This window comes from Oncorhynchus mykiss, chromosome 1 (genome assembly GCF_057628025.1).
Source record: "Oncorhynchus mykiss isolate SJ-2025 chromosome 1, ASM5762802v1, whole genome shotgun sequence".
NCBI lineage: Eukaryota > Metazoa > Chordata > Actinopteri > Salmoniformes > Salmonidae > Oncorhynchus > Oncorhynchus mykiss.
Window position 1 is genome coordinate 66,302,549 of NC_143022.1, and position 121,896 is coordinate 66,424,444.

Below are 121,896 nucleotides of genomic sequence, written 5' to 3' on the forward strand. Positions count from 1 at the left end.
TACGCCAAACATAACGTTTTGAATTGTTGCCAAAAAGTTCAATTTTGGTTTCATCTGACCAGAGCACCTTCTTCCACATGTTTGGTGTGTCTCCCAGGTGGCTTGTGGCAAACTTGAAACGACACTTTTTATGGATATCTTAAAGAAATGGCTTTCTTCTTGCCACTCTTCCATAAAGGCCAGATTTGTGCAATATACGACTGATTGTTGTCCTATGGACAGAGTCTCCCACCTCAGCTGTAGATCTCTGCAGTTCATCCAGAGTGATCATGGGCCTCTTGGCTGCATCTCTGATCAGTCTTCTCCTTGTATGAGCTGAAAGTTTAGAGGGACGGCCAGGTCTTGGTAGATTTGCAGTGGTCTGATACTCCTTCCATTTCAATATTACCGCTTGCACAGTGCTCCTTGGGATGTTTAAAGCTTGGGAAATCTTTTTGTATCCAAATCCGGCTTTAAACTTCTTCACAACAGTATCTCGGACCTGCCTGGTGTGTTCCTTGTTCTTCATGATGCTCTCTGCACTTTTAACGGACCTCTGAGACTATCACAGTGCAGGTGCATTTATACGGAGACTTGATTACACACAGGTGGATTGTATTTATCATCATTAGTCATTTAGGTCAACATTGGATCATTCAGAGATCCTCACTGAACTTCTGGAGAGAGTTTGCTGCACTGAAAGTAAAGGGGCTGAATAATTTTGCACGCCCAATTTTTCAGTTTTTGATTTGTTAAAAAAGTTTGAAATATCCAATAAATGTTGTTCCACTTCATGATTGTGTCCCACTTGTTGTTGATTCTTCACAAAAAAATACAGTTTTATATTTTTATGTTTGAAGCCTGAAATGTGGCAAAAGGTCGCAAAGTTCAAGGGGGCCGAATACTTTCGCAAGGCACTGTAAATGCATTAGGCCCTAATCTATGGGTTTCACATGACTGGGCAGGGGTGCAGCCTTGGGTGGGCATAGGCCCAGCCAATCAGAATGAGTTTCCCCCCACAAAAGGGCTTTATTACAGCCAAATAATCCTTAAGTTTCATCAGCTGTCTGGGTGACTGGTCTCATATGACTCTGCAGATGAAGAAGCCGGATGTGGAGGTCCTGGGCTGGCATGGTTACACGTGGTCTGCACTTGTGAGGCTGGTTGGCTTATGGTAGAGAAATTAACATTACATTCCCAGGCAACAGCTCTGGTGGGCGTTCCTGCAATCATAATGCATGTTGCCTCAACTTGAGACATCTGTGGCATTGTGTTGTCTGACAAAACTGCATATTTTAGTGGCCTTTTGTCCCCAGCTCCTGTGTAATGATCAAGGACAGGGATTACATTTAGGTCATTTAGGGGTTTAGCAGCATTTAGAATGTGTATGCAAGTTAAACCATAGTTGTGCTTTTGCCACAAGCACCTACTAATGTGACATGGTAAATCACAAGTCTTCAAAAGGGTTGACCAACTTGCACCATTGTTCTTGACAACTCTTCCAAGCACTCCCTTTTCCATGCTGTTTGTGCATGTTCAGTGATCCATAATCTAGAACTGTCCCTCCGTGCAGCAGAAACCATCATATTACATGTAGTAGGTGTCTGAGGAACGGTACCACACCCAACCTGCTTCAACAGATAAAATAATTGGGAAATCCAGCCTTATTCCCTTGCTGGTAAGGGGCTGATGCAGCAACAGATTATACCTGGTGACATGTGTCCTGTGCCCACATTCTTTTTCTACAGGTATGGAGACAAAAGACATTGTGATCTGATCTTCCTGACCACCTCCGGAGGTAGTTGGGGATGCGTTGTCTGGATATCGTACGAGTGTAGACGGATCGGTGACCGCTGATAACTGCAGAACGTCTTTGCAATTGTTAAAGGATGCAGATGCTTGAAACGAAAACCGACTGCATTAACGAGTACTGTACGCAACATAGGCAACATACATTTCAATTGAGTTCTAATTTGCTAATTGTCAGCTGTCAAATATGTCCTTTAAATACATTTCATGTGTTAGTGCACTGAGTAAGTGCCAAAAGGTGATAATAGATTTCTCTAGGAGCTGATCCGTCAACAGTATTGGCAGTTAATTGTAAAGTAAAAAGGTACGATTTGAATGAGGAAAGCTGATCCGACAGCAGCGATGCCTTTCGATCCTATCGGTAACACATGCTCCGACGCACTTGCGGCTGTTCTCTCTGCGTAGTGTTTTGGGCAACTTCTGCCGCCGTAGGAACTATCCATCGTTATCGGATCATTGACAGATGGCGTCAATGTAAATAAATAAAGGGAATTTTTTGAAAGAAAGTCAAATAATTGACATACAGGGAGGGACCAGGAAATCTGGGAACAATGCCCACGTGACATTTTAATACAATGTGAACAATATCGGGACAGAAAGACACGAGCACCATGTATAAGCCGGGGCTTCAGACACACATTACCGTCATCCGTCGGACACGGATCGTTACAGCCTCTAGTAAGGTAATGATGCAGATTATGACCTATGGTGCCTTTTTGAGAGTAAAGGGAATCTGGATTCACAAAGTACCAGATGTGCGGCAGCAATGTGTCTGAAAAGTTTGGTAGTCAGGAGTTCCATGTAAGCAATAACACTGGTTTGCCCATCACCTCAGACTAAAGCTCCAGTATCACTGACATGGTAGAGTCATCTTTACTTTCTCTTGCTTTTCAACCTCATGCTGCGCCTCAAATGGTCTCGATCCACTTTCCACTCAGAGCTAATCTCAGTGCCATCATTCCTAAATGCAAGGACACCCTCTACTGGCCGTGTTCAACATAGGAATGCAGTCTATGGGGACAGTGCTGGACGCACAAAACAGGACGCCCGCTGAAAGCTCTAGAATTTATTATAACTATCAGTTTCAACAAGGAGCAACAATTACAGAAATATTTACAGGTCTGCATTTTCTTAAAACTCATCCCCTTGTTTCAGGTTGGTCCCTGCGGTGTAAGTCCCTGTGAGGCTGCTTCAGCGCAGCTCCATTTAGAGTGACATTTCACAAGGTTGGAGACGAGCAGCGCCCGGCCACGGCTTTTCCAATCCTGTGCCAGGCCAGCCAACTGATCCATACAGAGTTCTATGTGGGCGAGAAAGTTCAAGTGAATGTGCTTACACAGGACATGTGTGGGGAGACTAGCGTCACCTGGGGGTGGTATAAAACACCCCTTCTAGCCAGTAGTCACAGTGCAATCCAGTAACCAGCTATAAAGAGCCAGCACTCTGGTGTGTGCGCACGTGTTCCTATAAGACGACTCCCCTCCAGTCAAAAATCTTGTTTTTTGCCTATACAGTCAATAGAACACTGGTAGTCCTCTAAAAGTGGGTGTGGGAGTGCTTTAAGACTTCAGTTTAGAAGGAGGACCGCCACAGGGCTGGAGTGGTCTCTGGGCCAGTCCCATCTTGCTGCTCCATTGTACAGGCAGTCTCAAGGAGAGACTAGATGACCCTGCTCCTCTGTTCCCCCGGGAACAGGAGGGCACACAGGACTAAAGGTGGGAAGGCTGTCTAATTAAGTGGGCTTTGGGGTGGGAGACTACTGGGGAAGCCATGGGGATAACCAGAATCAGACTGGCAGATAGCACTGAGCCCTGGATGGTTTAGCCTGGCTGGGTAAGTGAGGCTAGTGGAGCGAGTGCATAAAGCTGTCCAGGTTGTATTCGGTTTCGTACTGCTGCTGGTCCCAGAGGTCCCCCAGGCCGTCCAGCACATTCTTAATGGAGGCTTTCCCTCCAGAGGACGACTCGCCCTTATCGTCCTTCCCTTCCTAGACAGAGAGAGACAGGTTAGAGATCGAAACACACACACACTGGATAGGCGGCACTGGTTAAATAGATGTGTGTGAAAGAGTAGAATGACTAACACAGAAGAGGGAGGTGGGGGTGCACGTGTATAAGTGTGTGTGTACCCAAGCGAGCGCTACTGACCTTGTCCAAGGTGAAGAGGTTGAGGAGCTGGTCGGTGCCCATACTCTGCAGACTGGCGTTCTCCTGGCTGATGACAGTGTTGGCGATGCTCATCTTGAACTTCTGCAGGCCCATGATCTTCTCCTCCAGGGTGCCACGCGTGATCAGACGATACACGTTCACCACGCGTTTCTGCAAGAGGAGACACACCGTTACAGAAATGTGGCACTACGTCGGGACTGCCAACCGGACAAGCCTGTGCGCATGTCTGAGACGAACTACGTTGCAGTTGGGACTGCACAGAATCAAGACGAGTGATTCTGAAGTCTCGGCTTACTCAAAATTGATCCACTCACATGTTTTTTTGCCTGATTCACGCCGTAAGGCCGAACCAAACCACACTCTGCTGGCCTGGATATTTTACATACAGAGGCAGTAGTTTACCTGTCCTATCCTGTGTGCGCGGTCCATGGCCTGTAGGTCTCTCATAGGGTTCCAGTCATGTTCCACAAACACCACCGTGTCAGCGCCGGTCAGGTTCAGACCCAGACCGCCCACGTGGGTGGTGAGCAGCAGCACGTCTATGGAGGGGTCGTTGTTGAACCTGAGAGCGAGCGTGACAGAGCAGCGTAGAGAGAGACGGCGAGAGAAGGACAGTGCCACTCAATTCAGATGAGGTTTGTGAGTGACACGTCAGCAAAGGCGGCAGGACTGTGCCTTAGTCTGGTGTAGCAGTCTAAAAGCTCCTGACTACACATAACCAACACCCCCCCGGCGACGTAGGTTCCAGCCTCAGCTCAGCCTACTGTCTGAGCCCAATAGCGGTCCCTCAAACTACTTCTAACGGGTCCCGTCCTAAAAACAAATAACACTACTGATGATAGTTTGACACCAACGCCATGCATTGTATTGTCACACACAGGACCCAAAGACTCCCTCCATGCTCCTCCCTTCTCACCTGGAGACGATGGAGTGGCGCAGGCCAGTCGGGACGCTGCCGTCCAGTCGCAGGTAGGTGACGGCGGGCAGCTGGGGCTTGAGCAGGTCGTGCTCCACGATGTCCAGCATGCTCTTCAGCTGACAGAAGATCAGCACTCTGTGCGGGGCCACCACCGCCTCTGTGCCCTCCGCTGAGCCGCTGCTGCCCAGACCACAGTCTAACAACAACTGGAATAGGGGGAGGGGGCTCAGTATAACAACTTACTCACAGGGGTGTTTTTATCTGTAGGGGTTGAGTAGTATGGAGTATCTGCACCTCACTCCACTACAATCCCAATAACTGCCACTTCTGGAGCAGAGACGATTTGGGGGACAGGAATAGGATGGTACGTGAAGGCAGAGAGGGGAATAGGGGTGGTGCGTGGCTGAGATTGGGGTCAGGAATGGGGAATGAGTGGCACCTAGAGGTAGGGTATAAGGGTACCTGTTTGAGAGCTGAGAGTTTGGGCGAGTGCTGGATGTCTCGGAGGCTGGAGTGTTGTGCTGCCAGCTGGTCTGTGATGCGCTTGTACTCTGGGTGCTGTGGCAGCAGTACCAGGCCTGGGTGGTTACACAGCTTCCGCAAGTACTGCAGAGCCTGGAGAGGGAAGAGGATGTAAATAACAACTACCAAGTACGGTGAATACACACAAATTTAAAAGATATAATAACAATTTGGTGGGTGATTCTATTTTGTCCTGTGAAATGTGTGCTGCGCGGCGCAGCAGTCTAAGGCATCGTTTCCCAAACTCGGTCCTGGGGCCACCCCCGAGTGCACGTTTTGATTTTTGCCCTAGCACTACACAGCTAATTCCAGTAAACCAACTCATCATCAAGCTTTGATTATTTGAATCAGCTGTGTAGTGCTAGGGCAAAAAACGAAATTGTGTGCCACAGGGCGGCGCACAGTTAGCCTAGCGCCGTCCGGGTTAGGCGGGTCATGTTTCGGAGGACGCATGTCTCGACCGTCGCCTCTCCCGAGGCCTGTTGAGGAGTTGCAACGATGAGACAATTGAGGAAAATGGGGGGGGGGTGTAAAAATGTTTTGCATAATGCATAATTTCGATGCAGGTCACAAGTGGCAGGTCACCTGTGTGTGTGTGTGTGTGTTTACCTGGAACACGTGGCCCGTGGCCTTCAGCTTGGGCTTCTCCTCTTCGTGGATGGAGGCTGTAGAGATGGTGTCCTCCACACTGACCTTGGCCCGGGACTTGGCAAAGTCCTCATACAGCTGAACCTGCAGACAGAGAGCGAGACGGCGTGTTTGAGGGGATCAGTTTGAGCAAGGTGAGGCGCAGAATTGCTCATCTTAAATCATATAATGAGTAGTTATTTGTGATTTTAGGCCATCACAACAGAGGTAAGCTACTGCTGTTCTCTTCATTTGAAGAGACCGTCTATATGACGTTATAACAGCGGTTCAGAGGTTTCCTAGTGTACCTGTAGAGGGCTGAGGTTGCAGTAGTAGTCCTGGATGATCTTGGGGGGCAGGTCCTGCAGCACGTCCTTCTTCATTCTCCTCAAGAGGAAGGGCAGCACCTGGCGATGCAGCGCCTCCATGGCCAGCACCCCTAGAGAGGAGGAGCGGAACAGTCACCACAAGAAACAAAACCACACCACCGTCGGTGTCAGATTTGTAGGGATTGTATTTGTTTTGCCATGGGACAATCAAGTGTCGCAATGTCGTCACAACCACAGTGCCAAATGAACAAGACCCAGCTTCCGTGCGCTCATCGTTAGGCATTCACAACTGGTGATTACACCAACATCAGAACAGAGACAAATCGGATCTTTACCGGCCTCTTGCTCGCGCGACGAGCTCTTGGCGTCACGGCTGGCCAGGATGGGCTTGCCATAGCGGGCAGCAAACTGGCGCTCTGTGCCCAGGAAGCCGGGCATGAGGAAGTCAAAGAGCGACCACAGCTCCAGAACATTATTCTGAGGAGAGGCGGCAGAGGGAGAGAAAGTGAGAGAGTTGTATTAGACTGAAATAAACGCTGAGACTTGGAAGTAGTCCGACTGCTTGGACTGAACTCCTCTATGAAGGCTACAGCGGCAGACTGCACAATAGGCATTCACAGAGTCTAACGTACGTCACCATTAATGTCACACAGGCTTGGCATAATGTCCTCATTTCATCCACTAATACTACACCCGTCAATGTAAAGACAATACGGCCAACCGTCCCACAGAGTGGAGGAAGGAATCATTAGGCCAGTATAGAGAAATGTTTAGGCAACATTGATCTGATGCAGTGAGCACAGAACATTAACAAGCTCAAGGGGATCACAGTCTTACAATGAAGTTTAGTAAAGAAAGACGCTAAAAACAAAAAACTAACACACTGGAACATATTCATTCCCACTGCAGACGCCTTTGCTCGTTCTTTACTGACTTTTTAAAAAAAAGATCCCGAGTGGCGCAGCGGTCTAAGGCACTGCATCTCAGTGCAAGAGGCGTCACTACAGACCCTGGTTCGAATCCAGGCTGTATCACATCCAGCCGTGATTGGGAGTCTCGTAGGGTGGAGCACAATTGGCCCAGCGTCATTGTAATTAAGAGTTTGTTCTTAACTGACTTGCCTACTTAAATAAAGGTTCAATTAAAAAATAGATTTAATAATCGGCTGAAGAAAATTCCCCCCCACCTGGATGGGCGTTCCTGATAGGATGACTCGGAAGTTGGCCGCCAACTGCTTAATGGCCTTAGAGAGCTTGGTCTTCCCGTTCTTGATCACATGGCCCTCGTCGAGGATACAGTAATTGAATTTTATATTCCTGAAAATTAAAAATTGTATATATTATTTATAAAAATGACATCCACCATCCTAAAGATATATTTTGTTAATTTCAATAAATCACCTAAAAAAGTCTATGTCGTTTCGTACAACATCGTAAGAGGCTACTACTAGGTTGTGCTTTTTCACTTGATGCTGTAACCTGCAAAAGAAAAAACAATGAATTATTTTAACCTCGTAATAATTTAAACAAATGATGATGCCGTGTTCTCCTATGCAATCTCTGTGGTGGAATCGTGTGTATGTTTGGGTGGGAGAGGGTCGGTCTAGGGGTCTTACCGTGCTCGCTCCGTGGGGGGTCCTGTGTAGTGCAGGGGGTTCAGGTACTCGTCGGTGCAGAACTTGCCCACCTCGTCCACCCAGTGACCCGTCAGTGTGGGGGGGCACACCACCAGAGAGGGCAGGGGGGTGCAGTCTGCTGCCTTGGTCTTGGCATACTCCTGTGCCCTGCACACAATTAATAGAACTCTTAACAACAGAGGAGCCTCCTGTCCAGTTTAAAGTCAAACCGTGGACACGTTCCAGGACAACTACATTGCAGTTGCCTGCCAGATTTCACAACGCCTGGATTGGCATTTAATCCAATCAAGCTTTATTTCTATAGCACATTTCGGGCATGGATGAAACGATGTGTTTCACAGAAAAACAATTAAGAAAAACAACTATTTACTACACAAAAAAACAGAAGAATCTTAATTTGTTCTAAATCTCACAGGCAGCCAGTACCCGTGCTGCAGAATTCTGTATGTTTTGCTCTTGACCAATGACTTTCTTCGGCTGACCAGACAGGAGAGTATTACAGTAGTCAAGCCTGCTTGTAATAAAAGCATGGATGAGTCTCTATCAGCCAAAGAGAGAAACAACTGCCCCGTGGCAATGTTCTGCAGGTGGTAAAAATCTATTTTGGACACACACACACACACACGTGATTGGAGTTCAAAATCTAAAATTACACCTAGGTTTTTCACCTTCACTGCCTGTGAATTAAAATGTGCGGCCAGATTCTCTCTCTATGCTTTGGCTCCAACAATAAGTGCCTCGGTCTTGTCCGGATTTAGCTGGAAGAAGTTGTGAGTCATCCAAGTATTTCAAATCACCAATAGTCTCATTTCTGTGGAGCTAAAATCCTCCTGGTGACATAGAAATGTAAAGTTGTGTATCGTCTGAGTAGCAGTGGAAATCAATGCTGTGCTTGCCAAGGGGTAACAGACAGTGGATTTTTAAAGTATTCAGACCCCTTGACTTTCACATTTTGTTACGTTAGTCTTATTCTAAAAAGAAACTGGTTTAGAAATGTTTGCACATGTATAAAACAAATACCTTATTCACATAAGTATTCAGACCCTTTGCTATGAGACTTGAAATTGAGCTCAGGTGCATCCTGTTTCTATTGATCATCCTTGAGATGTTTCTACAACTTGGAGTCCACCTGTTGGTAAATTCAATTGATTGGACATGATTTGAAAAGGCACAAACCTGTCTATATAAGGTCCCACAGTTGACAGTGCATGTCAGAGCAAAAACCAAGACATGAGGTCAAAAGGAATTGTCCGTAGAGCTCAGGATTGTGTCTAGGTACAGATCTGGAGAAGGGTACCAAAAACTTTCTGCAGCACTGAAAGTTCCCAAGAACACAGTAGCCTTCATCATTCTTAAATGGAAGAAGTTTTGAACCACCAAGACTCTTCCTAGAGCTGGCCACCCAGCCAAACTGAGCAATCGGGGGAGAAGGACCTTGGTCAGAACTTGATGGTCACTGATAGAGCTCCAGACTTCCTCTGTGGAGATGGGAGAACCTTCCAGGAGGAGAACCCTCTCTGCAGCACTCCACCAAATCAGGCCTTTATGGTAGAGAAGGAAGCCACTCTTCAGTAAAAAGGCACATGACAGCCCGCTTGGAGTTTGCCAAAAGGCACAGACTCTCAGACCATGAGAAACAAGATTCTCTGGTCTGATGAAACCAAGATTGAACTCTTTGGCCTGAATCCCAAGTGTCACATCTGGAGGAAACCTGGCACCATCCCTACGGTGAAGCATGGTGGTGGCTGCATCATGCTGTGGGGATGGTTTCAGTGGCAGGGACTGGGAGACTAGTCAGGATCGAGGGAAAGATGAACGGAGCAAAGTACAGAGAGATCCTTGATGAAAACCTGCTCCCGAGCACTCAGACTGGTTCACCTTCCAACAGGACAACAACCCTAAGCACACAGCTAAGACAATGCAGGTGTAGTTCGGAACAAGTCTCTGTATGTCCTTGAGTGGCCCAGCCAGAGCCCGATCGAACATCTCTGGAGAGACCTGAAAATAGCTGTGCAACAATGCTCCCCATCCAACCTGACAGAGCTTGAGAGGATCTGCAGAGAAGAATGGGAGAAACTCCCCAAATACAGGTGGCAAGCCTGTAGAGCCATAACCAAAGACTCGAGGTGGTCATCGCTGCCAAAGGTGCTTCAACAAAGTACTGAGTAAAGGGTCTGAATACTTACGTAAATGTGATATTTCAGTTTATTTTTCATAAATTTGCAAAAATGTATAAAAAAATGTTTTTTTGCTTTGTCATTACGGAGTATTGTGTGTAGATTGAGACACACAAAAAAAACATATCAATTTTAGAATAAGGCTGTAACCTAACAAAATGTAAAAGAGGTCAAGGATCTGAATACTGGTCTTGCTTGACTGACACCCAGCCTAATGATTGAGGTCTGATCTCTGAGACGCATTACATTTAATATGTGGAGGAAAGTTCAGACTTACGGGGGTAGGATTTATCAGGCCATAAATGGCAGAGAAGAACACTCGAATGATTCTGATTATTAGTGATCAATGTCCGAAAAATTAACCCGTCTTTGCATTTCTAATCGCCTTGTATATGCCAAGATGCGCTCTCAGAATATCATAATTGACCAGCAACTGACTTTCCCTACTTCCGCTCTGCCTTTCTGCAATTTTCTTATCAATTGATTTGTTTCCTGACTCATCCAATTGGCTCTGTTTGGATAACCTTACAGGAGCTACGGCGTCAATGGTTGCCCTTAGTTTGCTATTAAAGTGAACTAAATCATCACAAGAGGAAGGCAGAATAGGTGATGGTGTGTTGTTCCTACACTCAAAAACCTGTAGCAACTTCAGAGGTGAGATCGTGTTTCGTAATGAGGTTGTTCAGTATTACCCTGTGCAATGGGGAACAAGGTAGTAGTACAAATACAGTGGAGATCAGACAAAGCAACATCAACAAGAGGATGTGTCAATAGAAAGCCCCTTGGTGATAACCAGGTTCAGAGCATGGCTGCAGCTATGGGTGGGTCCAGTGACACGTTGGATGAAGTCCATAGAGCTCAAAAGAGTCCGAAATTCAATTGCCTTGGGAGTCATCTCTGTCAACATGAAAATTTTAAAAAATATATTAAAAAACGCATAACAATGATTTTTATCATAGTTGCAGGACAATAGTTCAAAGAAATCAGGAAATAAAATGGGGCAGTGCTTTTGATGGCCAATGCAGGGTTATAGTCAGCACTGGTGGCTGACATTGAAACAGTATAGCATGATGCTCAGAATACTTACAAAAGTCACCAAACTAAATGTCCTTACAGCTGAGTGTATTATTAATTTTTAAAAAAAATAGAGGCTGTCACCCCACCCTTTTCTGAGAGTATGAAAAGTTGTAGTCTGGGGGGGTAGGGGGCCTTCAATAAGAGTAGAACTACAATCTGAAGACAGCCATGTTTCAGTGAGAAACATGCAACCAATTTTGCGCTCCGCAATGAGGTCATTCACAAGAAAGGTTTTAACTAGTGATTGCTAGTTTAAAACATTTAAAAGCTCCATATTCAATGAGTGTGGGCCACTCGAGGTGACCAATGGAAAAATGACCAAATGACTAATGTTACAACCAGGTTTTCTGAAAGTCTCCAATGTATCAGAATGGTAGATGATACGTTTGTATAAACTCACTAGAAGGCAGAGTTAGAGGAGCATAAATTAGGTTACAATAACCATAGTGCCATTTCCATAGGAGTTGACATGGTTTCCAAGTCCTCTGTTGCTTATTCTGACAGGGAGCACTGGAGCACTACCAGACCCTGTCCGTCTCTAAAACGGTTTGCCATGCTGCAGGAAATATTTCTATAAACCCTGTAGTTAGGGTCAAATCCAGTCTCTTAAAAAGTGCCGGTTGCTCCCACAGCAAATCAAAGTTGTCACAAAAGGAGACGTTCCTGTTCTCGCAAGGTTCCTTCGGGTACTCGTTAAGGGCAACGAGTCGGCTGAAACATTCTGAACCCCTTTGATAGCACGGGAGGGGGCCAGAGAGAATTATTCTCTTCCCTGTGCTAGCGAGGGTGCTACAATTTTTTGTGTAGTACTCCCTCAGATCACCTAAAGCGAAGGTCGTTAAAACCTGTGTCAATAATGAAGTAGTTGGCCAGAATTGTTTGGCAGGAGGGAGTTGATGTCATGGAAACAGGCTCCTGTGTGACAGTGGTCTTTGGGTCGGTCCACAGACTGTAGGCAAGCCAAAATCTCTCACCATCGAGCTGCCCACAATGATGGTGTTTGTGATGGAATCTGATGGTTAATTAAGGAAGAGGGAGAGCAGGATGGGACTGCCTCAGGTAAGGGGGGATGGAGGCTTCGAGGGAGGCTAGCCTGATTCTTCTCACCAGCAACAGTGGATGGCGTCGGAAAACCCCAGGAAGGTGGCGGCTGGCCCGAGACCCTTCTGTCTTGAGTCAGCGATCTGTTGAACTGGGGTGGCCATGTGGGAGGGTGCCACTAGCTGTTGGTATATTCCCAGGATCCGTGTTGACTCCCGGGCTGGTAGGTCTGTATCAAGCAGGGTAAAGCTGTTTGATAGCTGAATCGGATCTTCTCGGATATATGAAGGGGGGCCAGACTGCCTCCCTGATCTTCTCCGGCTTGCGAGATATAGTCACCAATGGGCCGCAGAGTTGAGCGTAATATCTAGCCGTTGGATTGGGACAGATCAACGCCGCCCGACTCAAGACAGCTTTGCTATAGGAGGCATTTAAAAACAGATTTGGTTTGCCTGGGCTACACTAAGAAAATAGGTCATCTGTTTCTCATAGCCAAAGGATCTCTTCCCTTAATCTGCTTGGTGGTGGTGCATATAGGGCAGGCCAATCCCTGTCTATTTGACAGTTCCACAATCTTGTGATTGTGTGGAAATCAAAACACCTAAAGCATTTGTGCCCAGCCGTGGGGGGAAAAAAACATTGGTGGGCTTGCACTGCTAGCGTTAGCCTACTCTGTTTTCATGACGGCTAGCAGCTAACTGCTACTTAAGAGGATTCCGGGACCCAAACCTGCAGTCCCAGCCGTAAAGGCTAACCGCGTCACGGAATTCAATAAAACTTGAAAAAATATTTGATGTAAACTATTTAATAAAAAAATAAACCAAGTGTAGAACAGTACACTGTTCTGTTGCGTGGTCTGATGACGTCTGGTAACCACATATGATATAGCAATCTGATGCCCGACTGCACAGTCGACGACATGGCATGCAACCGTTGGTTGATGCATGCAGTGCAACTGCAATATAGTCGGCCTGGAACACGACCTGTTTGTGTGTTCATGCAGTTAAGTACCTGAGGTAGTGGTCCCCAGCAAGGATGCAGATGGACTGCAGGGTCTTGCCCAGGCCCATGTCGTCACACAGGATACCATGCAGCTTGTACTTATTCAGGAAGGACAGCCAGTTCACTCCATCCTGGAAAGATCAAAAGTTATTGAAACGGTCCATCAAATTAGTCATTTTAATAACCTTATCAATCACATTCTGCATACGAGCTATGGCAGGGAGGGACAATGACGTGGCGCAATGAGCTGTTGCACTGCATTTTATGCCACACCTTGTGAAGTGATGAGTGAAAGAATTCATACAAACATTGTCACTGTGCTGATATTTTGTGTACGACTACATCACAGGCAGAATCACTGATCTACAAATCACTTTCCCATTAGAGAGATGGATGCTGGGCACAAAGCCCAACCATTCCACCACTTTAAAATGTGTGTTCTGTCCAAAAGTCATTTGTCAGCAGCAGCTGCCCTCCCTGCTACATTTAAAGCAAACCCTATTTGTAGAGGCTGGCAGAAAATAACGAGACGGAAGATAAAGTGGAAAGTGCTGAATTGCTTGTAGAGTTATTTAACTAGTTTGAGACAAGGCCATCCCTCATCTTTTAGTCACACACACACACACACACACACACACACACACACACACTTTCCAACCCTGTTCCTTGAAAGCTACCGTCCTGTAGATTTTCACTCCAACCCTAATCTACAGCAGCTGAATGCTTCTTGATTAGAGTTGAATCAAGATATTCAGCCATGGCATTGTAAACATTCTTGTTTGATGAGCTAGCTGACGTTAGCATAACTAGCTAGCTACTTCTGTGCAAATTACGATTTTGGGCTGTTATCTAAAGAAATGCCCTTGGAATGCGCTTATGGTTGAACTTTCTGTACATTTTCATTCGAAACTACATGCATAATGGATGTTTGAGCACCACAAGAAACAAGAGAAGTCTGAGACCGATGCATCTGCATATTTCCGTTAGGGAACACCTCCTGAAGTGCGCAATAACTCAGTTCGCCTTTGCACTTCTAAACAACGTGATTTTTTTGAAAGGGAAAAGTCTACAAACAAAATGTACAAAAATAAATATAAAAAAAACTGTCCATTCCGTTCATAAACAGATTCTAGTTTTGGGAACAGAAAACTATTGAAATCAAAATGTGCTGAACTTCGGTCAAAATCTATCTCCTCTAACTGCCGGCCAGTGGGCTTCCTCTCACTACCATATGTTTGGTAGTGAGAGGAAACGCCAAGCGGATGCTTCACATTTATACACCCGGCGAATTATCTGTCTCATTGTTCCATCTGTGGATTAGCCATAATTAGTACTTTGTGCTTGTGGTAACTACTGACAACCGCACAGCAGAGCGCATTGTGCTTAAAATGTCAAAGGTTAACTGTGATTAACGCGTTAACTTTGACAGCCCTTACAACAAAGTCAAAGGGATTATTATTGTATGATAAATCTATTGATAAACTGGGTAAATCAAGATGTAGTTTAGTCCTACTTACAATACAGGGGAAAGCATATTCAATGAACGCATGCATTGAGTTACTGAGCTTTGGCAAATGTCAGTAGAGTGTTTGTCATCTGTAACATATGGAATTGTTTTAAAGATGTGCATACCATGGATCATCTTGATTTAGTATTTTAGGACCCCTTTCGGTATAAAGAAATTGTGATAAAATATTGAATTTGGCCTACAACTACAGCCCATAGAAACACATGAAATAACACATTCCTAAAACCGCAAAGACAGTAAAAAGAATTACACATAAGGAATACGATTTAAGTGTCTGTCCTATACCTAGGAGATATAAGAAAGCTCAGGAAATGTGTGTTTTTTGGACATATTTAACCCCTTATTTTTGTTGGCACAAAACTACCTTCATTTGTTTGTATGGGTTACCTTCAGACGAGTCCTGTGAAACTTGTGGGGTCATAGAGCAAAACAGAGGACCCCATCATGTTCGTGAGAGTCTTCCCTTTCCATAGAGTCAAACCATTTCGGACGCTACAGACGTTTGTGAGAATACCGATTTTCAGGATGTCTGACAAACACCGCTGTAGCTCTGCCACCTTCCCCCGCAGATGCTGAAGGCCAACATCCCTACCTCAAATATACATCTAGCTTAAAATGGATGTATTTTGATTGGGATTTTGATTATAATGTTACTTAGATTGACGCACAGCTGCATTAATAGACTCAAGGATATATATATATATATATTTTAAAATCGGCCTAGATTCATTTGCATAATTTCATGTAATTTAATTGGAGTGAGAATATAACAAATCCAGTCAGTCAAACACGAACAGTGTTGGATCCGACCGGAATTATTATTTTGGCGAAAATAGTAAAGTACAGTGAGTTTAGAGTTAGAAAGTAGCTTGAGTAACGTCAACTAATGGCTTAGTCTAGTCAGAGCGAGCTGTGAGCAAGCCAGAGCGGAGACTTGCTGCTAGACAACAAGCCAGAGCGGAGACTTGCTGCTAGGCAACAAGCCAGAGCGGAGACTTGCTGCTAGGCAACAAGCCAGAGCGGAGACTTGCTGCTAGGCAACAAGCCAGAGCGGAGACTTGCTGCTAGGCAACAAGCCAGAGCGGAGACTTGCTGCTAGGCAACAAGCCAGAGCGGAGACTTGCTGCTAGGCAACAAGCCAGAGCGGAGACTTGCTGCTAGGCAACAAGCCAGAGCGGAGACTTGCTGCTAGGCAACAAGCCAGAGCGGAGACTTGCTGCTAGGCAACAAGCCAGAGCGGAGACTTGCTGCTAGGCAACTCAGACGCAAGCTGAAGCAGCGGAGCAGAGAGAGAAAGGAGAAGCATGCAAAAGCTAACAGCTATGCTAGCGACCCAAAACGTGTCAGCATTTCTCTATTGGTTTTCATATCCACCTTCTTTCATTGTCCAAAAGCCAAAGGCAAAATTCTAGTCATATTAACCCATCCTAGTTGTTGCATATTTAGATTTCCCCTCTTTCTAAGTCAACGGAGATGTTTCTCTTAAACCACTCCATCAGGTGCATCTTTTAGAACAATGTTTTCCGGCAAATTGTACGCCTTACGTGGTCTGCTTAATTACAGTAGTTGCACGCTCAATAATATGAGACGATCGGCTCACTATTGTTGCATGTTTTTAAAGCTTTTAATGACAAATTTCCATTCCTTGTACCCATGCTAGGGCGTTAGGTCAAGTGACGTATCGTATTGGGGAGCGCACAATCAGTGGGGCCAGAGTGGTTTTACACTTCTTCCGACAATCACTTTTCGCTGGAAGTGAGACAGCTCAAAAAAAGCCTGAGTGAGAAGTTTAGTAAGCTTTTATCTACACTGTCCAACCATATACATCTGACGAAACGTAATTTTTAAAAATATATATGTATCACTACACAAATCAAATTCTTGGTAACATTTTGCTATGCTGCTGTCAAGATTTCATGCAATCTTCCAATCTCACCTTTGCTAGAGTAGCTATCAGGAAGGTTAGCCGCCGCCGCAGACGGTTTTAGAGCAGGTGGGCACAAGAAAAATAAGAGAATGTTGAGTCAAATTACATAAGTTGCTGTTAGAAGCACACTAAAATCCTAAAGTATTACCTCTGGTTAGTACTGTAGCATATGTGTATGACTGATTGCATTAGTAGGCCAAAATAAATAACGTAAGTGGAAAAAGCCTAATTGGTCAATGATTTATTGCGTACAACAGGAAATGTATACAGTACATGTGCATACCGTAAAACTTCAATTAATAGCCCAGGCTTTTATTTGCTTCAATCACTGGACACAACAGGCACTTCGAGACAGACTTCTATTTCCTTAATGCACACAGCTTTGTTCATTTGCATAGTTTGTTTATTTCCAGCTTTTTAATCAATTCCTTAATTTCCTGCCCTAATGTGTTATCGTTTACACCCTTTTTTTTATTAAGACAAACTTCCTTGACAGAATTATTATCCTCTGACTATGCATTTTTCAGCAGTTCTTACTTTCACCACTAGATGGCGATCGGCCAATTTCTTGGGGTCTGTACTCCCGAAGTTGAATTTTTGTGCTTGCCAGTTAGCTATCAGCCAATAGCTAGCAGTTACTTACTTGCGATAAAAACAGCTGATTGCCATAATTCAGTAATGACTTGGAAAAGTTATGTAAATGTGACACATCAAACATTAAACCTCGTAAACAAGTCACGGTAACCTCGTAAACAATTCATTTAGACAGGAAGTTTATTTAAAACAGGCGTTTATATTGCTGAAATGTGTGCCATTGCCCGGCTACTAAAAATAGGACAAGTGGCTATTTGAGACTCAGTGTTTAATTTAAGTTTTACGGTATGTATACATATTTAATTATATTTCAATTTAACATGCTCTTATTATTGTATAACCCTTGAAAATGTCATGTTGATGGGACTTTCCTATCTTGAGATATTTGAGTTTGTTTATTAATCCAAGTCCACTTGTGTCACTTTGGTGCCATTTTTGGAAAAGGCTCTGCCATTGACCAGTGCATTATCTCCTGTGACCTTTTGACCCAGAATTCGTACACACAAATTGTAATATCTCAGCAATGGCAATAGTACTTTCTGTTCAACTAATATTACTGTTTGGACGAATCTAACCGTTTGTTAACCGATTAATGGGGGTTGGTTAGTCGACTGCAAAAATGACTGATATTTCCTGTAAGCTAGCTAGCAAAGTTTGCTTTCTGTGAATGCTGAATGTTATTTTGCTAGCTACTTAGCAAGCTACCGGTATCCGTCTTTGTGCTGTAGCCTGTATGGACATTGTTTTGCCGAACAGGAAATTCATTTAGGGTTCAACATTTTTGCATTATTCAAGTGTGATAAATGATGTGCAGCATGAGTGGGTAGCAAGATGCAGCCTATAGGTTCCTTGAGGAAAGATAGCTTGCAGCAGTTTGACACAATAGGCACAGTGCGCTCGTGCTATAAAGGAGATTTCAGCTGCACCTATAGTCAAGGGCTGTTAACCGATAGATTATGAAAAGGGCTAATATTGGCCCGACCAATTGTTGGTAGAATTCTAACACCCACAAAATTTAAATTAACACATAAACACACGTAAAAAAATAAATAAAAGGCCATGTAAACACACACCTGCTGATACTTGCGGAGCTCAGCCTTGATGGGCACAGGGATCTTGTAGTTCTCCAACTTCCTGCTGTCCAGCAGCTGTTCCATGAAGTGACGCTCTCTGGCCTTCTGGCGAATCAGATCATCCGACATGGTGGGAGGATCCGGGATACCCGCCTAAGATAAAGAATAATAATAAAAAGGCAGACTCAAAACCCTTTTCACACCACTGACCTGAACCAAGCCCAGCTGTCCTTTGCTGACCTGGTTTCACATCCACCATAGTTGCTGGAACCTTGCTGGAAATAATGAAAAATGTCATATCTGAGCGCATTACAATTATGGTCAGCATGATAGTGTGAAAAGGGTGTAAGATATCCAAACAAACATTACCAGGTGCAAAAGCCAAGCCTCCAACATTTTTTATTTGGGAGTCAACTGTGGCTCCGTATGGGAGGTCATTCGGCTGACATTCAGCCGTCCCGATTCTGCAGTGCATCTGATTCATTTCTCCCACTTAATCTCTCTGATTGAAGTGAACCAATGAACTGACAACGCTTAACCGCTGACAGATGTCAATGTCGCCATGAAAACAAAATGCCCAACTTCATTAGAGTACACACACACATCCTCCAAATGACAATCACATAAAATATTCAGCATAGGAAAATAGTGAGATACTGTCCTCTATTGGGCAAAAGGCAAATAACCATATTGCACAGTAGGAAGTAACACCGCAGGTAGCTTGCAAATGGCAGATCTAGCGAGTGTTTGAAATCGACTACACTGCAGTAGGACTGCTCAGAATGACAGATCTACAAATGACCTGGCATCCCCCAAAAAGACTAAATAACTACACCCAAATAACTACTTGCAAACAAATCTCCTTAAAACATACTGCCTGTGCTGTATTGTTCGGTGTGTGTGTTTACCTCCAGTGGTAGCAGGCGGATGAGGGTGGCGAAGCACTGCGTGGCCATGAAACGGACGCTGTCACTGGGGTCACTCATGCGGCCCAGCACCGGCACCACCAGCAGCACAATGTACGGCACGATGTCCACATCCAACTGCTCCATCACACCTAAGGGGCGGGGGCCAAGGGGTCAAGGACAACCAACCACAAGACACCAACTCCCCTGGTTTCAATGTGGGGTTTTGGGTTCAATTTATGCTGGGGTCACATTTACAAAAAAAAATGTATGCATTAACTCAATATACTGTTGGATAAAGTGTCTGCTTTATGGCATGTCATTTTTCTGTCTTATATAAAAACCATTGGTTGGTTGCCCATACGTGGGAACATGTCTGACTGACACGTATGAAGGATACAGGCCATGGCCTCGATGGCCCCCTCCTGCTTAGTGCCATCCTCGATGCACCCCAGCCAGGGCAGCACACATTCCAGGAACAGGTGCATGGTCTCCATGGTAGCGATCTTACTGAGCACACCAACGCAGCGCGCCGCCATGTGACGCACGGCCGTGTACGGGTGCTGCAGACAGGTGAACAGGTGGGGCAGGTGCTCCAACAACTGAAACGCAGAGGGGAAGAACTAAATCAGACAGACAATACAGTAAATGTGGTATTTACAGATATTACGCTCCAAAATCAAAGTTTGCCTGATGTGTTCATGTCAAAGTCCTCTGTTGAGATAAACACACGGCCCAGAACACACGGTGGTGTTTTGGATTGTGGCAGGTGATGTACATGCCACAATTCAAAACACCACCACGTAATTTCCAAATACCTGTGCTCATCTTCACCATTCATTTTGGCTTGAGGCATACAGTGCCTTTGGAAAGTATTCAGTCCCCTTGACTTTTCCCCATTTTGTTACATTATAGACTTATTCTAAAATGGATTAAAACCCCCCCAAAAATCCTCAGTAATCAGGTTGACATTTTTGCAAATGTATAAAAAAAAACAAATACCTTATTTGCGTAATTATTCAGACCATTTGCTATGAGACACGAAATTCAGCTCATGTGCATCCCGTTTCCATTGATCATCCTTGATGTCTCTACAACTTGATTGGAGTCCATTTGTGGTAAATTCAACTGATTGGACATGATTTGGATTCAGAGTTGACCGTGCATGTCAGAGCAAAATCCAAGCTACGAAGTCGAAGGAATTGTCCGTAAAGCTCCGAGACAGGATTGTGTCGAGGGTACCAACAAAAATGTCTGCAGCATTGAAAGTCCCCAAGAACACAGTGGCCTCCATCATTCTTAAATGGAAGCAGTTTGGAACCACCAAGACTCTTCCTAGAGAAGGCTATCCAGTCAAACTGAGCAATCAGGGAGAAGGGCCTTAATCAGGGAGGTGACCAAGAACCCGATGGTCACTCTGACAGAGCTCCAGAGTTCCTCTGTGGAGATGAGAGAACCTTCCAGAAGGACAACCATCTCTGCACCAACCCACTAATCAGGCCTTTATGTTAGCGATGGAAGCCACTCCTCAGTAAAAGGCACATGACAGCCCGCTAGGAGTTTGCCAAAAGGCACCTAAAGGACTCTCAGACCATGAGAAACAAGATTCTCTGGTCTAATGAAACCAAGACTGAATTCTTTGGCCTGAATGCCAAGCGTCATGTCTGGAGGAAACCAGGCACCATCCCTACGGTGAAGCATGGTGGGGGACGCATCATGCTGTGGAGATGTTTTTCAGTGGTAGGCACTGGGAGACTAGTCAGGATCGACGCAAACCTGAACTTAAGCAAAGTACAGAGATCCTTGATGAAAACCTGCTCCAGAGTCCTCAGGACCTCACACTGGGGAAACGGTTCACCTTCCAACAGGACAACAACCCTAAGCACACAGCCAAGACAACGCAGGAGTTGCTTCGGGACAAGTCTCAATGTCTTTGAGTGGCCCAGCCAGAGCCCGGACTTGAATCCGATCGAACATCTCTGGAGACCTGAAAATAGATGTGCAGCAATGCTCTCCATCCAACCTGAGAGCTTGAGAGGATCTGCAGAGAAGAATGGGAGAAACTCCCGAAATACAGGTGTGCCAAGCTTGTAGAGTTATACCCAAGAAGACTCAAGGCTGTAATCGCTGCCAAAGGTGCTTCAACAAAGTACTGAGTAAAGGGTCTGCTACGCCATCTAGAATCCAAGATGGCGTAGCAGCAGGACGTGTGTATTTGTCTTATCCTGTGTAAATAGCCGGTCTTTTTCGTATATATCTTAATCTCACTTTCTACTTTTCTGCAACCCGCCTCACCCAATGTGGTACGGATCTGCTATTTTTATTCCTTATAACTGGAACTTCCATAAGGAGCTAACCAGCTAACTAGCTACTAGTCTTTGTTAGCCACGGCTAGCAGTCTTCATCTTTTTCCTCTGTCACCAGCCAGCCACCAGCCAGCCTTAGCTCGGACAACGCCTGCCAGTCTGCACAGCGCGATATCAACCCAGAGCATATCGGACTGCTTTCCTCTACCACATCACCGGATTCCTGCCGCTCTGAATCATTACACCAGATCATCACAACTAGCTAGCTGCAAATTACTGGATACTGTTTGCTAATTTTACCCAATTTGACCTACCTCATCCCCATACTGTTTTTATTTATTTACTTTTCTGCTCTTTTGCACACCAATATCTCTACCTGTACATGACCATCTGATCATTTATCACTCCAGTGTTAATCTGCAAAATTGTAACTATTCGCCTACCTCCTCATGCCTTTTGCACACAATGTATATAGACTCTATTTTTTTTCTACTGTGTTATTGACTTGTTAATTGTTTACTCCATGTGTAACTCTGTGTTGTCTGTTCACACTGCTATGCTTTATCTTGGCCAGGTCGCAGTTGCAAATGAGAACTTGTTCTCAACTAGCCTACCTGGTTAAATAAAGGTGAAATAAAAATAAATAAAAACGACTCTGTCCCGAAGCAAGCACTAGCTAGCATTGAACTAGCCTCGAGCTAGGCCCATATACCAGCTAATTCTAGGGCTACAATACCTCCTTTGCGATGTCTACGATGTCGCCGAAGAACCATCTACTAGCCCCGGCCCGCTAGATTTTCTGAACACTGTATCCCCTGCTCGCCTAGCATAGTAGTGACTACTGAACAGCTACAAAGCTGACTCCCCTGGACTGTTTCAATAACACGGCACCTAATTTTTTTACCTGTCGCCCCCAGCCTCGTACTCAGGTCCTGTATGTACCTAACTGATCCGCTCTGCCCATTTCATTGCCATTTATCCGTTGTTGTCTTAGCTCTCCTGATCAACACCTGTGATTGCTTTATGCCTCTATCGAATGTCAATATGCCTTGTCTACTGCTGTTTTGGCTAGTTCTTATTGTTTTATTTCACTGTAGAGCCCTCATTACCGCTCAAAATGCCTTAGATAGCTCTTTTGTCCCACCCCACACACGTGTAGACCTCACTTGGCTTAACTGGTGCATCCAGAGACGAAACCTCTCTCATCGTCACTCAACGCCTAGGTTTACCTCCACTGCACTCACATCCTACCCTACCTTTGTCTGTACATTATGCCCTGAATCTATTCTACCACGCCCTGAAATCTGCTCCTTTTATTCTCTGTCCCCAACGCACTAGACGACCAGTTCTTATAGCCTTTAGCCGTACCCTTATCCTACTCCTCCTCTGTTCCTCTGGTGATGTAGAGGTTAACCCAGGCCCTGTAGCCCCCAGTTCCAATCCTATTCCCCAGGCGCTCTCATTTGTTGAGTTCTGTAACCGTAAAATCCTTGGTTTCATGCATGTTAACATCAGAAGCCTCCTCCCTAAGTTTTTTTTTTTCACTGCTTTAGCACACTCCACCAACCCTGATGTCCTAACCGTGTCTGAATCCTGGATTAGGAAGGCCACCAACAATTCTGACATTTCCATCCCCAACTACAACATTTGCTGCCAAGATAGAAAAGCCAAGGGGGGTGGAGTTTCAACTGTGCAGGCTATGTCTTGCTATCCAGGTCTGTGCCCAAACAGTTTGAGCTTCTACTTTTAAAAATCCACCTTTCCAGAAATAAGTCTCACTGTTGCCGCTTGTTATAGACCCCCCTCAGCCCCCAGCTGTGCCCTGGTCACCATATGTGAATTACTTGCATCCCATTCATCTTCAGTTTGTACTGTTAGGTGACCTAAACTGGGATATGCTTAACACCTCAGCCATCCTACAATCTAAGCTAGATGCCCTCAATCTCACATAAATTATCAAGGAACCTACCAGGTACAACCCTAAATCCGTAAACACGGGCATTCTCAGATATCATCCTGACCAAACTGCCCTCTAAATACACCTCTACCGTCTTCAACCAGGATCTCAGCGATCACTGCCTCATTGCCATAATGGTTCCGCGGTCAAACGACCACCCCTCATACCTATCAAACGCTCCCAAAAACACTTCAGCGAGCAGGCCTTTCTTATCGACCTGGCCCGGGTATCCTGGAAGGATGTTGACCTCATTCCGTCAGTAGAGTATACCTGGTTATTCTTTAAAAGTGCATTCCTCACCATCTTAAATAAGCATGCCCCGTTCAAAAACATATAGAACTAAGAACAGATATAGCTCTTGGTTCACTCCAAACCTGACTGTCTTTGACCAGCATAAAAACATCCTGTGGTGTACTGCATTAGCATCGAATAGCCCCCGCGGTTTGCAACTTTTCAGGGAAGTTAGGAACCAATATACACAGGCAGTTAGGAAAGCAAAGGCTAGCTTTTTCAAACAGAAATTTGCATCCTGTAGTACAAACTCCAAAAAGTTCTGGGACACTATAAAGTCCATGGAGAATAAGATCACCTCCTACCAGCTGCCCACTGCACTGAGGCAAGGAAACTCTGTCACCACCGAAAAAATCTACGATAATCGAGAATTTCAATAAGCATTTTTCTACGGCTGGCCATGCTTTCCACCTGGCTACCCCTACCCCGGACAACAGCTCTGCACCCCCCACAGCAACTTGCCCAAGCCTCCCCATTTCTCCTTCACCCAAATCCAGAAAGCTGATGTTCTGAAAGAGCTGCAAAATCTGGACCCCTAAAAATCAGCTGGGCTAGACCCTCTCTTTCTAAAATTATCTGCCGCAATTCTTGCAACCCCTATTACTAGCCTGTTCAACCTCTCTTTCGTATTGTCTAAGATCCCTAAAGATTGGAAAGCTGCCTCAGTCATCCCCCTCTTCAAAGGGGGAGACACTCTAGACCCAAACTGTTACAGACCTATATCTATCCTACCCTGCCTATCTAAAGTCTTTGAAAGCCAAGTTAACAAACAGATCACTGATCATTTCGAATCCCACTGTACCTTCTCCACTATGCAATCTGGTTTCCGAGCTGGTCATGGGTGCACCTCAGCCACGCTCAAGGTCCTAAACGATATCATATCCGCCATCGATAAAAGACAATATTGTGCAGACGTCTTCATCAACCTGGCCAAGGCTTTTGACTCTGTCAATCACCGCATTCTTATTGGCAGACTCAACAGCTTTAGTTTCTCAAATGACTGCCTCGCCTGGTTCACCAACTACTTCTCAGTAAGAGTTCAGTGTGTCAAATCAGAGGGCATGAGGTCTGAACCTCTGGCAGCCTCTATGGGGGTGCCACAGGGTTCAATTCTCGGGCTGACTCTTTTCTCTGTATACATCAATGACGTCGCTCTTGCTGCGGGTGATTCTCTGACCCTCGCAAGGCTGCAGGCCCAGACGGCATCCCCAGCCGCGCCCTCAGAGCATGCGCAGACCAGCTGGCCGGTGTGTTTACGGACATATTCAATCAATCCCTATACCAGTCTGCTGTTCCCACATGCTTCAAGAGGGCCACCATTGTTCCTGTTCCCAAGAAAGCTAAGGTAACTGAGCTAAACGACTACCGCCCCGTAGCACTCACTTCCGTCATCATGAAGTGCTTTGAGAGACTAGTCAAGGACCATATCACCTCCACCCTACCTGACACCCTAGACCCACTCCAATTTGCTTACCGCCCAAATAGGTCCACAGACGATGCAATCTCAACCACACTGCACACTGCCCTAACCCATCTGGACAAGAGGAATACCTATGTGAGAATGCTGTTCATTGACTACAGCTCGGCATTCAACACCATAGTACCCTCCAAGCTCGTCATCAAGCTCGAGACCCTGGGTCTCGACCCCACCCTGTGCAACTGGGTACTGGACTTCCTGACGGGCCGCCCCCAGGTGGTGAGGGTAGGCAACAACATCTCCTCCCCGCTGATCCTCAACACTGGGGCCCCACAAGGGTGCGTTCTGAGCCCTCTCCTGTACTCCCTGTTCACCCACGACTGCGTAGCCACGCACGCCTCCAACTCAATCATCAAGTTTGCGGACGACACAACAGTGGTAGGCTTGATTACCAACAACGACGAGACGGCCTACAGGGAGGAGGTGAGGGCCCTCGGAGTGTGGTGTCAGGAAAATAACCTCACACTCAACGTCAACAAAACTAAGGAGATGATTGTGGACTTCAGGAAACAGCAGAGGGAACACCCCCCTATCCACATCGATGGAACAGTAGTGGAGAGGGTAGCAAGTTTTAAGTTCCTCGGCATACACATCACAGACAAACTGAATTGGTCCACTCACACAGACAGCATTGTGAAGAAGGCGCAGCAGCGCCTCTTCAACCTCAGGAGGCTGAAGAAATTCGGCTTGTCACCAAAAGCACTCACAAACTTCTACAGATGCACAATCGAGAGCATCCTGGCGGGCTGTATCACCGCCTGGTACGGCAACTGCTCTGCCCTCAACCGTAAGGCTCTCCAGAGGGTAGTGAGGTCTGCACAACGCATCACCGGGGGCAAACTACCTGCCCTCCAGGACACCTACACCACCCGATGTCACAGGAAGGCCATAAAGATCATCAAGGACATCAACCACCCGAGCCACTGCCTGTTCACCCCGCTATCATCCAGAAGGCGAGGTCAGTACAGGTGCATCAAAGCTGGTACCGAGAGACTGAAAAACAGCTTCTATCTCAAGGCCATCAGACTGTTAAACAGCCACCACTAACATTGAGTGGCTGCTGACAACACACTGACACTGACTCAACTCCAGCCACTTTAATAATAGGAATTGATGGGAAATGATGTAAATATATCACTAGCCACTTTAAACAATGCTACCTTATATAATGTTACTTACCCTACATTATTCATCTCATATGCATACGTATATACTGTACTCTATATCATCGACTGTATCCTTATGTAATACATGTATCACTAGCCACTTTAACTATGCCACTTTGTTTACATACTCATCTCATATGTATATACTGTACTCGATACCATCTACTGTATCTTGCCTATACTGCTCTGTACCATCACTCATTCATATATCCTTATGTACATATTCTTTATCCCCTCACACTGTGTACAAGACAGTCGTTTTGGAATTGTTAGTTAGATTACTTGTTGGTTATTACTGCATTGTCGGAACTAGAAGCACAAGCATTTCGCTACACTCGCATTAACATCTGCTAACCATGTGTATGTGACAAATTAAATTTGATTTGATTTGATTTGATCCACCTCTATGCAGACGACACCATTCTGTATACCTCTGGCCCTTCTTTGGACACTGTGTTAACAAACCTCCAGACAAGCGTAAATGCCATACAACACTCCTTCCGTGGCCTCCAATTGCTCTTAAATGCAAGTGAAACTAAATGCATGCTCTTCAACCGATCGCTGCCCGCACCCATCTAGCATCACTACTCTGGACGGTTCTGACTTAGAATATGTGGATAACTACAAATACCTAGGTGTCTGGTTAGACTGTAAAGTCTCCTTCCAGACTCATATTAAGCATCTCAAATCCAAAATTAAATCTAGAATCGGCTTCCTATTTCGCAACAAAGCAACCTTTACTCATGCTGCCAAACATACCCTTGTAAAACTGACTATCCTACCGATCCTTGACTTCGGCGATGTCATTTACAAAATAGCCTCCAACACTCTACTTAGTAAACTGGATGTAGTCTATCACAGTGCCATCCATTTTGTCACCAAAGCCCCATATACTACCCACCACTGCGACCTGTATGCTCTCGTTGGCTGGCCCTCACTTCATATTCGTCACAAACCCACTGGCTCCAGGTCACAAACCCACTGGCATAAGTCTCTGCTAGGTAAAGCCCAGCCTTATCTCAGCTCACTGGTCACCATAGCAGCACCCACCCATAGCATGCGCTCCAGCAGCCAACTCCTCCTATGGCCGCGTCTCCTTCCAGTTCTCTGCTGCCAATGACTGGAACGAATTGCCTGGTAGGCCAGTTAAAGGTGGAATAACTATTTCATCAGTTATAGAATCAGGCCTAACAAAACGTTGAAAGCCAATGGGTCTGAATACTTTTCTGGACCTACACAGCAGATGGCGAGGGATGTGGGTGTGAAAACAACTGAGGTGTGAAAACATTGGAGAAATTTTGAGCTTAGAGAAGTCAATCTTTTACTGGAGTTTGGTAGATAGGATGGTGGTGTTTCTACTGGTGAGATTCAAATCAAAATCAAATCAAATTTAACTCCTGCATGTTGTCTTACCAGAGGTTTGAGCTCGGGGGCCATGGCTCCAGCCGTGACCTCCAGCACCTGCAGAGAGTTGACCAGCTCCTGGGCTGCAGCATCCCCCCTCTCCAACTGGAGCTTTGCATCTACAACACCATAGAGCAGAAATGCATCAATATCTCTTCATTGATGACAACCCTCACAAGAGGTATAGGAAGATGCCCATCTGGAAGTGGACAGAGGGTAGCAAATAGCAATATGTCTTGATCCTGTTCATTAGGCACCAAATGGGACTGAAACAGGGCATGGCTACCTTTACTTGTCCAATAAGAAACGTTTGCTTTCAGTTGCGGTGATCCCAAATGAACATGACCCATATGATCTAATGAAGAGTGTAGCATACCGATGCCTTGGTTGTTCTCCACCACGGCCCTCAAAGGTCCCACCACAAACTCCCACAGGTAGGGCAGTGACCCCGTCAGCTCCTGGCCAAAGTGCCTGGCAACCGTCGTCAGAGAGAACTCGGCACCTCTTCTCTGAACGAGAAATGGCTTTTTATTCTGAAACGGTCAAAATAAACCATAGTCATCAGGAACACAGTCAATACACAGGTAGATGTTTGCTCTCTCTGTCACCCACCTCATCAGTATCTGTGGTGATGGTGCTGCCGGGTGGCAGTTCAGTGGTGGGGGTCTTGGAGGTTTTGGGGGTGGGGCCCCTCTTGCTGGTGATGACAAATGCTGCCCTCTGGTGGCGGTAGAGGGTGATAATGCCCTTAGTCTTATTGACCATGTGGTGCATGCATTCTTTCTCTGACATGCCAGCTAGGGGCGAAAGAGAGAAAGGGTCAACAGAGTGAGTTTCAGAGGGTTCTACGTAATATCTGTTTCTGGCAGCCACAACCTCAATAGTGTTAATCTGGGTCTTGTTCATCAGGCTGAAACACGGAGGGACCACAATATCTTCTCCAGTTTTAGTCTACATTTCACTATGGTGTGCCCTCATGAACATGACCCAGATTAAAAATGTTGTGCATCCCATCCCATACCTTTGGCAGTCTGAGTGGGGGGCACGGGGCAGGCCGAGGAGGGCGTGAGTAGGGGGTCCATGCAGATCGACGAACACAGGTTCTTGACGATCTTGGAATTGGGACACGGCTGCCTAGTAGCACACTGCTGCAGCAGCTTGGCGATGAAGGAGGCGGCGTAACCCTGAACCAGGGTGTTCTCCTCCCGCTTAGCTGCCTCCATGAGCGGACGCACCACTGGGTTCAGCTTGTCTGGTAACGCCTGCAGGTTGGGATGAGAGAAAATGAAAATGAGCGTTTGCTATTGGACAAGTCCAGGTAGTCTGTTTCAGTCCGTTTGGTGCCTAATGAACACAACCCAGATTTAACGCTGTACACTTCAGTTTCCATATGATACCATGTATCAATACTATGCATCTGTACTGAAACAAAAATATAAAATGCAACAATGTCAAAGATTTTACTGAGATACAGTTCATATGAGGATAGCAGTTCAATTGAAATAAAGTCATTAGTCCCTAATCTATGGATGGCCCACCCACAGTGGGGACAAGGCAATCAGTTTTCCCCCACAAAAGGGCTTTATTACAGACAGAAATACTCCTCAGCAACCCCCCACAGACGATCCCGCAGGTGAAGAAGCCGGATGTGGAGGTCCTGGGCTGGCGTGGTTGCACGTGGTCTGCAGTTGAGGCCAGTTGGACGTACGGCCAAATTCTCTAAAATGACGTTGGAGGCAGCTTATGGTAGAGAAATGAATGTGCAATTCTCTGGCAACAGCTGGTGGACATTGCCGCAGTCAGCATGCCAATTGCACGCTCCCTCAAAACTTGAGACATTTGTGGCATTGTGTAGTGTGACAAAACGGGACATTTTAAAGTGGCCTGTGCAATGATCATGTGGTTTAATCAGCTTCCTGATATGCCACACCTGTCAGGTGGATGGATTATCTTGGCAATGGAGAAATGCTCACTAACAGGGATGTAAACAAATTTGTGCACAACATTTCTGGGATTTATTTATTTCAGCTCATGAAACATGGGGCCAACACCTTACACGTTACATTTACATTTTTGTCCAGTGTAAATGAGGATTTAAAAAAATACTGAATAACGTTCAGCAGCAAATAGAGACAATGACCTACTTTGCAATGCCAAATAGAGCTTCAATTAAGAACATTATGCATAACAATGTGTTGGCTAGAACGGTGAGCAGAGGGGAAAAATACTTACAAAATGGTAAACCTACACTGAGTACCAAACATTAGGAACACTTTCCTAATATAGAGTTATGCATCCCCCCTTTTGCCCTCAGAACAGCCTCAATTCATCGAGGCATGGACTCTAACAAGGTGTTGAAAGCGTTCCACAGGGGTGCTGGCCCATGTTGACTTCAGTGCCGGTCTCAGTTATGTCAAGTTGGCTGGATGTCCTTTGGGTGGTGGACCATTCTTGATGCACACGGGAAACTGTTAAGCGTGAAAAACCCAGCAGTGTTGCAGTTCTTGACATAACCTTGCACCTACTACCATACCCCGTTTAAAAGGCACTAAAATATTTTGTCTTGACCATTCACTCTCTGAATGGCTTAAAAATCCCTTATCTGGCCTCCTCCTCTTCATCTACACCCATTGAAGTAGATGTAAGTGACATCAATAAGGGATCATAGCTTTCACCTGGTCAGTCTGTCATGGAAAGAACATGTGTTCTTAATGTTTTGCAAACTAAGTGTATATGTTATGTACAAATTATTCAAACAAAACCATTTGAATAGACATGGTATCGATATCAGGGAAGGCAAAGTGTCGATAAAGGAACCAAGTTTCCAGTGTTAGATGACATGACCTACCTGCAGGTTAACCACGGCGCAGGCGGTGAACATGTGGACGCGCAGGTGCAGCTGCTGCCACTCCACACTGGTCTCGCCCACTGTGGACTGGGCCTGCTGACGTTTGCTGTCCAGTGGATGAAACTGTTTGGACTTCGTATCCAGGCCCACGGTGGACTCTGCGAAGATAGTGGTCACCTAGGTATGGAAGGAAAAAGGAGAGGATGTAGAAGGTGATTCATAGCATTCCTGGGTTTGTCATCGTTCGATACAATGGCGTTCAGCCTCCATTAACCTCAATAGGGTCTATAGTTCAATTCCATCGAAGTTAAGGGAAATGACCCAAAGTCTGATAGGGAATGACAGATTCAGGGCAAATCTCTTTACAAAACAATCATTCCATTACCGCTGTTCAACAAAATAGATGAGAACCAGAGGTCGCAATAACACAAAATTCAGAGTTTTTCACGCAGATAAGATCAAATATAACACTGCGTTCTGTTAACGCAGGCATTTTGTAAATGTCCATCTAAAATACTTCTCATTGTAATGTCTGCACGCTTCTGTCGCAGTTCGCGCCAAATCCTAAATGTTACACAAATTGTGCTTTCAGTTGCACTTTTCCACCCAGATGAAAAATCTTGCTCGTCTTCAAACCAATTAAATCCCCCGCATTCACAAAGGTACATTTGATCGGTAGACAGCGCTCTGACTGACGTTTACTTTTCTGCGGTGGTTTTAGCAAGTTAAAATGCAAAGGAAAATGTTGCCGATGGCATTGTATCGTCTATGCAAAAGATACCGCGCTCTTTCATAGTAAGTCATTTTACTTATGCGTGGCTGCTAACCAAATGGCGCAGCACTTCGGTTGTCCCCTGAGGAAAACTAAGCGATTCCCTCCCAAATGTTTTGCATTCATTTATTTTGTGTAATGAAAAACTATAGTTGCACACCCCTGATAACTCTACTGGAGCAACAACAACAAAAACTTTCAAAAAAAAAAAAAATGTCAATGCAGGTGAAATGGTTTAAAAACATACGATGGTCTGCGTTTTGAAAATGAAGGTTTCTGAAACCTAATGCGACCCCTGGAGAACATTGATTCAATATTTAAACATAAATGTAATGACTTCAGACAGCTCAAAATGTCTTCGGCTAAAAGCTGCATTTAATCTGTGTTGAAAATGTAGGTTATGAATCTATGAAGACTTAACCAAGGTGGCAAAAACATGGGAGTAGTACACTTAGTCAAAGCAGCCACCTTCTCCTAAAGCTAGAATTGTTTTTGCTCCCAGACAGTGGCATATTTTATTTAACTAGGGAAGTCAGTTACGGCCTACCCCGGCCAACGCTGGGCCAATTGTGCGCCGCCCTACGGGACTCCCAATCACGGCGGGATGTGATTCAGCCTGGATTCAAACCAGGGACAGTAGAGTCGCCTCTTGCACCGAGATGCAGTGCCTTAGACCGCTGCGCCACTCGGGAGCATAGGACCAGAGACAGTCAAAATTAGTACACTACCATCAGTCTCTCTAACACGGCGTCATCACACCCCTGTGTCTCCATGGCAGACGGGCACAGGGCCATGGCCTTCTTCCCAGACAAGCCAACACACCACAGAGACAGCACATAGCACAATAGTAACCTAACTTTCTTAATGAGCGCATAAAATGTTTTTTTAAAATCAAACATGTTGAATATTATAAGTCATAACTTGATCCCCACTGAGCTTAGACTGAGCCATGGAGATGGAAGGTGGCCAGTAGGTGGCCCAAAGGCTAGAGGCCGACCTGTAGCCGGAGGGTTGATGACTCGAATCCCGGAACGGGCAATAAAGAAATGCGGTCTGAACTGTCAAGAGCAGAAAAATGTCTGTTCTGACAAATAGACAATTGAAATCCACAATGTCATTGAAACACTGGATTTGGCTGCCATTTTATCTTTTAGGGATGTAACACAGATACAGTGGGAGTGTCGTCCTCACCAGTTCGTTGGCCTGGTCGATAGTGAACACGCTGCAGTTGAGGCGGTCGCGCACGTCGATCTGAGCGTCGGCCAGCAGGGCGATGAGCTGCTTACACTCGTTCTGCATGCGTGTGAAGGGAATGGCGATCTCATCGTAGTACAGCTGCTCTGACAGGATGGCTAACAGGCGAGGCTGGACCATGGCTGACACCACCTGAGTCAAGAGAAGGCGGAGGCAAGGCGGACAAGGTTTCATTTGACATTGGCTGGGATTCAATGAAACTACAGTTTGCTGGTATCGTGTTGGCTATCTACGGTACACCTTTGATGTAGGCTCAAGCTGAAATTAAAGGTAAAAATAGCTCTGCACAGGTAGTTTGTGTTTGTTTGAATCCCGGCCATAAAAGCAGTTCTAAAATAAATCCTGATAGAATTGTGGTGAACAACTCCTATTCAGACAGCACCAAACGATAAAATCTGACGAACGAAAAAGAGACTCGGGCCCCACCTTCTGCACGGCGGCCCACTCACAGAGGACCAGGGCCACAACGATGCGCTGCAGTGCAGACTTGGAGTTGAGGTGGAAGAGGAGCAGCTGGCCCAGCGACTCAGCCGGCCGGATGTCCTGGGAGGATGAATTGAGCTGCGGGTCGCAAATACACCGACACAGGGCCCCCAACAGCCTGAAGTAGAGAAATAAAATTATTTTAGACATTCATCATTTATGCAAGTGTTGGAACTGGATTCGTCGCAATTCTACCACAGTGGGGTTTTGTTTTCCCCCTCGCCTTCTTTTGTCGGTCAAGAGAACACAAGTTTTAGTTTGCATACTGGTTAGTTCAGTGAGGAAAACAATATGCTGGGATGTGCACACAAATCTAAGTAAAGGAATAAGAATATATAAATATATGGATGAGCAGTGACAGAGCGGCTAAGATGCAATGATAGATAGTTTAGTATATACATGAGATAAGAATGTTTACATATCTCGCATTACTTTAAGTGACTAGTGTTCCATATACTAAAGTGACCAATGTTATCAAGTCTGTAGGTAGGCAGCCGCCTCTGTGCTAATGATGGCTGTTTAACAATCTGGTGGCCTTGAGATAGAAGCTGTTTTTCAATCTCTGTCCCAGCTTTGATGCACCTGTACTGACATCATCTTCTGAATGGAAGTGGGTTGAACAAGCAGTGGCTCGGGTGGTTATTGTCCTTGATGATCTTTTTGGCCTTCCTGTGACATCGGGGTGGTGTAAGTTGTCCTGGAGGGCAGGTCGTTTTCCTCCAGTGATGCGTTGTGCAGACCGCACCCCCCTCTGCAGAGCCATGCAGTTGAGGGCGGTGCAGTTGCCGTACCAGGCGGTGATATAGCCCGACATGATGCTCTCGATTGTGCGCCTGTAGAAGTTAGTGAGGGTTTTTGGTGACAAGCCACATTTTTTTAGCCTCCTAAGGTAGAACACACACTGTGTGTGCGTGGACCATATCAGTTTGTCGGTGATACGTACACGGAGGAACTTAAAACTTTCCACTTTCTCCACTGCAGTCCCATCGATGTAGATGGGGGGGGGGGGGGTGTCAACCTCTGCTGTTTCCTGAAGTCCACGATCATCTCTTTTCTTTTGTTGACGTTGAGTGAGAGGTTAATGTCCTGACACCACACTCCGAGGGCCCTCACTTCCTCCATGTAGGCCGTCTCATCGTTGTTGGTAATCAAGCCTACCACTGATGTGTCATACTGCAAACTTGATTATTGAGTTAGAGGCGTGCATGGCCACGCAGTCATGGGTGAACAGGGAGTACAGGAGGGGGCTGAGAACACACATTTGTGGGGCCCCAGTGTTGAGGATCAGCGTAGTGCAGATGTTTCCTACCTTCACCACCTGGGGTGCAGCCCGTCAGTAAGTCCAGGACCCAGTTGCAAAGGGCAGGGTCAACACCCAGCGACTCAAGTTTAATGATGAGTTTGGAGGGTAGTATGGTGTTGAATGCTGAGCTGTAGTCAATTAACAGGATTCTTACAAAGGTATTCCTCTTGTCCAGATGGGATAGGGTAGTGTGCAGTGTGATGGCGATTGCATTGTCTGTGGACCTATTGGGGCGGTAAAGCAAATTGAAATGGGTCTAGGATGACAGGTAGGGTGGAGGTGATAGGATCCTTGACTAGTCTCTCAAAGCACTTCAGGATGACAGGAGTGCTACGGGGCGGTAGTCATTTAGTTCAGTTACCTAGGCTTTCTTGGGAACAGGAACAATGATGGCCATCTTGAAGCATATGGGGACAGTAGACTGGGATAGAGATTGATTGAATATGTCCGTAAACACACCAGCCAGCTGGTCTGCGCATACTCTGAGGACGCGGCTAGGGATGGCGTCTCGGCCAGCAGCCTTGCGAGGGTTAACCCATTTAAAATGTTTTACTCACGTCAGCCACGGAGAAGGTGCCCAAAGTTTTTGGTAGTGGTTCGCGTCGGTGGCACTGCTGTCCTCAAAGCGTGCAAAGAAGTTTATTAATTTGTCCGGAAGCAAGACGATGGTTTTCTTTTTGTAATCCGTGATTGTCTGTAGACCCCGCCACATACGTTTCGTGTTTGAGCCGTTGAATTGCGACTCCACTTTGACTCTATACTGACACTTTGCTTGTTTGATTGCCTTACGGAGGGAATAACTACACTGTTTGTATTCGGCCATATTCCCAGTTGCCTTGCCATGATAAGATGTGGAGGTACATGCTTTGTGCGAATGCTGCCATCAATCCACGGTTTCTGGTTAGGGAAGGTTTTAATATTCATAGTGGGTACAACATCTCCTATAGACTTCCTTATAAACTCGCTCACCGAGTCAGCGTTGTTATCTGAGGCTACCTGGAACATATCCCAGTCCACGTGATCGAAGCGATCGTGAAACGTGGAATCCGATAGGTCTATCCGACACTGGTCCGACCAAAGCAAGGGCGCTTTCCGTTTTAGTTTCTGCTTATAGGAGTGGAGCAACAAGATGAAGTCATGGTCAGATTTGCCAAAAGGAGGGTGGGGAGGGCCTTGTATGCATCGAGGATGTTGGAGTAGCAATGGTTGAGCGTGTTAATCGCTTGTGTACTGCAATCGATATGCTGATAGCTAATTTGAGAAAAAGGCTGCCTAAATTCTTTGTCAAAATCCCCAGCTACAATATATGCAGCCTCAGGATATGGTTTCCAGTTTGCATAAAGTCCAGTGAAGTTCCTTGATGACCGTCTTGGTATCCACTTGCAGGGGGATATACACGGCTGTGACAATAACGGAGGAGAGTTCTCTTGGGAGATAATACGGTCGCTATTTGATTGAGGAATTCTAGGTCAAGTGAACAAAAGGACTTGAGTTCCTGTACGTTGTTACAGTTACACCATGAGTCATTAATCATCGCTCTTCTTACCGGAGAGATGGTTATTCCGGTTGGCGCGATGCACTGAAAATCCTGTTAGCTGTACTGACTTTGACAGCATGTCCCAAGCTAGCCATGTTTCTGTGAAACGGAGTATGTTATAATCCTGGATATGTCTTTGGAAAGCAACTTTTACCCTAATTTCGTCAACTTTGTTAACTAGGGACTGGACAATAGCGAGTAATATACTCAGAAGCGGTGGGTGGTGTGCACGCATCCGAAACCTCACTAGAAGACTGCTCCAGCACCCTCTCCTCCGGCTGCGTTGTTTTGAGTCGGCCTCTGGAATCAGTTCGAATGCCCTGGGAGGTGCAGACAAAGGATCCGCTTTGGGAAAGTCATATTCCTGGTCGTAGTGCTGGTTGTGCTGATAAATTGATGTCTCTCTGATATCCAATAGTTCTTCCCAGCTATATGTAATAACACTTAAGGTTCTCTGGGCTAACTATGTAAGAAATACATAAAAAACAAAAGACTGCACTGTTTTCTAAGGACTAGAACCGAAGCTGCCATCTCTTTGGCGCCATCTTTCATCAGGCCACCACTCCCCAAAAAATCTGATTTTTTAATAGTTTTCATGATAGTAATGTTTGAGTCACTCATAGCATAAGACCACTGCAAAATGTGTAAAATTGCAGGAAATTAGCTTTAAAAACAGCAAAAGTTTGTCTCTGCGTCCACTATCAGTCAACATACAGTGCATTAGGGAAGGACTCCGACCCCTTGACTTTTTCCACATTGTTACGTTATAGCCATATTCTAAAATTGATTAAATATTTTTTCCCCGGCCTCCCGGGTGGCGCAGTGGTTAAGGGCGCTGTACTGCAGCTGTGCCATCAGAGTCCCTGGGTTCGCGCCCAGGCTCTGTCGTAACCGGCCGCGACCGGGAGGTCCGTGGGGCGACGCACAATTGGCCTAGCGTCGCCCGGGTTAGGGAGGGCTTGGTCGGTAGGGGTGTCCTTGTCTCATCGCGCACCAGTGACTCCTGTGGCGGGCTGGGCGCAGTGTGCGCTAACCAAGGTGGCCAGGTGCACGGTGTTTCCCCGGCGCATTGGTGCGGCTGGCTTCCGGGTTGGATGCACGCTGTGTTAAGAAGCAGTGCAGCTTGGTTGGGTTGTGTATCGGAGGACGCATGACTTTCAACCTTCGCCCGTACGGGAGTTGTAGCGATGAGACAAGATAGTAGCTACTACAACAATTTCACCTGGTTAATATTGCCTGCTAACCTGGATTTCTTTTAGCTAAATATGCAGGTTTAAAAATATATACTTCTGTGTATTGATTTTAAGAAAGGTGATGTTTATGGTTAGGTACACGTTGGAGCAACGACAGTCCTTTTTCCGCGAATGTGCGCCGCATCGATTATATGCAACGAAGGACATGCTAGATAAACTAGTAATATCATCAACCATGTGTAGTTAACTAGTGATTATGATTGATTGTTTTTTATAAGATAAGTTTAATGTTAGCTAACAACTTACCTTGGCTTCTTACTGCATTCGCATAACAGGCAGGCTCCTCGTGAGGCAGGTTGTTAGAGCATTGGACTAGTTAACCGTAGAGTTGCAAGATTGAATCCCCCGAGATGACAAGGTAAAAATCTGTCGTTCTGCCCCTGAACAAGGCAGTTAACCCACCGTTCCTAGGCCGTCATTGAAAATAAGAATTTGATCTTAACTTCTTTAGGGTAGGGGGCAGCATTTGGAATTTTGGATGAAAAGCATGCCCAAATTAAGCGGCCTGCTACTTGGGCCCAGAAGATATGATATGCATGGATAGAAAACACTCTATAAAGTTTCCAAACCTGTCAAAATAATGTCTGTGAGTATAACAGAACTGATTTGGCAGGCGAAAACCTGAGAGAAATCCATTCAGTAAGTTGTTTTTTAGGACTCAAATTTGAGACTTAGGACTCAAATTGCAGTTCCTATGCCTTCCACTAGATGTCAACAGTCTTTAGAAATTGTTTCAGGCTTGTATTCTGATAAATGAGGGAGTAAGACCAATCTGAATGAGTGGACCCTACTGTGTCACAGAGCGAATTCATGCGCTATCCCGAGAGTGCCTTTCTTGCTTACCTTTTATATTGATGTCGTTATTGTCCGGTTGAAATATTATAGAGCATTTAGGCTAAAAACAACCTGAGGATTGAATATAAACATCGTTTGACATGTTTCTATGAACTTTACGGATACAATTTGGATTTTTTTGTCTGCCTGTTTTGACTGTGTTTGAGCCTGTGGACTCCTGAAGAAAACACGTGAACAAAACTGAGGCTTTTGGATATAAAGAGACTTAATCGAAAAAAAGGAACATTTATTGAGTAAATGAATGTCTTCTGAGTGCCACCATATGAAGATCATCAAAGTTAAGGGATTAATTTTATCTCTATTTCTCTTCTACATGGCTGTTTACTGTTTGTAATGATTTGTCTGCTAGCGTCCCACATACCATAGAGAGGTTAACTGACTTACCTAGTTAAATAAAGGTGTAAAAAAATAATAACAATAATAATTGTTGTCCAAAAATACAGATTTCCGATTGTTATGAAAACTTGAAATTGGTCCTAATTAATCGGCCATTCCGATTAATCGGTCGACCTCTAATGGGAAGCATTGCTGCACAGCTATTTCCAGGTCTCTCCAGAGAAGTTCGATCGGGTTCAAGTCCAGGCCACTCAAGGACATTCAGAGACTTGTCCCAAAGCCACTCCAGCATTGTCTTGGCTGTGTGCCCCTCTTCCCAGATTGCTCAGTTTGGCAGGGCGGCCAGCACTAGGAATAGTCTTGGTGGTTCCAAACTTCTTTCAAGAGTGATGAAGGCCGCCTCCCCAGTGGAGCAGTGGTCTAAGCTGAGCGTAAACCCAGGCTGTGTCACAACTGGCCGTGACTGGGAGTCCCATAGGGAAGCAAACAATTGGCCCAGCACCGTCCTGGTTAGGGGAGGCTTTACTTGACTCATCGCGCTATAGTGGCTCCTTGTGGCAGTCCGGGCGCCTGCAGGCTGACTTCGGTCACCAGTTGTAGTGTTTCCTCTGACACATTGGTGCACCTGGCTTCCGGGTTAAGCGGGCAGGTGTTAAGAAGCGCGGTTTGGCATGACTTGACCTTTGCCTCTCTCTCTCTCTCTCTCTCGAGCATATTGGTGAGTTGCAGCGATGAGACAATATCGACAATGGGGAGAAAAAGGGCGTAAAATACACAAAAAATAAAATGAGGCCACTGTGTTCTTGGGGACCTTCAATGCTGAAGACATTTTTGGTACCCTTCCCCAGGTCTTTGCCTCGACACAATCCTGTCTCGGATCTCTACGGACAATGCCTTCGACCTCATGGCTTGGTTTTTCCTCTGACATGCACATTCAACTGTGGGACCTTATATACAGTGCCTTGCGAAAGTATTCAGCCCCCTTGAACTTTGCGACCTTTTGCCACATTTCAGGCTTCAAAAATAAAGATATAAAACTGTATTTTTTTGTGAAGAATCAACAACAAGTGGGACACAATCATGAAGTGGAACGACATTTATTGGATATTTCAAACCTTTTTAACAAATCAAACACTGAACAATTGGGCGTGCAAAATTATTCAGCCCCCTTAAGTTAATACTTTGTAGCGCCACCTTTTCCTGCGATTACAGCTGTAAGTCGCTTGGGGTATGTCTCTATCAGTTTTGCACATCAAGAGACTGACATTTTTTCCCATTCCTCCTTGCAAAGCAGCTCGAGCTCAGTGAGGTTGGATGGAGAGCATTTGTGAACAGCAGTTTTCAGTTCTTTCCACAGATTCTCGATTGGATTCAGGTCTGGACTTTGACTTGGCCATTCTAACACCTGGATATGTTTATTTTTGAACCATTCCATTGTAGATTTTGCTTTATGTTTTGGATCATTGTCTTGTTGGAAGACAAATCTCCGTTGCCAAAAAGTTCAATTTTGGTTTCATCTGACCAGAGCACCTTTTTCCACATGTTTGGTGTGTCTCCCAGGTGGCTTGTGGCAAACTTTAAACAACACTTTTTATGGATATCTTTAAGAAATGGCTTTCTTCTTGCCACTCTTCCATAAAGGCCAGATTTGTGCAATATACGACTGATTGTTGTCCTATGGACAGAGTCTCCCACCTCAGCTGTAGATCTCTGCAGTTCATCCAGAATGATCATGGGCCTCTTGGCTGCATCTCTGATCAGTCTTCTCCTTGTATGAGCTGAAAGTTTAGAGGGACGGCCAGGTCTTGGTAGATTTGCAGTGGTCTGATACTCCTTCCATTTCAATATTATCGCTTGCACAGTGCTCCTTGGGATGTTTAAAGCTTGGGAAATATTTTTGTATCCAAATCCGGCTTTAAACTTCTTCACAACAGTATCTCGGACCTGCCTGGTGTGTTCCTTGTTCTTCATGATGCTCTCTGCGCTTTTGACGGACCTCTGAGACTATCACAGTGCAGGTGCATTTATACGGAGACTTGATTACACACAGGTGGATTGTATTTATCATCATTAGTCATTTAGGTCAACATTGGATCATTCAGAGATCCTCACTGAACTTCTGGAGAGAGTTTGCTGCACTGAAAGTAAAGGGGCTGAATAATTTTGCACGCCCAATTTTTCCGTTTTTGATTTGTTAAAAAAGTTTGAAATATCCAATAAATGTCGTTCCACTTCATGATTGTGTCCCACTTGTTGTTGACTCTTCACAAAAAAAATACAGTTTTATATCTTTATGTTTGAAGCCTGAAATGTGGCAAAAGGTCGCAAAGTTCAAGGGGGCCGAATACTTTCGCAAGGCACTGTAGACTGGTGTGTGTCTTTCCAAATCATGTCCAATCAATTGAATTTACCACAGGTGAACTCCAATCAAGTTGTAGAAACATCTCAAGGATGATCAATGGAAACAGGATGCACCTGAGCTCAATATTGAGTCTCATAGCAAAGGGCCGGAATACTTAAGTAAATAAGGTACATTCTTTATAAATGTGTGAAAATGTATAAAAACCTGTGTTCACTTAGTCATTATGGGGTATTGTGTGTAGATTGATGAGGGAAAAAAAACTTGTATCCATTTTAGAATAAGGATGTGTAACGTGGAAAAAGTCAAGGGGTCTGAATACTTTCCGAATGCACTGAATACCAGGACGGCCAGGCACTAAGAGGCCTGGAGACAAAACGATGTGAACAGGCCAACCCGGAGTAGCAGCTGTCTGCAGATACCATACAGTGCTGCATTCAGTTCTTAATCTTAGTCTCTCAGGATCCAACCGCTGCCTACTGTCCCAAATCTACCATTTAGTGATTTTTCTTAAATCTCTCTAGGGATAAAAATTAGATTGAGGAATAGAAACAGAGACTAACTTAGCGGCCATGAGTCGAGCCCGTGTCACCACATAGTCCCGCGTCACTGGGTCCTCGGTCACGGTTTCTGCCCCGGCGATGTACTCCTGAACAGTCTCCTTCACTTGAACCAAGGCTCCCTGGCGAGGCTTCCCACCAGCCTTCTCCTGTCAAATGATATTAGAGAACATCTGCATCAGAACCCTGGGTCGAGTTCAGTAGGCCTGAAATGTTTATTTTTTGCCCAAAACGGACTACCATCTGAGGTTGTCCAATAAGAACAGTCACTTTTGTTTTCCGTTGCAAATAGTGTCTACAGTGTGCCCTAATAAATAGCGCTCTAGACTATTGCATCATACGAGGCAATATACAATCAGTGGCCAGTTTATCTAGTACCGGGTCGTTGCCCCCCCCTTGCCTCCAGAACAACCTGAATTATTTGGGTCATGGAAACATTGCTCATTTGGTATCAAGGGTCCTAACGTGTGCCAGGAAACATTCCCCACACCATTACACCACCAGCCTGTAACGTTGACACCAGGCAGGATGTGGCCATGGACTCATGCTGCTTACGCCAAATCCTGTGTCATCAGCATGACAACAGGAACCAGGATTCATCTGACCAGGCAATGTTTTCCACTCCTCAATTGTTCAGTGTTGGTGATCGCGTGCCCATTGGAGCCGCTTATTGGTTTTAGCCGATAGGAGTGGAATCTGGTGTGGGCGCCTGTTGCAATATCCCATCCGTGACAAGGACAGACGAGTTATGCGTTCCGATATGCCGTTCTGCACAACACTGTTGTACTGTACCGCTATTTGTCAGTTTGTGGCCCGCCTGTTAGCTTGCACGATATTTGTCATTCTCCTTTGACATCTCATCAACGAGCTGTTTTTGCCCACATGACTGCAGCTGACTGGATGTTTAGTTTGTCGCTCCATTATCTGTAAAGCATAGACACTGTCTTGCCTGAAAAGCCCCGGAGGCCGGCCGTTTGAGATACTGGAACCGGCGCGCCTGGAACCAACGATCATACCACCGCTCAAAGTCGCTTAGGTCACTAGTTTTGCCCATTCTAAAGTTCAATCGAACAGTAATTCAATGCCTTGATGCCTGTGCTTGCCTTATATAGCAAGCCACGGCCACGTGACTCTCTGTCTGTAGGAGCGAACCACTTTTGTTAATGGTGTGGTGTACCTAATAAACTGGCCACTGAGTGTATATCCTAAGGGCGCACGCACTCTAATTTTGGAATAAGAGCACAATTGAAATACAATCTGTAGCGGATGTAACGATCAGACCTAACGGAGTAACCATCCTCTCACCTTGCAGCGAGACTTGACTTCCAGCAGCATGTTGATGTCTATGGGGATGTGAGAGGCTTGCATCATCAGACAGAGCCAGGCGCCCATCCAGGGACAGCTGGCTGCTACTACGTACTGCTGAGGGGCCTGGCGCAGCAGCTCGGTCCACACCTACAAGAAGACAAAAACCCGTTAAAAACAGCAGCCAGGATTTACAGTTGCAAAATTCCTGGAACTGAATTTAAATTCCCTGGTTTTCCCCAAATCCCAGAATCAGGAGGGAATAAGCAGGAAAATTTGAATCAATCAACCAGGATTTCTGGAAAACCAGGGAATTTATTGAAAAATGACAGGAGTGTAGCATCCCTAGTCAGGATATATGACGTTAGCCATGTTTCCATTAACTTGTCCAGTGATTTTTTTGTTGACATTTAGAACGTTTGTAAAGAAAACAGATGCAACAATTGCCTGCTAGGGTGCATTTCCATTTAACAATCATGTCGATAAAAACAGCTGGACGTAATGACGTCACAAAAATAAAAATAAACATCTGCAAAAACCTAGGGTCATTTTAAAAAAAAATGTTGACGTTTTTCCATTCCGCATTTAGGCAAATTCAGCATGAAAAAATTGACGACAGCATGTATGCCCTCCCACCTCACATCTGTTTCATGACTCAGGTATCCTGTGAAAGCCAGCATGGATAGAATGCAATCATTTATTCATATTTGCCATATTCCGATAATGCTCATGTGCCAAAATATCGCCACGGTCTGTGCCATGGTGAAACTTGCACTCCCGTAGATCTGAAATAATTTATTTTACCAGGTAAGTTGACTGAGAACACATTCTCCCGAGGAATAGTAATAGGGGTGAGGAAGAGGGATGAATGAGCCAATTGGAACCTGGGGATGATTAGGTGGCTGTGATGGTGTGAGGGCCAGATTGGGAATATAGCCAAGACACCGGGTGAGCACCCTACTCTTACGATAAGTGCCATGGTATCTTTAGTGACCACAGAGAGTCAGGACACCTGTTTAACGGCCCATCCAAAAGAAGGTACCTTACACAGGGCAATGTCCCCAATCACTACCCTGGGACATTGGAAGACATACAGTGGGGAGAACAAGTATTTGATACACTGCTGATTTTGCAGGTTTTCCTACTTACATAGCATGTAGAGGTCTGTAATTTTTATCATATGTACACTTTAACTGTGAGAGACGGAATCTAAAACAAAAATCCAGAAAATCACATTGTATGATTTTTAAGTATTTAATTTGCATTTTATTGCATGACATAAGAATTTGATACATCAGAAAAGCAGAACTAAATATTTGGTACAGAAACCTGTTTGCAATTACAGAGATCATACGTTTCCTGTAGTTCTTGACCAGGTTTGCACACACTGCAGCAGGGATTTTGGCCCACTCCTCCATACAGACCTTCTCCAGATCCTTCAGGTTTCGGGGCTGTTGCTGGGAAATACAGACTTTCAGTGTTACGGTGCGTGAATGAGGACCCAAAAGCGAATTAACTTAAACAGAGCTTCTTTAATTACCAAACATAGGTAGGCTCAGACGGACCGGCAGATTCCGACAGGACAAGACAAGGTTACAGCAAACATGACGACAGTCTGGTTCAGGCATGAAACACAACAAACAAGAATCCGACAAGGACAGGAACAAAAACAGAGAGAGATATAGGGGACTAATCAGAGGGAAAAAGGGAACAGGTGGGAAAAGGGGTGACGAGGTGGTTAGGAGGAGACAAGGCACAGCTGGGGGAAAGAGGGGGAGAAAAGGTAACCTAACAACGACCAGCAGAGGGAGACAGGGTGAAGGGAAAGGACAGAGATGACAGTACATGACATTCAGCTCCCTCCAAAGATTTTCTATTGGGTTCAGGTCTGGAGACTGGCTATGCCACTCCAGGACCTTGAGATGCTTCTTACGGAGCCACTCCTTAATTGCCCTGGCTGTGTGTTTCGGGTCGTTGTCATGCTGGAAGACCCAGCCACGACCCATCTTCAATGCTCTTACTGAGGGAAGGAGGTTGTTGGCCAAGATCTCGCGATACATGGCCCCATCCATCCTCCCCTCAATACGGTGCAGTCGTCCTGTCCCCTTTACAGAAAAGCATCCCCAAAGAATGATGTCTCCACCTCCATGCTTCACGTTGGGTTGGTGTTCTTGGTTGTACTCATCCTTCTTCTTCCTCCAAACACGGCGAGTGGAGTTTAGACCAAAAAGCTACATTTGTATCTCATCAGACCACATGACCTTCTCCCATTCCTCCTCTGGATCATCCAGATGGTCATTGGCAAACTTCAGACGGGCCTGGACATGTGCTGGCTTGAGCAGGGGGACCTTGCGTGCGCTGCAGGATTTTAATCCATGACGGCGTAGTGTGTTACTAATGGTTTTCTTTGAGACTTTGGTCCCAGCTCTCTTCAGGTCATTGACCAGGTCCTGCCGTGTAGTTCTGGGCTGATCCCTCACCTTCCTCATGATCATTGATGCCCCACGAGGTGAGATCTTGCATGGAGCCCCAGACCGAGGGTGATTGACCGTCATCTTGAACTTCTTCCATTTTCTAATAATTGCGCCAACAGTTGTTGCCTTCTCACCAAGCTGCTTGCCTATTGTTCTGTAGCATCCCAGCCTTGTGCAGGTCTACAATTTTATCCCTGATGTCCTTACACAGCTCTCTGGTCTTGGCCACTGTGGACAGGTTGGAGTCTGTTTGATTGAGTGTGTGGACAGGTGTCTTTTATACAGGTAACGAGTTCAAACAGGTGCAGTTAATACAGGTAATGAGTGGAGAACAGGAGGGATTCTTAAAGAAAAACTAACAGGTCTGTGAGAGCCGGAATTCTTACTGGTTGGTAGGTGATCAAATACTTATGTCATGCAATAAAATGCAAATTAATTACTTAAAAATCATACAATGTGATTTTCTGGATTATTATATATTTTTTTTTGATTCCGTCTCTCACAGTTGAAGTGTACCTATGATAAAAATTACAGACGTCTACATGCTTTGTAAGTAGGAAAACCTGCAAAATCGGCAGTGTATCAAATACTTGTTCTCCCCACTGTATATTTATTTATTAGTACCTGTCAAAAAAGTTGGATACACCTACTCATTCAAGGCTTTTCTGGGCAGGTAGCCTAGTGGTTAGGGCGTTGGGCCAGTAACCGGAAGGTTGCTGTATCGTAACCCCGAGCTTACAAGGTAGGAATCTGTCGTTCAGCCACAGAGCAAGGCAGTTAACCCACTGTTCCTGAAGACGTGGATGTGGATTAAGGCAGACCCCCGTACCTCTGATTCAGAGGGGTTAGGTTAAATTCCCTTTGTTTATTTTTACTATTTTCTACAATGTAGAACAATAGTGAACACATCAAAACTATGAAATAACACATATGGAATCATGTAGTGTTACATTTTTGTTTAAAAAATGTTAAGTTTTAAATAAATCAAAATATATTTTATATTTGACAATCTACAAAGTAGCCACCCTTTGCCTTGACAGCTTTGCACACTCATGGCATTCTCTCAACCAGCTTCATGAGGTAGTCACCTGGAATGCAGTTCAATTAACAGATGTGCCTCGTTAAGTTAATTGGTGGAATTTCTTTCCTTCTTAACGCGCTTGACCCAATCAGTTGTGTTGTGACATGGTAGGGGTGGTATACAGAATATAGCCCTATTTGGTAAGAGACCGAGTCCATATTATAGCAAGAACAGCTCAATTAAGCAAAGAGAAACGACAGGACCGCCACAGGAAAGGACGACCCAGTTACCTCTGCTGCAGAGGATGAGTTCATTATTTTCTCTTTAACTAACTAGGCAAGTCAGTTAAGAACAAATTCTTATTCACAATGACGGCCTACCCCGGCCAAACCCTAACAGCGCTGGGCCAATTGCGTGCTGCCCTATGGGACTCCCAATCACGGCCGTATGTGATCCAGCCTGGATTCGAACCAGGGTCTGTAGGGACGCCTCTAGCACTGAGAGGCAGTGCCACTCGGGAGCCCAGCCTCAGAAATTGCAGCCCAAATAAATTCATCAGAGTTCAAGTAAAATACACATCTCAACATCAACTGTTCAGAGGAGACAGCGTGAATCAGGCGTTCATGGCCAAATTGCTGCAAAGAAACCACTACTATAGGACACAAATAAGAAGATACTTACTTTGGCTAAGAAAACAAGCAATGGACATTAGACCGGTGGAAATCTGTCCTTTGGTCTGATGAGTTCAAATAGGAGATTTTCGGTTCCAACCGAAAAAGTGAACGAATGATCTTCGCATGTGTCGTTCCCACCGTGAAGCATGGAGGAGGTGGGAGGAGGTGTGATGGTGCTTTGCTGGTGACACTGTCAGTGATTTATTTAGAATTCAAGGCACACTTAACCAGCATTGCTACCACAGCATTATGCAGCGATACACCATCCCATCTGGTTTGATTTGATTTGATTTGCACTTAGTGGGACTGTAATTTATTTTTCAACAGGACAATGACCCAACACACCTCCAGCCTACGTAAGGGCTATTTGACAAAGAAGGAGAGTGATGGAGTTCTGCATTAGATGACGAGAACCCTCCAAAATCACCTAACCACAAACCAAATTGAGATGGTTTGTGATGAGTTGGACCGCCGAGTAAAGGAAAAGCAGCCAACAAGTGCTCAGCATGTGGGAACTCCTGCAAGACTGTTGGAAAAGCATTGCAGGTGAAGCTGGTTGAGAGAATGCCAAGAGTGTGTAAACCTGTCATCAAGGAAAAGGGTGGCTACTTTGAAGAATATATTTTTACTACATGATTCCATACATGTTATTACATAGTTTATGTCTTCACTATTATTCAACAATGTAGAAAATAGTAAAAATTAAGAAAAATCCTTGAATGAGTAGGTATCCTATATATACAGTGGGGCAAAAAAAGTATTTAGTCAGCCACCAATTGTGCAAGTTCTCCCACTTAAAAAGATGAGAGAGGCCTGTAATTTTCATCATAGGTACACTTCAACTATGACAGACAAAATTAGAAAAAAAATACAGAAAAATCACATTGTAGGATTTTTAATGAATTTATTTGCAAATTATGGTGGAAAATAAGTATTTGGTCAATAACAAAAGTTTATCTCAATACTTTGTTATATACCCTTTGTTGGCAATGACAGAGGTCAAAAGTTTTCTGTAAGTCTTCACAAGGTTTTCACACACTGTTGCTGGTATTTTGGCCCATTCCTCCATGCAGATCTCCTCTAGAGCAGTGATGTTTTGGGGCTGTTGCTGGGCAACACAGACTTTCAACTCCCTCCAAAGATTTTCTATGGGGTTGAGATCTGGAGACAGGCTAGGCCACTCCGGGACCTTGAAATGCTTCTTAAGAAGCCAGTCCTTCGTTGCCCGGGCGGTGTGTTTGGGATCATTGTCATGCTGAAAGACCCAGCCACGTTTCTTCTTCAATGCCCTTGCTAATGGAAGGAGGTTTTCACTCAAAATCTCACGATACATGGCCCCATTCATTCTTTCCTTTACACGGATCAGTTGTCCTGGTCCCTTTGCAGAAAAACAGCCCCAAAGCATGATGTTTCCACCCCCATGCTTCACAGTAGGTATGGTGTTCTTTGGATGCAACTCAGCATTCTTTGTCCTCCAAACACGACAAGTTGAATTGTTACCAAAAAGTTATATTTTGGTTTCATCTGACCATATGATATTCTCCCAATCTTCTTCTGGATCATGCAAATGCTCTCTAGCAAACTTCAAACGGGCCTGGACATGTCCTGGCTTAAGCAGGGGGACACGTCTGGCACTGCAGGATTTGAGAACCTGGCGGTGTAGTGTGTTACTAATGGTAGGCTTTGTTACTTTGGTCCCAGCTCTCTGCAGGTCATTCACAAGTTCTCCCTGTGTGGTTCTGGGATTTTTGCTCACCGTTCATGTGATCATTTTGACCCCACGGGGTGAGATCTTGCGTGGAGCCCCAAATCTAGGGAGATTATCAGTGGTCTTGTATGTCTTCCATTTCCTAATAATTGCTCCCACAGTTGATTTCTTCAAACCAAGCTGCTTACCTATTGCAGATTCAGTCTTCCCAGCCTGGTGCAGGTCTACAATTGTGTTTCTGGTGTCCTTTAACAGCTCTTTGTTCTTGGCCATAGTGGAGTTTGGAGTGTGACTGAGGTTGTGGACAGGTGTCTTTTATACTGATAACAAGTTCAAACAGGTGCCATTAACACAGGTAACGAGTGGAGGACAGAGGAGCCTCTTAAAGAATAAGTTACAGGTCTGTGAGAGCCAGAAATCTTGCTTGTTTGTAGGTGACCAAATACTTATATTCCACCATAATTTGCAAATAAATTCATTAAAAATCATACAAATGTGATTTTCTGGATTTTTCTTCTCATTTTGTCTGTCATAGTTGAAGTATACCTATGATGAAAATTACAGGCCTCTCATCTTTTTAAGTGGGAGGACTTGCACAATTGGTGGCTGACTAAATACTTTTTTGCCCCACTGTATATATGTATTTTAATTTATTTATTGACCTGAAGATAGAGTGCCTCCTACTGGCACTCCTAACCCCACTTCCAGCAGCATCTGGTCTCCCATCCAGAACCAACCCTGCTTAGCTTCAGAGGCAAGTCAGCAGTGGGATGCAGGGTGGCATGCTGCTGGCAAAATGAATGGAGAAACTTTCCAGCTATCCTATTCAGGAATTCTTGAAAGTCAGGATAATCTTTGTCGTCTCGCAAAGAAAACATTTTCTAGTTGATTTTTTTTAATTTGCAAGCAGAAGGCACTTAGAATTAAATGCATTAAATGGCCTCACGTGCCCCGTAGCATCAACATTTTGGCAATCATTTATTCGAAAAACACTGTTGCCATCATTTGTCGCAAATAAAAAGTTAGACAAAAGACAACTCCACCCGTTGAACGGATAAAAATGTTGTAGATCTTTAGAAAATGTCTCCTATATCTGCCATTTTTTATGACACGTCACAATAATTTGTTTGCGAAATTGCTTTTGTCGAATAAACTTGGGTCAATGGAAACCTGCCTCGTGTGGTGTGTGTCTCAAACCTTTTGGATGAGGTCCAGGATCTCCTGATTGCTCTCCAGGATGCAGGACTGGAAGATGTGTCGGAGCATGTCTTGCAGGACCTGGTTGAGCCATAATGCACAGCTCTGAAACAACACAAAGCAGATTTCAGTTATGACAACAAAGAGTTGTATTCATACATTAGCGTTCCAGAAATTGGCCCAACCTCAAAATGGATGACTAGACAGGGCGCTCGTGTGCGCCATAGCATGCATGTTGATTTTGTCCACACACACCAGACGCGATACGGACACGCAGGTTGATATCTCAAAATTAACTCTGAACCAACTATAGCTAATTTGTCCTGGGATATAAACATTGGGGTGTTGTTATTTTACCTGAAATGCACAAGGTCCTCTACTCCGACAATTAATCCACAGATAAAAGGGTAACCCGAATTGGTTTCTAGTAGACTCCTCTTCCAGGCTTCTTGTTCTTCTTTGGACTTTATATGGCGGTTTGCAACCAACTTTAAGGTGCATTACCACTACCAACTGCACTGTAGACCTCAGGTCATCTTTCAATCATCCACGTGGGTATATGCTCCTAAAAACCAATGAGGAGATTGGAGAGGCGGGACCAAGTTCTATTTTAGCGTCTGGCTATGCAGCGTTGTTGACGTGTGCAAGCAGTGTGGCTGCAATGACTGAATAACATGTATACATTTATTTTGTAACGCGAGTGGTGGGGTCAGCACTTAAGGCCCTACGTGTGTGGAGACCGGAGAGGATTTGATTGGTACAGGCAATATGGTGAAACTTCCACCAAGCCTATCAGGGTGAAAGGCAGAGCTATTACCTTATTACTTACACCTGTCAAATCCTCTCAGATTTGACACTAGTGCATAGGGGTCAATTTAGGATTGGGCTATTGACATATTTCTCTTACAAACCCACCTGGTCAGCTTTGGATAGTAGGGTGAAAAGGGTCTCTAGTGCGGCCCGTCTAACTGATGATATGGTGTGTCTAAGGAATGGCCAGACCCGAGGAACGAGGACCGTTAGGGACTGCTGCATGCTGGAGGGACAAAAAGAGAGCGTTGTTGGGCCTATCATCCCTTGGCAAAGTTGTCCTTAGTACATCCTAAGCACACTAGACGTTTCATTGACAAAGGGAACCACAACAACAAACACGTACTGGTTTGAATGTTTCTCAGCCATAAACACCATTGACTTTACAAGACCTGCTTTTTCCCACAATTGTTAGCAATTGTTACCGCACATTTTTGACTGTAGATCATCGGAATGTTCCTTAAAGAACAAGATGTTCATGATTTCCATGATGTAGTGGGAGAAGAGGTTATACCTGTACAGACAGGAGAGGTGTCACTCACCTGCACTGTCGGACTTGAGGGTAGGCGAGCAGAGAGGACAGTAGGGTCATGATGCTGTTGGTGGAGGCTGTCAGGTCATCCAGCTCCAGGAGAGCGTCCCACAGGGAGTTCACTATGAATGGGACCTGAACAATACCGGGAAAAAAAGGGGGAAAAAACAGCAGTCATTATCTACATAAAACAGAGACAACTGCTATGGTTAGCACCGTACTGAAAAAAACAGAGCAAATAAACATCAAACTGGGTTGTGTTCATCAGCAAATTCAATGGAAAACATTTTTGCAATGGGAAAAAACGAAAATGTCCAGGTAGTCTGTCCCGATTTCAATCAGTTCTCTTCCATTTGGTGCCAACTGAACACAACCCTATTGTGCCATAGACATGCCAAGAATTTTGAGCACCACTTCTGCGCGGGGGAGGCACCCACCCCGCAGACGCCACGACGGCGCGGGCGACACCCACACTGCTCAAATCAAAGTCAAATTGTGTTTTTTTTTGCCTTATGTTGGCAGAAGACTGCCTCAGTAGGAATGGTAGGCTGTTCTTCAGTAATTAATTATACTGAACTAAAATATAAAAACGCAACAAGATTTTACTGAGTTACAATTTATATAAGGAAAATCTGTCAATTTAAATAAATTCATTTGGGCCTAATCTATGGATTTCACAACTGGGAATACAGATATGCATCGGTTGGTCACATATACCTTTAAAATTGATTGTGGCCTGTCTAATGTTGTCACACATATTTTCAATGTCTGTGCGAAGTCGCTGGATATTGGAACACGGCGACCCAGAGCATCCCAAACATGCTCAATTGGTGACATATCTGATGAGTATGCAGGCCATGGAAGAACTGGGACATTTTCAGCATCCAGGAATTGTTTACAGATCCTCGCGACATGGGGCTGTGCATGATCATGCTGAAACATGAGGTGATGGCGGAGGATGAATGGCACAACAATGGGCCGTAGGATCTTATCACGGTATCTCTGTGCATTCATATTGCCATCAATAAAATGCAATTGTGTTCGTAGCTTATGCCTGCCCATACCATAACCCTACCATGGGGCACTCTGTTCACAACGCTGACATCAGCACACCGCTCGCCCACACAACACATATACACGTGGTCTACGGTTGTGAGGTCGGTTGGACGTACAGCCAAAGTCTTTCAAACAACATTGGAGGCGGCTTTAACATTCAATTCTCTGGCAACAGCTCTGATGGACATTCCTGCAGTCAGCATGCCAATTGCACGCTCCATCAAAAAGTGCCGTTGTGTGACAAAACTGCACATTTTAGAGTGGCCTTTTATTGTCCCCAGCACAAAGTGCACCTGTGTAATGACCATGCTGTTTAATCAGCTTCTGGGAAATCCATCCACCTGACAGGTGTGGCATATCTTGGCAAAGGAGAAATGCTCACTAACAGGGATGTTAACAAATTTGAGAGAAATAAGCTATTTGTGCATATTGAACATTTCTGGGATCTTATTTCAGATCATGAAACATGGGATCAAGACTTCATGTGCGTTTATATTTTTAAAATGTACAATCAGGGCTCTCCCTATGATATTCTGACAAGGTGGGGTTGATGTAAGAGTCAATTTCCCCCTCAAGAAGTTGGAGCATTTAGCATTATTTTTTCCTGTAATTGCCATTTCCTGAAACTTAGTCTTAAATGATAAACAATGTAGCCAACATGGAAGTATTGTGTTTCATCCTTAAAATGTCACATTATTCTAGGTCAAATTTAAGGGGTAAAGATTATTCTCATTATTAGGTGTCTATGTGGCTAGTCTAGTGAAAATGGCTTCTTACATTTTGTTTGGGGAGATAATTCAGAACAAATCAATTGCTGGACGCAAAGCAGCTAGTAGTCTAGCTCACCGTAGGCTATTACGAATAGGAAACTGAACTAGGCCTATAGGAGCTTGTTTCAGATTTCCCTCTCTGACCTAATCCATCAAGTTAAGTCTGAGCAACTAGGCTACCATTCGTTCAACATGCCTCGTTGACATCAGTGAACTGACTATTATCATCCTACTGTCGACACACGGCTATTTAAAGAGGACCGACCAAGAACTGATTAAGTAACATTAGGTCTACTAATCTTTAAGAGTCTAACGTAACGGTTTCTGTTTCCATCCACGCAGCAACACACACTGAACTACAATAAGTGCTTTCTGGGATCAGAGCAGACCGCTAGAGATCGAGTCAGTAAATCACAATGTGCCACATAGAAGACTGTTTTAGGGTCGAGTTTTTCTCGTACCGGCGAACTTTCATCTCAAATTGCGTGCATGCTGGGCAAAATGTGTGCAGGTTGGCCAGGTCTGAAGAAGTTTACAATGACAACAAAGGCAAAGCCATGGGACAGGCATAACAGAGGAGTGAGGTTGGAGAGAGGCTAAGGAGCAGTTAAGGTGACCACGTGTAAAGAGTGACTGTGGAGAGGAGCTCCTGTCTGACCTTGTTGGGGAGTAGCTGCACTAACCCGTCCACCACAGGGATGAGGGCCGCGGCCGCCACCGCTCTGACATCATCGTCCAGGTCCTGCAGCCCCTGCGTGATGGCAGGGAGCACCCGTGGAAGCAGAGCGGATATCAGGTCCTGAGAGGAAAGCGAGGGAGCGAGGAAAAAAAGGTTATAGAAAGACAATGAGTGCAGTTCAGGGATCATGAACTAGATGCAGCCTGTTTTTTGCTCAGAAAACTTGGGGGGGTCAAATAAATTCATGCATGTATAAAACACTTGTTTTACTGCCTTAAAATGGATAACACGCATCATGCATGTTGGGCGGCAGAGGCAAGCAGACAAAACAGGAGGTTAGTGGTACCTGTCTGACTGCCAGGCCATACTTGATGCCCAGAAGACCCCCGTGCCGGACCTCCCACTGGTCCTCCGTCAGCAGCTTCAGCAGGATGTCTACTGTCATGGCAACACCGCTGTCAGTCATGTGGCGCAAGGCCACGCCCAGTGTCTGGGCACAGGTCTCTCGAACCGGAGCCACCACCTGACCAGAGAGACAGCATGTTAGACAAACAGCAAAGCCTGACTCGTAAATGATAGTGAGTAGGGTTGCAAAAATTCTGTAAACTCTTGCTTTTTGTGTTCTTGGAATATTGTAACCTTACCCCAGAGGCGTAGTCACCAACCTTTTGAGTCAAAGATCATTATACATAAATACAGTTGAAGTCAGAAGTTCACATACACCTTAACCAAATACATTTAATTTAATTCCTGACATTTAATCCTTGTAAAAATTCCCTCTCTTAGGTCAGGAAGGATCACCCGTTTATTTTAAGAATGTGAAATGTCAGAATAATAGTAGAGAGAATTATTTATTTCAGCTTTATTTCTTTCATCACATTCCCAGTGGGTCACAAGTTTACATACACTCAATTTGTATTTGGTAGCATTGCCTTTACATAGTTTAACTTGCGTTAAACGTTTAAGGTAGCCTTCCACAAGCTTCCCACAATAAGTTGGGTGAATTTTGGCCCATTCCTCCTGACAGAGCTGGTGAGTAACGTTTGTAGGCCTCCTTGCTCGCACACATTTTTTCAGTTGTGCCCACAAATGTTCTGTAGGATTTAGGACAGGGCTTTGCAATGGCCACTCCAATACCTTGACTTTGTTGTCCTTAAGCCATTTTGCCACAAATTTGGAAGTATGCTTTAGGTCATTGTCCATTTGGAAGACCCATTTGCAACCAAGCTATCACTGATGTCTTGAAATGTTGCTTCAATATATCCACATAATTTTCCTCCTCATGATGCCATCTATTTTGTGAAGTGCACCAGTCCCTCCTCCAGCAAAGCACCCACACAACATGATGCTGCCATCCCCGTGCTTCACGGTTGGGATGGTGTTCTTTGGCTTGCAAACCTCCCCCTTTCTCCTCCAAACATAATGGTCATTATGGCCACAGAGTTCTATTTTTGTTTCATCAGACCAAAGGACATTTCTTCAAAAAGTACAATCTTTGTCCCCATGTGCAGTTGCAAACAGTAGTCTGGATTTTTTATGGCGGTTTTGGAGCAGTGGCTTATTCCTTGCTGAGCGGCCTTCATCTTGATATAGGACTCGTTTTGCTGTGGATATCAATACTTTTGTACCCGTTTCCTCCAACATCTTCACAAGGTCCTTTGCTGTTATTCTGGGATTGATGTGCACTTTTTGCACCAAAGTACGTTCATCTCTAGGAGAAGGAACGCGTCTCCTTCCTGAGCTGTATGACGCCTGCGTGGTCCATTGGTATTTATACTTGTGTACTATTGTTTGTTCAGATGAAAGTGTTACCTTCAGGCATTTGGAAATTGCTCCCAAGGATGAACCAGACTTGTGGAGGTCTACAATTTTTTTTCTGTGGTCTTAGCTGAATTATTTAGATTTTTCCCATGATGTCAAGCAAAGAGATACTGAGTTTGAAGGTAGGCCTTGAAATGCATCTACAGGTACACCTCCAATTGACTCAAATTTTGTCAATTAGCCTATCAGAAGCTTCTAAAGCATGACAATTTTCTGGAATTTTTCAAGCTGTTCAAAGGTACAGTCAATTTAGTGTATGTAAACTTCTGACCCACTGGAATTGTGATAGTGATTTATATGTGAAATAATCTGTCTTTAAACAATTGTTGGAAAAATGGACTTGTGTCATGCACAAAGTAAATGTCTTAACTGACTTGCCAAAACTATAGTTTGTTAACAAGAAATTTGTGGAGTGGTTGAAAAACAAGTTTTAATGACTCCAACCTAAGTGCAAGTAAACGTGCGACTTCAACTGTACATACATACATAGCCTTGCAAAAGTATTCATCCCCCTTGGCGGTTCTCCAATTTTGTTGCATCACAACTTGTAATTTACATGGATTTTTAATTGGATTTCATGTAAGGGACATGCACAAAAAAGTCCAAAATGGTGAAGTGGAATTTTATTTATATATTTTTTTACTTGTTTCAGAAAATTCAGAAAAATACAAAACGTAAAAGTGGTGCATGCATATGTATTCACCCCCTTTGCTATGAAGCCCCTAAATAAGAAGTTGTAACCATCACCTTCAAAAGCTAAATAAAGTTCACCTGTGAACAATCTCAGTGTGTCACATGATCTCAGTAAAAAAAAAAAAAAAAAGTCCTGTTGCGGTCAACACCGTTTTTTTTTCAGCAAAATTAACATGTGTAAATATTTGTATGAACATAAGAGTCAACAACTAAGACATAAACTGAACAAGTTCCACAGACACGTGACTAACAGAAATTGAATAATGTGTCCTGAACAAAGGGGGGGGTCAAAAGTAACAGTGAGTATCTGGTGTGGCCACCAGCTGCATTAAGTACTGCAGCGCATCTCCTCCTCATGGACTGCACCAGATTTGCCAGTTCTTGCTGTGAGATGTTACCCCACTCTTCCACCATTGCACCTGCAAGTTCCTGGACATTCCTGGGGTGAATGGCCCTAGCCCTCACCCTCCGATCCAACAGGTCCCAGACGTGCTAAATGAGATTGAGATCCGGGCTCTTCACTGGCCATGGCAGAACACTGGCATTCCTGTCTTGCAGGAAATCACGCACGGAATGAGCAGTATGGCTGGTGGCATTGTCATGCCAGGATGAACCTGCAAGAAGGGTACCACATGAGGGAGGAGGATATCTTCCCTGTAACGCACAGTGTTGAGATTGCCTGCAATAACAAGCTCAGTTCGATGCTGTGAGACACCGCCTCAGACCATGACGGACCCTCCACCTCCAAATTGATCCTGCTTTAGAGTACAGGCCTTGGTGTAATGCTCATTCCTTCGTCGATAAACGCGACTCGTCAGTGAAGAGCACTTTTTGCCTGTCTGGTCCAACGACAGTGGGTTTGTGCCCATCACCGCCGGTGATGTCTGGTGAGGACCTGCCTTACAACAGGATACAAGCCCTCAGTCCAGCCTCTCTCATCTTATTGCGGACAGTCTGAGCACTGATGGAGGGATTGTGCGTTCCTGGTGTAATTCGGGTAGTTGTTGCCATCCTTTACCTGTCCCGCAGGTGTGATGTTCGGATGTACCGATCCTGTGCAGGTGTTGTTACACGTGGTCTGCCACTGCAAGGATGATCAGCTGTCCGTCCTGTCTCCCTGTAGCGCTGTCTTAGGCGTCTCACAGTGCGAACGTTGCAATTTATTGTCCTGGCCACATCTGCAGTCCTCATGCCTCCTTGCAGCATGCCTAAGGCACGTTCACGCAGATGAGCAGGGACCCTGGGCATCTTTCTTTTGGTGTTTTTCCCAGAGTCAGTAGAAAGGCCTCTTTAGTGTCCTAAGTTTTCATAACTGTGACCTTAATTGCCTACCGTCCGTAAGCTGTTAGTGTCTTAATGACCATTCCACAGGTGCATGTTCATTAATTGTGTGTGGTTCATTGAACAAGCATTGGAAACAGTGTTTAAACCCTTTACAGTGAATATCTGTGAAGTTATTTGGATTTTTACCAATTATCTTTGAAAGACAGGGTCCTGAGAATAGGACATTTTTTTTTGCTGAGTTTATAGATCCCCGTTCTGAAAAGCCCCAGAATCTGCAACACCACAAAGCAAGGGGCACCACCAAGCAACCATGAAGAGCAAGGAGCTCTCCAAACAGGGACAAAGTTGGAGAAGTACAGATCAGGGTTGGGTTATAAAAAAATATCTGAAACTTTGAACATCCCACGGAGCATCGCTAAATCCATTATTTAAAATGTAAAGAATATGGCACCACAACAAACCTGCCGAGAGGGCCGCCCACCAAAACTCACAGACCAGGCAAGGAGGGCATTAAATCAGAGACAACAAAGAGACCAAAGTTAACCCTGAAGGAGCTGCAAAGCTCCACAGCTGTGATTGTAGTATCTGTCCATAGGACCACTTTAAGCCGTACACTCCACAAAGCTGGGCTTCACGGAAGAGTGGCCAGAAAAAAAGCCATTGCTTAAAGAAAAAAAATAAGCAAACACATTTAGTGTTCGCCAAAAGGCATGTGGGAGACTCCCCAAACATGGAAGGTAATTGAGCTTTTCAGCCATCAAGGAAACGCTATGTCAAGCACAAACCCAACATCTCTCATCACCCCGAGACTACCATCCCCACAGTGAAACATGGTGGCAACATCATGCTGTGGGGATGTTTTCATCAGCAGGGACTGAGAAACTGGTCAGCATTGACGGAATGATGGGGCTAAATGGAGGGAAATTCTTGAGTGAAGCCTGTTTCAGTCTTCCAGAGATTTGAGACTGGGAAGGAGGTTCACCTTCCAGCAGGACAATAACCCTAAGCATACTGCTAAAGCAACACTCAAGTGATTTAAGGGGAAACATTTAAATATCTTGGAATGGTTTAGTCAAAGCCCAGATTTCAATCCAATTGAGAATCTATGGTATGTCTTAAAGATTGCTGTACACAAGCAGAGCACATCCAACTTGAAGGAACTGGAGCACTTTTGCCTTGAAGAAAGGGCAGAAATCCCAGTGGCTATGTGTGCCAAGGTTATAGAGACATACCCCAAGAGACTTGCAGCTGTAATAAGGTGGCTCTACAAAGTAGCGTTGTGTGCTCAAGTGCTGTGTGTCTTGTTTGTTTCACAATGAAAAAAAAAAAAAAAAAAAAAAAAAAAAAAAGTGCATCGTCAAAGTGGTAGGCATATTGTGTAAATCAAATGACAACCCCCCCCCCCCCAGCAACAAAATAGGAAAAAATGCCAAAGGGGGGTGAACACTTTCATAAGCCACTGTACATACACATTTTTGTAAACATAAGCCTATCAACATTACCCAAATAAAAAACTGTTATGTATTAGCAATGCTTCAATTGCCTTGTCAATGTTCTCAAATTTATGAAATTACATATTTTTAAATGAGGTATATGATCACACTAGTAATGGATAATTTGTTGTATTATTTATGAGGCTCAGCTAAGTGAGCATAATTCAACGTCCCACTGTCCTCAACTGAGAAACGGGGGATCGTCTTCTAGCTCATGGCGAAACTCAACACGCCATTATTTCTGCTCCATGTAGCAATTCATGTGGTTACTCCTATGACCAGAGAAAGTGAAATATTCCTCCATACAAAAAAAATGTTAAGACAGGCCGCTAATAACAACAATGCAAGCGTATCCTAACTCCTAAGTCACCGCTGCAGTGCTGGTTGTAGCATGTGGAAGTAAGGAAAATGCACATTATGGCTTATAAAGGTGGTGAACAAAGTGTTGACAGTGAAGAACAACAATCTACACATAAAAACAGCAGCTCTTTGCTGTATTTATCGAGTCTCTCTCTAGTCATGGTTTAAAACGTTTAGAAATCTCACAGTAGGCTTGTCAGCTTTGCTGTCTGTTTGAGGCTTCTTTTTGCAGTCTATGGCTCGAAGAAACTGTGCTGACAGTGATCTGAGCTCTGATTGGCCAGCAGTAGGCCTATAGGTGCACTTGATTTGTTCTCTGGGCCTGGCGGGTAAGGCAGCGTTCCACCTTGAGACACATGAAATGGTTCAGAATGGGAACACGGCCTTCCCAACGCTATGGCTGCTGAATCAAGTGCACCTACCACCAACAGCGCGAAACACCAAAAAATAGGAACGCAAAGCTTTATCGTTAGTTTTTTTTTTTTTACAGATATGTTTGGTGATCGACTGGGAATGCCTTGGAGATCAACCGGTTGGTGACCACTGTTATTTTGAATTAAATTCAGCCACCCCAGGACATGGTAGATTGGTATGCTACAAGACACACCTCATCAGAGACAAAATCTCCGAAACGGTCCAGAGCAAAGACACAGAGCAGCCGGATGACCACATCCTCCAGCCACTCCTGGTGGTGCCGCGCCATCTGGAAATGGTCAGACATTGTGGTCAAATCCATTATAAGTAAATGTAAATATTTATATTTGGTTTGAATGAAGGTTGCATAGAGAGAAGAGTCAGATACAGTACCTGTTCTGCAGTGCTTCCCACCAGCTTCCCACCTCCAGCGCCTTGAGACTTGAGGATCTCCCTGAGGCCTGTGCCTGCTCCGTGACGAATCTGGACACAGACACACACAGAGCACTAGTAGCTGCACAGCTTATTTTAGTCTACATGCTGCCCGTTGTGTTATACAATGGATCCTTAAAAGAACAATACAGTGAACAAAAATACAACAACGCAACATTTAAAGTTTGTCCCATGTTTCATGGGCTGAACTAATTTTTTTAAAAAGAAATTACAAAAAAAAAAAAAACAGAAATGTGGAACAAAAAGCTAATTTCTCTACAATTGTTTACTTCCCTGTTTTTGCACATTTTTCCTTTGCCAATATAAGCCATCCACTTGACAGGTGTGGCATATCAAGAAACTGATTAAACATTCAGGTGCACCTTGTGCTGGTGACAAAAGGCCACTAAAATGTGCAGTTGTGTCACAATGCCACAAATGTCAAGTTGAAGGAGCATGCAATTGGCATGCTGACAGAAAATGATTAGTTAATTTCTCTGCCATAAACCGCCTACGTCGTTTTAGAGAATTTGGCAGTAAGTCTAACCGGCCTCACAACCGCAGACCACGTGTAACCACGCCAGCCCAAGAAAGCCACATCAAGCATCTTCACCTGCAGGATTGTCTGAGACCAGCCACCCGGGCAGCTGATGAAACCGTGGGTTTGCACAACCAAAGTATTTCTGCACAAACTGTTAGAAAGTCTGAGGGAAGCGCATCTGGGTGCTCATTATACTAACTAGGGTCTTGACCTGAATGCAGATCAGCATTGTAACCGACTTCAGTGGGCAAACGCTCAACTTCAATGGCCACTGGCAAAGTGTTCTCCCAGTTGCAACTGTACCGGTCAGATGGCAGACAGCGGGTATTGCGTTGTTTGGACGAGCAGTTTGGTGATGTCTACATTGTGAACATAGTGCCACATGGTGGCGGTGGGGTTATGGTATGGGCAGGCATAAGCGACGGACAATAAACACAATGTGCATTCAAATTACCATCGATTAAATACAAAAACATACCGCAACGAGATCCTGACGCACCTTGATGTGCCATTAAATCCACCACCATCTCATGTTTCAGCATGATAATACAAGAGCCCATGTCGCGAGGATCTGTACACAATTCCTGGAAGCTGCATACTCCGACATATCACCCATTGAGCATGTTCGGGATGCTCTGGATTGAGGTGTACGACTGTTCCAGTTCACACCAATATCCAGCAACTTCGCATAGCCATCGAAGAGGGACAACATTCCACAGGCCACAATCAACAGCCTGATCAAATCTATATGAAGTAACTGTGCTGCGCTGCATGAGGCAAATGGTGGTCCAACAGATAGATGCCTTAAAAATAATAATAATTAAAGTCTGTAACCAGATATCACTATTCCCAGTCATGTGAAATCCATAGATTAGGCCCTAATGAATTTATTTAAATTGACCGAGTTCCTTATATGAACTGTAACTCAGTAAAATCTTTGACATTTTTGTATGTAATAGCACCGGCTGCTGTTTTACATGCCCTTAAGCAATCGTGCTATTTTGTGTGTTTTGTCACATTGTTTGTAACTTGTTTTTTTGGTTTACATAATGTTGCTGCTACTTTCTCTTATGAACAAAAAACATTGCTTCTGGTTATTAGAACAGCGATTAATCACCTCAAACTGGATGAAGGATATACTGCTTCTCCGAGACCAGGCCCAAATCCCTGTCATTCGCGTGAAAAGACAAATACAGGGGGTGGAGTTAGGGGTGCCGCCTTAGACTTTGAAGGCGTGTGCGTATTCCGCCTCAACCATCCGTTCCATTGCCTAACGTGCAATCACTGGAAAATAAACTTGATGATTTCCGGTCGAGACTATCCTACCAAAGGGACATTAAAACGCTGTTATAGCTCATGTTTCACCGAGTCGTGGCTGAACGATGCGGATAATATACATTTGGCTAGGTTTTCCGTGCATCGCCAGGACAGAACAGCAACGTCTGGTAAGACGAAGGGCGGGGTTTATTTTTCAATAACAGCTGGTGCAATGTCAAATATTAAGGAAGTCTCAAGGTATTGCTCAACTGAAGTAGATTACCTCATGATAAACCGTAGAACTGACTATTTTTCGTAGCCGTCTACTTAACACCACAAACCGATGCTGGCACTAAGACCACGTTCAACAAGAAAATGCTCATCCAGAAGCGGCGCTCCTAATGGCCTTGGACTTTAATGTAAGCAAACGTAAATTAATTTGACCTAATTTCTACTAAAATGTCACATGTGCAACCAGAGGGAGAAATAATATATTTTGTTTTTAAATAAAAAGAAACGCCTCTAGACCACACACAGAGATGCATACAAACCGCTCCCTCCATCTAGCAAATCTGATCATAATTCTATCCTCCTGATTCCTGCTTAACAGCAAAAACTAAAGCAGGAAGTGGTCAAATGACAGATGCTACAGGACAGTTTTGCTAGCAGACTGAAATATGTTCCGGGACTCACCCAATGGCATTGAGGAGTATACCACCTCAGTCACCGGCTTCATTAATAAGTTCATTGATGACGTCGTCACAGTGACCGTACGTACATATCCCAACCAGAAGCCATGGATTACAGGCAACATCTGCAACAAGCTAAAGGATAGAGCTGCCGTTTCAAACGATTAGGACACTGATCCGGACGCTTATAAGAAATCCCACTATGCCCACAGACGAACATCCAAAGCGTCAATACAGGACTACGACTGGCTCGTACTATACCAGCTCCGACGCTCGTCGGATGTGGCAGGGCTTGCAAACTATTACGGACTACAAAAGGGAAACCAAGATATGAGCTGCCCAGTGACACAAGCTAAATGCCTTATGCTCACTTTGACGCAAGCAACACTGAAGCATGCATGAGAGCACCAGCTGTTTTGGACGACTGATCACGCTCTCCGTAGCCAATGTGAGAAAGACCTTTAAACTGGTTAACATTCACAAGGCTGCGGATCCAGATGGATTACCAGGACCGTGTATTCCGAGCATGCAATGACCAATTAGCAAGTGTCTCTCTGACCGAGCCTGTAATACCAACATGTTTCAAGCAGACCACCATAGTCCCTGTGCCCAAGAAAGTGAAGGTAACTTGCCTAAATGACTACCGGCCAGTAGCACTCACATCTGTAGCCATTAAGTGCTTTGAAAGGCTAGTCATGGCTCACAGCAACACCATTATCCAAGAAACGCTACACCCGCTACAATTCGCATACTGCCCCAGCAGATGACAATCTCAATAGCATGCCAAACTGCCCTTTCCTACCTGGACAAAATAAACACACGTGAAAATACTGTTCATTGACAACAGCTCAGCGTTCAACACCATAGTGCCCTCAAAGCTCATCACTAAGCTAAGGACCCTGGGACTAAACACCTCCCTCTGCAACTGGATCCAGGACTTCCTGACAGGCCGCCCACAGGTGGTTAGTGTAGGCAACAACTGTCACGATGACCCACAACACGGGGGCCCCTCAGGGGTGCTTGCTTAGTCCCGTCCTGTACTCCTGTTCACCCACAACTGCGTGGCCAAGCACGACTCCAACACCATCATTACGTTTACTGATGACAACGGTGGTAGGCTGATCACTGACAATGAGAATGCCTGTAGGGAGGTGGTAAGAGACCTGGCATTATTGTGCCAGGACAACAACCTCTCCCTCAACATGAGCAAGACAAAGATGATTGTGGACTACAGGAACAGGAGGGCTGAACAAGCCCGCTATTCACATTGACCGGGGCTGTAGTAGAGCGGGTCGAGAGTTCCAAGTTCCTTGGTGTCCACATCACCAAAATATCATGGTCCAAACACCAAGACAGTCATGGAAAGGACAACACTTTCTCCTCCTCAGGAGACTGAAGAGATTTGCCATGGGTCCTCAGATGCTCAAAAGGTTCTACAGCTGCACCATTGAGAGCATCCTGAACTGTTGCATCACCGCCTGGAATAGAACTGCTCGGCATTTGACCGTAAGGCGCTACAAAGTATAGTGCGTACAGATGGAAGTCCGTTAAGAACACATTCTTATTTTCAATGACGGCCTAGGAACGGTAGGTTAACTGCCTAGTTCAGGGGCAGAACAGATTTTTACCTTGTCAGCTCCAGGATTCAATCTTGCAACCTTACGGTTAACTAGTCCAACGCTCTAACCACCTGCCTCACGAGGAGCCCGCCTGTTACGCGAATGCAGTAAGAAACCATGGTAAGTTGCAAGATAGCATTAAACTTAATCATAAATCACTAGTTATAACTACACATGGTTGATGATATTACTAGTTTATCAAGCGTGTCATAAGTTGCATATAATCGATGCAGTGCGCATTCGCAAAAAAGGACTGTTGTTGCTCCAACGTGTACCTAACCATAAACATCAATGTCTTAAAAATCAATACAGAAGAATATATTTTTTAAACCTGAATATTTAGCTAAAAGAAATCCAGGTTAGCAGGCTATATATATATATATATATATGAGACCCCCTTTTCATGGTATCCAATTGTTAGTAATTACTCTCGTCTCATCGCTATAACTCCCGTACGGGCTCGGGAGAGACGAAGGTCGAAAGCCATGCGTCCTCCGAAACACAACCTAGCCAAGCCGCACTGCTTCTTAACACAGCGCGCATCCAACCCAGAAGCCAGCCGCACCAATGTGTCGGAGGAAACACCGTGCACCTGGCGACCTTGGTTAGCGTGCACTGCGCCCGGCCCGCCACAGGAGTCACTGGTGCGCGATGAGACAAGGATATCCCTACCGGCCAAACCCTCCCTAACTCAAACGACGCTAGGCCAATTGTGCGTCCCCCCACGGACCTTCCGGTCACGGCCGGCTGCGACAGAGCCTGGGCGCGAACCCAGTCTCTGGTGGCACAGCTAGCACTGCGATGCAGTGCCCTAGACCATAGCAGGCAATATTAACCAGGTGAAATTGTGTCACTTCTCTTGCGTTTATTGCACGCAGAGTTGGGGTATATGCAACAGTTTGGGCCACCTGGCTCATTGCGAACTAATTTGCCAGAATTTTACATAATTATGACATAACATTGAAGGTTGTGCAATGTAACAGGAATATTTAGACCATGGATGCCACCCGTTAGATAAATATGGAATGGTTCTGTATTTCACTGAAAGAATAAATGTTTTGTTTTCGAGATGAGTTTCCAGATTCGACCATATTAATGACCTAAGGCTCATATTTCTGTGTGTTATGTTATAATTAAGTCTGATTTGATAGAGCAGTCTGACCAAGTGATGGTGGGCACCAGCAGGCTCATAAGCATTCATTCAAGCAGCACTTGTGCGTTTTGCCAGCAGCTCTGCTGTTTATGAATTCAAGCCTATCAACTCCCGAGATTAGGCTGGTGTAACGCTGTGAAGTGAAATGGCTAGCTAGTTAGCGGGGTGCACGCTAATAGCGTTTCAAACATCACTCGCTCTAAGAATCTGAGTAGTTGTTCCCCTTGAAGCAGCGTTACCCATGCAGAGCGAGGGTGGCTGTTGTCGTTGTGTTGCTGGTTCAAGCCCAGGGAGGAGCGAGGAGAGGGACGGAAGCTATACTGTTACACTGGCAATACTGAAGTGCCTATAAAATCATCCAATAGTCAAAGGTTAACGAAATACAAATGGTATAGAGGGAAGTAGTCCTATAATAACTACAACCTAAAACTTACCTGGGAATATTGAAGACTCATGTTAAAAGGAACCACCAGCTTTCATGTTCTCATGTTCTGAGCAAGGAACTTAAACGTTAGCTTTCTTACATGCCACATATTGCACTTTTACTTCTCCAACACTTTGTTTTTGCATTATTTAATACAAATTTGAGGCTAAATTGATTTTATTGATGTATAATATTAAGTTAAAATAAGTTTCCATTCAGTTGTTGTAATTGTCATTATTACAAATACATTTTAAAATCGGCTTCTTTTGTCCTCCAATAATAGGTATTGAAAAATCATAAATCGGTCGACCTCTAATAAAAAGAGACTATCAAACCAAAGGAACATTTATTGAATAAATGAATGTCTTGAGTGCAAACATATGAAGATCATCAAAGGTAAGGGATTCATTTTAACTCTACTTGGCTGGCAACTGTTTATAATGATTTGTCTGCTGGACTAAGGTATGCTTTTGCCGTAAAGCATTTTTTAAATCTGACACCGTGGTTGGATTCACAAGAAGTTAATGTTTAATAGTTGTATCTTTTCTGAATTTTTATAATGAGTATTTCTGTATTTGGCACTCTGCAATCTCACTGGATGTTGGCCAGGTGGGACACGTCCCACATACCCTAGAGAGGTTAATTGAAATGCATTCCAGGTGACAACCTCATGAAGCTGGTTGAGAGAATGCCAAGTGTGCAAAGCTGTCATATAGGCAAAGGGAGGCTACTTTGAAGAATTGCAAATATATTTTAATATGTTTAAAACATTTTTGGTTACTACATGATTCCATATGTTATTTTATAGTTGACGTCTTCACTATTAAGCTACAATGTAGAAAATAGTAAAAATAAAGAAAAACCCTGGAATGAGTAGGTGTCCAAACTGCAGTTTATTTAGTAAATATTTTCTTAACTCCATTTCTTGAACTGCATTGTTGGTTAAGGGCTCGTAAATAAGCATTTCACGGTAAGGTCGACACTCTGCAGTCGGGGGATATGACAAATATAATATTATTTGATGTGATGCGTTTATATTTTTGTTCAGTGTACATAGAGCTTTAGGATTGCAGATGACTTGAGCAGGTCTGCTAAGACTATGGTCATTACCTCCCATGAGGGGTTGAAGAGGTCATTACAGAGCTCATCACAGAAGCTCTCCAGGGGCCACTCCTGGGTCTAGGGGAGAAAAAAAAGGACAAGATGAAGCAGAACTTCTCTTCAATGTTTGGACAAAGACACTCATTTCATAACTATCCAGTCTGTTTTTTCAAACACCTAGTAATTTAATTCAAGTTCTGTTCAAAATAGTTTACTTCAACTGTATTCTTTAACAGAGCTTTATCCTTGCTGACCAATCGCCTACCTCGTCCAAGAGACTGGAGTTGTCTGGAACGTTATCGATTAAGACTTTATGCTCCGTTGCCGGTTGCTCGATGACTACGTTACTAGTTTTCCTGTGCTTCTCCTCAGGCTCCCCCTCAAAACTGTCATTACTACAGGAAGAAAAATATTGATCTGTTATTTGATTTCCCAACTCAGTAATACATTTTTTTTTTTTAAAGAGATGCAGATGGAAACCAAAGACCGAAACACCTGGGTCGTGTTCATTAAGGCAAACGTAAATGGTGCATTTCTTACAGGACAAGCCTTCACCTTCCACTTAGTTTCAGAACCGTTTGTTCATTGGTGCCTAATGAACAAAGCTTTGGGAAAAAAAATTAATTGGTCATACCTTCTCTCGTTGGGATCCATGTCTCTGGATCGTTGCTTTGCCACTAGCTTGGCCATCCTCTTAGCCTTGTTCTTCTGTCGGTTGCTCATGCCTGGTCGAAACTCTGAGTCTATTATCTCTGCCGCCTGCATGGGCTGAAAAAATATCAATTTCAACTGAACATGAGTTTAATTGATAAAAGAAAAATGTTCTTATTTTCAGTAAAGTAATAAGCTATAGACATCTTAAGATGGGAGTCATTAATTCCAGACCAAAGAGAGAGACTGTTCCTCAGACAGTGAGCATATTGTTGTGTTCTTCTAATAGTGACATATTTATAAACAAAATGTGCACAGATCACATGCTTAAGTGAAGAGGACATAATGACTTGACGCCTCACACGCTGAAAGGTGCAGGCCAGATATGTTGGTTGGATCCTGAAATCAACAGCATCCCGAGTCGCCTCGTCACTGTTGACGTTGAGACTGGTGTTTTGCGGGTACTATTTAATGAAGCTGCCAATTGAAGACTTGAGAAGTCTGTTTCTCAAACTATACACTAATGTACTTATCCTCTTGCTCAGTTGTGCACAGGGGCCTCCCACTCCTCTTTCTAGTCTGGTTGGTTTGCGCTGTTCTGTGAAGGGAGTAGTACACAGCGTTGTACCAGATCTTCAGTTTCTTGGCAATTTCTCGCATGGGATAGCCTTCATTACTCAGAACAAGAATAGACTGACGAGCATCAGAAAAAGAAAAAAAAAAATCTTTGTTTCTGGCCATTTTGAGCCTGTAATCGAACTCACAAATGCTGATGCTCCAGATACTCAACTAGTCTAAAAGGACAGTTTATTGCTTCTTTAAAATCAGGACAGTTTTCAGCTGTGCTAACACACTTGCAAACGGGTTTTCTAATGATCAATTGGCATTTTAAAATGATCAACTTGGATTAGCTAACACAATGTGCCATTGTAACACAGGAGTGATGGTTGCTGATAATGGGCCTCTGTTTTTAATGGAATATCTACACAGGCGTACAATCTGCCATTTCCAGCTACAATAGTCATTTACAACATTAACAATGTATTTGATCAAAATGTTATTTTAAAAAATTGACAAAATGCTTTTCTTTCAAAAAAATAAGGACATTTCTAAGTGCCCCTAAACTTTTGAACGGTAGTGTACACTTGAGAAAGCTGAAGTCTACCCATCTACCATTGAAGCAAATACATCGCCTGATTCCCAGTTGGTAGCAGTAGGTGATCACATGACATCTGTTGGCCACTTGTGCCTGGTTTGGGTAGTTAGGCACTTGCTAGGTTTCCATCAAATTGGTGACAGATTTTCATGCAAATATTTTAAAATCTGTGCATTTCCCACCAGACATGGGTTCATCCAATTTACTTCTTGCGGATAAAGGGATGGGAGTGATAACGTAGTGCACATAAAATAATTGTCAATGTACCAAAAGTGAAATGGGTTTTCACCGCATTGTCAACTCTGATGGTTGTCAAAGAATATTTCATATAGCAATGTTGCACGGTATACCGAAACTTCTGTACTTTTCCGATACTAAAATACGTTTGGTACTAGAACGTTACTGTCGGTACTTCTGTCAAATGTTTCTCAAGTTGGATCCACTTGGTCTATCAGTGCAGCAGATGTACCCCTTAGTGCGAAAAACAGGGCCTGCACTGCGAGTCTGGGTTGCAGCATGTTAACGGGGGTAAGGGGGGGGATACCTAGTCATTGCATGCGATCATCATTCTCAAAGCCGCTGTTTACTTCTAAGATCACTTTAGCACCGCCCTAAAAAAACAATTCAAATTCGACACAAACCTTCAAATAGGTATGACACATTACATAAACTATTGTTTTATTTACATTTTAGAGGCGATAAGGTGATAAGTTGGACAGATCGAGTGGGGGAAAAAAAGCCATTTTCCCCACACATCTCTCATCACTATCACGCACTAGTTTCGCTTCCCCACCCGCCATTTTTAGACCCGACGGGGCACACTGCCTGCTTGAATTATGCATAAACGGGCAGCGTTTAGGTCATGTAATTGATTTTGTTGGAAAGGGGAGAAATTGTACTTTACAATGGTATTGACATTACAGTTGATCTGGAAGTATTATGTTTTGGGGGTGCTAAAATAAGGGCAATTGTACAGACCAAGGCGGTGTACGAGTTTGCGTTAATTACATTGCAAAACATGTCCAGAACACTTTACAATGCAAGATGATATCAGTAGCTTCCAGCTTTGTAGACTAACTTCTCGTTAGTAAATTGATGATGGCATCAGCTGTAAGCTATCGTGGTAATTTGTGATAAAATTCAAACCATAATGCAAAATATGATTTCAAAGCTGATGACCACCAAAACATTATTTATTCCCTTAAGGCATCACTCTTACATTTCTCCCAAAGAATATCTATTGCCTCAGCGAACTGACTCCGGGATGTCCCCCTCTTAAATTACATCATTACTGGTTAAAGAGACAGTGTGCACTTTTATCAAATAAGCTACTTCTATGCAAATGTTATTGATCCATACAATAAAATAAGTCCCAAATGGAAGGGAAATGGATCATTTTGTCATCTGTATCCTCATGAAATCAACCAAAACAAGCTCAAACTCAATGCATGCACACACTCCTATTGAACACGCATTTATGTGACTAGGCCTAGGCTACATATTGATTTACCCAGTTCATCAATAGAGAATTACCATTGTAATATACGGAGATTGTATGATTGATTCAATAATGCTGTCTCTGAAAAATGTTGAAGTAAAAAACTAATTTCAAACGTATTGTTAATGAACTCAAGACACCCAACTATTGAACAGACCAGTAGCTGAGTTTATGTCTGGATCAAGTGCCATTCTGTGACTTTAGTTAATATGCTTTCTCTTTGGTATTGAGTTTCGTGATACTAGACCTGGAATCAAAGTTAAAATTCTGGTTCTTTGCCTTTGTCCCATAACGCAGCTCAGATATTTCAACTGACTACGTATCGACCATTATGTAACTATCAGTACCATTCTGACATCCTATCCATTGTGAGCTATCAACTTGATTTCGAGAGAGGAGAATATATCGCCAACATAAATGTGAATAACTGACACTCATTGGCCCTAAGGGGGTCCTTGTTTACTCAATGCCTCTCTAAGCTTATTGGAGGAGGTCTGAGGGAGGGACCTTGGATCCAGTGAGCTTAGAGACATTGCAAAAACATGGATGGATGAAGCAAGGATTTGACAGCTTGTAACATTTTCAAACAGTATGAGCCAAAGCATGTTGTCAGGACCTACTCCAATGTCTTCCTACCGGACGTCCCAGTCAGACAAGCTACAGAATTCCTCCTCTGGCCTCTTTCCAAGTTTGGTTACGCATAGTCAGGTAACGATTGGTCAAAAATATACCTGGCAATGCTGTTCGGTGCTTAAAGAAGCACTAAGCTTCTAAGCCCGGCGTCACACACCAAGTACGGTTACATGCACACAATGCGATTATTGTGGATAGTCATAATATAATAGTTTGATTAAAACATTTACATGATTTGAGAGAAGAATGATTCCCTCAGTGGTCTAGGGCACTGCATCGCAGCGCTAGCTGTGCCACCAGAGACTCTGGGTTCGCGCCCAGGCTGTCGCAGGGGGCGACGCACAATTGTCCTAGCGTCGTCCGGGTTAGGGAGGGCTTGGCTGGTAGGGAAATCCTTGTCTCATCGCGCACCAGCGACTCCTGTGGCGGGCCGGGTGCAGCGCACGCTAACCAAGGTCGCCAGGTGCACGGTATTTCCGCCGACACATTGGTGCGGCTGGCTTCTGGGTTGGATGCGCGCTGTGTTAAGAAGCAGTGTGGCTTGGTTGGGTTGTGTTTCGGAGGACGCATGGCTTTCGACCTTCGTCTCTCCCGAGCCCGTACGGGAGTCGTAGCGATGAGACAAGATAGTAATTACTAACAATTGGATACCACGAAATTGGGGAGAAAAATGGGGGTAATTTTTTTTTAACTAAAAATAAGCGACCATGTTATTTTTGGGAAGCATATTGGATTCGAAGTTTGGACCGAAAAGTTGTGAGAACTACTTCTAAAGACACATACATTCATCACTAACTCGTGCTAAAGAGGGAGGCTCTCACACAGCTGGTGCTACCCTATGTGCAAATCAAATACACAGCTGAATTGCCAATTAAGGCGTTTACCTGTACCTAAAAATTCCCAAAATTACCCCGAAAACCAGTTGTTTTAGTTGGCATGTTTACTTAGATTTTGACCTTACGCCAATTGTGATGACTGACTGCAAAATACTGCAAAGAAAATACTGCCATAATCAGTTTAATATTGAATTATTACTGTGCATGTAAATGTACTCAGTCTGCCACAGTTGTGACCTGGATTAACCGATACTTAGCTTTCTAAGTTAATGGGAAAGGATAGTAGCCTGCACTCAATGGTAACTGGGGATGAGTTCAGTAGTGAGAAAATGCTTTGCATCAGGGAGGGATTACATGGATATATCCAATAAGAAATGCTTATTTTCCGTTGCAAAATACATAGCCTAATGAACACGACCCTGGTATCAAGCCTCATAGGATGCTGTTCAAAGTTGAAAGGAATTACCGACTCCATCATTTGGAGCTCGACATACAGCAGTAGCGTAAAGGAGGAGTGTTGGAAATCGCGGTAGTGTGACTCACCACGTGATTGCCGGAGCTGGAGCAGGGTTCAGAGCCCCTCTCTCCCTGTCCCTGGGCCTTAGGGCCACTCGGCGTGCAGGTGTACTGGGTGTCCAGGTCCTCGTCGTTGAACAGCTCCATCGTATCCATGCCGATGGCGGCACCCATGTCCAGTCCCAGCTTCCTCTGCAACAGCTTCCTCTGGCGGGCCAGACGCTCTTTAGGGTCCACCTCACCTGGCATGGGAGAGCACAGAGCGAGGGTATGGCGCTTGTAGAAAAATACCAACTCTTGAGAAACTCCCATTTTATGTAGAGAACACAGGGACACTTATGGCAGACAGATTAAGTCCATAGTCCTGGATGTTGTGTGTATTACACCAGGACTAATGTGTCCCCCTGAAACCAGCCCTTAAGGTATAAATGAAGGCTTCGTTCTGCATGTTCCTGTATTTAAGGGGACGTAAGTAAGGAGGTAGACTGACAGGAAGGCAAGTGAACTAGAGATCAGAGTGTTGATTAACAGCAGGTCAGGTAAACTGTACTTTCACAGGCTGCAGCCAAAATATATGAAAGAGGCACGCAAGTCACTCTGGACTAGTGTAGCAAAGCACAAAAACATGAACGGTCACAGGACCTTGAACATATGACATACAGAGTAGTGAATACTAGGAGGCCCATAGCTGAGGGAACAAAATAAAAACATGTATTATTAAGTTGAGATAAAAAGACAAAGACTGGAGCCGTTTGAATTCAAATTGTATTCGAACTTGTCACTTGGATCACCACATCGTCATGAAAAAGCAAACTTAGAGGATGCAGATCCAATGGTCTAAAGGAAAAGAATATGCCCTATATGGGGTTATGGTGCCATTTGGGAGAGATTCAGAATGCAGATTATGCAACATTGAAACTAAATCCTGACACACTAGTTTCAAATAATTGTTTGCTGTGTGGAGTTCGGCACAAGCTAAAAGACGAATGTCAATACAGCGGCTGACTCAATCCAAGCAGCTACTTGTTCAACAGAAGCACAACCAGACATAGCCTAGCCATGTGGTCACATATCGGAGTCTCCCATAACATTCCTCCTAATTGGATAATAACAGACACACAAAACTATTAGGAGCCTCACTGAGCACAGGTGTTCATAGTAAGAGTTGAGAGTTAAAAAGCAGATGGGGAAACATGGTTTCAGGGAGTGGGTAGAGACATGGTGGCTTGGTGGGGTTAGGGGGAGGATGGGCTGAGAGGTTGGGGGTGGAGCCCTACTTTGTTACATTTTCCTGTTTATACTGAATGTATGAACTTTAAAATATGATCAAATACTCAATACTTTGTAGTTACATTTTTTTTTTCTTCTGAGTGGCAGCCCACATGTACAATGTATGAAATATGACATGATAATACTGATAAGAGAAAAAAAATGCATACCAGACTTGTCATCCTGGACCTCAAACTCCGCACCGGCGGAACCCAGTAGAGAAGCACCATGTTTGAGCAGGCGGGAAATGTCAAAGCGGTAGAAACTCAACCGGTCAGAGGAGGAGTCTTCTGGGGAGAAGTCTGCACACGACTCTGGAAGAGAGAGACACGCATTCCATTTGACATTTTAGTCATTTAGCAGATGCTCTTATGCAGAGAGACTTAGTTGTGCATTCATAAGATAGCTAGGCAGGACAACCAAAAGCATAGGAAGTACATTTTTCCCCAATATCAGTAGTCAGAGCTAGAAGGGGGGGGGGGTGTCATGAAGAGGAAAAACCTGCACAATTCACAAAATCCCTGACGAAGGCGGTGGGACTGATATGTAAGCTTAAATAAACAAGTGATACTCTCACTTGTTTATTTAAGCTTACATATCAGTCCCACCGCCTTCGTCAGGGATTTTTTACAGTACAAAAGTTAGGAAGTGTGCACCTTGAGTGCTGATGAAATGTCAAGTGTTTAATTTTGATGTGTGAGCCTGAACCGCTTTTTTTTCTTTTTTTAAAATGTGCCTGCCCACGCCTACTCACTCAAGTGCCTCATCACCTCCTGTCAATGGTTACTTAAGAGCAGTAGAGATGCAGCGCTAACATCCCAGTTGTATTACAACACCTAGCGCAATCATCATTACACCCATTCCTGGCCGTTTCAAAGGTTATTTAAATGATAATCCTTTGTGTAATGGAACGTTAAGGCATTATTTGTTCCCTGCTGTAAGGATAAACAAAATACAGGCAATTGGCTGTGACTAACGTGGCAGGTCGAGGTTGGTTCACCTTCTTTGGGCTTGGGTGACGGGTTCCACTCTGGGATATTCTTCACAATGGCCTCCACTGCCTGACCTGCAGCGATACGAGTGTCCCAGTTTGGACTTCTCAAGTATGTCAACACCTGAAGGTTATGGGTAAATGAGAAAACATTAGACTCATAGGATGGAACACATCTCATTCAAACAGGTGTCAGGTCCCATGTGGCTCAGTTGGAAGAGCATGGTCCTGACAACGCAATGGTTGTGGGTTCCATTCCCAAGGAGAACCAATATGAGAAAAGTATGAACTCTAACTGTAAGCCGCTCTGGATAAGAGCGTCTGCTAAATGACTAAAATGTAAAGCAGGTCAAACAGTCCACTTGTTTAATAATCACTTCAACATTCCCTGAGGCAAGAAAGACAATGGGCTATGCAACAGTCTGACCTTTTACGGGACGCCAGTTAGATTTTTGCAAATCTGTATGGGTGGTTAAAGTATGGATGTCCTTTTGGCAGCATTGCAGGCAGATGTGTGGGGAGCTGACATCAATGTGGAATCCCTGGATTGTTTTCATTAGCCCACATTGTAGCAAAATGAAATTATAAAAACATTTAAGTTCAAGTAGTCTTTCCCCGTTTCAGTCTTTTCTTCCTTTTGGTGCCTAATGAATACAACCCTGATGTAGATAGAAACCTGGCTGTGGCACTGATGAGGACAAGCCCAGCACCCACCTTCGACAAAAGGTTGTTGAGCTCATGCGGGTGGAGTTTGACCACATCTCCCAGCTGTATGGCAGCAGCCTTCCTCGTCACCGGTGTAGTTCCAGTGTCAAGCAGGATGAACAGACGATCAAGCCTGGAGAATGAGAAAGTGGGAAAAATAAAAACTGAGGAAACAAGTAGATCAGAAAATAAGCTTATGCATGCATTGGTCTACATTGCATATATTGGAAGAGACTACTGAGAAGTTGCATTCATTTTTTCATTTCCAAATGTAACAAAAGGATATCAACTCCATGGAGGGTTGTAAAACTCTAGTGTTTGACAGGATTCTAAGTGGGAAGTTGAACTTCTGCTTTGTGAAATAAGATATGTAACGGATGTGAAACAGCTAGCTAGTTAGCGGTGGTGCGCGCTAAATAGCGTTTCAATCAGTGACGTCACTTGCTCCGAGACCTTGAAGTAGTAGTTCCCCTTGCTTTTGTGGAGCGATGGGTAACGATGCTTCGCGGGTGACTGTTGATGTGTGCAGAGGGTCCCTGGTTAGGGCGAGGGGACAGTTTTTTTTTTATTTATTTTTTTTTTAATATATATATATATATATATACACACACACACTTCAGTTTTGCAGATTGCAGTGTACATGGCACTAGGGAGGGCACTTCAAATCCAAACCATTAAATGGGTTATGACAATCATTCAAACCTAGAGTATACTGTGCATATTACTAACGTCTGATAGGAGCGTTGAACACATCTCTGCTAAAAATAAAAACAGAGTGCCATTAAAAAATGGCAAAGCTGTTCAGTATGGCAAAATGCCCATCCCACTCAATGTAAAACAAAGCCAACAATCTCTAGGCTACAGATTAATACAGTTGTGGTTAAAGGATGATACGGAATAGTTTAGGCAGGGGCAGAAAAAGTATTTTCCCATTTGAGCATTCAATGCAAATGATCAGGGTGGAGCATTTTGGATCTGTTATTCATTGTACTAGTAACTAGGTAATTTCATATTAAAAAGGAGGATGTTCAGCCAATTTATGAATTGTATAATCAAGCTGCTGGAGGGTAACTGTCAATAGATCACATAAAATCTACATCCTATTTCTAGCCTATGCATTAGTTGAAGGCTTCAAATAGGCATCCTCTTGCGAGCCTGACGAGACAAACTATCAGACACGATTTCCCATTATATTTTTTTAGCAAACTAAATTTACAAGATATGACAAGGGAAACCAACCACAGTACATTAACCATACGTTTGGGAGCCTAATCTCATCAAAATAAATATCTGGATGAAACGCAAGAGCGATAATCTCATTTGCAAGATGACAGAGTGGCACATTTGCAACCAGATTGCACATCAATTAACGGTTAGCTAAAAGTAATATGTCTCGTTAAACATATTGGCAAGATCAATTGTATGCTATGCAGGTCTGCTAGTAAGTAACGTTAGGATTTTTTTTAAGTACATAATGTTAGCTAATTGGCAATAGCTGTTGTGTAGATGCTAGCTACATACTTCAGTAAAACTGTCTGGCTAATTGAAAAAGCTAGCTAACGTTAACTAGTCAACACCACCGTGAATGATGATGCCATTGCCTGTTCATGCTAATTAACTAGTACCTAACTATTTGCTAATCTTGGATAAGAATAGCTAACGTTAGTTGGCTAGCTAGGGAATCTTACCTTGACACGGCCATGACGATCAATTGAACGCGTAAATGTGCTCTTCGGTGATCCGCATTTAACAGATGCTATCGCTTATTTATTTTTTTAAGTTATCCTCTTTACTTGACGCCAATCCAATGCGATAGCTAGCTAGCCTAGCAAAGGAGGCCTCTGGTGCGTCTCTCTTCAGTCACACAGCTCACCACCCGAAACCTGTCGAAATTAGTTCAACAAATCATGGCTTCAAAGTTGGTCCCTCTTGTCTCTTCGATAACTTCTTCGTCAGTTAATTACCATGCATTAAACGTATATCGCCTTAAACCTTGTATTAACCTTCAGCACTACTCCCAGATAAGTACTTTAACCTAATACAATGTAAAGAGTAATTTTGTTGTCCTCTAAAGGGAACACAGGCGGCTGATTTTATATGAGGAGCCATCTTGCATTTATTCCTTCCTCCATAGCAGACGCCGGCTGATTGGTTAGAAGCCATTTCAGCGACCAATCAAAAATAACATTGAAAAGGAAGGTACGAAGATGAAAAAAAATCCTGCAGGAAATACTTTCCCCCTTTCTTTTGAATTGACAGAAGCCCGCCCACGCACCTTTCACTCACTAGAGAGAACCTTTACAATCAGGTATTTTACAATGCATTGACTCAACGGTGCAACTCAAACCTCGTGGTGATAGATTTGATGAAACGAATCTATTAACATAACTAACTGTACGTCAAAGTTCCATCACCACGTATTTGAAACTTTCTTCAGAGTTACACAGTTTAATATTTGAAGCTGCTAATTAAGCAAAACTCTTTTAAATGGTCTAGATACATTTGATACATTCTTGAAGGGTCCAGCTTGCTACATTTGTACAAATGTTTCAGCAAGCAGCCAAATCTGTCTGTCGTAGCTGAGCTTCAGCACCAGGAGCTGACCAGTGCTGAAACTGCCAGCTCGTACAAAGACGAGAACGTTGATTGAACGTTGATTTAACCGCGCTCTGATGTGTGGGCACAGCTAGCTAACATGACAGTGGAGCAGTGAAATTATGTCGAAGAAATCTCAGACTTTCGTTGGGTACAATAGCTGTGTTACATACACAATACCTAGTAGCTACATTTATGCTCACTCAGCTGCTATCTAGCTACAGTGAGGGAGCTCTCTAAAGCAAAGCCTATCAAGTTCTAACTAGCTAACTTTATCTGGCTAACTATAAGTGCGCATTTGTGAGGAACCTAGCTAGCTAGCAAACTAGCTAACGTTACTAGTAGCTAGCTAGCTATGCTGAGAGAAAATATTAGAACTAGCTAACCCCTTTCATCTGCTGAGAGTCTAACTAGCTAGCTAGTACTTATCAATTGGGTGTTATTGTCCTACACTTTCACCATGATGGTATTATTGGTCTTTTCTCAGAGTTTGTTTGTTTGTTCTAGTAGTTCGTTTATTTGATCTAATTTTCATTTGATCCCATGGCGACCATGGCATGGTGACTTGTCTGCCAGGTCTACACTAGACTGTAAAAACATTATGATTAGGCTATCTGCTCCAGCGGTATCCTAACAAGATATTAAAATGAATTTAAGAAATGTTTATCTCGTTTCTGCGCAACTTCAAGGTGAGGCATGTGGCTGGCTATAACTTGTGGCAATAGTGAAACAGTTCTGTATGACAATACCCATGTGTTTGTCAGGATGACAGAGGAGAATAAGGAAAAGGTTCAAGATGGAGTATACATCCAAGAAAGGGGTATTGGCATACTGCTTCATTTTGTTTATTATTCCTTAGAGAATTGCGCATTTGATAGTTGTTGTTGTGTTGTGTTTACTGACTCCGCTTGGTGACCACATTTGACAGTGATACAACATCCCCCTCATATCAGGCTCAGCAGAAGTCAAGAAAGAGGAAGACTCATGCTCCAGGAATACAAGGTGAGATCGTCTTTATTTCCACTAAAGCTATAACCGCGATATGTGAACAGGTTAATCTTGTCATCCTTATGTTCCCTCGTCTAGTTAAAAATCCTACAAAATAAAATCAATGCTGCAAGAGAAGTGAGAATAAAAGAACCTCAGAAGATTGCTGACAAGCCGGTAGGGAAAATACAGGTCTTGTCATTTGTGCATTATACAGTAGGCTAGAAGTCTGACCAGGGTATTGGGTCTGGCTTTCATCATTATGTTGTACTATTGATTTGATACATACGTACTTAAATGAGAGAGTGTGTTTCTCTTATAATCTGGCCTGTCTTTGTACTATTTTCTCTTAAGTCATGCTCAGAGGAAGAAGCCTATCGATTCTTCTGCCATAAATTTGATGAATTGGAGAAGAATGGACCTACCACTGGCACACTTTCACAACAGGTAGCCCAGCAATAGTGAATAATATACATTTGGTGGAAAATGTACGAAGATAGCTGTGATCATAAATGTATTAAAGGCCCAGTGCAGTCAAAAATGTGATTTCCTGAGTTGTATATACACTGAGTAAAGGGATGCTGGCCCATGCGGGCTCCAATGCTTCCCACAGTTGTGTCAAGTTGGCTTGAAAATAGTTAATAGACCAATAAGAAAGAGAGTTTCAAACATCTCTGCCAATAACAGCACATTTTCCCCTCCCCACTCAGGCCACTCAGTCCTAGCAAAATTCTTGCTTGAGAAATTGATCTTTGCTAAGAAGCTATTTATGTTTCTTTTTGACCATTTGAATCGATAACAATCACAGTTTCCATACAATTGGCGACAGATTGTCATGCAAATATTCTACAAATCCGTATAAAACGAATATGCGCATTTTCCATCAAATTGACTTGTTGAGGATAAAAGTCTGTGCGTGATGACTTAGTGCTCATTAAAACACCTTTTGCGGTTAAATTCCCATGTACCTAATAAAAAATAGTATTTTCAACTCTACTGATGGTTTTCTCACAACAACAACAAAATTGACCCTCGCTATTCATTGGAAAGGAGCATCAAGCTCATCGCCTTGCACTTTCACCACCCTGTGAAGTTCATCGTAATTCAGGGAGGACCACACAACATGTCATCACGTAAACTCCCAAGTTCACTTTGATATGATGGTTAATTATATCAATTTTTGCTCATAAAAGCTCTTCCACCGACATTTCTCGCATAATACATTTGACTGACAAAAAGATCCCACCTCGTGTAGTGTATTTCTTTGTTGTTGACATTCGGAAGGTTTACCCATAAATTTTCGGTTTCCATCAGGCCTCGTCATGACATTATTTTAGCCGACATGTACTTTACTCGCATTAAAACGGTTGGATGGAAACCTGGTTAGTAAGGTACTTAATTGTTCCCCAGAAAGTATTTGATATTGAGATTTCTTTTTTTAAACGGCTGCATTGGACCTTTAAAACATTTTGTCATTCACCTATGTAACTGTGTTAGGAAATGGCTGCCGCAATATTAATATGCAGCCTTTATTGAAAGATGTTTATTGTTGTTTCCATGATAGAGCGGGAAAGATACTGTCATCGATATTGAGAATGTGGATGAGTGTCATAATCCTCTTGTTCCTGGTGATACTGAGACACTGGATGTAAATCCAGACCTTTTATTTGTACCCAGTGATTTACCAGGTGACGTAGACCTATAGTCTTTGTATGAACATTTTGAGATGTAAAAGATGTTTAGTACCTTATTGTTGCTTTTGTTGTGATTAGAACTGAATGTGAAGGAAATTGAATTTTAAAGTGAGAGTCATTTGATTAAATCTGATGACAGTAAACCAAAGGAGGATTATACCAAGGTATTTGAAGCCTCGTTTTTTGGAGGACGAAGGGTTTTATGTCTGTGAGAGGCCCCAAGTGCCGAAGAAGATGATAAACAAAATGGGCCACCGGCTGATTGAGGAAGAAAAGGTATTGATTCATGTTAATCACAATATTTTCTATTTTGTTTTTCAGTATGTTTAGGGGGTAAAGGTTGACTGATAGAGGGGTTACATAATACATATTGGTAATCATTTAATTGCGTCATATGAGCAGCCTTTCCATGAGCAGCCTTTTCATGGCTCTCTTTAGAATTCTGGTTATGAAACAACGTGTTACGCAATATCTAAAATGAGCACAGGAAAGAGGAGTATTCATGTTTACATTGAGATTTCATCAAATGGTGCCTTTTACCATTCAGGAAATATATGGAATCGGCTCTAATGAAACATTTTATGCTATGTACAGTATACTGCGTAGCTAAATGACGAAAATGTACATTTGCTGATATAAAGGCACATTACATTGGATCTGGTTTTATCTACATTTTATCAGCAAAGTACCACGCTGTGCACTTCTTGTCGTTCAGGGACAGTCCTGGTTTGGAGAGAATGGTTGCATGATTGCTATTCCGGACCCAATCCAGAAGTATTGGCATTGTAAAGTAGATTTCCCATTCTCATGCCAGTCTCCTTGTCTGGCCACGGTGCACATGAGGGTGAGTCTGTCCTTGAGTGTACTATGTGTGATGTAAAATGTGTAATGTTGTAATGTCTTACGAGTGGAATGGCTTGTTACATATAAAGTCCCTCTTTTCATTGATGCAATACCCATTTTTAAAGACACTTGACCTAATCCCACCTGTCATTAATACCATGCTTGAAGCACCTACAGCCAGTCAGTAATACCATGTCCCCTTGCAGCCTGATAAACTGCGAAGTGCAGGATCTGTTGTCTCTAATGCAGATGGCAGTGCAGGGCTGTGGCAGCTTGACCTGAACCTAGCCAGGCTGCATTTCACCCATCACCCCCTGTTTAGCACAGAGCATGTGTTGGCTCAGAGACTGTATGAGCTCTATGAGCATTATGAAACCCGTGAGATGAAGGGTGCAACTACCTCTCTGCAGGACAAGGTACAACACTATCACAAAACGTACAATTGAAATCATTTGGGGAAAGGAATGCAGTCATACCATAGTATATTGTTAATCTGAAATATTTTTTTGTACCTCACCCCTGGTAGCTAAGCGGGCTGAAGAAGTCAGAAACAGCCTTGACCACCACTGATGAAACTGCTCCTTGCTCAAAGTTACAGGATCTGAGACAGGAAATACGGTGAGAGGGATTTCTGTTCTAAGAAATACGATTCTTTACTGTACCTCTATGTTTGTAAAGGTATTGCTTGAATGAATCCGCTCACTGCAGAAAGACCCATGTAGCACTGAAGATTGAGAAGCAGGCAGACATCTCTCTGGTGAGGAACATTGTTGCTGCTTGGAAGCGCATCAAAACCCTCAGGGCCAAGAACGGCTATGTGAACACCACTGTGAAATTACAGCTGCATAAGTAAGCATCATTTGTATTATTTTGACACAGAGAAGACCTAAATGTGCTCATATCACATGAACAACACACATCGCTCTATGGCCTCGTTATTGTTATTTTATTGTGTTACGATGTCCTTTTTTTTTCTTTTTTTTTTTTTTTTTTTTTTGAGCAAACACTTTTCTGCATTGTTGGGAATGGGCTCGTAAGTAAGCATGTCACTGCAAAGTCTACATCTGTTGTGTTCGGCGGATGTAACCGAGACATTCAGATTTGGATTTGATTTATATTTCTTCATCCTCACATTGACTTTTAAAGTCATTGCAAAGCATACAGTGTATATCATCTTAAAGTAGGCTATTCATGTGTTCAACATTTAGGATAGGGCAGTTGTTACCATAGAGATACTAAAAAAAACGCATCTCCTGTCTTTACAATGGCTGCTTCTGTGAAAGCATGGGCGGAGCCATTTAAGGCTACATCCATTTTCAATTTTTCAATTTCTTCTTCTTTTACTTATTTGAGTGTATTGACAGTTCGTTATTAAACTGAAAGGTGCATACTACCACTAGTGTGTTGTAGTGTGTATAGTCTGAACAGGTATCAGGCCAAGTTTGGTGATTTACTGCCACTTGCAGTTATGGAATGTTTGCTCAGGAGTATAATCCATTGGCTGACCCTCCCTGCTGACCTGGATGGAATTCTGTGAACCTTGCTTAACCCAGAGCAAGTTATATCCATTTGACTACTTCAAAATGGTGAATGGCCCTCAGTGGCACTTCCCATGATACAACAAAAATCTTTGGGTCAAGTCTGGCCTCTATCCAACTCTATGGTTGTACCCAGGGAGTGTTTAGAAAGCATTGCAATGTATATTTTTTCATTGCAACGAATCTCGTTCACAGAGTGAAGGCAAGGATCACTGACAGCACGACAAACCGAACTGGGACAGATGAGCACATGAAAGCAAGTGTCTTCTCTCTTGACAATCTCTTAACATAACTGTTATTGATAAACTATAGCCGTACTGTTTGTATTAACCTTTGTTGCGTTGTTGTCGGTGTAAACATCCTATTCCAGACGAAGCTCTACACAGATGGTGACGTAACGATCAAGCAGCTCTACCTGTGTAGGGAGCTGAAGGAGCATAACAAAGAGGAGATATCCGTCCCTCCAGTTCCAGGACAAGAAGAGGAGATGTCTACTGATTCTGTCAAGCAGAAGGCAGATCAGTTAGATCTAGTTCCTGTTCTTACTATGTGTGGGGTGGTCACTCCAACCTCTAGCTGTCCACCGTAAGATTCTCTTCAGAAGCAGAATGATTTTTAGCTAGTTGTTGTTTATTGGTTCATTGAAAATGTATGTTTTTAAGACTATCCATCCGGTTGAGAGTGGACATGGCACTTACTTTGGCACCGACTGATATAGGATCATGTATTTTGATGCATTCAATTTCTTCATATTTTATTTCTTTTTACAGTGATGAGAAGGTTAGAAGATATGAACTGGCCAACCACAAAGTATCAGTGAACATATTCTATAATGGAAAGCATGTGTCTACCTCCGAGCCATCCATGTTCGACAACAGTGACTTCAGAGTTCAAATTCAACAGATGTTCAACATGCAGATTGTACACAGCCCAGAGAACATTATGCTTGAGGTATGTTTCTCTTGCTGTAAATAATATTGTTCATTCATTTTGGCTTTTGAGATGTTATATTCTTACATTTTTCCCAAAGCACTTTATGTTAAGCTACACTTTATAAAGGATTTGTTTAAATGGCCTTTTAAGTAGTTTATAAACTGTCAAGTATTTGTTTTGTAAATTCCCAATTCCAGATTTGTGAGACAGTGAAACAAAAGAGCACTGTTGTGGCCAAAATGTATGTGCCCATACCAGACAGGAACATGCTCTCTAGCAACGCTACAATGGAGAGGTCAGAGTTCAGCAGTGACAGAGCCATCAAGGCCTACTACGCTGGTGTTGGGAGCAGTGAGTTACGCTGTAGCTATGATATGTGATTATTTGGAAGATGTGGTATTTAGCATTGGTGAAATTGCTACAGGGATGGGGGGACATGCTTTCCCCCCCCCCCCCCCCCCCCATATACAGTATGAATCAAAGGTTTGGACACACCTTTATTTTTACTATTTTCTACATTCTAGAATAATTTAGGAAACATCAAAACTATGAAATAACACATATGGAATCATGTAGTATCCAAGAAAGTGTTAAACAAATCAAAATATATTTTATATTTGAGATTGTTCAAAGTAGCCACCCTTTGTCTTGATGACAGCTTTGCACACTCTTTTATTATTTTTTATTTAACCTTTATTTAACTAGGCAAGTCAGTTCAGAACAAATTCTTATTTACAATGACGGCCTACCTCAAATGTGCGCCGCCCTATGGGACTCCCAATCACGGCTGGTTGTGATACAGACTGGAAGCGAACCAGGGTCTGTAGTGACGCCTCTAGCACTGAGATGCAGTGCCTTAGACCGCTGCGCCACTCGGGAGCTCTTGGCATTCTCTCAACCAGCTTCATGAGGTAGTCACCTGGAATGCATTTCAATTAACAGGTGTGCCTTGCTAAAAGTTAATTTGTGGAAGAAGAGACTTGCTTGGGCCAAGAAACACGATCAATAGACATTAGACCAGTGGAAATCGGTCCTTTGGTCTGATGTCCAAATTTGTGATTTTTGGTTCCAACCGCCGTGTCTGTGAGACGCAGAGCAGGTGAACAGATGATCTCTGCATGTGTGGTTCCCACTGTGAAGCATGAAGGAGGAGGTGTGATGGTGTGGGAATGCTTTGCTGGTGACACTGTTAGTGATTTATTTAGAATTCAATGCACACTTAACCAGCATTGCTACCACAGCATTCTGCAGCGATATGCCATCCCATCTGGTTTGCGCTTATTCCATCTGGTTTGCGCTTAGTGGGACTATCATTTGTTTTTCAACAGGACAATGGCCCAAAACACACCTCCAGGCTGTGTAAGGGCTATTTGACCAAGAAGGAGTGCTGCATCAGATTACCTGGCCTCCACAATCATTCGACCTCAACCAGTTGAGATGGTTTGGGATGAGTTGGACCGCAGAGTGAAGGAAAAGCAGCCAACGGGTGCTCAGCATATGTGGGAACTCCTTCAAGACTGTTGGAAAAGCATTCCTCATGAAGCTAGTTGAGAAAATGTTAACAGTGTGCACAGCTGTCATCAAGGCAAAGGGTGGCTACTTTTGACCGTTGATTCTGATCACGAAAAACTGTTCAACTTGTCTTTCTCAATTTTTAAACAGAAATGGGTTTTGCCTTTGGTGGTTCATCGATGTGTCATTCTGGTCATGCACCAACGTAGCTAGTTCGTTAGCTAGTAACTCCTCCAGTATTTGTTGACCCCATTTCACAGGAATTGTTTTTGGACGGAAGCTGTAGAGATCAGTAAAAAATGGCACTTCTGTAGCCAAATATCTTATTTATCAATTTGTTTTCATTAAATGACCTGGTATGATGGTGCATTGATCAGGTACACAGTTTATAGCCGTCAACCTTTAAAAAAGTCAACCTTTAAAGTAACTGTTCAGCGTTTTGAGATTTCTATGAAATATGACCTATAATTAATTATGATATATGTGACATATATCATAATATATATCATATATATGATAATATAATATATATATATGATAATATGACCTATAATTAATACAGTATGCGTGAAATAGTTCCTTACAAAAAAGGGTAATTAAGTTTGTGAAAAAGTATTTTCTGTGTTGGAATGGTGTGGGCGTACCCCAACAACAGAATGATGTGGGCGTATACCGGTCATTAAAAATATTCACTCGAGTAGACTTTTCTCTCCAATTTATACTTTGGCCACAAATACAAGTATAATTTTGTCAACAACATTATTTGGGTATGGTTTAACAGAATATTCATTTTTTAAATTTATCTCTATAGAGTAGCAGGAAATTAGCATTCTCATTGCAAAATGTGAAAAATAGCATGTGATGAGCTATAAAACAGAACATTTTTCTCTGCCCCATGGTAAAATCTGTAGAATTGCAGGAAATGACCTGGCTTTTCACTTATCCTTCCACTTATACTGTGTTTTCAAAATACCCAACCAGATACCCCTCAAAATACCCCTCATAGATAATAAGTGAATTGCAGGAATTGCGTATAAAATGTTTTTAAAAACTCTCTACTGTTCGTCACCCCCAATATCTACACCCCAATTTTGCCCTTGATATTTAGTGATGAGCTATCCTGTGAAAGTCTATTTAAAAAGTTATGGTAATTTAGCTCACTATGTGTTTTTGTTGTTGTTGTTGTATAAGGATAATGTATAATGTATAATGTCAACCCAGGTCTTTAGTGACAAAACAATGGTCTTTTTAGATGTCCCATTCAAACTAGAGAAGGAGGATGCTGAGGAGTGCCTCATGACCTCTGGGAGGCTGCTGTATGTTGTCTCCTGGGCTGTGGATGAGAGTGGCTTTCCCATGGCGCCCACTGCCCCACCACACAGACCCAGCTCAACCAGGTGAGTCTGAACAACACCTGACTGACTTCCACAAGGTTGGCCGTCTTCTCACACACACGCACACGCACACACACACACACCTCTGTTTGTCTGTTACCTTATGAGTTGAAGGCTTTTCTTTATGCTGTCTTGCAATAGAAACACTAACCATGTTACATTGCCTGTAGACCCATGGCCAGCGGTCCCAATGCAAGTAGGCTTGAATGGATCAGGGACCTTCAGTTTGACCCCAACCACCCTTCTAACACAGAACTCACAGAACTCCTTAGGGTGAGTGTTAACACCGTAGACTCAGCACCTCCACTTGTATTCTACCAAAATAAACCCAATGATGTGTTGTTGATATAAAACACTCCGTGGTTGCCATGGATTCGAATCAGGAAACAGCTAGAGGGCTGAAACATGAAAGCTTGCCCGGAGCACTTGGTTTGAAGTGGACATTTGAAGTAGCGTCTCATATTGTTTGACCAATAGGAGGCCTGTGAGCAGAGAGACAGAGCCACGGGTCACTTCCGCCTGCATGCCCTGGAGGAGGAGTTTGACTTCACCACTGAGGAGCAGCTGGAGAAGTCCAGTCGCTTTGGTCTCCTGCAGCTGCGGAGCTCTCATGCTGTGGACGTCAGCCCCTCCAAACCCATCCCTCTCCACGACAGAGACATTACTGAAGCAATGTTCACTGTAATGCCCTTCTCATATAGCCTGGTTCCAGATTAGTTTGTGCTGTCTTGCCAATTCCTCCAGCATGGTCATTGTCATGCCAATGTTTGGCTATACACAGCATAAACAAATCTGTGGGACTAGAGTAGACTACTTCCTCATCCCTATATTCTGCAACGTTTTGGATTTGTTTCATATATAGTTTCATACAGGTACATACTTTACTCTCGTCCTGCAGTCATTTTGTGGGTGAATTGTTTTTAACAAAAGTGGACTTTTGTTGCTTTGTTGTTTCCCAGGATTATGGTGCATTCCCAAGTCTGTCCCTTATGGATGAAGACCCTATCACAATGCAGAGAGCACGCTCTATACACTACATCCAAAAGGTACTCTTATTCCGTCCCTAGATTCTGTCATCTGGAGTCAGATTGCATTTTATCGCGTATGTCTGTGTTCACGGCTTACTCATATGATCCGTTTGATATATGAACATGTGCGAACGAGTAGCAATACTGACATGTCATTTTCGATTGTCATGTGAGCTGTAATTGTTATTTTAGGCGCTGAATTTGGCAAGAGAAAAACTGTTGAACATCAAGAGGAAGTACAAGTTCTCTGATATAGTCACCGAGTACCACGAGGCAGATACAGTGATGTGAGTGTCAAGACTAATTTTCTCCTTAACACTTCTCCACATACAAATGGTGTTGCTGTACAGCCCATGAACCATATGTCATAAAGAAATCTAAAAGTATTTTTAGCTTTTGAGGCCTCTGCGAAATTGCAGTCATAATGATAATCATTTAGTGGGTGCTTATATTTGTTCTATTTCAATGTGTTTTTTTTGCAAATCCCATTCTCCCTGAGACACCCTTGGAAAGCAGGGTCTTCACAGCCAGGGTCTGGCATTCAACAGCAACCCTGGAGCAATACAGATTAAGTACCTTACTCAAAGGCACATTGACAGATTTTTACACATTGTCAGTTCTGGGATTCGAACTAGCAACCTTTCGGGTTACTGGCACAACGCTCTAACCTCTAAGCTACCTGCCGCCAGGCTACACGATGATACGTCTCTCTGTTTTCCTCTGACACTTCTAGCGTCCTAGCCTGGAATCCAAACTGATATGCTTTGTTTCACCATTGAAATGGAGCATATCCATTTGAATTCTAGGCTAACACTCTCCACCCCATCAGGGAGTTCAACTGGGACGTGTTCAGACTTAAGCGACCTCTCCAGCCTCAGCGCGTGAAGAGGAAGATCATTCCTACCTGCTCCCTCTCAGACGGGGACCTGAGGATCCATGTTGCCATCAACAATGCCCAGGGCCTGCCTGTTCGCCAGGAGGCTTTCCTCAAGTATTGATCCAAGTTCTACCCATCCTACTACTTCTACAACTACTACAGCTTCTAACGTAAAACCTATGCCATTCATTCCTACAGCAAATACCTCTACTTCTACTATCATCACTTTACAGTACACCCAACCCAATACTACTTGTACTATTAGCTGAACATATTCGCTATATCGACAATACAGTTGGCAACTTGCCTTAACAACCCCACATTGGCAGATACTTCAGCTTCTCATGCCTGCAGCTATCCTAATAGAATTCCTACTGTACTGTACCATGTGTGATGCAATGGTCCTCTTATCCAATTCTAGCAAAGATTAAAACCTTTTGACTGAATCTCCTCCCCCACGTGACAACCACGCTCATAGAGAACACCATCAAAAATAGACACTGCTTTCTATTTCCTTGACAACGCCGTTCCATCTGTGTGGAAGCAGATCTAATGAGTTGTGTTTTTGTGTACCTTCAAGGGAGATCCAGGCAAGAGGCTCCTGCTGTGGTCTGTCGAGCAGCAGCAGACTCAACATGAAAAGCAGCTCAGAAAAGGCTGTCCTACAGGTAAAATGGTAGAGGTAGCACATATTTGGTGCTAAAATATCACAGACGGAGACGTGATCGCCGTATATAGAATATTGAAACAGAATTAAAATTGCACGATTGACAGTCAGATACTACCGGACTACGAACATGAACTCATTTTCCTTGATAGCTTTTTGTTTGTTGCCGTATAGGCCGTTGACATGACGTACTGTATATAACAATGTGGTTATGTAGGTTCATAACAGGTACATTAGGTTGAGTTTTGTCCCATGGTTGTGCCAGGCTCAGGTTCAGCCCTTCGTGGAGGTTAGGTTTCAGGAGACAACATATGAGAGCAGCGTAGAACAGGGACCCAACCCGTGTTGGAGGGAAGAGTTCACCCTGGAGTTTAAGTATGACACCCGCTACTCTCCTAATTCACTGTTCATTCCATCTCCAACTGGCTCCACAAGTCAACACTGTGCATCCGTACACATGTGACTGTACAGTTCGTACTAACAAAATCACATTTCATAAATGTCAAATGTAATGTTCTCTCAGATCCTTAGGGGGTGATTATAGCCACGCGGGCCTTTCCAAAGTACAAGACGACATTGTCATCAATGTGTTTGATGAGATGTCCTTTCAAGTCATTGAGGTATTGCAAGCCTCAACCATGAAAGTACAAGCACTATTCAAAGGCCACTTCAAATCGCAGGGTGAACTGGAAATCAACATTCTGTCTGTCCCATCGCCATCCCTCCCTTACTCTCTTTTTTTTCTTTCATCTTTTATCTCACCTGTGTGAAACCCAGAGCAGTTCTCTGAGAGGCTGTGGAAGCCAGGTGTTCTCTGGCAGACAGTGGCTGGGCTCGGTCACCTTACCCTTCAGATCTCTGCTGCAGCAATCCAAGGTACGGCTCTGCGCGCGCACACACGTTCAGGTGGTGCACAAAGTCGGATAAAAGGATTTAAAGCCTGTCGGCTTTGTCCAACTTGGCCTAGTAATGTCGGGGAGTTGCTGTGGTTGCTTGCTGTATATGAACATGTCTTTGTATGTACGGTTGCCTTGTAGACAATTAACACTCTTAAGATTGTCTTCTCTGCGATCGTAGAAAAGAGGTGCTAAGTAGAACCATATAGGGTTCTTCGGCTTGTCTCCATATGGGAACCCTTTTTGGTGCTAGGTAGAATCCTTTGCAGAGGGTTCTACCCAGAACCCTCTATGAAGGGTACTTCATAGAGCCCTCTGTAAATGGTTCTACTTCCTACTTCCTCTTCCTAGAACCCTTTATAAGTGGTTCTACAAAGAACCCTTTTATCATCTAAAGGTTCTTCCTAGAACCCTCTATGAAGTGTTCTACCAAGAATCCTTTTATCTTTGAAGGGTTCTTACTATAACCTTCTACGAATGGTTCCACCAGCTTTACTATTACATTCTTTATGACAATAGATTACATACAGTACCAGTCAAAAAATTTGGACACACCTACTCATTCCAGTGTTTTTCTTTATTTTTACTATTTTCTACATTGTAGAATAATAGTGAAGACATCAAAACTATGAAATAACACATATGGAATCATGTAGTAACCAAAAATGTACAAAATGTAAATGAATAAATCACAGAAGACAGAAATCATGGCAAAGATATCAACTATAAAAACTGAAGAACATACGCACATCCAGGTACTTTCCACAGATGTTAGAGTTGTAGGCAAACTCATGGAAAACAGAAAGGAAAACGCTGCACACTGCCACTCATGCTCCCAGGTGATATTTATTTACAACGGTTCGACCCTTAGGTCTTCATCAGGCATCCATATCCCAGTTGGGGGTGGAAGGTCCTATATATAGGGGCAGTACTCAGTGACATCACTTCCTGAAACAGGAGGTAAAAAATGCATAACATAGTTTCACAATATTACATTCAATGTATCAAATTTATATGATCATACACACAGAATGTGATCAATATTTATAGTAAAATACATACAATATTCAATTAGGATTTAAAAAAAAACACAATTCAAACTATAAAAACAGTCTCAAGTCAAACTCCTCATTAAGGCCAAGAGGAGACAGTGTTCAGACTGTGGATCCAGAAAGATTCCCAAGAAGTTTCCTCCCTTTGAAGAAGTGCCCCCCCCGCGTGACATCTTGACCATTTCTATTCCAATGTATCTCAGAGAACTATTAGGATGTCCAGCTTGTACAAAATGAGCAGCCACCAGATTTTTTAGTCTCATCTGTTTTGTATATTGCTGCGGTGCTCACTGATCTGTGTCTTAAGGCTTCTATGGTTTTTCCCTATGTAGGACAGACCACAAGGAAATGTCAACATGTAAATAACATTGGTGGACATGCAGGTAATGAAGCCCTTGATGTTAAATCTTTGTCCTGTGGGGGGTGGGTAAATGAGTTACATTTGTACGTAAAGCTGCATTGAGTACATTGGCCATATTTGTAATTACCCTCTGGAACCTTGTCCAAAAAAGTTTCCCTTTTCTCTGGTGGGTAATCAGATTTAACCACAATATCTCTCACGTTTGGAGGTGTTTTAAAAACCATACGTGTGGGATATTAAAAAAATAAAATAAATAAATTACCTTGTGTTTCAGGAAGTGATGTCACTAACTACTGCTCCTATATATAGGACCTTCCACCCCCAACTGGGATATGGATGCCTGATGAAGACCTAAGGGTCGAAACGTTGTAAATAAATATCACCTGGGAGCATGAGCGGCTGTGTGCGGCGTTTTCCTTTCTGTTTTCCAAAGATATCAACTATGCCAGTGTTGTATATGTAAAATGATTAAATGTACAAGATACATGCACAAATATTCCTATATAGGTACAATTTCAAACATTCTAACCCCTACCTTATCCGATTACTAAAAGTTTAAACGCTGAGGTAAAGAGTAATGCTCAGGCACTATTTAAAATAAAGGGTTCTTCAGATGAAAACGTTTCTTGGTTGAAACCTATCCCTCTGCAAAGAATCCTTTTGGAACCTTTTTATCTAAGAGTCAACTCTTTGATAGGTGTATGAGAAACTGACCATCTGTACCCCACCGACCCTACTGGGCTACATGTGGACAGGGGAAGACATGGTCAATGACCAGGGCGTAGAGATACCCGCGAGAAGAGATACCAGTTTCATGAATGTCTTCATCACATTGGATCCAGCCATCTCTCTGAGTGATGACCAGACTCCAAAGGCAAATCATTTTCATGTTTAATACTGTTTCGTTTTAAAGAGGTACTATGTTCTAAAAACCTCTTTGCCTTCAAGTCAAAACACTTAAACTGTTATTTGATTCAGACGTTTGCTGTGGAAGATATTGATCGATAAGATATGGAATATGATTACTCATTAATCAGCATCCATTCTTTTAAAGTGCTTATGTTGAATGTCATGACTACTGTGATTGATAACCAACTGTACAACTGCATCAGAACACACATCCATGGAAATGTACTATTTACCCTTTTCATATTCAGTATGGTGACCAAAAGCCCCTTTGGCTGGTGAGTATCAGTCCAATTTGTATTGCTTAGCCTAAATGATAAGTCATCCTTTTCCATGCACTGCTGCTGCTCCTACAGAATTCTGTGTTTGTATCCGTCTCCGCGTAGTTTTCCACAGACGAGGATGAGGACTTGCTGAACTTGACCTATGAGTATGAGAAGCAGTGTAAGGTGGCGGCAGGCCGGGTGAAGAAGCGAGTCATAACCACAGTGATAAATAGTGAGGGGAGGCTTGTCCTGGCACACCGGTTCTTCAAGCCACTTCCTCCTCCACAGGAAGTTGTACTGGACACCCCCGACAATAGCATGTCTGTTCTCGTAAGGCTCCAACATAACTAGATCTGGGTTCAAATACTATTTGAAATCCTTTCAAAACCCTAAGTGTTTGCTTTAGTCTGCCTGGAGAGCCAGATGGGCAGATTTTTTGTTGTTGTCGTTTTTTTACTTTTATAGAAAAACTCAATCAAGCCTAGCGAAAGTATTTCAAATGATTTAAAATAGTATTTGAACCCAGGTCTGACCATAACATCACAATCATTAGAATGATTCAACCCATAAGGTTAATGTCTGAAATATATATAAACAACATGGAATCATAATGAAAGCACAGTTGTATTCATTCTTTGGGAGTTTTACTTATTTGGAGTTGTTTGGATGGAACTCGGTTCATTTGTTTATATGCATTACATTAAAGGGCAATTCCGCCACTTTTCAACCTCATATTCATAATCTCCAGCACCAAACCAGTGTCTACATATGTGAAAACAGCGTGTTTCTATGATCTGTGGTTAAAAAGATAAGAATAAAAAATGCTTCTCTGTGACAAAGGATGGATAGATAAAAAGTGTTTTTTTAAATTGTGATTTTCAAAACCTGCAACGAGTTGCTCCCCACATCACCGCAAATCTCAGTGTTTGAAAATCTGTTTTTAAAATGTTTTAACATTTGTCATCATCGGGTAGAACTTTTTAAATGTATATTTATTTCCTAAGAAAAACTGAATTACACTGTTTTCACATATGTTGACACTGGTATTGTGCTGGAGATAATGAAAATTAAGTTGAAAAGAGGTGGTTGCCCTTTATTTGATTACTATGTTGTGCTCTTAAAAATGTTTTGCTCTGTGTAACCCAGGAGAGGGTGGCAGCTTTTGTGTCCCTGATTCCCACCTTGTCCTTCCCATCGGACGTTGGTGACAGTGGGGACATGTGGCTCACCTCAGAGGTAAACAAAACAGACCATGTTGTAGACTGAACATTTGGTTTCACAGAGCCAAGACTTAAAACATCACTTATGTTCAGCAGATATTAAATACCAAGAAAAATACCAATAATTATCAACATAGTTTGGTCAGCTTGTTGTTAACCCAGTGGTGCCTTTCTCATTCTTTATTGCACACCTTTGCTATACACAATAGCAATGCTTGGAGCTGGCTATGGGAAACCATATCAGTTTGGCAGTTCTGCTGTGCAACTTCTTTCATGACCTGACGGTAAATGGGTGGCTTCTCCTGGGAACATCTGTCGTAGAGGTAACAATTGACATGTGCTGTTTAATGTACATTGCCTTCAGAAAGTATTCACACGCATTGACCTTTTCCACATTTTGTTGTGTTACAAGTTGGGATTAAAATGGATTTGTCGTTTTTTTTGTCAATAATCGACACAAAATACTCTATGTCAAAGTGGAAGAAAAATACAAAAAATGTGTATAAAAAAATAAAACATGAAAAATAAAACACTAATATATATTGATTAGATAAGTATTCAACCCCCTGAGTCAATACATGTTAGAATCACCTTTGGCAGCGATTAAAGTGGTGAGTCTTTCTGGTTAAGTCTCTAAGAGCTTTGTACACCTGGATTGTACAATATTTGCACATTATTATGAAAACAATTATTCAAGCTCTGTCAAGTTGGTTGTTGATCATTGCTAGACAGCCATTTAAGTTTTGCCATAGATTTTCAAGCCGATTTAAGTCAAAACTGTAACTAGGCTACTCGGGAACATTTCATGTCGTCTTGGTAAGCAACTCCAGTGTATATTTGGGCTTGTGTTTTAGATTATTGTCCTGCTGAAAGTTCAATTTGTCTCCCAGTGTCTGTTGGAAAGCAGACTGAACCAGGTTTTCCTCTAGGATTTGAACTGAACTCTATTCAGTTTCTTTTTATCCTAAAAAACTGCAGTACCTCATCCTTGCCGATGACAAGGATACCCTGAACATGATAAAACTACCACCATGCTTGAAAATATGAAGAGTGGTACTCAGGAATGTGTTGTGTTGGATTTGCAACAAACATAACGCTTTGTACTCAGGACATAAAGTTAATTTCTTTACCAAATTTTTTAGCAGTTTCACTTTAGTGCCTTATTGCAAACAGGATGCATGTTTTGGAATGTTTTATTCTGTACAGGCTTCCTTCTTTTCACTCTGTCATTTAGGTTAGTATTGTGCAGTAATTACAATGTTTTTGATCAATCCTCTGTTCTCCTATCACAGTCATTAAACTTCAACTGTTTTAATGTCACCCTTCGCCTCATGGTGAAATCCCTTAGCGGTTTCCTTCCTCTCCGGCAACTGAGTTAGGAAAGACACCTGTATCTTTGTAGTGACTGGGTGTATTGATACACCATCCGAAGTGTAATGAATAACTTCACCATGCTCAAAGGGATATTCAATGTCTGCTTTTTATGATTTCTACCACTAGGTACCCTTCTTTGCGAGGCATTGGAAAAGCTCCCTTCTCTTTGTGGTTGAATCTGTGTTTGAAATTCACTGCTCGACTGAGAGACCTTACGGTTACCTGTATGTGTGGCGTACAGAGATGATGTAGTCATTCAGAAATCATGTTAAACACACAGTGAGAGTCCATGCAACATATGTGACTTGTTTAAGACATTTTCTGTTGTGTGCCCTGATGAACACAAACCTGCTCTCGTACAATGGGGAGGGTGTAATGTTTCCACTAGAAGACAAACAAAACCGTGTTTGCCCTATGATTTTTTTTTTTTGCAGCTGTGGCAAAGGTAGAGGGAGAAGGTGACCGAGGTCACTTCTGGTAACTTTTTCAAAAGGACATTCTACTCCTAAATAAATGAAAATACAATTATGCTGACATCTGAAATATAATTTTCCCTTTAAAAGCATTATAACCTGTAGCCCAACTGATGCAGCATAGCGGCTTTAAATAAATAGGCTGAAGAAGCATGGGGTTGCCCATGCACATTTTTACTCCTGAACGTATTTAGGCTTGCCGTAACAAATTTAATACTTAGACTCAAGACATTTCAGCTTTTCATATCTAATTAATTTGTCTAACAACATAATTCCACTTTGACATTATGGGGTATTGTATGTTTAGGCCATTGACCCATCTCAATTTAATCAATTTAAAATTCAGGCTGTAATACGGCAAAATGTGGAAAAAGTCAAGGGGTGTGAATACTTTCTGAAAGCACTGTATACATAAAACAACAATGCACTCCCATCCAAATCAATGTATTTGCGAGTCAGCTGAGAAAATAGACTACACCTTCAGTGCAGTGTATTTAATTGTATTCCTGAGAGGAGCACAGTAGCATTCATGTTTGTTTTGTTTTTTTTTCCAGGGAGAGACCGCCTATGTCCTTACTCAGGAGAACACTTGGTTTGTGTTGTGGAACCCCAGAGATGGGAAGCATTACCAGTCATACGACTCCTTCTGTCCTCTAAAGACTGTCGACTGTCTGGTCAATGGTGAAAATGTAAGCGTGGAGTCCATGGACATGGATACCCTCAGTGTGTTTCATTTATGTCATCCACTCAGGATTATGTGTACGTGAGTTTAGTCAAAACAGATGGCAAATCAATAACTCCATCCCAAAGTCCACTTCCCAACTGCTGTTCTTTGTCCCTGCCCATGCTGTTTACTATGCTATTGTGGTGACACTGTTCTACCAGTTATTTTATATGTTAGTATCACGAGACTGTGTTGTGACCTATAAAAAAAAAAAATCACTGTCGGTGATTGATACGGCGACATCATTATACGTGTGCATTCTATGCAAGTCTCGTTCACCAGCTGTGTGGTGCTCTAAAACTGTTGAAAGGGATCCTCGTCTTCAGCCGCTATCTTGACTAGATCTTAAAAAGGTTTTAGGTGACGTGTCCATTGACCATAAATGTCATGTGCTTGATCTGACTGGATGTCTCTCAGGTGTGGTTCCATCTCCAACCAACAAGAAAGATGCCCATCACTTTTGACGTATCAAATAATGCCACATGGAAACCCTTACTCCCCAAAGGATTCAACTCGGACTCATCCTCAACGGTATTTCTAACCTAGTTTTTTTTTTTGCTGCTGTAGTGTTAAAAGACGAGACGTAAAATGTAAGATACGGTTCCAAACATAAGAGCCGTAGGTTTTTCCCTCATTGAGAATTTGTGACAGTAGTGAAATATTTGAAAGTAGGTCATATTTGAAGAACACAACTTATTACTTATATTGAGTCAACATAACGCGAGTCAACTATGTACAGTAAATTTTTAAAAAACTGCTCAATGCTAACTGTCAAATTTTACAGCCAACAGAAATTAAATACCGTCCCCCTCAAATAGGGCTGGTCAATCACCTTCAAAGAAGGTATGTTAATATGGATTCTATATTTAAGGCTATGCATTGCTTTTATCTTAGAGCGAAATGCAGGACAATTTCATTTATGGTCTTGTCTGTCCCATCCATGAATTTCATTCTTCAACACAGGCTGGAGATGAAACTGAAAAGTTGTGTGATGGACTGGAGAAGCCCCCACCCGACACGCTGGAGCCCCCGCTGTGCAGCCATGCTCTCGGAGGTCATGCAGAAGCTTGAGAGGAACCCAGCCTCTGACACAATAGCGCTAGAGATAGACAGGCTGCTGGACACCATGAAGGATTACAAGGTGAAATAAGCCTACCCGTAACCCTCTTTAATATGAAAAGGGGAATCAGTGGATAGCATTTATTATGGACCAAATGGATTGAAACAGGAAGGGACTACCTGGACTGGTCCAATAAAAAGCGTATTTAATATTCTGTTGTGTGTCCTGATGAACAACCCTGCTCTCGTACAATGGGGAGGGTTTGATGTTTGAGATGGTCCTTAAATTTGATAGAAAACACACAGGTCTTCAGAATAAAAATAGGTGTATACTGTTGTAAGACTTGCTACATGACTAATAACAGTGACCATTATTGGGTATAATATCACCCCCCCAAAAAAATGAAATAAAAAGGAAGAAAACATTTTTTTTAAATGTTTATAACTCCCCTATAATTTATTTCAGCAGCAGTGGCAAAGGTAGCGGGAGAAGGTCACTTAAGGATATTCTACTCCAAAATTAATCAAAATTGTATTGACACCATCTAAAATATAATTTTCCCTTTAAAAGCATAACCTGTAGCCCAACTGATAAAGAATAGCACATTTCAATAAATATGAAAAGGCATGGGGTTGCCCATCATTTACATAATTGAAATAACCCCAAAAGACGATGCATAAAATGCTACTTACTACAAATAAACGTTGTAATTTGTCCCGCTGTTCTTTCAAGCACATGTCGGCAGAAAGATACAAATAAACTATAGGGGAAACACTGATTAACTGTGTGTTTCTAGGTGACTGGTTTCCCCATTCATATGGCCTACCAAGACATGAGCACAGTGATCGAGGCGGTCTACAACACCAGAATCCACAGCACTGAGATCCCTGGGACAGAGTTTGCTCTCTCCACCTACATCCACCCATACCCCAACCACATCCTGTCGGTGTGGATATTCCTGGCAACGCTGGTCAAACACCAGCATGGCGTGTTCTATGTTCCTTCAGTACACAAGCACTGAGACACCCTGGTTGTGTTCATTAGGCACCAAATGGAAGGAAACTGACAAAAAAACAGGGAGGGACTACCTATAACCCTTTTTATGTTATACTTTTTTTTTGCATGCCCGTATGAACAAAATCTCTGCCTTTCAGGGTCAGCTTTTCCTAGTCGTTTTTCTACTGTGGGGAAAGGAATGCAGAGCGATTCAGACCAAGTGATTGAATCCACAAACCTGTACATAGCAAATTAATGGAAATACTGCACAATAAAATTGTCCATAAATATGCCAGCAACATGAAACCTATATTTGTTAAACCCTTGATTAGCACATATCCGGTATGTTTTCAAGTTCACAATATGGTTTGTGAAATGTTTTAGGCAATATTTGTTGATGTATGCATAAAGCCTTATAGGCCAATTGATATACATACTACTGGCATTAGCAGAATGATAATAATATTGATGCATAATTAAAAAATATACCAGAAGTACAACTGACAGGCATTTTATTTAAAAGTACCATATTAGAAGTACACAGCACTCGCTGCCATTCCGCATGCACAGGAAGGTGTTGACATGACACATTCCCTCCAAATTAGTGCTCGAAACACAAAACAATGAAAACTATACTTCCTGAACATTGCAGAGAGCACCGTTCAAGAGCAAAGGTGCGGGTAGTCAACGTTAACATTTGAGGTAGCTTCTGGCAGAGTGATGCGGGTTCCTCTATCAAACTACCATATTTTACTACAAAAGTAATCCCTCGAGTTCAATACTGATATAAGATTCCCATTATTACTCATGGCGCCAGGGAACGAAAAGAGAACATACATTCAATGCTTCCGAGGTTTCTTAGCTTAAATAAATGCAGCACAGTCTCTTGTCTATAGTGCAATTAAATTATAGCTAATGCAGAGTGTTGGGAAAACAACCCTTTGCACATGACAACCATGCTTGGTGATAACTCAATCATATTGGTTTTCAAAAGAAGAACACACCTTCGGCAGGTTAGCACCGGAATGATACATGACAAATATTGCACATTTGTGGAATATTATATTGCACATCTTACCATAGAAGAAAGTGCTTAAATCGCATCATAACTTCTCGAATTAAAAAAAAAACATACCTGGTCCTGCTAATTAGTCTAATCCAAAGAGACGACATACCCATCCAGTCGCTCGCACTTTTACTTCCCATACTGTCATAGCTCTACCTTGGAGATCCAGCCATCACCTATCAAAACAGGGAGCAGCACAGGTATAGTGCATATTGACCTGGTAGGCTCTGCTTGGAATGTTGGCCTTGCCATCCACACCAGCAGAGATGGTCTGGGGGTGGCTGTGTGGCGGGGCACCAGGGCCCTGCAGGGTGGCAGAGTGGGATACGTAGGAGGCCGGGCCATGGCCTGGGGCTAGGGAAGGCTGGAGGGTCTGCTGAGGGTACTGGATGCTGGTCTGGTGCAGGTACTGAGGCGGCATGGTGGTGGTTGTCTGGCAAGGGGTATGGTACCCAGTCTGGCCCAGCTGCTGACCGGGTGGCTGGCACGTCTGCTTGTTGGCCTCCTTCACGTCGCTGTCATGAGCACTGACAAAGAAAGACCAAAAGTGACATTCAAACAACCAACCTGTCAAGCCTGCTGCACAATTCTACAACCATGTTACTAAGATTATGGCAAGAGTTTACTTATTTTCTCAGGTTGCATCAAGGTCATTAGCCACCAAACGGAAGAAAACATACTGAAGAGAGAGACTCCCTGGACTTGCCGCCACCCCCCCCCAGTTGCAAAACGTTTTTGGTAAGGTGTGCCTTAATAAACACGGCCCTGGTGTTAGGCAGTATTTGTCAGCAGGCAAGAAAGGCCAGCTGAGGAGACACTCACATGAGCATTTTTTCTACACAGGGGACAAGGTGATCCCAGCTGTATACGGTGAGGCGCTGAAGCTGAGATGGCCAGGAAGGGGATAGGCGCAGGATGATGCGAGAGGCTGCCACACAGGCAGCTGCCACCAGTGACGGGGCGAACCTCAGAAACACATGATCTGGAATAAGAGCAAGTCATTAATCATCACCATGTATTGCACCAGAATATTGTGCAACAAGGCTAGCTGCGTCTTTAAGTGCAAAAGGTGACATTACGCTCTTGTTCTTCCTAAAAATAAAAAATAAATTTCAGAAGGCAAACGCTGGTTTGAAAAACCTTGAAATACCGGTTATGAATTACGAAAATAAAAAGATGTGGATCCCCATTAGCTTTTGAAGAAAACAGAACATAAAACATTACATGAATGGACAAGAACAGCAACACTAGTACACATCGACCAAAGAACACCACAACTACTTCAAAAAAATACGAGAAAAGAAAAATAAAGAAATTATCAGGACTAATCTCAAATGTTCAAGTGCTTTGGTATGTACACACTTCACTGTTGTAGCTAAAGAAAACAGTTAAAGAATAATGCGTGGGTGTGTAGAGCAGTGCTCCAATTATGTTCCTGAGAGCTACCCTCCTGTAGGTTCACGCCGACACCAGTTGTAACTAATCTGATTCAGTTGATCAAGCAGCTAATTATTTTAATCAGGTGTGCTAGATTAGGGATGGAGCAAAAACCTCAAATCAAATTTGATTGGTCACATACACATGTTTAGCAGATGTTATTGTGAGTGTAGCGAAATGCTTGTGAAAAACAAGGACTACAAGCAAGGCGGCTCCCTCTGTCAGCGCCATCGTGGGTACCTACAGGACAGCATCTCTCCAGGAACAGAGCCCCCGGTCTCTAAACGAAAACAGACAACTTTACCAGTGTTAACTAGACCGAACCTGCGAAAAACAGGAAACGGGATAAAACGTTTACATGCCACAGTATCTTATCCAGGTTTCTCATAACCGGGACACAAGCTTTTAACATGAATAATAACGGGATATTGGTGTGCATGTAAAAAGTCAGTCTCTCCACTCTGAACTAGGAGAGACTGACATGCATGCTGTTGACATTGGCCCTCCGTCTACATTTGAGGCTAGACGTGGTGCTGTTCTTAGCCAGCTGCAGCTTTTCTAGGTCCTTTTTTGACGCACCCGACCATACAACTGTAGTCAACAGTAGTCAAGATGCAACAAATCCAGAGCTTGCAGGAGCTCTGCATTCACTGATCCTAATAGTTGTCCTATAAGCTTATTAAATAAATTATTGTATCTGTACATATCAAGGATTATTTCTCATGTAATGGTCTGATAACTGGTTTCCAGCATGCATACAAAGGGCATTCTACGAGTACGGCCAGATGATTGGTTAAAGAGTATAGATGACAGGAAGTTAGTTGGTGCGGTGTTGCTAGATTTCAGTGCTGTTTTTGATGTAATTGATCATGAACCGTTACTAGGTAAACTTAAATATTATGGTTTTAAGTCTGCAGCTCTATCCTGGATGGAAAGCTATCTATCCAGGCGAAGGCATAAAGTGTTCTTTAAAATGGAAGCTTTTCAAACAGTAAGGATACACTGTGGTGATCCTCAAGGAAGCTGCCTAGGCCCACTTCTCTACTCTAGCTTTACTAATGATTTACCTTCAGTAATGAACAAAGCAAGAGTGGTCATGTATGATGATGACTCTACAGTGTATCGCGCAGCATCAGAATGTAATGAGCTAACAGATGGAATAAGCATTGAACTAAGAATGGTGTCGGAGTGGGTTGATATGAACAAATTGGCATTAAACATTCCTAAAACAAAATGGTTTGTATTTGGTTCAAGATCTATGCTTGCTGATGATCCCCAAATGAATTTGTCGATGAATAGAATGCATGTGGAATGTGGCAGGTAGCCTAGTGGTTAGAGCGTTGGGCCAATAACCAAAAGGTTGCTGGATCGAATCCCCGAGCCGACAAGGTACAAATCTGTCGTTCTACCCCTGAACAAGGCAGTTAGCCCACTGTTCCACGGTAGGCCGTCAATGTAAATAATAATTTGTTCTTAACTGAATTGCCTAGATAAAAAAAAATGGAGGGGAAAAAAGTAGGGCAAGTGAGAAAAAAAAACTACTAGGCGTCATGTTGGACACAGCTTTATCACGGTCAGAACACAGTCATTTAGATGGATAAGGGAATTGCTGTTACAAGAATGTTCAGAGTATGTAACATCTAGCACACTGAATCAGGTGATTCAATCCCTGGTCCTATCACACGCAGCAAAGAAAAAAAAGCTCAAAATTGCTCAAAACAGGGTTGCCAGATTAGCTCTTAATTTCTCTATCCGTATGAATATTATCCAAATGCATCAGAACCTCTCATGGCTTCACGTTGAAAACAAATTAATATCCAGTCTTCGGATTTTCTTTAGGAATGTTATTATTATTTTTTTTAAAACAGTATTTTTCAGGCCAGTTAGTACATACTAGCAACACGCATAACCACCAGGGCAGCTAAGACAACCCAAGGCAAGGACAAATCGCCTTAAATCTACAGTTTTATAAAGAGCCACAGCTGAAAGCTCTTTACCAATCCATATTTCTCAGGCAAAAAGTAAATCCACCGTAAAGAAAAATAATAAAACATCTAATGCGATAAACCATATGACTGGACAGGAAATAGAAAGCATCAACTGAAATGTTAAGTGTGTTTCCTGACAGGTATTTGAATTGTCTATTGTCTAATTGCTTTTCTAATTGAATGTTTGTGGAGTCTTGATTTGTGGTTGTTTGTAATGTCTTGTTAATTGGTGTTGGACCCCAGGAAGCTTGGCTAGCGTTACGGCATTAGCTAATGGGGATCCTAATAAAAATGACAAAATTACTTTTGTTTGCATGCATGTGTTAAAAAAGCAAAGCATCTGACAGACACCCCCCCCCCATCTTTACATCAATATGCTTTGACCATGACAGTAAACAATCGAATATAACAAGAAGTTTAGTATCTTCTTGCTCAGCCACATTATTCATTACCAGATTCAGCTGAGGTCCAGTACCTTGGGGGTGTTTGGTACTAAATAATGCTTTTCGATCTGTTCAGGGCTAGTTTATTCCTAGCCACCTATTCTAAAATTGAACCCAACTCTTTAGGGCTGCAATGACTTCACTAGCTGGTGCTGACATGTATAGTGTAACAGTAAAAAGGGCCTTGACAGCTCCCTTATGAAATACCACACTTTACATGTTTTACGTTAGAGAAGCTTCCAATAAAGAAAATACCGTTCTATTAGATAATATCATGGATAGAGAGCTATGTTACGCCATCAATAGTAAAGGTGGCACTAAAAGCTAACTACACAGCTCCCACAATCTTATCAGTATCACCAACTTTCAGTCATTTGTGTCAGTGCAGTCCATGTTTAGTGTCCTTCCCTAGAAGTGTGCTGAAAGTCAGTTAAATTGTTCACAGAGAAGTGGCATTATATCTGGTCAAACAATCTTTTCCATAAGTTTGCTAAGAACTGGAAGCAAGCTGATTGTTAGGCTGTTAGAAGCCAGGAAAGGGAGCTTAAACATTTTTGGATAGCAGCATGACTTCCCTCCAGGTCTGTGAACAAACACTTTTCTCTAAAGATGTGGCAAAAAGGAGTGGCAACATCGTCCGTTATCATCCTCAGTATTTTTCAAAATGTATGTATACATTAGTTGAAGTCGGAAGTTTACATACACTTAGGTCGGAATCAACCACTCCACAAATGTCTTGTTAATTAACAAACTATAGTTTCGGCAAGTCAGTTAGGACATCTACTTTGTGCATGACAAGTCATTTATCCAACAATTGTTTACAGATTATTTCACTGTATCACAATTGCAGTGGGTCAGAAGTTTACCTACACTAAGTTGACTGTGCCTTTAAACAGCTTGGAAAATTACAGAAGATGTCATGGCTTTAGAAGCTTCTGATAGGCTAATTGACATAATTTGAGTCAATTGGTGGTGTACCTGTAGATGCATTTCAAGGCCTACCTTCAAACTATGTGCCTCTTTGCTTGACATCATGGGAAAATCTAAAGAAATCAGCCAAGACATCAGGAAAAAGAATTGTAGACCTCCACAAGTCTGGTTCATCCTTGGGAGCAATTTCCAAATGCCTGACGGTACCACATTCATCTGTACAAACAATAGTACGCAAGTACGAACACCGCTAACTAGCTAGCCATTGCACATTGGTTACACATGCAGCCGACATACCGCTCACGAAGGAGACGCGTTCTGTCTCCTAGAGATGAACGTACTTGTGCAAAAAGTGCAAATCAATCCCAGAACAGGAAACGGGTACAAAAGTATCTATATCCACAGCAAAACGAGTCCTATAACGGCATAACCTGAAAGGCCGCTCAGCAAGGAAGAAGCCACTGCTCAAAAACCACCATAAAAAAGCCAGACTACGGTTTGGAGAAATGTCCTCTGGTCTGATGAAACAAAAATATAACTTTTTGGCCATAACGACTATCGTTATGTTTGGAGGAAAAAGGGGGAGGCTTGCAAGCTGAAGAACACCATCTCAACCGTGAAGCACAGGTGTGGCAGCATCATGTTGTGGTGGTGCTTTGCTGCAGGAGGGACTGGTGCACTTCACAAAATAGATGGCATCATGATGAAAATTGTGTGGATATGTTAAAGCTTGGTCGCAAATGGGTCTTCCAAATGGACAATGACCCCAAGCACACTTCCAAAGTTGTGGAAAAATGGCAACAAAGTCAAAGTATTGGAGTGGCAATCACAAAGCCCTGATCTCAATCCTATATAGAAAATGTGTAGGCAGAACTGAAAAAGCGTGCAAGGAGGCCTACAAACCTGACTCAGTTACACCAGCTCTGTCAGGAGGAATGGGACAAAATTCACCCAGCTTATTTTGGGAAGGTTATGGAAGGCTACCCGAAACATTTGACCCAAGTTAAACAATTTAAGGGCAATGCTACCAAATACTAATTGAGTGCATGTAAACTTCTGACCCACTGGGAATATGATGAAAGAAATAAAAGTAGAAATAAATTATTATTATTCTGACATTTTAGTCTTAAAATAACATGGTGATCCTAACGGACCTATGACACATTTTTATCTAGGATTACATGTAAGGAATTGTGAACTGAGTTTAAATGCATTTGGCTAAGGTGTATGTAAACTTCCGACTTCAACTGGATGTGGACACCGCTTCAAATTGGTGGATTCAGCCATTTCTGCCACATCAGTTGCTAAGAGGTGTATAAAATCAAGCACACAGCCATACAATTGCCATAGACAAACATTGGCAGTAGAATGGCCTTATTGAAGATCTGTGACTTTCAACGTGGCGCCGTCATAGGATGCCACATTTCTAACAAGTCAGTTCATCAAATGTCTGCCCTGGTCAACCGTAAGTGCTGTATTTGTGAAGTGAAAATGTCTAGGAGCAACAGCGGCCCAGCCGCGAAGTGGTAGGCCACACAAGCTCACAGAACGGGACCGGCAAGTGCTGAAGCGCGTAGCGTGTAAACATCGTCTGTCCTAGGTTGCAACACTCACTACCGAGTTCCAAACTGCCCCTGGAAGCAAGATGAGCACAATAACTGTTCGTCGGGAGCTCTATGAAATGGGTTTCCATGGCCGAGCAGCCGCACACAAGCCTAAGATCACAATGCAAAGCATCGGCTGGAGTGATAAAGTTAGCCGACATTGCATTCTGGAGCAGTGGAATCGCATTCTCTGGAGTGATGAATCACGCTTCACAATCTGGCAGTTCGAGGGACAGATCTGGGTTTGGTGGATTACCAGGAGAGGCGGATTACCAGGAGAATGCTACCTACCCGAATGCATAGTGCCAACTGTAAAGTTTGGTGGAGGAACAACAATGGTCTGGGGCTGTTTTTCAAATCTTAAAAGCTACAGCATACAATGACATTCTAGACAATTCGGTGCTTCCGACTTTGTGGCAACAGTTTGGGGAAGGCCCTTTCCTATTTCAGCATGACAATGCCCCCCGTGCACAAAGTGAGGTCCATCATAAAATGGTTTCTCGCAAATTGGAATGCTGACTGCGTGCCAGGTCTAATCTCCCAACATCAGTGCCCAACCTCACTAATGCTTGTGGCTGAATGGAAGCAAGTCCCAGCAGCAATGTTCCAACATCTAGTGGAAAGCCTTCCCAGAGTGGAGGCTGTTATAGTAAAAAGGGGGGACCAACTCCAAATGTCCATGATTTTGGAATGAGATGTTTGACGAGCAGGTGTCCACATACTGTTGGGCATGTAGTGTAGGTTGTCAATACCAGGTGGTTTCTCATTGTTGGACAGTAGGGCAGTCCCAGACTAACAAAAACATCTTGGTCGACCAAGAGTTGTCTGTTCTTTCGACCAATCGAGTGGTCGAAATGTTAAAGTGCATTTTTCCAGATATAAAACACCCTATGTGTTTTAATAAAATCAACTATATGTAGGCTGCTGAGCTTGTCTGACGCTTTAAGCACAGTGATTAAATAAGTAAAATTACTTGAGGGAGCCAGAGATCAAGACAAAAACCTGTACCCGAACCTCCACGTTATGTGATTAAGAAATTATACAAATCTAAAAGTAGCCTAACTTCTATTGCCAACTATGTAAACATAGCCTACATAAAGCCAACAAATAAATACATTGCTCGTTGCAGATAGAAAATAACCTGATAAAAATGAATCACATTGGCTACACATAGCCTGTCTGTCTGCAAGGAACTTGAAGCACTATCAACTTGCAACATCAAAATTCTGGACCCTCAGTCTCCCGAGCCAGTTAACTTCGGACTGACACGGCTGTAGGCTATTCGCACAAGGGATATGAATATTTTACAAATAGGCTACATTGGAGGAACTACTGTCACTCAATGGATGTAAAAACACGGTTTACTTGTCGTTTGAGGTGAAGAAAAAAAAGAATCAGAAGCTCCATGGGCACATTTACAGTGTATTCAGAGCCCTTGACTTGTTCCACCTTGTTACATTACAGTCTTATTCTAAAATTGATTAAATCAGGTGTTTTTTCCTCAATCTACAAACAATCATAACAAATTTAAAAAATGTAAAATAAATACCAGAAATAGCTTATTTACAAAAGTATTCAGACCCTTTGCTATGGGAAGCAATTGAGCTCAGGTGCAGCTCGTTTCCATTGATCATCCTTGAGATGTTTCTACAACTTGATTGGAGTACACCCTGTGGTAAATTAAATTGATTGGTCATGATTTGGAAAGGCACACACACACATATAGTCCCACAGTTGACAGTGCATGTCAGAGCAAAAACAAAGTAATGAGGTCGAAGGAATTGTCCGTAGAGCTCCGAGACAGGATTGTATCGAGGGAAAGGGTACCAAAACATATCTGCAGCATTGAAGGTCCCCAAGAACACTGTTGCCTCCATTCTTAAATGGAAGAAGTTTGGAACCACCAAGACATTTCCTAGAGCTGGTCGCATGGTCAAACTGAGCAATCGGGGGAGAAGGGCCTTGGTCAGGGAGGTGGCCAAGAACCCGATGTTCACGCTGACAGAGCTCTAGAGTACCTCAGTGGACAACCATCTGTGCTGCATTCCACCAAATCAGGCCTTTATGGTAGAGTGGCCAGATGGAAGCCACTCCTCAGTAAAAGGCACATGACAGCCTGTTTGGAGTTTGCCAAAAGGCACCTAAAGGACTCTGACCATGGAGAAACAAGATTCTGAAACAAAGATTGCACTCTTTGGTCAATGCCAAGCGTCATGTCTGGAGGAAACCTGGCACCATCCCTACAGTGAAGCATGGTGGTGGCAGCATCATGCTGTGGGGATGTTTTTCAGGGGCAGGGACTGGGAGACTAGTCAGGATTGAGGGAAAGATGAATGGAGCAAAATACAGAGATCCTTGATGAAAAGCTGCTCCAGAGCACTCAGGACCTCAGACTGGGGTGAAGGTTCACCTTCAACAGGTACGACCCTAAGCACACATCCAAGACAACACAGGTGTGGCTTTGGGACAAGTCTCAATGTCATTGAGTGGCCCAGCCAGAGCTCGGACATCTCTGGAAAGGCCTGAAAAGAGCTATGCAGCAACGCTCCCCATCCAACCTGACAGCACTTGAGGATCTGCAGAGAAAAATAGGAAAAACTCCAAATACAGGGTGCTTCAACAAAGTACTGAGTAAAGGGTCTGAATACTTATGTAAATATCACATTTCCATTTTTTCTAAACCTGTTTTTGCTTTGTCATTATGGGGCATTTTGTGTAGATTGAAACATTTATTTTAAAATAAGGCTGTAACAAAATGTGGAAAAAGGGGTCTGAATACTTTCCAAACGCACTGAATAAGTCTACATCCCTTACTCAACATTGACAGGACCCCATTAAACAAAATACAATAAATGGACAACTCATAAATGGAATGAAAGAAACCAAAACTTGTTTCTCACAAGTGTTGCCTAGGTTGTGCGCACTGCAAACATGTCCACTGTAAAATACTAATATATGAAAATGCATTAACAGAAATGACGGTAACCAAACAAACATTGCAGAATAGAAATGGGAATCAACGGTAAATGTATTACTGGTGTGCCATCCCTGCAGCCTCCGCAATGGATTAGTCCACTGAGACAGACATCAAGACATGTGCCATGAAATAAATAGAATTATGTTTTTTGCAACTGCTCGACAAATAAATAAAATATGTATTGGTTGACCAACAGCCTATTGACCAGTCGACTAAAATTGGGTCATCCCTAACGGACAGCAATCATTTTCCCACCTCTCCCACGCTAACTTCACAAAATTACAATGCTTTTCTTTCATGAGGTATTTTATGCATGAATGATGGCTCGCAGTGTGCCCACTGCCAATGAAATCATTAAAATAGGATTTGTGATGAATGAGCCATCCGATTCAATGAAAGATGGAGTTGAATTAGTCTTTCTTGCCATTATTTCATTTAAAGTCGCATTATACCTAATTGGAAAAAAAGCTTTGGAGTAATTTATATATATAATTTCTCTGTTTCTTAATACATTTTATTTGGTTCAGTTTCAAATCACAATTTCTCATTTACAATGGTCGGCCATTCTAACGAAGGCTCTCCTTTGCTTAATTTCTCTCGACCATAAAGTTTTTCCATTCCTCAATAACCCAGGGGGGCTTAACAGTTTTAGCAGTCAGTTTCTTAATAGGTGCATGCTTATTAGTGGTGCAACGGATCGCAAAATTCATGGTTTTGAGTCACGGATTGGATCATTTCAGAAAAGAAAAAAAGAAAACAATGTAGACAAATAACTTTGCTTTCCCTTTATTACTTAAAGAACACTTGAAGCAAGTAACTTTTCAATGTTTAAATAAAATATTAAAATAAAATATTCAACACTCAATTGTTAAATTAAAGTGCAAAGTGCATGATACCTTCTTCCTTGGAACAATAGTGAATGAAAAATAGCCTGTCCTCTTTAAAAAAAAAAGTAAAGAAAGCAAAGCAGACCTGAGCTAATAACTTAATTATTTTTCAAAAAGATGAAGTCTACACTGTCTTTGCAGTCACTATGTCCCCTGCTGTGGAGAACACCCGCTAGCTAGGAACTGAAGTGCCAGGTACAGTCAGGTAACCTCTTGCCATCATGGCAATGTGAGGGTATTTACACTCATTGCTTTTCCACCATGCCAGTGGGAACGCCGCTTGCTGCCTTGTAGGATGCCACCTCTTCGATGGTGTTGGCAAACGTCTTGCCTGTGTCCTTGCTCGCAAAGGTCTCCCCGAAAAGCTCCTTCATGGCCAAATTATTTTGTGGCGGAGATGCCTCCGAGTCTGCTCCTGTCAGCTCTGTGACTTGACCCTGCAGAAAAAAAAAGACTTGATCTATTAAACTAACAAATTATTTATTTTCATAGAACTATAATCGCGGCAATAACATTTAAAAGTCAGTATTTCACATCAAAAATTGATGATTCTAAATAGCATAGACTAAAATTAGACTGCAGTATATTATTTAAGTAATTCACTCTTTCTTTTTACCTCTTCAGTGGCCACAATCTCACTGGTGAGATCACTATGTCCTCCGGTGTAGGGCAGGGTCTAGGTGAGACAGGGACTTGAACCTTGGATCCAGTGCAGTAGATGCAACCTTTCAGTGACTAGTCCAACGCTCTAACCACTAGGCTACCTACCGCCCCATCTATGAAGGTAGTCCTGTACATTGGGGGGGGTATCTGGGGTTCATGTCCTCTTATGGCAGTCTTGATATCTCTAGTGATGATGGTGCCGTCTTCATCACTTGGGGCCATGGATTGTAGAATCCTTGTTTTCAGAAGTAGGATCATGGACACAGACAGTGCAGTTTCAGTGCTCAATAGGGTTGGAACCGTTTCGAGGGGTTTGAGCACCTGGAGGACCTCCTCTGCCACTTTCATGTCATCATCAGACAAGGTGAAGATGTCTTTTTTTTTTTCTAGGGTCTTGTCTGTCAGTGCAGAATATATAGCTGCCTGCTGCTCAAGATGGAACTCCACTTATGACATGTTGGAGCGCCATCTTGTGACATTGTGTATGATCTTGTGGGTCAGTTGCTGTAGCGTTTCTTGCTTGGTCTTAAGCACGAGCGGCTGCTGTGCATCGGTGGAAAAAGGAAGCCACCAACTTCCTGATCCTCCCAAGGAGGCAGTCCATCTGGTTCACTGAGATTCCCCTTTAGGATGCCAAATTGATCACGTGTAAAGCAAATCCAGCCTCTATCACTGCATTTACTTGGTTCTTGGCTCATTTTTGGTGGTTGAGATATTGCCATTGGGCCTCTCTAGCTTCCACTCTGCTACTGCTCCGAGCAGTACCTGCGCCAGATGTGCCTGTGCGACTCTGAGGGGGCGTGTCTGTAGCACCGGACTTCGCATCTCCCGCTCCTCTGTGGTGTAGTGAGCAGTCACAGTCACATAGCTTTCCGTTGCCCTGGAGGTCCACCCGTCTGTGGTGAGGGCAACAGAGGATGCCTTGGATAATTAGTCGACAATTTTGATATTTTCCTGTTCATAAAGATCTGGCAAGATCTTCATACTGAAGTGGGTACGCCAGGGGATTTCATAGCTTGGCTCAAGCACTTTCACCATATTTTTAAACCCTTTGTTTTCCACAACAGAGTATGGCCTCACGTCTGCAGCGATAAACATCCCAATAGATTTGGTGGTGGCTTCAGCCCGGTCTGACTCTGCAGCAAAAGGCTGCTTAAATGCTGTGGTGAGAAGTTGTCTCTTGGCCGAGTTGGCTCCCGTCACTGACAACAGGGGGATGACACTTTAAATGTGTGGCCATGCTCAATGTATTTCCATGTTCATTGGGCTTTCTTGCGGCACAACGCATGCACACCGTAATGGTGTTGTCCACCACCCTTCTTCCGTCATCATATTTGACAGGGAAGCCAAAATGCTCCCATACATGAGACTTAAATGAAGCGGGAGGCTTTTCCAGTTCTTCAGCTCCTCCGCCAGCTCCGTGGCTGTCACTGCTCTTTTTTCTTCTTTGCTTTTTGCAACGCGTGCATCCAGGATTGATTCGTTGGGATTCAACATGCCCCGTTCACGTGAATAGTACACACAACTTAACTCAAATCAACCTCCATGCATCAGAGTAAAACACAGCACGCATATGTCTTGTCTATCCTTTCACTGCATCAAGATGTAGGGAATATATATATTTTTTAAAGTAACAGCGGCAGTAAAACTGTATTCCACACTAACGTGGTTATTGATCCACGGTTCACATGTGTGCAGAACTGTGGGGTGGGGGATGGTGGGGTGATCATGGATCAACTACGGTCCGTTACACCACTAATGCTTATTGATAACTGGAAGAAACAATTTCATAAATACATCAAGTGCAGCATCTGGATGCTCCTCATTACACACAAACCAACAAATCTTCATAGGCGTCACTAGAAAATATTGTGTAGGATCTTATACACTATTTTAGGCCCAGCCTTTGGAACCTTGGCTTTTCTGGATATAGGCACTACATCCATTGGGTGTGGATACAGCTTTAGAACAAAGTTCTGCTGCATTAGTAAATATATGACCAATACACTTGGATGATGTAGATCCTGTTCTGTTTGTAAATACTCTGGCAGGTTTATTGATAACCTGAGCCAGATTACAGGCACTGGTTACAGTAAGACGCTTCCTCTTGAGTGGATAGCTTGATGAAAACCAGTTTAAATCCCCCCCCCCCCCCAAAAAAAAAAATAGACCTCTTAACATCACACATTATCAAGCATGTCACACATTATCCAGATACTGACTTAGCACTTGGTGGCCTAGAGCAGCACCCTAAAATATGACTTTAGATAAGGCAGGTGAACCTGCAACCACAACACATCAACAGTAGACATGAGAGCCTCGCTAATCTTTACATGAATCTAGCTCTGAATATATGCAGCAACACCTCCTCCATAGGCATTCCTGTCTCTTCTGTAGATGTTATATCCCTGTATTGCTACTGCTGTATCAAATTAATTAAGTGAAGCAGCAACAGAACTTCAACTTGCCTTGAAGGGAGACCTCCAGGAAGTAGTCAGCATACTTTGTCATGTAGAGCACAGTCTTCTCCAGGCACGCCATGGGCCAGCCATCGTGAAGGTCCGCCTCGTTGACAGCGATGGACAGGTAGTACTCTATGAAGTGTGCAGCGGTGGGCAGGTACAGGTTCCACTGGAAGGTCTCCAGCAGGAGGAGCTCCATGTGCAGCAGGCCCTGCTTGGTCAGCACCAGGTTCATGGAGCTCATGCAGCCCAGGCTGTTAAGAGTCTCCAGCTTAGGAACTCGGTCCTCTCTCTCCTCAAACTTACCTGTAGAGGACGGGAAATAATCACAAGGCACACAGAAAAATTGAGTTTATAGGCTGGGTGGACCATAGCAATTAGAAGTTTGGCCAAGCAGAGGCTTGCAAGGAAGCTGATAAACTTACTAGCCAAAAGCAAGCAGGAGAGTGCGACCATGTGAAGCTGTTGCACCGTTATATCATAGCGGTCCATGAAAAGGTCCAGCAAGTAGACGGCAAGGTGCCTGGCTGTTGGGCACAGCCGGTAGCGATTGCTTACGATTGCTATGAGGTCTGCAAAGTAGCGCCTGAGGTTGAGCTGGGGGGACTGGCCTTTGTAGGAGGGCAACTTGATTTCCTGAAGAAAAAAAAAAAAAAGAGTAAACAATACATTATAAGATCTGTAATCTTGGCCAACCAGATCTAAAATGTGTGACTGCTTCAGATGCTCCATTAAAGATCTGGGGGTAGAAGTATGAGAAAAGATATTCAACGAGACTAGCGACATCCCTAACCTCCTAAACAGAAACTGACAGTTTTGGGTAAGTCTATGGGCCAGATGTCTCCTCCACTTCAGAGATTCCAAAGATGCAACGATATCGTGACAGTCCAAATGTGACAAAAAAAAATAAATCAGGGCACCGGTAGTTGTTAGTCGTCTCATCCCACCGTCTGTTGAGAGACGCTCCGATACCATTTTATGTTACGCGTCTGTCCACAAGCGATTATGGCCACGTTTTAACTGTTGGAGTCGTAGAAATACAATTTGTATTCCGATTCACTTTTGGCTGTCACAGCTGCACCCGCCTCGACTTTTGTCTGTAGTCGGCTGCTTTAGCCTCATCACTCAAATGCGTCCTATATCAAATAGTAGCAATTTAACCTTACGGATAAAAAATAAACAAATTCCTTCTTAGTAGTGTTGCACAGTATACCGAAACTGCTCTAGATACTAGAACATGAAAAACATAGAATGTTACTTTCGGTACTTCTGCCACGAGTCTCACATCATATACTTATTGAGAGGTTCAAGTCTAATCAGGCCAGCCGATGTCCCCTTGTAGCACGAGCTCACCGTTCGTGCCTCTCGTCTGATCCACTTACGCACTGCTAGAGGACTAGGAGTCTAGACTGCAACATGTTAGCTCCTCACTCATGCTGCATAGAAGTTGCTGATTGTCACCAAAAACCTATTGGGTGACCTGACCAAATTCACATAGAAATGTGAGTTATAGATCTCATTGAAAGCTAATCTAAGAAGCAGTGGATCTGTTCTGTGCACTGTGTCTATGCTTCCCGTTCTTAAGTTTAGTTTTTGGATCTGTTTTGTACATCAGTTTCAAACTGAAAATACAATATTTTGGGTTATTGAAAATATCTATTTCACCGTGGTTAAGATGGTACAATAATTCTCTACAGTTATCGATTGCTCGTTTTGTCGTAAACGTTAGCAATCCCGAAATGGCAGGGCAATTTCTGCATATTGCACCTTTAAATAGTCTCTCCATCACATTTAAAGATCAGAGCATCCTGCATCCAAGATGTCCACCCATTGTTTTCTATGTAATTTACTCACGTTCGCATACACCGATTCATGGACCGTCTATATCTGGTTTGCATCCGGTTTATAACAGACCAACATTACACCCACACTTGCGCACAGAAAGCAGAGCAAGCAGCAACAAAGTCACCACTACAACTACATACATACATGCATATAAAAACAACAATTTAAAAGATTTTACTGAGTTAGTTTATTTAAGGAAATTTGTCAATTGAAATAAATTCAGTTGGCCCTAATCAATGGATTTCACATGACTGAGAATACAGATATGCATCTGTTGGTCACAGACCCTTTTTTTTTAAAGAAAAAGGAGAGGTGTTGCTCAGTAAACTTGTCAGTATCTGGTGTGATCACTATTTGCCTCATGCAGCTTGACACATCTGCTTCACATAGAGTTGATCAGGCTGTTGATTGTGGCCTGTGGAATGTTGTCCCACTCCTCTTCAACGGCTGTGCGAAGTTGCTGGATATTGGCGAGTCCAGGCTGTCGTAATCATCGACCCAGATCATCATGCAGAAACATGACGTGATGGTACAACAATGGGCCTCAAGATCTCATGGTAGCTCTGCATTGAAATTGCCATCAATAAAATGCAATCGTTTGTTGTCCGTAGCTTATGCTTGGCCATACCATAACCCCACCACCACCGTGGGGCACTCTGTTCAGAAAGTTGACATCAACAAACCGCTCGCACACAAGACGCCATGAACGCCGTCTGCCCTCTGTACAGTTGAAACCGGGATTAATCCATGAAGAGCACACTTCTCCAGTGGCCATCGAAGGTGAGCAGTTTTCCCACTGAAGTCAGTTACGACGCCGAACTGCAGTCAGGTCAAGACCCTGGTAAGGACAACAAGCACGCAGATGAGCTTCCCTAAGACTTTCTCTGACAGTTTGTGCAGTAATTCTTTGGTTGTGCAAACCCACAGTTTCCTCAGCTGGCGGCTGAACGCGAAGAAGCCAGATGGGAGGTCCTGGGCTGGTGTGGTTACACGTGCAGTTGAGAGGCCGGTTGGATGTACCGCGAAATTCTCTAAAACGACTTATGGTAGAGAAATTAACATTAAATTATCTGGTAACAGCTCTGGTGGACATTCCTGAAGTCAGCATGTGGCATTATGTGACGAAACTGCACATTTTAGAGTGGCCTTTTATCGTCCCCAATACAAGGTGCACCTGTGTCATGATCATGCTGTTTAATCAGCTTCTTGATATTCCACACTTGTAAGGTGGATGGATTATCTTGTCAAAGGGGAAATGCTCACTAACGGGATAAACAAATTCATACACAAAATTTGAGAAATAAACTTTTTATGGATTTCTAGGATATTTTATTTCAGCACATGAAACCAACACTTTTCTTGTTGCGTTTATATTTTTGTTCAGTGTAAAATGTTAATATCTCGGCCTCACAAAGGTGATGACTAAAAAGTGTCTAATTAGCCATTTTCAAATCTGACTTCTCTATGTGGCCATGTATGAAAATTGTATTTCTGGGCCGAATGTCAGTTAAACTACAATACACTGTAGGGACAGTTGAAGCCGTGCTTCTAGACCCAGAACCCTGGAGAAGATCATTTCCCCCGTCATCTGTCAATTCTCTTCTTCACAGAACTCAACTGTGTGGGCATGTGCCTACGTCAATAATGGGTTTAAAAGAGACAGCGCGTCCTTTTCTAAAAAGTAGAGATGGCTATTTCTACGCAAATGGAAGGGAAACAGATTCATCTATAGCCACATGAAATTAGCGAAAACAAGCTCAATAATTCAATGCATTTACACACCCCTATTGAAAATGCATTGACCTGCATTGTGAATAGGCCGCCTAGACTAAATCTTGATTTACCTTGTTTATCAATAGAGATTTACCATTCAAATACATTGTTATTGTTGTAGTTAATTTTTTACTAAAGTCTAATTAAATTATATGATTACTTCATTAAATGCATACAGGGCTGTCTGAAATGGAATTTAAATTGTCATGATATTGAACTCAAAAGATTGAACAGAGCAGTAGCTGAGTGTCTAGATTAAGTGCCATTCTGTGACTTAGTCTAATACTCTTTTTTTTGCCGTGGTATCGTGATACTAAAACTGGTATTGAAGTCAAAATTCTGGTATCGTGACGACACTACTTTACATTTGACATTTTACTCATTTAGCAGACACGCTTACCCAGAGCGATTTACATTGATCTTAAGCTAGCTAGGTGGAATAACCACATCAGTCGTAATAAGTACATTTTTCGTCAAAGTAGCTATCAGCAAAGTCAGAGCTAGGGGAGTCGGTGTAAGGGGGGTGCTGTGAGATTTCTCAAGCAATAATTTTGATAAGACTGTTTGGGAGTGGGAAAACTGAAAACTAGCTTTTATTTATTTTTCTATCAACTAATTTACTCTCTGGTGATGTCAGAGGCCAAAACACCATCCCACCACAATAGGCTGAAATTTCAGGCAGACTTTTCAAACAGCGCTTACACAATAATATTCCAACCTCAGCATAGGCACCTACTCATTCCAGGGTTCTCCATTATTTTCACAATTTTCTACATTGTAGAATAATAGTGAAGACATCAAAATGACGAAATACATATGGAATCATGTAGTAACCAAGAAAGTGTTAAATCAAAATATTTTATGAGATTCTCCAAAGTAGCCACCCATTACCTTGATGCCAGCTTTGCACACTTGACATTCTCACAACCAGCTTCATGAGGTAGTCACCTGGAATGCATTTCAATAAAGTTCCCAATCCCTTGGTAAAAAAGTTAATTTGTGGAATTTCCTTCTTAATGCATTTGAGCCAATTAGTTGTGTTGTGACAAGGTAGGGGTGGTATACAGAACATGGCCCTGTTTGGTAAAAGACAAAGTCCATATTATGGCAAGAACAGCTCAAATAAGCAAAGACAAGATAAAGACAAGACAAGATTAAGATAAAGGTCAGTCAATCCGGAAAATGTCAAGAACTTTGAAAGTGTCTTCAAGTGCAGTCGCAACAACAATCAACCATTATGATGAAACTGTCTCATGAGGACCGCCACAGGAAAGAAAGACCCAGAGTTAACTCTAATGAACTTATCCAGAGGTACCAGCCTCAGACATTGCAGCCCAAAAAAATGCCACACAGTTCAAGACGTCAACATTTCAGAGGATGCCTTCATGGTCAAATTGCTGCAAAGAAACCACTACCAAATGACATCAATAAGAAGAGCAATGGACATTCGACTGGTGGGGATCTGTCCTTTGGTCTGATTTGTGCAAATTCAAGATTTTTTTTATCCAACTGCTGGGTCTTTGAGACGCAGAGCAGGTGAACGGCTGACCTCTGCATATATGACTCCCACCGTGAAGCACGGAGGAGGAGATGTGATGGTGCTTTGCTGGTGACACTGTCAGTGATTTATTTAGAATTCAAGATACACTTAACCAGCATGGCTACTACAGCATTCTGCAGTGATATGCCATCCAATCTGGTTTGCGCTTAGTGGGACTATCATTTGTTTTTCAACAGGACAATGACCCAACACACCTCCAGGCTGTGTATGGGCTATTTGACCAAGTAGGAGAGTGATGCTTCAGATGACCTGGCCTCCACAGTCACACGACCTCAACCCAATTGAGATGGTTTGGTACGAGTTGGACCACAGAGTGAAGGGAAAGCAGCCAAAAGGTGCTCAGCATATGTGGGAGCTGTTGGAGAAGCATTCCAGGTGAAGCTGGTTAAGAGGATGCCAAGAGTGTGTAAACCTGTCAATGCAAAAGGTGACTACTTTGAAGAATATAAAATATGTTTTGATTTGTTTTACACTTTTTTGGGTTACTACATGACTCCATAGTTTTGATGTCTTCACTATTATTAGTTTTTTTTAAATAAAAAAAAACCCTTAAATGAGTAGGTGTTTTGACTGGTGTGTGTGTGTGTGTGTGTGAAACACGCATAAAAAAAAAAAAAACACTGGACAGTCACATTTTTAACTTCACTATGATCAGCCATGTATTGTAGGCCTATGTGTTAATATAATACATCAGGTCAACAGCTCTCACTTTTGGAATATTACACTAATGTAGGCAGTTATTGCCTCCACTTTGAAATATGACAGCATACTTACTTTGTAGCGCAAAGCCTGGTATATATCTCCAGCAAGTTGTCCTTTCCACCATTGGCCCTCAAGCTCCATTTAATCAATCTTGTAGAAATTTCTGGAGGCACAAATTGTCCAGTCTAAAGAGTCAAAAGTTATGACAACAGTTAAATTCTGCATAGCTGTAATTCCAGCAGTGAACCACAATGTTCGCTTATTTTCCCTCTGCATTTTTACTATTGACACATTTTCAATTAAAAAAGGTCAAGTACAGCCATTTTTATCTCAACATCAAATCATTGTTGCCAATTAAAATGGTCAAAAACACACAAAAAAAGCTAACCAAAGAGCAATTTTTTCAAGCAATAATTTTTCTAGGCAATAATATTTCTAGGACTATCTGGCGATGGTCCAAGTGGTGAAGTGAAAACTAGCTGTTATTGGCGTAGAGGTTTGGAACTCTTTCTTATTGGTCTATTAACTAAATTTACCAGGCAGGCCAAAACTCCATCCCACCAAAACAGGCTGCAATTTCAGGCTTACATTACCATAACTTTCACAGCATCATTCCAACCTCAGTGTGGAAGTATATACACACAATAATGGAAATTACGTTTGACTACACTGGGCCTTTAAAATAAATGAAGTTTAGAAAACGCTCATATTAGCTATACTATTCAACAATTCAGGAAAAAATAATCAGCAAGCAAATTAATGAGTAGAATTTGGTAACAGTGGAGCCAAAACCGCTGTTTTCGTGTGTGTAAATGAGATAATTTGTGCAAACGTAACTACGAAGCGAGTAATACACTAGTTGCTACAAGTTCACACACATGACAAACCTCAACCTTGATTTCAAGATAATCAGCTTGAGGTGACTATTGGCTACTGTCCTAAATAAAAATGACAAGTGTTGAGTCAAATTGAAATTTAACAATGGCCAAAAATACGACAAATCAGACAAACCAACCCCCGACTATTCAAGACTTACCCCTACACGCCACACTTAAACGCGTGATACAACTACACAGCTGACTTTTGCTCAAAAACTCGATATAGCCGTGAGTTTTCCAGTTGACATAAAGTTATGATTCTTCCATTGTTGAAGATACTCGAGACAGTCGATGGCAGCTCAGCTCAGGCATGCGAGCAGTCCCAAGAGTGCTGTTGCAATGGGAACTCATGATAAAACGTTCTCAAAGCGCTGCTGCCAATTGAAACTCACCTTACACACCAGAGACATCCAATCACTGGCCACGATTCATAGACGTCAACAGTGATAACGTTTTGGTCACGATTAGTGCAATCCTGGATCCTTGGAACGTCCATACCCTAACCTTAACCCTAACCTTAACTATAACATAACCCTTACCTAACCCTAAAATTAACCCTTACCTTAAACATTTTATATTTCAACTTCAATGGGTTAGGGACGTCCCAAGGATATGTGATAGGATGAGCCTCTTGATCACAGCTGAGTCAGAAATTGCTGGAAGAAAACACTAAATAACGGATGATGTCTGCGAAATAACTCACATTTTTGTGAATTAGAATCCGATCTGAAATTAAATTCCTTCTAATACAACGTAGCCTGGGCTTTAATATTTATATAACTCTTATTCTAAAGTAGCAGGTGCAAGTTATTTTCAATAAAGAAAGGTGCCCCATGAGTAATATCAGCTATTACATCAGAACAGGAAATAGCAATTTCAGAATAATCAACTTCATGTGTGAATTGAATGGCTGGAAAGTAATGTATACTGAACAAAAATATAAAAGCAACACCCAACAATTTCAAAGATTGTAATGAATTACAGTTCATATAAGGAAATCAGTCAATTGAAATGAAATCATTAGGACCTATTTTATGGATTTCACCTGACTCGGAATACAGATATTGGTCACAGAAACCTTAAATAAAAAAGGTAGGGGCGTGGATCAGAAAACCAGTCAGTATCTGGTGTGACCACCATTTGCCTCATGCAGAGCGACACATCTCCTTCACATAGAGTTAATCAGGCTGTTGATTGTGGCCTGTGGAACGTTGTCCCACTCCTTTTCAATGTCTGTGCGAAGTTGCTGAATATTGTCGGGAACTGGAAAATGCTGCCGTACACATCAATCCAGAGCATCCCAAACATGCTAAATTGGTGATATGTCTGGTGAGTATGCAGGCCAAGGAAGAACTGGGACATTTTCAGCTTCCAGGAATTGTGTACAGATCAAAACAAATGTTATTAGTCACATACACATATTGAGCAGATGTTATTGCGGGTGTAGCGAGATCCTTGCGACATGGGGTCGTGCATTATCATGCTGAAACATGAGGTGATAGCGGCAGATGAATGGCACGACAATGTGGTTCAGGATCTTGGTATCTCTGTGCATTCAAATTACCATTAATAAAATGCAATTGTGTATGTTTTCCGTAGCTTATGCCTGACTATAACATAACCCCACCGCCACCATGGGGCACTCTGTTCACAATGTTGACATCAGCAAACCGCTCGCCCACACAACGCCATAAATGTCGTCTGCAGTTGTGAGGCAGGTTGGTCGTACTGCCAAATTCTCTAAAACGACATTGGAGGTGGCTTATTGTACAGAAATTAACATTCAATATCTGTCAACAGTTCTGTGGGACATTCCTGACGTCAGCATGCCAATTGCAGGCTCCCTCAAAACTGGAGACATCTGTGGTACAACTGCACATTTTAGAGTGGCCTTTTACTGTCCCCAGCACAGGGTGCACCTGTGTAATGATCATGCTGTTAATCAGCTTCTTGATATGCCAAACCTGTCAGGTGGATGGATTATCTTGGCAAAGGAGAAATGCTCACTAATAGGGATGTAAACAAATGTGTGCACCAAATTTGGGCGA

At 43.1% G+C, this 121,896-nt stretch overlaps 4 protein-coding genes across 9 annotated transcripts; 2 read left to right on the forward strand and 2 right to left on the reverse strand.

Annotated features, from left to right (window-relative positions):
• Positions 1–2,839: 2,839 nt before the first annotated feature.
• Positions 2,840–77,844, reverse strand: LOC110526655 (TATA-binding protein-associated factor 172). Of its 4 annotated transcripts, none has more exons than XR_016496516.1 (39): positions 76,925–77,844; positions 75,246–75,369; positions 74,541–74,655; positions 73,711–73,854; positions 72,299–72,513; positions 67,616–67,749; positions 67,247–67,376; positions 66,991–67,059; positions 60,159–60,248; positions 59,959–60,054; positions 54,047–54,223; positions 53,680–53,820; positions 51,206–51,330; positions 50,769–50,889; positions 49,854–49,958; positions 42,780–42,929; positions 41,478–41,623; positions 33,215–33,389; positions 32,726–32,920; positions 30,763–30,939; positions 28,936–29,176; positions 28,527–28,711; positions 28,291–28,447; positions 27,924–28,033; positions 19,714–19,915; positions 19,317–19,465; positions 18,409–18,561; positions 13,296–13,417; positions 7,969–8,136; positions 7,754–7,831; positions 7,540–7,669; positions 6,689–6,830; positions 6,333–6,463; positions 6,007–6,129; positions 5,338–5,876; positions 4,873–5,081; positions 4,359–4,518; positions 3,936–4,106; positions 2,840–3,775 (listed from the first exon to the last, which is right to left on the reverse strand). XR_016496516.1 is itself a non-coding variant. In XM_021607797.3 (39 exons), exons 1-39 carry the CDS (start codon positions 76,936–76,938, stop codon positions 3,632–3,634), a joined length of 5,571 nt encoding a protein of 1,856 aa, XP_021463472.1. In that variant the 5' UTR covers positions 76,939–77,844; the 3' UTR covers positions 2,840–3,631. The 4 variants fall into 4 exon arrangements, 3 of the variants coding, with proteins under 3 accessions (XP_021463472.1, XP_090093195.1, XP_090093199.1); XM_021607797.3 differs by having other exon boundaries at positions 5,338–5,490; XM_090237073.1 differs by lacking the exons at positions 2,840–3,775; positions 3,936–4,106; positions 4,359–4,518; ... (6 more) ...; positions 7,754–7,831; positions 7,969–8,136 and adding an exon at positions 16,751–16,764 and having other exon boundaries at positions 13,305–13,417.
• Positions 77,845–78,731: 887 nt separating this feature from the next.
• Positions 78,732–88,842, forward strand: LOC110526701 (protein CC2D2B). The gene is made up of 17 exons (XM_090237078.1): positions 78,732–78,833; positions 78,918–78,995; positions 79,173–79,265; positions 80,383–80,506; positions 80,652–80,788; positions 81,228–81,771; positions 81,882–81,973; positions 82,064–82,204; positions 83,089–83,478; positions 83,664–83,844; positions 84,024–84,177; positions 86,591–86,735; positions 86,903–87,005; positions 87,210–87,413; positions 87,692–87,778; positions 87,953–88,047; positions 88,590–88,842. The coding sequence occupies exons 9-17, from the start codon at positions 83,381–83,383 to the stop codon at positions 88,756–88,758; spliced, it is 1,236 nt and encodes a 411-aa protein (XP_090093204.1). The 5' UTR covers positions 78,732–78,833; positions 78,918–78,995; positions 79,173–79,265; positions 80,383–80,506; positions 80,652–80,788; positions 81,228–81,771; positions 81,882–81,973; positions 82,064–82,204; positions 83,089–83,380; the 3' UTR covers positions 88,759–88,842.
• A 727-nt stretch (positions 88,843–89,569) lies between these two features.
• LOC118965245 (protein CC2D2B) lies at positions 89,570–99,132 on the forward strand. Of its 2 annotated transcripts, XM_090237093.1 has the most exons (10): positions 89,570–89,924; positions 90,082–90,180; positions 92,311–93,115; positions 93,932–94,021; positions 94,215–94,328; positions 96,407–96,541; positions 96,994–97,107; positions 97,361–97,419; positions 97,540–97,717; positions 98,433–99,132. In XM_090237093.1, the coding sequence occupies exons 3-10, from the start codon at positions 93,104–93,106 to the stop codon at positions 98,655–98,657; spliced, it is 927 nt and encodes a 308-aa protein (XP_090093219.1). In that variant the 5' UTR covers positions 89,570–89,924; positions 90,082–90,180; positions 92,311–93,103; the 3' UTR covers positions 98,658–99,132. The 2 variants fall into 2 exon arrangements, with proteins under 2 accessions (XP_090093219.1, XP_090093227.1); XM_090237101.1 differs by lacking the exon at positions 89,570–89,924 and having other exon boundaries at positions 90,061–90,180.
• Positions 99,128–120,207, reverse strand: ccnj (cyclin J). 2 transcript variants are annotated; one of them, XM_021607872.3, is made up of 6 exons: positions 120,007–120,207; positions 119,043–119,155; positions 113,515–113,725; positions 113,096–113,395; positions 100,521–100,680; positions 99,128–100,225 (listed from the first exon to the last, which is right to left on the reverse strand). In XM_021607872.3, exons 2-6 carry the CDS (start codon positions 119,109–119,111, stop codon positions 99,871–99,873), a joined length of 1,095 nt encoding a protein of 364 aa, XP_021463547.1. In that variant the 5' UTR covers positions 119,112–119,155; positions 120,007–120,207; the 3' UTR covers positions 99,128–99,870. The 2 variants fall into 2 exon arrangements, with proteins under 2 accessions (XP_021463547.1, XP_090093214.1); XM_090237088.1 differs by lacking the exons at positions 99,128–100,225; positions 100,521–100,680 and adding an exon at positions 109,848–110,401 and having other exon boundaries at positions 120,007–120,190.
• Positions 120,208–121,896: the final 1,689 nt, after the last annotated feature.

Coding starts and splice junctions, on each gene's coding strand:
- LOC110526701 (XM_090237078.1), top strand. CDS start 83,381: ATGTCTACTGATTCTGTCAAGCAGAAGGCAGATCAGTTAGATCTAGTT. Junction 84,178..86,590: donor CTACGCTGGTGTTGGGAGCA/GTGAGTTACGCT, acceptor TGGTCTTTTTAG/ATGTCCCATTCAAACTAGAG. Junction 87,414..87,691: donor TTACTGAAGCAATGTTCACT/GTAATGCCCTTC, acceptor GTTGTTTCCCAG/GATTATGGTGCATTCCCAAG.
- ccnj (XM_021607872.3), bottom strand. CDS start 119,111: ATGGAGCTTGAGGGCCAATGGTGGAAAGGACAACTTGCTGGAGATATA. Junction 113,396..113,514: donor CTCCTGCTTGCTTTTGGCTA/GTAAGTTTATCA, acceptor CGTCCTCTACAG/GTAAGTTTGAGGAGAGAGAG. Junction 100,226..100,520: donor TGTGTAGAAAAAATGCTCAT/GTGAGTGTCTCC, acceptor TTTCTTTGTCAG/TGCTCATGACAGCGACGTGA.
- LOC118965245 (XM_090237093.1), top strand. Junction 96,542..96,993: donor GTCTGGTCAATGGTGAAAAT/GTAAGCGTGGAG, acceptor GATGTCTCTCAG/GTGTGGTTCCATCTCCAACC. Junction 97,420..97,539: donor GTCAATCACCTTCAAAGAAG/GTATGTTAATAT, acceptor TCTTCAACACAG/GCTGGAGATGAAACTGAAAA.
- LOC110526655 (XM_021607797.3), bottom strand. Junction 32,921..33,214: donor AGTGGGCCGCCGTGCAGAAG/GTGGGGCCCGAG, acceptor CTCTTGACTCAG/GTGGTGTCAGCCATGGTCCA. Junction 18,562..19,316: donor TCCGCCTGCTACCACTGGAG/GTAAACACACAC, acceptor TCTTTATCTTAG/GCGGGTATCCCGGATCCTCC.